Here is a 144,179-nt window from a genome sequence, read left to right as displayed (position 1 = left end):
AGTTAGCTTCAAAAAAAAAAAAAAAGCCCTGCACTTCTTCATCCCGCATATTCTTTCAAGATCTGCAGTCACACACCAGTGCTCAGTCTTTTCTTCATATTTCTGTGACCCACATTATGCATGGATGAATCAGTAGGTTGAGGGAAAGTCAAAGCTTCTGTCAAATCCTTGCTTTGTTAGCACTAGCAAAGTCCTACAGCAGGAGTTCTCCACCTTTTACATAACACAACCCACTTTTTCATACCAGGATCATCTTCCTGTGTCCCTGCCTTCTAGACAGGACTCCTTCTCCTTAAACAATAGTGGACCAATAGAGTGCTCGGACCCCACCCCTTTCCCATATAGACATAGACACACACACACACACACTCTAACACCTGTTTGCAACCACCAGGTTGAAGACCTATGTCCTACAGTAGTGATATCTAGCAGAGAGATTCAGATTTTAGGCCTACTGTAATCAAGTCTATGGGGGCAATTATGTGGGGTTGTAATGGGGCTCACTCACCACTCTGGCACCTCCTTCTGGCTGTCTTGTGGATAAGCTCTGCATGTTAGTGCACCCTCTTCAGGTGGTGCCTCACCACCATCACTCCTGCGCTAGGACCCATGTCTCTCCAAGGACCGCAATGTCCTCTTCAGCGACACAGCCCTCGGGCCATGCCACACACTGTGCTTCCCCTCCCGCCACCTTCCAGGGGACCTGCAGTCTGCTGTTCAGCCACTTTCCTTAGTGGCTACTGCAGCAAATTCTCTGGCCACTTCCTCGTGGCTCCAGCATCCTCTTTGCCCTTTCCTCAGGGCCTCCACCTGCAAACCCCAGCAGCCAGCCAGGAGTTGTCTCTTGCTCTCCCAGTCCCTGCTAGCAGCACTGCTCTGTCCAAAGTGCTGGCAGTTCTCTTGGTCCTTCCTCCCTGGGCTCCCAGCAGAGAACTGCCCTCCTCTGCCCTGCAGCTCCCTTTATATATGGGCCTGCTTGGCCCTGATTGGCTGCTCCCTTCAGCCCGTCTCTGATTGGCTACCTCCTGCGCCGCTTCCCTAGGGCTCTATTAACCCCGCAGGGCCCCTGTGGGGTCAGTGCCCCATCACATGGTGTACATGGCAATTTGCTGCAAAGGTCACTGCTACCCTGAAATCCTTCTCTGTGGCACAGACCACTGAAGGGAGAGGAAGTACATACATCAGGCAAGACCGAGGGCTAGTATACACTGTGGGGGGATCGATCTAAGATACACAACTTCAGCTACACAAATAGCATAGCTGAAGTCGAAGTATCTTAGTTCGACTTACCTGGCCATCCTCATGGCAGCGAGTCGACTGCCGTGGCTCCCCCATCAACTCTGCTTTCTCCTCCTGCCGAGGTGGAGTACAGGCGTCGATTCGTGGATCGATTTATCATGTCTAGATGAGACACGATAAATCGATCCTCGATAGATCAATTATTACCCGCTGATCCGGCAGGTAGTATAGATGTACCCTCAGACAGGGCTGTGGGAGACTTAAAAGAGGTCTCGTGAGAGCCAAGACATTTGTTGATGTAGATTATATGTGCATTTTTGTGCGTATGATTATGAACCTACCTTTCTGAACATCAGGTCCTAAGGGCCAGACTCTGTCACTCTTACCCACATGGAGTCCCATTTTCTTCATGAGGATTTCCCTCACAATAAGGTTCCACTTCATTGAGTAAGGGTGTCAGGACATGGCCCATAATGTTTATAAAAAACCTTTGCAAATGTGAAGCACAATTTAAATGCTAATTATTAGATGTTATTAAAGATGATCAGCAAATAGGAGCAAGAAAACTCATTGGATGAATTTAATGCTGATGCCCTGAGCGCCATCTGTCGATAATGGCCCTATGCAGTGTTTTGTAGCCGTGTTGATCCCACGCTCTTGGAGAGACAAAGTGGATAAGGTAATAGCTCTTATTGAAGAAGAGCTCTGTGTAAGCTCAAAAGCTTGTGTCTCACCTGCAGGAGTTTATCCAATAGAAGATATTACCTCACCCACCTTGTCTCCATTATGGGCCTGTTACTTTTATGGATTTTCAGGCACTGTGATCTGCAGGCCACACTCATGCGATTTCCCCTTATTTGCCCATCCCAGCAGATTTCACCACACAGCACGCTGACTCCTCCTGAAGACGCATCATCCCTTCCAATACCTTTTAATGCACAAAGGGCCCTTTTTCACTACAAGGGGAGGCACTACTTCTGAAATCACTGTTTCTATTAGTACTCATTTATGCAATGGCATTTTCTTGTGTGTGGACAACCCAGAAGTCACCACAGCAAGAAATAGTATTGATAAGATGTAGAAAGACAATTAATTCAGGGAAATCCTATGGTCTGTGTTATACAGAAGGTCAGACTAGAAGTTCACAGTGGTCTCTAATGGCCTCATAATCTATGAATAAGATGCAGTGAGACAACTAAAAATAGAAAACACCTTGTTACCATGTTTCTGGGGCTAGACACGGGCACAAGAGCGCGTGTTTTGGTCATAAGGACATTGTTATAAACTATCAGCACATGTGATAGGTTCTCTCTCACCCAGAGTGTTTATCAAGGCTCAAATTAAACAGGAAGTTGTAGGGGTGGCAAAGGGAAAACAAAGTTCCTCTTCTCAAAATAAATCAATCATCTTAATCTCATAGGCAAGGACAGAAGTATTTCCATTAAATATTTACTATTCAAGCCCTGCTTGTCACAGTCCCTATGAACTTTGATTTCTTTCCTAGAAGTTCAATTCTATGCAACGTCTTCCACCTAATTAATATACAACATTAGTTCTATGCTATATGCTATTAGCCAAGCGAACTCACTTTCCACCTATTTTTTTTTTTAAATTTTATTGACCATTTTCTTTTTTTAATCTTCCTCCGTCCTCTTTCAATGTTCCCCTGTAATCAAAGATACAGAGGAGATCATGGAGTAAGAGTCCGGTCAATACAATCATATGTCAAATTACACAGTGGGGCTCAGCTCTCCCTTACAGCCCTACCAAACACTTAAATAAATAAAAAGTGAGATTCCACTGGTTAAAACACTTTACGGTGTGCAATCCCTGTCCCATTTCAAACACACACTCCTCCCACGTGGAGAGTGACTGGGAATGGGGGGAACTTGAAAATGTGTAACTAATTATTTATTCATATTATTAAAAGCTCAGCACCAGCTGTTGCCGTGCTGGAGACTGAATGGTGATCAATATGCTGATTTCAGCTGTGATTGCACAGCGCCAGTCAGAAGAGCAAAAGGAATCCGCTGCAGTGAACCTGTGTAAGTGCAAAGGAGACAATACAACATGCAGTTTGGATGCCAGACCTCTGTTTATAACAGATTGCATGGTTTTTATAATGATGGTTTTCGAAATAGCAAAACATCAGACTATTTTACTTAAAATGGAGGGTGAGGGAGAAGTGTTGAGTAGGCCATGGACAAAAGTGATAGGTTAGGCTCATCATGATCAAACATACCACTCCTGTAGATATGTAACTAAATAATTAGTAACACAATTCAAACATGCATTCTCTCTCATGTAACTACTTGTACATTTGTGAGAGGTTTAATCATTTTTCCTCCATAATATTCAGGTTCTGAACACCACATAATTTGTATTTATTCAAATATCTTGATATTAACAATGGGTGAACCTCTCAGTAAGTTTGGAGGGTCCATCAGGATAATAATCACCTATCTGTATTTCCTTGGCCCAGAAAGCAGCCTGGGAATCTTGCTAGTAGAGATTTGGAACTGCACTCACATTGTGTTTTCTAACAGTATTTTGGTTCTTCTGCTTCCAGCTGAAAACAGGAAGTGATACAATAAAATGCATCAAAGTGAAAAAAGAAAAGTTAACTGAATTTTTTCCAATGTTTGGTTCAGGGTTGGCTTAGATTTTGGCTGAGGATCTGAGTTGATATTTGTTTTATCTGAATCACTTCACCCACCCCTAACTGGTATCCTGTCTTTTAAAAATACATTTGGAGGTTTATACATGCTTCCAACTAGTAAATAGGCCCTGTACAATAATAAGAGAAGCTTCTCATGACCTCAGGAAATTGCTCAATAGCTACAGAGCTTGGGTGGTTTCAAGCATCACAAATGAATTACTGAGGTACCATCTTTTTTGTCTCTCTGTGAAATGCAGAAAATGTGCACTTCCATAATGCAACCTCAGAACAGACAGAAGATGATGCCAAGAAAAGCAGATCGTACATTTGTCCCATCACGACAGATTATTCTGCTTTCACATGGACTAGTTTTTCATGTGGCAAATAAGCATTTATCAAAGCAAGATATCTAGAAATATGTCGGATGCTTTTGACAAGTTGTGTGGGGGGAACACACTGTCTGTGGTAGATGGGAAAAACAAAGGCTTGCCTTTTTGGACAAGTCATGAAGGGAGCTCTTCCCATGGTCTAGGCATATTTTATTGTTTTAAGGGATAGAGAATCTTTCCAAATGCTCTGGTAACCCCAATCTAGTAAGCAGTGCAAGCCAGTGTGTGGCCTCCAGGAAGTTCAGGTGTAAAAAACAAATCTTGAAACCTGTTTAGACTGGCGTTAAACCACTCATATGGGACCAGATACTCAGTTGATGTCAACCATGATAACTCCTTTGACTACAATAATTTACACTACCTCATCCACATCCAGGATCAGCACATAAGATGAGTGCTACCAGGGACAGAACTGAGAAAAGGGAGCTAACCTGCCTGTACACAAGAGGTGGCATGACTGGCCTGTAACTCAACCAGTCTGTGCCTGTGTTTTGTTGCAGCATCAAAATTCATGGGTTTGGCTAAGCCTTCATTCCTTTGGGTCACTAAGAAAGGATCTTTTTACTTGTGTTTTAGATCTCTATACATTCAAAGACATTACAAATGGAAAAGGCCTACTCAGTCCTCTAACCCATCTTCCTGCTAGTGCAAGAGTCTTCTGTGCAGTACAGGTTGAACTTTCTAGTCTGGCACCCTCGGGACCTGACCAGTGCTGAACCAGAGAATTTGCCAAACCACAGGAGGTCAGTGCAGGGTGCCAACAGGTCTTCATAGGTGCAGGAAGTAGGGGTGCGGGGAGTGCTGCAGCACCCTTAGTCTTTGCACCCAGCATGGCCCCCTGCCCAGGAACCCCACTGCCACCCAGGGTCCCAGACACCATCCCCAGATCCTCCTCCTCCTTCCTGGGGCTTGAACACTGCAAATCAGCTGTTCGTGGTGCTCCGGAAGCACTGGGAGGGAGGAGGAGGGGTTGGTAAGCACAGGGCCGCCAGCACAAGAGGCACGGGGGGAGGGGCAGAGGGGGGAGCTTGGCGCCGGTGGATGCTCCGCACCCACTAATTTTCCCTGTGGGTGCACCAGCCCGGAGCACCCATGGAGTCAGCACCTATGCTGGACCATGGATGTTGCTGGACCAGAGAGTGTCGGATTAGAGAGGTTCAACCTGTATTTGTTTCTAGTGCTTTGTCCAGTCAGTTTTTAAAAGGCCTAGATTTGGGGCTTCCATCACCTCTCTTGTGAGACTCATTCACAGTCATATAGGTTTCATTGTGAAGAACCATTCCTGCCATTCCACCTACATTTTCCTCCTCTTGATATTATCTTCTTGCTTCTAGTTTTATCCACTTATATCCTGATAATTAAAGGCCTGAACCAAAGTCCATTGCAGTAAAGAAAATCATTCCATTGGCTTGAACAGACTGTGGATAGGGCCCTATTTCCTTTTCTCCCTTGATATTGTCTCCCTGAAAAGGAGAGGCTTACACAAACAGCTAGCAATATTTTCCCTGTGAAGTACCAAGATTGTATCAACAGGAAGACATTATGGGGACAAGCTTTTATATCGACAAGTTCTGAGCTTCCTGAATTTCATTGGTGTTTGAATTTATTAGTTGCTTTGGTAAGGTAAAAAGGCAAAGCAAAACCTTCTCCCCCTGATTTGTACCCCACCCAATCTCGTGCACCACTGCCAGCATCAAACATTCAAAACTCATGTGTCGGAAGAACAAATACCATGAGTCTAGCTTAAAAATTCTGAGTTTTTAAAAAGAATTTGCCTTTCTATTGTTGATCCTTTAGGATTCAGATTTTCAAGCATTTCTCTGCAACCATGAGCCCTAGAATCTTACTTAGCTTTCATTTACAATAAACAAAGCAGAGATTCTCACAATCACACAATTCCAGGAACAGTGGCCTTAAGAAAAAACACCAAATATCACAAGATTTGCAATAAAGACAAGTAAAAGTGGCTGGAGATTTGGGTTAGATTCACGGCAATACACTGAGAAGTTAGGTAAAAACAAAATACTGTTGCTGAAATGTGGCAACATAACACTTCTTTATTTCTTAGAATTCATAATGAGAAACCAAAAACAGAGTCACAACTCTCCCCATCTTACTGTAGGCTGGCTGGCTGCAGACAGACCATTGCTAGGCCCAGGTTACACTCTTCCGTATAGAGACCCCCTACCCTGCAAGCAGGACCAGGAAAAAAACCCTGACATTTAAAGTGACAACCTACAATTTTAACAGAGTTTTCAATACATCACAATTTGTGCAGGATAAAACGCCACTGGCTCAAATCTGGCAGGGGCTGCTCCATCATATCCTGCACCAGCTCAGCCACCTAACTCCACCACCTTCTGCACCACGACCCTCCATCCTGTCATCCGGAGAGGCAGGAGATGTGGCAGACAGATGCTCCACTACACCCAATTCCCTGGTCCCTGAGAGGCCTTATACTAGAGGGATCTTATGCTAGCAGCGTAAGTTACAGTGGCAGAAAATGGTTGATAATCAGGGAGCCACAATCTGCTCCCTGTTGACTGCTGCGCACACTGCACCTGAACTTTGCTAAGTCTAACACAGCCTGTGTGCAGTGGAGAATCTAGCCCACAGAGATCAAATAAATTGATTAAGAAGCCTAAATAGGTGACAGTTTTATATAGTAACTTTTCTGATTATAACCACACTAACCACACTCCTGAGTGTAACCACACACTTACAAGTCAATCTATCAAATTCAGCCTTTTTGTATCTGCTTTAATGCACTGAACTCAGTTGCTGTTCTTTGGTATTGAAAATTCTCAGAACAGTGGCTGTTATTACCAGTAAGCAAGGCGCGTGTCATGTGGCGTTTCCACACTTGGGGCAGCATACGCCTTTTGTACTAAGCAAGAGACATGAAAGGGTAAATTCTGCTCTCCATTACTGCCATGCAGCCCTACTGTCGGCAATGGGGCCAATAGGTGAAACTAAGAGTTGAATATGGCCCAAAGAACATAACAAAAGGCTGTCCCCAATGTGTGTCCTGCTCAAGTACTGTCATTAATAGAAATATACCCGTTTGTTATCCAGTGCTCTATATTGAAGTCAGAGGATAGGTAAGTACACACTGCAACTAAGGACGAAATAGCTAGAGCTGAGATTGAATAGAAGGTATATATCCACTGTCTACTTTTAATTCATTCAACAGATACAATTTTGCTCTCACTGAATCTCCTGAGCTTAGGTTTTTACTATTTTAGGAAACAATATCATATATGCCTTCTTCCTCTTCTCACGTGCTGAAATTACAGTCTATTTTGGATTCTACTGGAGTTTGGGGATTTTTTTCTTCCTGTTACTTACATTATGAAATCCCGTAGATGTTCGTGTATTGTAAAATGTGACACCTTTTGTTATTTTTCCCCTAGAAGGTTAATCATGAACTTCTTGAAAACTTGTCCTTCCTTGGCTTTTGTGACTCGATCCTCCTCCTATATATCTGATCACTTACATCTCATTTGGTGGGTTCTCCTTTTCCTGTCTGCACATTTTGGTGGTTGTCTACCACAACTCTAACCTTGACCCCCCTCTTCTACACTATCTCCCTAAGGGACATGATCAGATCATGCAGCTTCAGCTACCATTGTTATGCAAATTACTCACAAATCTACCCTACCACTCATGAATTATCTCCATCCATCCACTCCTCCAACTCAGCTTGTCTTGCCATAATCGTACGTTCGCTCTCCTTCTCTTTCCTCCACTCTCCCTTCTTGCCTCCCATACCTTTCAGTGTCTTTATTTATATTACCAGCTTCCTCCCGTAATGTGGTGTCATCTTTGACTCTGTCCCTCTCTCTCTATCCCACACATACTAGTAGATTTCAAATCTTGCCATTTCTTCCTCCCTCATGTTTCACAGAGCCAAGCATTTCTCTCTGTCCACCCTCTTGCCCAGAACCTTACCTCCGGACTTAACTATTCCAACCCCCTCCTCCCTGGCCTTCCCAAAACCTCTAGCTCCATTCAAAATGATGAGGTTGTGATAATCTTACAGACCTTTTGTTCTGTCCACATCTCCTCCACTGGCTCCCCTCCCACCACTGCATCAAATTTGATTTTCCTATCTTCACTTTTAAGGGCCTTCACAGCTCCTCTCTTCCTTACTTATCTGCTCTTGTATTTTTTGAGTGACTATGTTCTCCCTCTACTCCACGAATGACGCCAGCCTTGATCGCTCATTCTTCCACTTCTCCCAAAAGGGCCTTTGCACCTTCTTACACATTGCACCTTGTGCATGGAGTGCTCTCCCTGGTTCCAGCAGGCATTGAAAGAGAGGCAGGTAGCTCAGCAGACAGGGCACTCCAGAAACCGGGTTGACAGGCCACTTCACCTCTCTATGCTTCTATTCCCTCTCCGACCTTTTTTCCGTCTTGTCTAGTTAGAGATTAAAAATCTTTGGGGCATGGATTGTCTCTTATGTCTTCATACAGTGACTGCCACAATGGGGTCTCAATCTTGGTTGGGTGCTACAGTAATCCTAATAAATAAATAATAGATAAGGTGCTGACAGCTTTAGTTTTCAGAGCTCTGTTTGTACCTTTATACTTGCTAAAACCTAACAATACAGGGCACAAGCTCAAGTAACAGAAACTATTTAACACAACCTATTTCTGGTATTAAATGGCATTTTATTTGCTGTTTGATTGGTATGATTTGATTTATATCATATCTCAGATGAATGTCTTCATGTCATTTTTACCAAGGCTCTCTGACTTTGCAGCATAATCATCACTATATCTATGCAGACTGGAATAGGGTAATAAAAAGAGTAGCTGTAACACAGTTTCTTCTTCTCTCCTAATATTCAATAACCCTTTTCTTTCAGAGACAAGCTCCAGTACACTTGCATGGCAAATTGCATCATTGCCCTGTAAAATACTATATTATAGACTACTATTTTTCTGATAGCAACCAAAGAAATTAATAGGAAACCCACCACCCCCCTCCCACATTTACTCTTATTCAATGGTGTTGAAGACATGTAATAGTTTCCCAAAAAATGCTTGTCTCATTGGAGGATTGGGTCCTAAGCTGCAGCAAAGTAAAACATATCAATGACCTTGAAAGGAAAAATAATATTGGCCTCATAACATTGTTTGCTTCTTTATATGTGCAAAGAAAGCCTATGTAACTCCAGTGCCTCATAAACACTTGGGAGAAATGGTTTCTTCGTTCAAGGTTCAACTCTCCCGTACCTTTGCTCATAACCTATACTTCTCTGAAATCTTTTTCCCCCCATCAAAAAAAAGGACAGCAGAAGAACCTGGAAACATCAAACATGTGATCCCTGATATCTCTAAGATTAAAAATATCAGGAAAAAAAATATCAGCTCTTCTTCATAAGTCACAAGGAAACAAACCCATTCTAAAAAAATCCATTGCAAGCCACCTTGAAAAGCCTTCTCCTTATAAGTCTACTGAGAGCTAATGCCATTAATCCTTGCTATTACCCACTTAAAGAATTCTTCCCTTTTCAATTTGTATTTGTACATAAAGTTTGGCCAATGACATTTCATGCCATGGCTTATTAAATTCTTTAAATATGCTAAACTTCCTCTTTCTTCCTGTCTATTTTTTTTCTACCAAAGCCTTCCGGATATTTGTTAGAAGTCAAAGACTGTTAACAATTAAGTAAGCGGATATGTCCACCCACATTCACAGCCTTGTGGTCAGCCCTACAGATTCATTCTTGTCATTTACTACAAGTGCTTATATCCTAAATTCCCAGTATACAGGGCTTAATTTGTGCCGGGGCTTGCCAGGGCTGAGCCCCGGCACCTCTAGGCTTGGCAGTTCATAGCCCCGGCACCTCTGGGCTTGCCACATCAATTATGAAAGTAAAAACATTGCTTGAGTGCCGACACCTAATTGCTTGAGCGCCGGCACCTCATTCACTTCAAATTAAGCACTGCCTGTATCCCAGTCTCCTGATTAATTGGAGTGTTTGATTACAGTGGCACTCCAAATATTTTGTCAAACACAAGTTATGAAATGTGCAAAAAATGGAAAAAGACTTTGGTAGATAATAAAAGGGGTAACAAGAAATTATTAAAAACTTAAAAGATCTGGGGATGGAGATTAGAACATTTTTCTTCATCTTGAACACTGAACAGAGTCAGTCTGTCTGGCCTTACATACCTCTCAGTTACCTTCTGATTTCTTATATACTGAACCATGCTACATGATCTTGCAAGAGAGAATTTCATGCAATTCTTAGAAATAGGCCCTGGATCTTGGTGACCTAATTTAGAGATGTGCGGAGCTTCCACAAATTTCACAAAGCATATAGAAGGTGCAAGTTCTCAGCAGCTTTGAAAAATCAGTCCATCAAAGTTGCTCAGTCACTGAGACTAATGAACCTTGGATCAAGCCTTCAAAATGGATAAAACTGAACTGTGGCCACTAATTACACACTAAGTGCTGTCCCATTGCTTGAATTAGTTGGAATAATTGGAAACATTTTGGCAAGGTGCATAGAAACGATCATTCCAGATAACACTGCACTTTGCCAAGTAATTTTTTTTTAAAAGATAGATTCTAAACAGATAATGGCTGAACTGGGTGTGATATTGGCCCTATTTAAATGCTGCTTCTGCCTCTGCAAATATAGCTTATTTGGTAGAATGTGAGTGTTTGTTTTACATGCTTTGCTGGTGTAGATTCCCATCCCTAATACCAGTGCCTACTTTCTATCAGCTAGAATTCTTGCTAATATTCATCTGACAAACCCTTTCTATCATCTCCGAGGACTGAGAAAGTGTGGTCATTCTCATTTGTGCCTGACATTTCTGGGTATGAAAAAGAGAATGTACAAATTCAATCAGTTCTTTATGGCTATTAACTGCTTCTGTTTATAAATGAAGCCAGAACATGCAGTGGGGAGTTTGTCTGCTATTACATGTTTGAGGAAAACTTTGGATGAGCACAAGGTTAACTGCATCAAATGAGAGATTCTCTCCTTCAGCCCATAGTCAACATTGTACTAGAGCCCCTATTAAATGGAGCGTTTCTGGGATAAGAGGCCTGATTCTCCACTGCCCTGCACCTCATTTGGTCACCTAGGGCTAGACTTTCAAAAAGTACTGAGCACTTGCTATTAGTGCCTGACTTTCAAGTTAATGGGAGCTACTGAGTGCTGAGGGTTTTTTTTGGAAATCTGCCCCTTATATCCGTACAACATGAGTGCAAAGCAGAGCTGGCCAGGGGAAGAGAATATGCCACACCTTTTGACAGGATGTAACAGCATGCCCACGCCCCCAGCAAGACATTCGGCCAATCTGAGCATTGTCCCATATTAGGGGCTCTGTGCAGTTTGAACTGTCGAACCCTTCAGGGGTGTGTCTACACTTCAAGCTGAGGGTGTGATTCCCAGCTCGTGGAGAAATACTCGCGCTGGAGCTGATTGAGCTAGTGCACTAAAAATAACATGCACCCATGGCAGCGAGAAGGGTGGCAGGGGCAGGGACGGCTCTAGACATTTCGCCGCCCCAAGCACGGCGGCATGCCACGGGGGGCGCTCTGCCGGTCGCCGGTCCCGCGGCTCCGGCGGACCTCCCGCAGGCGTGCCGCCGAAGGCACCCTGCCTGCCGCCCTCCCGGCGACTGGCAGAGCACGCCACGCAGCATGCCGCCCCAAGCACGCGCTTGGCGTGCTGGGGCCTGGAGCCGCCCCTGGGCAGGGGCTAGGTGCCCCAAGTGCATGTCTAGGGTCTTGAACAGGTATGTACTCAGGGCAGCTAGCCCATCCCACAGCTCACATTGCCTGGTCTGCATTCTATTTTTAGCCTGCCAGTGTGAGTATTTCTCCTTAAACTGGGAATCACCCAGCTCCAAGTGCAGACTTAGCCTATGAATGAAGTTTGTCTTTCAGTGCCAGTCAAAAAGAACTTTGGCACAGCCTAATTATACTGCATGTGGAGCCCTTTCCCTCCCCCCCCTAATTGGTGGGGACTCAGAGAGAAGCAGCATGACTCAATGGATGGGGCACTTGAGTAGGAGTTAAGATTACTGGGTTTTACTCCTGACTCAGCCACATGACTTGTTGCGACTTTGGACAAGTCACTTCACCTCTCGGTGCCTCAGTTTCCTCTCCCACCTTCTCTCTGTTTAGACAAAGCTCTTTGGGGCAGGAACTGCCTCTTATTGTGTGTATGTACAGTGCCTAACACAATGGGCTGAAACCTCTACATGCTTCTGAAATACAAATAATAAAATAATAGATGTGGTCATTGTGCTTCCCACTTTACTTATATTCTTAGACTTCCATCAGTTCTGTTTCCTCTACGATTTTATCAATGAACAACAAAATTCAAACTACTTCACCAGTCACAGCCCCGGTTATATCGCAAAATTCATCTTCTTTTGTTTCCACCCTGCCACGTCCACTCTGAAATGACACCCTCTACACCAGCCTTTATTCTCCTTCTTCATGGGATACTTTTTCAGTTTCCTTCCCCAAAACTCTCACTACTGCAGTATCACCATATCTGGCAAGACCTGACAGCGGAAATGCAGCACATAATGAAAACAATAACAAGAAGATGAATTGTTAGGAAGTGCAGATGACTAAACTAACTGATCACTTGATTTTAATTATGTAACCCTGCCCTACCCATTTCCTCACTTGTATGTTCTAATTTAATCTAGATTGTCACATCTCCAGATCAGGGATCTGTCTTTCTCTGTATTATGTAAAATGGCTAGCACACTTTTGAACTCTGTACCAATTATAATAGAAAAATTATGTAGGCAAGATTGGAGGGAAAGTAAGACTATGCAAATCAGCAGAGAGAAGTTGTAACTATTTAAAACACAGGGTCCAATCTCGCTCCAATGACAAAATTGCCAGTGGTGCAGAATTAGGGCCACAAGATAAAGAGAGAATTTCTCAGATATTTTCCATTGCCTAATATTCACCAAGAACCAGGGTGCTCCATGGTTTAACCTAGGGTGGGTGGTGACACCTTGTACCTCATGTTGACCACTTTTATAAAATTATGATACCTTTTGTAAAAAGTATGCCTTATAGGTATCGTATCTTCTGAGCATAATTGTCCTGTTAAAATGCATGTAACAACATAGTGTGTAAAGCTATGAGTTTTACTGTATGATATTACTGAAGTATGGTATGATTCTGGGGAACCCCCACAAACTAGTTCCTTGGAGACAACAAAGGACTGACCAACACTCAGCCAGGTATTAAGAAATTATCAATTACTTAAGAGGCTATTATCCAGCAGGTGAGAAGGTATAAACAAGAAATTTACATTTCCTTACAGAGACAGTTCAAACCTCACGTACACAAGAGACTGCTTGTCGCTTGCACCCCAATGGGGGGTAATCCTCAAAGAGGGAGGAGAGGTAAAAGAATGACAGACAATAGCTTCTACCTCACCACTCCTCCTCCCCCCATCTCTCTGCTCATGACATCCAGGAATACCTGAAGGACATTGAACTAGGGGAGAGATGCCTGGCTGTGAAATTTACTGCAGTTTATGGTGAGACAAACATTTTGCTTTTACTTTGCTTGTCAAGTTAGGTATTAGCTTTTATTTAGCTTTTATTTTCTTTGCAACCAATTTTGACTTTTATGCATTATCACTTGTAATCACCTAAAATCTATCTTTCTGTAGTTAATAAACTTATTTTATTGTTTTATCTAATCCAGTGTGTGTTCAGATTGAAGTGTTTGGGAAACTCCACTTGAGACAACAAGGCTGGTGCATAATCATTTTCCTTTGATGAAATGACGGACCTTCTATGAGCTTATACTGTCCAGGTGGGTATGGACCAGTACGAGACACACATTTCTGGGGAACAAGGTTGGTACTGAGAATTTACAGGTATTAACTTACATGTAATTCACAAGTGGCTGGGAGAGCATTCATGTATTCAGCTGGGAGTGATTTTACATGCTAGTGGCTGTGTATGAGCAGGACTAGGAGCGGTGGCAGTTCACAGCAAAGCAGTGTGAAAGGGACCCCAGGCTGCAGACTTGAGGGGACACCACTGTTCAGCAGACCAGTGTACCCGGGGAACGTCACACCAGGATTCAATCCTTCCTAGTTACAAAATCATCAGTTATCTGCTTCTGATCCATTACAATGAAAGTTTGGAAAATCATCTAATTCTTCTTAACAATAGGGGCCTGATCCTCAGCTGGTGTACATTGACCTAGGCTGATCTACACGAGATGAGGATCTGGTCCTAGTTGTTGGCAGATGGTCAATAACAAAAAGTCATTTGTGAATGTCCATTCAAATAAAATTTATAAATTCACTTTGACAGAATTCACACAACCCCTTTATTTCACTTTCTGAAAACAGTCAGAATTGTGGACTTTTGTCTGCAAGAATATGAGAGGTAAAAGAGTTGTAGATGCTTCTGCAAAATCGTATTCACACGATCACAACCTAGATATTCTGTGTAATTAGTCTGTACTGTGACATGCCAAGCACCCTTTGGGTGCTGTAAAATAATAAATCATATGTGGTTTCTTATGCAACATCAATTTGGACATGTGATCATGCTGTATCTTTTATAGTGTACAGTAAACCACCTCTAGCGTAATATAAAGTCACACATAAGGAAAACAAGAACTGAAAATAACACATATCTGCAATGTGGCTGAGTTCATGTTTTGGCAAAAACTTAAACTTTAACATTTCCTAAGTTCTATCTGCTTGATAGCTCATATTTCACACTGCATTAGCATTCAGAGTTCTTGTTTGGCTGATTTGGGTATTTTTGTTTGGTTTTATTTTCTTTATTTTCATTCTATTTCCTTAAAACAAACCAAAGGCAGAAAGTCACCTTTAAGAGCTTAATTAACTCTTAAATCTTAATATAAAGTTAATAATACATTACAACCAAGTTTTATGGTACCTTACATTGGTTCTCAGAGGTAAAGCATGGCCAGTGAACCCAACAATCTAAGACTTTTTAGACAAAACCCAGAGTGTTCTGCTGCTCAGGAACCAACATTTATTTTTATACATCACACTTTAGTAACTTCAGACATACTGAACCAATATTCTTCCAACTTGGCTTGTTTTCCCTTCCTCCCTGAGGGCTCTGTTGAGCAATTGCCTTATAGCCTGTTCTCGGGTACGAGTATGCAAATATCAATGGCTTTAGCTGGGTTGTATATAGCTAGGAGCAGAATTTGCCTTGGACAATTTGAAGTTTTTATCTTCAGCCACTTTTAAGTCACAGAAGTACAACTCCAACAGACGGGAAAGGTGTATTCCTTTTTCCATCAAAGCACAGAATCAAAAATGGATTACCCTGATTGGACTCAGACTTCCCAAAAACTGATCCTTTGAGCTGTGACCAAACACAGAACATTTCAATCCAAAGAGAGAATTTTGCCTTAAATAAATATAAATAAAAAAAGTTATACACAACTGAAAAATGGGTGAAAGAAAAACCACCTCTCAACATTCACTAAAGTGTTTCCTGCTACAAACTCTAGGATATTATTATTATGTTCTTCCCAAGAGAGAACTTTTCGGTGAGTAGAAGAAAGCAGCAGATATACTTATGCTCAACCCAGGAAATACAGAAGTGATGCTGGTAGGAAGGGAGTGATCAAGGGTATCAGTCCCACAATAAAAATACAGGAGTACTTGTGGCACCTTAAAGACTAACAAATTTATTTAAGCATGAGCTTTCGTGAGCTACAGCTCACTTCTTCGGATGCATAGAATGGGACACACAGACAGGGGATATTTATACATACAGAGAACATGAAAAGGTGGAAGTATGCATACCAACAGGCAGAGTCTAATCAATTGAGATGAGCTATCGTTAGCAGGAGGAAAAAAACTTTTTGAAGTGATAATTAAGATGGCCCATAGAAGGTGTGAGGAGAACTTAACATAGGGAAATAGATTCAATTGGTGTAATGACCCAACCATTCCCAGTCTTTGTTTAACCCACAGTTAATAGTATCTAGTTTGCATATTAATTCAAGTTCAGCAGTTTCTCTTTGGAGTCTGTTTTTGAAGTTTTTTTGTTGCAAAATTGCCACCTTCAAGTCTGTCACTGAGTGGTTAGAGAGGTTGAAGTGTTCTCCCACTGGTTTTTGAATGTTATGATTCCTGATGTCAGATTTGTGTCCATTTATTCTTTTGCGTAGAGACTGTCCGGTTTGGCCAATGTACATGGCAGAGGGGCATTGCTGGCACATGATGGCATATATCACGTTGGTAGATGTGCAGGTGTATGAGCCCCTGATGGCGTGTCTGATGTGATTAGGTCCTATGATGGTGTCACTTGAATAGATATGTGGACAGAGCTGGCATCGGGCTTTGTTGCAAGGATAGGTTACTGGGTTAGTGTTTATGTTGTATGGTGTGTGGTTGCTGGTGAGTATTTGCTTCAGGTTGGGAGGCTGTCTATAAGCGAGGACTGGCTTGTCTCCCAAGATCTGTGAGAGTGAGGGATCATCTCTAAGGATAGGTTGTAAATCTTTGATGATGCGCTGGAGAGGTTTTAGTTGGGGGCTGTAGGTGATGGCTAGTGGTGTTCTGTTGTTTTCTTTTTTAGGCCTGTCCTGTAGTAGGTGGCTTCTGGGTACTCTTCTGGCTCTGTCAATCTGTTTTTTCACTTCAGCAGGTGGGTATTGTAGGTTTAAGAATGCTTGATAGAGATCTTGTAGGTGTTTATCTCAAAAGTGGTTCTCTTGAAGAGGGGATGTGGGCTGAGCAGCAGCCAAGCCTGGCAAAAAGATTTGTATGTACCTTTGTATGTTCTTACCATTGTTGTGTTTATTAATAAAGCCAAACCTCAGGAAGGGGGCAAGTTTGAACTTTTTACACTATGTATCTGCATAGAAAAGATGGGAAAGATACCTACTCAGACATACCTTTGCCCTCTTCCCCCCGCAATTCATGCTCTTAACCAATGCCTCCCAAAAGCCACAACCCCTATGCCCATGTGGAACAGAGAGAGAAAACAACTTTTTTATTATGGGCTTTGGTGCTCTCTAGTTTTGTGCAGCAGTGAGACAGGCATTATAGAAAAACCTTAGCTATAAAGGTAGATGGGAAGAGAGAGAGAGATTTAAGAGTGGTAAAAGTGAATGGTTGTAAAAGCTTTGGATAGAACAATTTGAAAAGTTTCTGTGATTTTTCAGGATCTATGTGAGACTTCCTCTGAAATATGCCCTGTCTACAGAACCTGTGCATCCTGGGACCTGCCTAAAGAGCTGCATCCCTGGGCATGTCTGCCTTTTACACCCTGTCTTGTATATAACTACCAATTTACAATACTTCAGCTCAAAATGAAACAGTGTTATCTACTTAGTCTTCAATTATAGTGACATTTTATTGTGTAGTATAAAACACATCATATGATTCATAATGAGTCAGCTGGAGAAAGGTCAGGTGAATGTTTCTACTATTGCAATAACCTTGAATACACAAAACTTTCTCACAGATTAAATAAATAAAATGTACTCTTTAACCTTTGCCCTTTGGACCGCTCAAGCAAGGATAACTTTTAAATTCCCAATCAATACTTTCTTCAAGTTAATATTTAAAGAGACGTTTGAGGTGAGCGTATGTAGGAATTTTAACTTTGCACAAGAGAACAGCTTTTCATAAGCAAGTATCAGTGAAATACAGGACAGGGAAATCTTCATTAAAATACTGAGACAATATGCCTCCATTCTGATCCCATAGTGATAGACCTATGGCCAACACAAACCTATGGAGAGGAAGCAGGAAGATTCCTGGGTTCTCTATTCCTCACTGTCAGGTGCAGAAGATGATCCAGGGCTTTAGGGACAGAGGGCTTGGTGCCAGAGGTGAGAAGGTTTGGTGATAGAAGGAAAGCTCTGCCAACCATTGTGGCTGGCACTACAAGGAGCCATCCATTCCTGGCCTCTTCCAAAACCTTTGCTGGCACTGGAGAAACAGCTCTTCAACTGCTTACTGGCTGGGAGTGACCTGTTTGCATGCTTCTGGCTTGTCAGAAGAATATATTGCTATCGTGCAGCATGCAGGGGCTCAAGTGGTTTGCAAAGCCAGCTCTCTAGTGAACATAATACATTTACTTTTCTAGAAGCCAGGGAGCCTCTTCTCTGTCCTCCACACCAACCGGTGGCGAGCAAGTGTCTTTGGCCATTTGCTGTTTACTCTGACGGTGTAAATTGGAATACCTGCAGCTTTGGAAATATGCTGTTTTAACGTGTTCACTTCCTCCCCTCTTCCTGGCATCTATGTCTGCGGGCATCTAGTGAGAATTCTTCCCTAAAGCCCTTGGTTTTTAAAGCATGATCTCCTTTTTTGCACTTAAAAATAATTATTACCTGCCCAAGTAAGGACATGTAGAGTTCTCCCTAACTGACTGTGCCCACAAAGACAGTAGCAAGACCCCTGCGTGTCCTCATTTGCACCCCACCAATAACTCCAAAATTCCAAGATCAAAGGCTGAAATAACTTTAAAAATCAGGGCCTTGATATTTAAATATGATTATATTATCGTTGTTTCCTTGTTAAATTACAGAAAAAAGACTAAGACTCAGCATAGCTTTTCCCAAAATTCAAATAAAACAATATAAATAACCACAATAAAACGAGTTAAGAATCCTTCATGCGATGATCATACAAGCACTGGAACTCCTGATAAGCAAAGAGCTGATTTTCTTTGGGTCTTATGCTCTAGCTTTTGGCAGGTAAAATTTCCCCTTTACACAAGATGAAATACAGAAATAATCAGTTACTTTAGTAGCCCTATGAAAACAAGTAAATGTGTCTATCCAAGGGCTGACTAATCTAACCATAAATCATTGTAAAGATTATGGGAAAGACTGGCGTGAGGGGAAACAGAATTGCTATTATATGGCTTCACTGACAAGGGGTCTCTACCTGTTTATCTCTAAAAAATGGCCCAAATGCAAATAATAGTGGACTGAAAAGCTTGACACAGGCTCTGAGAGATTCGCACAGTTTGCCTCCACAGGCTCCTGAGCTTTGCCTGTTTGATGTTGGAGCACTATTCACTCCTAGTCTAAAATGTGTAAAAGTCACTTTGCTGAAGTCAGTTTCAGGAACTGACACTAGAATAACTGCCTGTCGTTTAAACAGAGCCAGTTCTCCGCCCATGAGTAGCCATTTGGGATGTGGCTGATTAATTGTATTTTTATACACATACCATATTTGTTTTTAATGTCATTTATTATTTATTTAACATTGTGGGTTTACACAGCACTTTATAATAGGTAAAATATGCGGAACTAAGAGCAGAGACCCACCCTGGAGTCTGCACCTGCAATGTACTGCGTGCCTCGAGTAGCGTAGAGTTCGCTCAGCTTCCACCATAACCCATGCTGAGCACTTCGCAGGATCAGGCTCCTGAAGGAGAATCGGTCTCAATACAAACTTTACTCTCAGCTTCATCATGTGGCTTTGGGACACTCCCAGGGAGATTTAGGTTGCAAGTGAAAACATTGTCTTGGCAGCTTGGAGCAGACATAGTTGAGTTCCCACAGACCTACTGCAGTTCAAAGGGGAATGATACTCAGGCTTTTTGAACTTAGAAGAGATAAGTACCTGTCAGCATGAATAAATTCTGAAATGGACTAAATAGAACCTTGCATTCATGGTGTTTTTAAAATTCATCCTTTCTTAATATGAAACACACCATAAACCAATTGGCTTGCATTTCCGTAATAAAGTGCTCAATCTACTGCAGACCAACTTAGGTTTCTATTACAAAAAATACTTCTATGTCAGGTTGGCCAGTGCAAAAGTGCATTCAGCTGAGCTGACTGGTCCCTCGTGAACTGTTAGCCTCCTCCTCACCCCGGTAAGTCTCAGTAGTAGCATGGGCTCAAACCAGAAGTCTGACTACCCCCAAGCCTTGACAGAGTTTGTATCCAGAGCATGTGCGGATGATTGGTTATCATTGTTTTCTACTAATTTGTACATGATCCCATTATTCTGTATTCTCTTCAGCATGACTTGATGTGAAGTTCCCTTCCCAGAGAGGTAACTATCCTATAACACAGCAGTTCTCAGCCAGGGGTCGGGGCACCCTGGGGGGCTGCGAGCAGGTTTCAGGGGCTCCACCAAAATAAACCAGAGAGGAAGGCCAGTGTTAGACTCACTGAGGCCCAGGGCAGAAAGCCAAATCCCAAATCCAGCTGCTCGGGGCTGAAGTCACTTCTCCTGAAGCTCAAGCTATTTAGCTTTAGCTGGGCAGTTGCTCGGCTTGCTACCCCCTAACACTGGCCCTGGCTTTTAATCTACTGAAAAACAGTCGTTGTAGCGTGGGTGGGCTGTGGAATTTTTAGAGCATGTTGAGGGGGCCTCAGAAGTGCAAAGGTTGAGAACCTCTGCCATAAGGTATCCTTATTGAGTTAAACTACACCAGTGTTGTAGGGACGAGTGTGCCTGGAAAAACCCTGAGTCTGGAAAAACCCTCCTGGTGAAGATTATTATGCATCTTTATTTGGAAACAGCTCTCAGTGCGTGATCTCAATATATTCTTAAAATATGGCTGGGGAGGAGAGACAGGACCATTGGATCCAGGCCCAGTAATCTAAGTATGCTCTGAAGGAGACAGTGGAAGGAGAAAAACAAGGGCCTGCTTCTCAACTGCCTTTCACATCTGTGTGGTCATGTGCACCTGGGCAAAGTGGGTATAAAAGCATTTGGGAGGATTTTACACCCACTTTGCACAGGGGTGTGTAGGCAGTGAAAAATCAGATTCAAAAGCAGAGGGGGGAGATTGAGGTGTACAGGAAGAGAAGGGAAGGGAAGCAGCAGGTGCATGTCTGTCCCCTAGGAAGACAAGTCTGCTCAGAAAACTTTACTTTGCCATTTTGATGTGTGTCTTTGTCCTTCTATTGGCTATTTTCCTGTGGTTTTCTGAATGGCACAGAGAATCAGAAAGCTCATATACTGCAAAGAATGCAACATGAGCCAGCAGCATGCTTCCCTTCTGGCACAGCAGAGTGGAATTTGTTGTTTTTTTCCCACTTGATTCCGGAACTATACAAATAATGAGAAACTCATAAAATAATACTTTCCATAACATCTTACATGCAAGAAGCTCAAAGTGCTTTGCAAACGTTAAACAAACCTCACTACACCAAAGGAGGTAAATAAGAATTACTATTTCATTTCACAGATGGAAAACTGAGGTATCGGGATAGTTTCAAGGTCACACTGGAAATCTATGACACAGCTGGGAATAAAAACGCAGGTCTCCTGAGTCCAAGCCATGTGACCTGGCTACAAGAGCACCTTTCCTTCTGTTAATAAAAGGTGCATCGCATGCACAGCTGTGCTTCACAAACTGGAAAATTCTACTGTCTACACTCATGGGAACAAGCGTTCTTCGCTCTGCTCTGTCCTGTCAGGCAGGGTGTTTGGAAAGTGTTTTTAAAAACAGCCTGGCATCCATTTTCTTCATATTCTAACCTGTTTAAAGCAAAAGGGTGTCTAATCATTTCGCAGTGATACTGAGCCATCCGGGGCATCACGCTGTAAGAAGGGCCAGTTAGAACAACACTAACTTGGAGGGAGGGCCAGAACATTAAAAGTGTAATTTAATGGATGGCCAACAGGGGGAGAGGCAGCCCAATTAGTGAACTTCCAAAGAAAGAGCAGAAAGCTAAAATTTAAATGCAGCAGTTAGATCCTTGGGAGTTGGTGGTGAACTTGCAGTGCAGGACTGGGCTCATTAACCCATTAGCCGATTCTGCTTTGAACTGCAGTTCTTGCAACACTTTTAAAGCCTAGTACATTTCAAAGCCTTTCTCACTTAAAGGAATGTGCCCATCACCTTCACCTACTCCCAGTATCCCTGTATGATTTTTCACAGTACCATACTGAAGAAAAACACAAAATGTGCAAATGTTCACATTCCACTGTTCACAGATTAGCTGGGGCATTGGGAGACCTTAGCGTGTTTTAATGCCCTCCCTATGCATTCCCAATTCCCTGCTCTCTCTCAGCCTAATTGTGTTGGAATAAAGGGACTCATATGAGAGATGAAGGAAATTGAGTATAATTTTCAAAAGCACCTAAGTGATTTAGGAGCCTAAATCCCATTGACTTTCAATTAAATTTAGGCTCCTAAATTCGTAAGTGATTTCTGAAAAATAGGATTTAGAGGCAGATTTTCAAAAGGTATTTAGATAGGCATCTATGGGGCTTTAAGCAGCAACTAGACATCTAACTCCCATTGATTTCAGTGGAAGTTAGATGACTAAATTGCCTAGGTGCTTTTGAAAGTCTCACTAGACACCTGTCTAAATACTTTTGAAAATCTGGGCCTAGGTTTCTAAGTCTTTTGAAAAATGTATTCATTCATATTATTAACCTTCAGAGAAGACCCTTACAGGCAACCTGATTATTTAAATTGAGGATTATCATAAAATTAATCTTAAAATGTATTTGAGGTTATTGGACAGAACGGAAAAATGGGGCATAGGTTTAAATTAAGAAGAAGTGTAATAATCCAGGAGGTATTATTTCCTGGCAAGTATGGTGAATGGGGAGAATGATCTTTCAGTCAAGGAGGTGGGTTATGTGTTTACGCAAAAACTGAGTTTCTGGATGCAATTTTTCAAATTAAAGGATTATTAGATATTTTTTGTTGTAGGAAATAGCTGACTCCTACTATGAAGTGCCAGGAGAGGTATAAGATTTTGCATTTCATCAGGGAATCTCAAATAACTTTCTAAACATTAATTAATTCTGCTTCCCATGACTCCTATAATTCAGGGAACAAATAGGTTTAGTGACTTGCCCAAAGTCAGAGAGGAAACCTGTGGTTAAGCAAAGAACAGAACCCAACTATTACCCCGGGACCCAGCCTCTACAGAAGTGGTTCTCAACCAGGGGTACACATACTGCTGGGCATACACAGTAGTGTTCCAGTGGGTACATCAACTCATCTAGATATTGGCCTAGTTTCACAACAGGCTACATGAAAAGCACTAGCAACGTCAGTACAAACTAAAATATCATCACACAGACAATGACTTGTTTACACTGCTCTCTATACTGTACATTGAAATGTAAGTGCCAGATTTATATTCCAATTGATTTATTTTATAATTATATGGTAAAAATGAGAAAGTTGGCAATTTGTCAGTAATAGTGTGGCTGTGACACTTTTGTATTTTTATTTCTGTTTTTGTAAGCAAGTAGTTTTGAAGTGAGGTGAAACTTGGACAAATCAAACTCCCGAAAGGGGTACAGTAGTCTGGGGAGGTTGAGAGCCACTGCTCTACAGAATATGTTAGGGACTATTTATATAAAGAGTATATGTCGGGGCACAAACTTGTGGACACAACCTGCTTATTCTACGTAGCCTTGGTCATGGATTTTCTGAGTCATTGGACAGACACTAACGCTACTGGAGATTGGGCATTCCTGAAATGGCATCCTAAACCCAATCCCTGAACTGCTGATGAATGGAGGTTAGTGTTATAAATATAAGAACATTCAGGGACAGTGGCCAAGCCTAAGAGATTTTGGCATTCCAGTTCAGTTTGGACTGGTGTGACCCCCAAGTCTGCATGATTCTCCAAAGGCTGTCTGAACTATATGAAACCCTTAAATTCACAAATTCACAGATTATAAAGCTTGAAGGGACAACTGTGATAATCTAGTCCGATCTCTTGTACAACATAGGCCATAGGACTTCCCCGAGCATATATTTTAAAAAAACATCCAACCCGTCACAGATTGGATCACAGAGACCCTCTTGTGAACTGCCACCTGATGTGCTGAGACTACCTCTAAGCCCATTTTCCCTGGCTAGCTTGGGACTTCAGTGCCTTGCCTGGTTTGAGCCAGACACGCTTGCCAGCTACAAACACAGACCCAGGTCTGAACCACATCCCCCAAAAGCTGCAGGATTAACTGAAAACAGCTTAAGGAGTTTCAGAGTGGTAGCCGTGTTAGTCTATAGCAGCACAGAGAATGAGGAGTAGCTGTGGCACCTTAGAGACTAACAAATTTATTTGGGCATAAGCTTTCATGAGCTAAAACCCACTTCATCGGATGCATGGAGTGGAAAATTCATGTTCTCTGTGTATATATATCTTCCAACTGTATTTTCCAGTGCATGCATCTGATGAAGTGGGTTTTAGCCCACAAAAGCTTATGCCCAAATAAATGTGTTAGTCTCTAAGGTGCCACAAGTACTCCTCATTCTTTTAGCTTAAGAAGTATTCCTGTCTCCAACACTCAGGTACCCAACTCACAATGGGGTCCAAACCCCAAATAAATCCGTTTTACCCTGTATAAACCTTATACAGGATAAACTCAAATTGTTTGCCCTCTATAACAGTGATAGAGAGAGATGCACAGCTGTTTGTCCTCCTTCCCCAGGTATTAATACATACTCTGGGTTAATTAATAAGTAAAAAGTTATTTTATTAAATACAAAACGTAGGATTTAAGTGGTTCCAAGTAATAACAGACAGAACAAAGTGAATTACCAAGCAAAATAAAATAAAACACACAAGTCTAAGCCTAATACAGTAAGAAAGTGATTACAGATGAAATCTCACCCTCAGAGAAGTTCCAGTAAGCTTCTTTTACAGACTAGCCTCCTTCTAGTCTGGGTCCAGCAATCACTCACCCCCCTGTGGTTACTGCCTTTTGTTTCAGTTTCTTTCAGGTATCCTTTAGAGGTGGAGAGGCTATCTCCTGAGCCAGCTGAAGACAAAATGGAGGGTTCTCCCAGGGCTTTATATAGTTTCTCTCTTGTGGGTGGAAACCCCTCCCTCCCCCTGTGTAGAATCCCCTCTACAAGATGGAGTTTTGGAGTCACCTGGGCAAGTCACATGTCCATACATAGAATCATAGAATATCAGGGTTGGAGGGAACCTCAGAAGGTCATCTAGTCCAACTCCCTGCTCAAAGCAGGACCAATTCCCCAGACAGATTTTTGCCCCAGATCCCTAAATGGCCCCCTCAAGAATTGAACTCACAGGCCAATGCTCAAACCACTGAGCTATCCCTCCCCCTAGTTCTCTACAGGAATGCTCCCAAGGAAAGCTTAAATGTGGATTGGCATCTATCAAAGTCTACTGTCAGATTATGTGTTTCTTGATTGGGCGCTTACGGAGAATTGTCTTTTCTCAAGAAGCTGATCAAATGCTTCACTGAGGCTACTTAAAATCAAATAAGTACACAGCCAATATTTATAACTTTGAATAAAAAAAAAGATACATGCCTACAAATATATTCAGTAGATCATAACCTTTGCAGAGATATGTTACATGGCATATGTAGCATAAAACATATTCCAGTTATGTCATAATTTACCTTCATAAGCATATTTCTATAAAGCATTATGGGGTACAACATCACACAATCTTTGTTTTAAAAATAGCCTGTAATGGACAATCCATCACAATGGTAAATTGTTTCAATTGTTAATTCCCTCACTGTTTTAAAAAAATAAAATGAGCCTGTTTCCAGTTTGAATTTGTCTAGCTTCAACTTAGAGCCATTGGATTTTGTTATACTCATGTCTATTAGAGAGAAGAGCCCATTATGAAATTTCTGTTCCCCATGTAAGTACTTATAAATTATAATTAAGGCTATGTTTTAGTCACTGGTATTTTTAGTAAATGGACAGGTCACGGTCAGTAAACAAAAATTCAGGGCCCATGACCTGTCCATGACTTTTACTATATATCTCTAACTAAAACTTTGGTAGGGGGCAGCACATGCTCTGGGAGGTGCCACAGGTGCTGGGGGATGTGGCCCGGGACCCCTGCTGGGGCTGGGGGGAGAGGGTTGGCAGGGCTGGTAGGGACTCCCTACCTGGCTCAGCATGTTCCTGCAGCTCCTAGGTGGAGGAGAGGCCAGGGGGCTCCACGCGCTGCTTCTGCCACAAGCACCAGCTGTGCAGCCCCCATTGGCTGGGAACTGCAGCCAATGGGAGCTGTGGGGGTGGGGCCTGTGGGTGCAGGCAGCACACGGAGCCCCCTAGCCCCTCCACCTAAGAGGAGCTGCAGGGCCATACCAGTGGGAGCTGGGGAGCTCCCCACCCTGAAGTAAGCAGCCCCCTATGCTCTCCCACCCCCTGCCCCCACCCACACACCCAAACTGCTGCTGCAGGCCAGGCAGCTCCTGAGCCAGCACCAGCTACTGCAGAAGTCACTAAGGTCATGGACAGTCATGGAATCTGTGACTTCCGTGACCTCCATGATAAACTCACGGCCTTAATTATAATAAAGTCACTCCATCTTCTCTTTGTTAAATTCAATAGACTGACTCCAGGAATTCAATCACTATAAACCATGTTTTCTAATCCTTTAATCATTCTCATAGATTTTCTCTGAACCCTCTCAAATTTTTTAACATCTTTCTTGAAGTGTGGACACTGGAACTGGACACAGTATTCCAATATCAGCCACACCGATACTAAATACTGAGGTAATAAAACCTTTCTACTCAAGAGCCCCTGTTTATGCATCCAGGAATAGCATTAGTCCTTTTGGCCACAGCATCACCCTGGAACTCATGTTCTGCTGATTATTCACCAAGGCCCCCCAAGTATATTTTTTTCCAGAATCACCGCTTCCCAACATAGAGTTCCCCATCCTGTACATCTGGCCCACGCTCTTTGTTTCTAGATGTATACATTTACATTTGGCCATATTAAAATGCCTATTTGCTTGCAATTAACTTGCCAAGTGGTCCATTTGCCTCTGTATCAGTGACCTGTCCTCTTCATTATTTCCCACTGCCCCTATCTTTGTGTAAGCTACAGAGTTTATCAGTAATGATTATATGGTTTCTTCCAGGTCACTGGTAAAAATGTCAAATAGCATAAGGCAAAGAACCAATCCCTGAAGCACCCCAGTCAGGGGCGGCTCCAGGCCCCAGCACGCCAAGCACGTGCTTGGGGCGGCATGCCGTGGGGGGCGCTCTGCTGGTCGCCGGGAGGGCGGCAGGCAGGGTGCCTTCGGCGGCATGCCTGCGGAGGGTCCGCTGGTCCTGCGGCTCCACCGAAGCCGCGGGACCAGCGGACCCTCCGCAGCCACGCCTGCAGGAGGTCCACCGGAGCCACGGGACCGGCGAGCGGCAGAGCCCCCCGTGACATGACGCCGTGCTTGGGGCGGTGAAATGTCTAGAGCCGCCCCTGACCCCAGTAGAAACATACCTACTCAATGGTGATTTCCCATTTAACATTTTGAGAGTCAGGTAGCCAGTTTTTAATGTATTTAATGTGTGTCAGTGTTTTGGTGTCATAGTTTCTTAGTCAAAATGTCATGCTGTACCAAGTCATATGCCTTTACATGAATTTACGTACAGAACATGAGTGCCATGACCTTCATCTACCAAAATTGTAATCTCATTAAACAAAAATATCACGTTTGTCTGACAAGATCTATTTTCCATAAACCCATGTTGGTTGGTATTAATTACATTTCCTCCTGTAAATCCTTATTAATCAAGACCCACTTCAGCCATTCTCTTGTTTTGCCTAGGATCGATGTCAGGCTGACATGCTTATAACTACCCAGGTCATCCCTTTTATCCTTTTTAAATATTGACACAACATGAGCTTTCCTCCAATCTTTTAGAACTTCCCCAGTGTTCCAAGAGTAATTGAAAATCAACTTTAACCATCCAGCAAGTTACTCAGCCAGGGTCTGCACATCTCCCAACAAGCTCTCCCATGAGATTTACAGACCCTCTGCTCCCGATCAGAGCTAGAAATGCCACAAGAACAATCTTTCTAGTGGCATTTCAGCAGGTGTGGCCCTGTCTCGAACCTGCAAGTACAAACCACAAAAGACTTTTCAATGTTGAAACATTTAAGACCTCCAAAAAGATTCTGTTCTGAAAATGGGGCATAGATTCTCAGAATGTGGAAGAAGTGTGGAACTGATGTTCGTATTACTCACCAACAAACACAGGCATAGACTGCAATCCTTCATATAGGTGTGCTCACAAAGATCTTAAGTCTGTGTGGAGCCACTTTGACTTCAAAAGGAACAAACTCTGCATGGGATATGGGTCTGTACTGGTGCATCTATTTACAGAAATAGGGCCTTTTTTGTACATCTGGCAGCTGCCTCTCTTTTATTTTAAATAGCTGGGTTTCCATTTCAGACCTGGTAGTTTTCTTTGCTATGTGTGTTATTTCTGATTCCTTCACCTGGAGACAGTTTTCTGTTGGGCACAAGTAGGTAATTAATAAATACTTTTTTAAAAGGAAAGAAAAAAGTTGTAGCTTTGCTGGGAAATCAGTCTGAACAACTCAACAAGAGATGCAGGAAACTTATTGAAAGTGACCTCAGAGATCAATTCAAGACAGTGTATTGAAATAGAAACTGTTTCTCAGATCTATATCTGCTTACTCATTATCTCACCTGTTTTTATCTCAGTGGTTTTTAATAAGAATTCACTCCCAGATGCTAATGGATGATGAAGGTATATTGGTGGAGTAGTACGGTGAACATTAGCACAGGCAGAAGTGGTGTGTGGCAGAAGAATTCATTCCATAGTGATGTCAATCACGCCCTGTTCACAAAAAACTAACATTCAATTACAGAAAAATATTTAAATGAAAACCAGTTGGAAAGCGTGGTGCCTTCGGTTCACAGCCTGGGCTCATTGTGGAGAAAGATTGCTCTAGTATTCTGGTCTTTAAGTCAGATCAAATGAAAGGAAGTGAAGAGGAGCACAGCTCCCCCTCCCCTATGCCACCACCGCAAGCTTGGTTCATTGAGCGCAGGAGAGCTCCCCATCCTCTTTGAAATGGGAGGTAGGGAGCTCTCAGTGTACCACCCACGCTACTTTAAGCAGTGGTGCCCCCTGGATCCACATGTGGACCTCCCTTCTCTAACAGAAAGTGGACTCAGCCACCTTCTCAGCACTATTCCACAGCCACCTCCACACAGTCAGCTGAGGCATCTTCATTCAGCCGCCCCAGGCCCTGGGCATGGTGATGAGTATCATCCCTCACCCAGCTCCAAGGGCCTAACCCAGAAAAAGTCATAAAGACACAAGTAATATTTCATTTTCCACATAGACCTCACCCCTCCCCTCATCTCCAGGGTCCCTGAGGTGTTCTGTTAGCTTGGAATAAGGCACTCATTTTAAGTAGCAAAGGTTACAGAACAACCTTACAGATTGTTAAGTATCTGAGGCAGCTGCTGGTGGTTACTTCACTGCATATCAGAGCCATTCACTTGAAATACTTTCAGTATCTGAGAAGCATTGATGGAATTTAGCATGACTGCATCTTTTTTTTTTTAAGTCTACTCTTTTATTTAATTGTAAAAGAGTAAGAGAGGCAGTTGAACCTGTTTTTCATTAATCACATTGTACACGTAACATGACGTTATCCTACACAGAAAAGAGAGGATAAAATATGTTGCAGAACAGTAATGACAATGAGATGTTTCCACCCATGAACATTCACGTGTCCTTTGGAAATTGAACTCTTAATACTATTAACACTGTCATGAAATACGTATCCGCTCTTCTTTCACCACAGTTTATTACCATTGTCATCCCACAATGAAATCTCCTCCTGGATATTCTCAGGGAAGGCAAAATGCACATCCCTGACAAAAAGGCAAACTCCCAGCCAAATTTCAAGCCCTTGCTTCAAATCACGGAGGCCCTAGAGCTTCTCAAATAAATGATTCTAAGAACTCTTTTTAACATGGGCAAAAAAAAACCCACCTTTTTTTCCCTACTCTTGTTTTCTGAAAAGACTGAACTATTTTAGTTGAAACGTCCCCCAAAAAGTTAACCCTTAGGGTACATCTATACTACCCACTGGATCGGCGGATAGTGTTTGATGTATCAGGGATCGATTTATCGCGTCTCATCTAGATGCCAAAAAAAATCAATCCCCGAATCGATGCCTGTACTCCATCTTGGCAGGAGGAGTAAGCGGAGTCGATGGGAGAGCCGCAGCAGTCGACTCACCTCCGTGAGGATGGCCAGGTGAGTCGAACTAAGATACTTCGACTTCAGCTACGCGAATAGTGTAGTTGAAGTTGCATATCTTAGTTCGAATCCCCCCGATAGTGTAGCCCAGGCCTTAGACAAATACTTGGCTTGGAAAATTCAGCCCAAGTAGTTAAAATTTGGCAGTTATAAGCAATGGAAAATAAGGTCTTATAATAGGAAATGTCAGAAAATATTAACTATATCAGTACTACCAGCTCTATATCATCTCTGGCTATAGATTAGATGATGTTGTTGAAATTTGGTTAGAGATGAAGAGCTGCTGTACATCACTTTCTCTTCTGGCTACAGATGCCCTGTTTGGCCCATTGAATGTGGCCGACGCTAGACATCTTGGAATTGTTCTGCATTAACATGGTGTTGGACATCTGACCAACTGAGGTCAATTTTATCATTCTTATTCATTCAACAGGTTCCTGTGGGAGAAGTTATAGATCTGTCTTGTGAAGTCATTTTTTAAAGACTTTGGAAAGGTCTCATATTTAGTCTAGAAATGATAAAGATCTTTGCTTATTGTATTTATCTGATGATAGGATGCTCTAAAATACATGACAAGACATCAGTTGAAAATGTTAGGCAACAGCCTATGACTTGGCACATGTTCTATTAAATATATGATGAAAACCAAAACATTCCCAGGAGTACAAGTGCATATATACCTTTAATAGTAGGATAGATCAGTAAAACCAGCACACACATCACCCCAAAACAATCAGCTGTGCTTTAAACCACCTACAGGTTGTCTGGAAGTTAGCATAGTTGAACATTCCTGTGGTTTTCTTATTTCTTTTGTGTTATCTCACTTAGAAATTTTAGATGCTTTATTTTCTTTTTTGGAATACAATGTTCTTTACACATGATCGATGGTTTGTTGTTCCATTCAACAGAACAGGAAACAAAAGGTTGGTGGGGTGGGTTTTGTTTGGTGGCTGTGTTTTTTGGGGGCGGAGGGGTTAGAATGCCTTATAACATTCGTAGAATTTTTCTCCTAGTAACCACAATGTTTTACTTGGCAATACTGAAGTATGAAAAAGATGCTTAGGACGTGACTATTAATCAGTCGGGAAGTTAATGAATCTGATTAAAGATATTTAGAAGACAATTTAGATTTTAAATGCAAGTGACTCCCATTAAAATGATTTCCAAGAGGTTCATAAGGTGAGCAAAACCGATTAAGTACTACCATGATTATAGTGCAAAGTTTTAATTAACCGACACTAGCTTAATTTTGGTTGTTCACTTGTATATTTATTTGGAAAGAAGTTTGTCTTTTGTAATAAAAACTTTTCTGAGATGTGGCTATCCAGCAGAGTTCTCTCTGTCTATGTAGGTACTGCTGCAGCCCCTATCACTTTAGCATCAGAGTGCCTCACAAACATCATTAATGTATCTTTATAACACCCTTTTAAGATGGAGATGATAACACGTCCCTATTTTACAGGTGGTGAAACTGAGGAACAAGAAGATTAAGTGACTTGTCCAAGGTTACAAAGGAAGTGTGTTGCAGAGCCAAGAACTTGAACCAGATCACCTATACCCCAGTCCAGAGCTTTCATCACAAGATAATTGTTCCTTTCCAATACAAGTTGGAAAGAAAAACCACTCCAGCAAGCAAGCGGACTTTTCAAATAAATTGTATATTGCGTGCCTAAGGAAAAATCTTCATGTACCTGGTCCTTTAAGTCCATTGGTAAGTGGGTAAGCCTGTACGTTTATAAACTCTTTTCATACTTCTCAGAGGCATTATGACATGGTGGACAGAACTCAGCCCTGGTAGCTAAGAAGTCCTTAGTTCTAATTCAGCTCTGTCACTGACTCACTGCATAGCCTTCGACAAGTCACTAAAAGTGCAGTTATAGTTAGAAAAGTAGCTGTGCAAAAATGGTATCTTTTTACACAAATGATCACAGGGTCTGATCCAAAACCCACTGAAGTAACTTTCCATTGACTTCAATGTGCTTTGGAACATGCCCTTATGCCCCAGTCCTGCAAACATTTATTCATGTGCTTAACTTTATTCACAGTTGGCCTGATCCTGTTTCCATTGACGTTAATGACAAAACTTTGATTGACATCAGTGGGGTAAAATCAGACTCTTAGTAGTCCCATAAAATTCATGGTGCGTAGTTAAGCACACAAATAAGTCTTTGCAGGATTGGAGGATTAGTGCTTACTCAGAGTTATATCACGTTACTTCAGTAACATATATAATCTTTATTCTGCAGAGTAAGGGCAGCTAAAAGAGAGCTGGATTTCATTCCTCCTTGTGCATCAGTTGTTTACTAAGTTCCAATCAGTTACACCTGTGCTAACCCAGTGAGTACTGCAGGCACAAACACTACAGAGCCTATCATTTGTAGATAATCAGGCTACAAAGCTGTGAGTGAGGACAGAATTTGGCTTGTAGTACATTTATGACAGATAAAGATACACAAGGAAGAAAAAATCCAGCTTTCAGACTCCTCAGCAGGGTTTGCAGGGCTGGCAGTTAGAGAAAAAAAATGTCTTGTAAACTGAGCCCATTCAATAAGGAAATGATCCAAACCATAAATATAAGGCCCCATCTAAAAAGTCAGAATAAAAAATGGTAATTTCACCTTTCAGTAGAATGGTGATGATAATGTGTTCTTACCTGCCTCACAGGGATAACTGATGTCTGTACAGCGCTTTGAAAATGTTAAGTGCTAAGTATTATTGGTATTTCTTCCAGTGTCTCCTCATCTTTTCAGAGTGAGACTCATGGCGGCGATTTTTCCATCTTAACAATGAAAAAAGAGGCACACAAGTAAAGCTGTGCCAAACTTCAGGAAACCTGAGACTTAACCTAGGTCATTTCTGGTCTTGCAAAACTTGATGACTTCATCTTGAAGCCGGGCACAACTGAACAATTTCAACCAAGTTTCGTTTTAAGGTTTTTTTTGGCTTTGAACAAACCAAAACTCATGCATATGAAACACAAATCAGAAAACCCCATCAAACTGAAACTACGAAGTTCAGCACAGTTCTACCGACAGCCATAAACAAACTTGTGAACGTGCTACTTCATTTTATGCTTTTATTTCCTTTGGAAAATGAAAAATATTGCTATCCTAAATCCTGATTTGATTCTACAATAGACTGATAAAATGGTACAGTCCAAATGTCCATGCTAACTTAGACCTGTCCAAACTTTGATTTGCAAGATTGGATTCACTGTTATTGCAGGAAAACTGATTTGCAGTTTAACCAGAAAACTGCACAAGTTTTTGGTTATCTGATACAAGAAATTTATTAAAAAAAGAGGAAATTTATGTACAGTATTTACCATTGCCAAAGTTGATAAACTTATGAGATAGTTCTGCAGTTTTCAGCTCAGTGACCATGTTTATTACTTTACTAGGTCCGCATGAAAACTCTAGTCTGAACTGCATGAGGAATGATTGACAATACACCAGAACCATGCTAATTCATGTTAATTAATCTGCACACCAAATTCATAGCCAAAAAAAAAAAAGTTGTCTCTTCACAAAAGTTTTACTAGCAGGAGACCTTGCTACAGCAGATACGTCATTATTTTTAACAGTATACTATATATTTGTATATATTATATACTAGAACATTATGAACATTATCAGAAATAATGTAATTGATTACTTAAGAGCAATTCCTTTTTATAACGTAATATCGTAGAATAGTTAAACTCCAAGACTAAAAGCCAATGAAGTTTAATCCCAGATACAATTATTAGAGTTTAAAAAAAGAACTATGGTTCAATGGGTATTTGTCTTTACTGCTATAGTCAGACTATCTATTATAAATTCCTCTACTCTGAATAGCTAATGTCCTCAGAACTTCCATCCATACGTCCACCATAAACATGACCAGTTCAGTTTCTGATCCTCTCTGTACTGTCACCCCACTTAATTCTAGTCCTTCCAATAGCAACCTCACAAATGTTTGTTCCCTTGGAGGAAGGTTATTCTCCTCTGCCCCTCCTATTAAGAGAGTTTTCTTATTTATTTCAGCTGTATTTGACATCAGGAATTAGGTGGAGTGACAGGGTGGGAAGCTGATCAGAAATTGAGGTGACTGTTTCTTGCAAGCATATAGTCTTCTGGATGCAGTAGTCAGAAGGCAAGGTCTGAATAATCAACATGCAGTTATTGAGACAAACCAAACAGTGATTATGCAACTCCCTGTATTCTGATTGTCTAGTGACCCTGGGCCAGTCAGAGTCCAGAGATTTGTATTCTGTACAGTTTATTAAGAATTACCTGCAGTCCTGTAAATCTCCTCAGGCAGAGTTTAGGGAAGTGCACTAACTGAGAAACAAATGCACAGCTATCGATCAGCAACTGTGCAGTATCCTCGCGCTTCCACTGGCCGCGACAATTCACCACCAATGAAATTAAAACTAAGATGCAATTGCCAAAATAAGGCTAGATCGTGACATTATGATCTAGCCCCAAGCACGGGGCAGCGAAGCAGCCTGCCAACAATATTGTGACTCGCTCCTCCAGTATTCAATACTGCGATATCCAGTGCTCCGATATTGAGGCCATACTCCTCCTCCCCTGGCTGCAGTGTGTGTACGCTGAAACGGGTCCTGCAACCTGCCGCAGCCCATGCTCCCTGGTATGCTGTCATGGCGGCACTGCCAGGCACTTTGCCATGGTTCTGCCCCCTCCTGCCTACTGGTGGCGTGAGATGGGTGTAGTGGCTCCATGCAGCCTGCTACCCTCTCTGGGAGCAGTGGTATACAAAGAGAAGAGAGCGGGCAGGGCCAAGCTGATGCTCTAGTTTGTACCAGTGTCTGCCCTGCTCCAGCAGTCTGAAAGCTAAACACTGCTAGACCTCTGCACAGGGCTGAATTTCCTCCGCAGTGAGAGTACTCTGAAAAGTACTGGATTGTGGATTCTGAGGGTTTCATATTTATTGTGGCTCACTGATTCCACGTAGTTTACAAGTAAAAAGGCCCTGCTTCTCTGCCAACCCTACAATCTCAGCCCAGGATCTGAAAATCAAAGCATGTTCTTTCCAGCTTGTACATCAGCACCGGTAAATGAAGACTCTGCAAACCAAATGCTGCCTCTAGTTGCGCACTGTCCAACCACATTGTCCTTAGATTGTGCCCTCAGTTACAACTGTGCAACTCTGTTCACTTCAGTGGAAGAGGGAGAGACCTGGGCAGAACTGAGGACATCATTTGAAGACAATAGGGTTGTACGAACATGGAAGGGAGAGGAACACAAAGAGTAAAACAGGGAGGGGCCATTTTGGCATTTCAGTCTTAATAACATCCCTTTAAAAGATGCCATGCAGGGGTTTTTTGCTAAGTTTTGTTATAATTAATAACACTTGGATATGTAGCACTTTACAGGACATTCTAAAATGTTTTACCAAACAGGTCCAGGTCACTCTCATTTCCCTAATCGTCTCAGATCGTATAGCAATGACCTGGACATTGCCTTGCCCCCAAGATTAAGTAATTTACAATTGTATCACAGAGCTGTCGGAAGGATAAAACAACTAACAGTCCTGCATTCTGAGTGCAGCATAAGGGCTCAAGAGGTGAGGGGGCCACCGACCACGGAAGGCCTATTTCAGGCCAAAGAGTGAATAGCTTACAAACTAAAGCTCACAATCTCTTCAGCTTTCTAGACCTTCTTCACACATACTGACTCGTGCACAGCTCTGCCCTGGACTGAGAAGGCCAAATTTACAGAAACAGAAACTCAAGATCCACACACAGAAATTCATATGTGATTTTCCACCCTTTTTTGTACATGCAGTTACCACTACTGCACACATATTACCCAATTTGTGCACAGAAGTGTAAGCCTGTAATTGGACAGGCCTTTTTTCATGTAGCCCTCAGGCCCCTTTCTTGGAAAATTTGGCCCAGAGTGCTCTAGGAAATGGGTCTGGTTATTCCCAGGAAGACGAGTTAGCAGTAATACCTATGCTACTACAGACTTAGAACTTTAAACATAGGTAGAATTTTAAAACAACTGGTCCCACACTAGTATCAACTGTGACATTCATGGAACTCTGGACCGGAGTTGACAAGAAAAAATTGGCTCCGAAATTTTAGCTGTGTTAACTGATGGTGGGATTTTGAAATGCATGCAGCACTGGTCTAACTTTTCTCCCATTGAAGTCAATAGGAATTTTTTCCATTGACTTCAATGGGAGCAGAATTAGGCCATTGCAGAATGCTTTAACACACACACACACACACACACCTTAATCCTTTGTCATGTCAACTCTAACAGCGTTTAAAAGAGAACTGGATAAATTCATGGAGGTTAAGTCTATTAATGGCTATTAGCCAGGATGGGGTAAGGAATAGTGTCCCTAGCCTCTGTTTGTCAGAGGGTAGAGATGGATGGCAGGAGAGAGATCACTTGATCATTACCTGTTAGGTTCACTCCCTCTGGGGCACCTGGCATTGGCCACTGTCAGTAGACAGGATACTGGGCTGGATGGATCTGACCCAGTACGGCTGTTCTTATGTTCTATGAGCTTATTGCACTTGCTGAAAGCATTTACAACACTTAGTCAGGATATTTCAAGTATCGGATTATATCTTCCTTCCAGCACAATCACTATCTAAGTTATGGGATATCCAGTCTCTCTTACCACGAAAGAAGACAAATTATCTAATAGCACTTCATGAAGGGATGGAAAATGCCTGTGATTAGACACTACATATTGGAACAAATTTGGTTTGCCACAGTTTGGTTTAATCTTTTCTTTAGTTTGGTTCATGTGGAGTCCCACCTCTTGATTCTACCCAGTGTCTCCAGTTCAAACAAATTTTTTCACAGGGCTTTTCTCTCACATGGTACAAAGCAGAAAGGAGGACGCTCCCTTTGGAATGGAGCAAAATGTCAAATATTCTCCCTACTTCAACAAACACAAATTTAAGAAAAATTCAATCGCTTGCACAGTGCACTTCTGGGTATAAAAATAATTGTACGTTCTAAAGGCCTGATCTAACACCGATTAACGTCCGTAGGCTTTTGACCAGGCCTTAACTGTGGCCAGGACAGATTCTCTTACAACATATTAAGACTCAACAAGTCATGCTATTTACGAGCTGCGCAATGTTCTTTAGCTAAAGTCAAAGGCTATTCAGACTTCTCAACATGTTTGATAAATTGTAACATACAACTTGTTCTCTTAAAACTCTTGGTAAATTTAAATAAATTCAGCTTCACAGAAGTCGTGACTGATGTCTCATTATACTGATATGGGACCCAGTTCTGCTCCCATTGAGCCAATGGGAGTTTTGCCAGGGACCTAAATGAAAGCAGGATCTGTCCCTTAGCCCTTTAAAAGATTACTTTGAACGCTGCAACTTACATAAGGAATTCTGACTTCACAGAGTAAATGCAAGTAGATGCACGAGGAAGAGTTGCAGGACCAGACCTTAGATGTTGTTGGAATCAATGATACAACTCGCAATTACAGGACATGATCCCCGTGTAATATCAAAGCTAAAATTGTAACAAAAGCTGCCACTGTGGGGGGAGCGCCGGGCAGGATCCAATCCCCCCGGGGGGCAGGATACAACCAAAACCACCCCAGGGCCTTCACCCCCCCGACTATTTACTGGCCATAAACATTTGCAACAGGCCATAAACATTTACATATGGTCCTGAGCCCAAAAAGTTTGAGAACTATTGTTTTAAACCACTCTCCATCTTCCATATTTAGATTCATGAGTCATTTGTGTGGGTAGGGAGGGGCTCTCAGGTTAGTGTCCCTCGTGGAGAAAGTCCTATAGAATTTAACAGAGATGAAACCAAAAGCATTCTCTAGAAATTACTCTTAAAGCCCATAGACCTGAGTAAACAATGATATCCTAGCAACAGATGTTTGTAAGCGTCCTATATAATTTTATAGCAGAGACATAGTCACTACATTCTGTGGGCCAAGTAAAAGACCTCTAGAAAAGCTAGTGAACAACTGCAAAAAAGAAAGGAAGTATTGCAGACAGGAACAGCAGGTCTTTTGGCATATCCTTCTCCTCTTCATGCCCCATTGCAGAATGTGTAAAAAGTAAATATGCACTATGTTCAGACCCATTATTTATTACAGATTAGAGACAAAATAATTTGATCTTCCAGATATCACTCCGTACCAAATAAGCTAACAGTGATGCTTCCAAGTATCCCTGGGCCAAATGTGCAGGCTGCACTTTTACCATATAAGGGTCACTCATTCAGGAAAAGATTTGATATTCTTAGGGAGAAAAGGACACAGAGCGTTGCACAATTTTTAGTATTTGGTTTTTTTAATGGAATGTTTTCCATCCTGGCAATTCAGCCCTAAAGGTAATTGTCTGACTCACACTGTCTAATCACACAAAATTACAATAGTATCCGGTATGAGTGGGAATCAACAAGTATTAATTTCTGCTTCATGTTTCCTGTAGCTGAAAACAGGTTGTTTTGCCTAATTATAGAGAAAATGTTCTTTTGGTAACATATTTAAGTACTGATCAGCCTGGACCAATCTGGGATCCATCCAAACACCCTCAAACACGGAGTTGTGGGGGTTTGTTTAATGGCCTGAACAAACACCGCCCACCTCCACCCCAGCTATGATCACCCTCCAAGCTGGAAGGGTCCCATGTTCTCCGACTGATGTAAGTGAGAGGAGGTTCAGGGCTGCATTGTGAGGTGCACACCTGAATTTTATGGCTGGAGCCCACCTCTATTTTTACAGGGACAGAGAGTTCATGTCCGGTTAAAATGGACAACAGCCTCTCCAGCTTGGAGAATGAGGCAGTAATTAGTTCATTAGTCCAGATGACTGAAAATCTGCCATCATTCATGGTAATAGGAAACCTGCCAAAATTCATCTTTGTCAACAAATAATTAATGGCCAAATTACACCCTTGAATGCATACACACTTCTCCCATTGACTTCACTAGGAGTCACATGCATGCACTGGGGGTGGGGAAGGGATTAACTGGCACTATCAAAATATTTTTCCTCTACATTATCTCCGGCAAGCAGAACCACAGATCCTTCTCCCGTTGAATCACCTGGCAGAACTCCCTTTGGCTTCAGCTGGAGCAAGCTCAGGCTCTCAGTTAACAGGCTTATTTAGCATAGATGAAGATGAACTTCTTTAGTTCTGAAACTTGTGAACAAATACATTTGAAAAAATTAGAGATTTCAGATATTAAAAATTAAGATTAAAATAGGAGGAAAAACTAATAGGAAATAAGACAAGCATGCGAAAAGAAGATTAAGGGCCAGATCGGTGAAACATGCACGCACATCTACTGCCCCAGCAAAAATGCACAAGCATTCACTGCATCTAGAACCCATGCAATGAGATACCCAGCTCCATTTCTGGAGCCTTATACTATGTGACAGACCCAGACCAGTGGGGTACAGGAGTCTGGTAGAAGGCAAATATACTGGCCACTGGATGAACAATTTTCTGTTCCCTGAGTGACCAGAGCAGTGGCTGCACTAGAGTAATCAGGAACCTGCTAGAACCAATTAAGACAGGCAAGCTAATCAAGACACCTGGAGCCAATTAAGAACTTTCTAGAATCAATTATGGCAGGCAGGCTAATCAGGACACCTGGTTTAAAAAGGACCTCCCATCAGTTAGTAGGGGGGGGTGTGTGTGTAAGGAGTGAGAAGGTGTGCTGCAGGAGGAGTGAAGTGTTCAAGTGTGGTCAGGCTTCAAGAGGAAAATCCTGCACTGAGGATAAATGAGGTGTTGGAGGGAGGCCATGGGGAAGTAGCCCAGGGAGTTGTAGCTGTCATGCAGCTGATACAGGGAACATTGTAGACACCTGCTATCCTCAGGGCCCTGGGCTGGAACCTGGTGTGGAGGGTGGGCCTGGGTTCCCCCATCCCCCCAACTCTTGATAGGACACAGGAGGAGTTGACCTGGTCTGTGAGAAACACCAGAAGGGAAGGTCTAATTTGGAAAGGGATCTGGCCTGTCCCTGATCCACTAGGTGGGACACAGAGACTGTGGGGATTGTTCTCCATTTCCCCCATGCTGGCCAGTGATGAGGTTAGCTGAGTGAACAGCAGGTTTGAGCCACTAGCAAAAGTGGCCAAACTGAGGGCTGCCATGAATCTCTGAGGTGAGCAAATCTGCCTCCAAGACAGAGGAGGAACTTTGTCACAGCTATCATATTTGAGCTGCAGAGTGAATTCCATTGAAAGAACATTGTTCTTCACTGCACTAATTGGCGTGCAGATTTGGGACCCATGAGTTGCACAGACTTTTTTCATTCTCCTTAGAAAAACTTTGCCTTACATATGCCCACAGCCCCACCAAAGATAAATGAAGAAGGCAATATATTTTTCTTCATGTGCATTTCCTTATTGCTAGATCCAGTTACATTAACCTTTGATGGCTTTGTCCCTCTATACTAACTATGGGAAACAGTTTTAAAAATTCTGGGAATTACTTGCCATGGCAACACATATACCCACAAAAACAAACACAAAGAACAGCTGCAAACTTGGGGCTCTTTCATTGAAAAGGAAACACCCAGGCTGCTTTTTCTCCCTCTTCCTTGAATTGGAAATAAGTGCTGAGCTAGTCATGAGTACATCTTCAGAGGTTTTGTGAGAACAGTCTGTGCTGACATTTGGAAAGGTCTTCTAGTCCCTGTATATGTTAAACTTACCATCTTCTTTCCATATTGTTCACCTCCCCCACAAAAAAAAAATTTTTTTTTGCCAGAAAGTTTTGAGCACCCACCCTCAGGCAGGGGGAGGAAGGAAATCCACCTTCCTTATTTTAGGTGCTTGAGCACCATAATTAGCCTCTAGTTTTAAGAAATCACTACTTTTGAAAATGAGAATACTTTAGGCCAGGGATGGTGTCCCTAGCCTCTGTTTGCCAGAAGCTGGGAATGGGCGACAGGGGATGGATCACTTGATGATTACCTGATCTGTTCATTCCCTCTAGGCCACCTGGCATTGGCCACTGTCAGAAGACAGGATACTGGGCTAGATGGACAACCCAGTATGGCCATTCTTATGTTCTTAAACATTTTAAAATATATTAATACTTTGTTCCAAATTTGGTGGCTTCATAACAAACCCATATTGGTCTCAAATAGCACAATCCTCTAGCCAAGCGTTGCAGGTCTGTGAATAATAATGGTCTGCACCTCCACATGTCTCCGTACAGAATCCAGTCAATGGCCCCCCCAGGAAACACTGAGAGCTACCATAATGTAACTGTTGAATAATAAAAGCCTAATCTACAGCTGAATCAAAGCAGAGCCCTCATTTTGTGATCTCTGAATATGAAATGTCAATATCTGGCCCACTTTATATACTGTATCATTTTGTTATGGTTTTTTATTCAGCCACTTACAGTCTGAATCAGTTCTCAGGCTGGCATTGCTCCACTACAAACAGTGGAGCTTGTGACCAGACAAGCTGTCACTAGGAAATCAGGGAAGGATCCCAGGTTAGGATAAGTTTAACAAAAAGCTAGACTTCCCATCCCCCCATCTGTTTTTTGTTAGAGCCCTGAGACTGGAGCATTAAAAGTGTGAGTCAGAGCTCCTCACTACCACAGTGCTGGGTGACTTGGGGGGGAAGGGGTGAATCTAGGGGGGGAGGGGATGACAAGGGAAAGGCATGGCTGCCATTCTTTTTATAGCAAACCCTGAATCATGATTGGGGGGAGGGGGAGTCTGGGGCCTTTAAAATACCAACCCCCTTTTTCAGGGAGTTATAGGAAGCACTGCTATGAAGGAGGAGGTGGGGTCTTGCTGAGGATAAACCTGGGAGGCAGAATTTGTGGGGAGTGTAAATAGAAGCACTGGGGTCACCTAGTGGGATAATATCTCATCTTTAATTACTGCTGTATTGTGAATATTCTTAGAATTTCTATCCCTTTGCACTTTGGAGAACTGGTCTGGTTGTTAGTCACTGTGTCTTATGATATAATACTCCCCATGATTTAATAAGATGATAAAAATAATAATAATAATAAAGTCTCCTTTATCCAAGGGGTGTCCTGACGCTTTGCTGTGATTTGTGTACAGAGTTATGCTAGATTTCTTGGGGCAACTGAGTGTGGAATATGGACCTTAGTCATTTTATTTTCTGTGAAGTACCATGTATTAAGTTACTATTCCATTATGTGGGTATCTATTCACCTAAATGCCTTATTTTGTCTTGGCTATAGAGTCACCTCTGAACAGTAATTATTTATAATGTTTCATGAAGTTGCTCAGAAAAACCTTTGCACTAGCAATGAATTTTCTCACACTCCTTGCTTTACAATGCCTTTTCTATGATGATATTTGCTTAATATTTCTCTTTCATTTGACCTATCTGTTAACATTTTGGCCACAAAGAAAAATTGTTTGCAATTACCTCTTGTAAAATATTATAAAACTGCCTCTAATTTCATGTGGAAATTTGTTGTACTCAATATATGGGTTAAATGCTAGCTACTACACTGTAATGAACAACAATATAGTCAGAGTAGACCAAAACCTGCAGTCATTACTTGACAACATGCCCTTCCAAGTCCCTTTGAGCACCTGCATAATTTAGGAGCTCTGTAAAAGTGCGATTTTAGATTTTTAAAAAATTCATGTAAAAAACAAATTGAAATATTCTAATGGGAATACTCAAATCTGTACAAGTGGAAACCTCACTAAAAATTAACCAGCTTATTTTCTTCAAAGTCCACTTGTTCGGAGTTTGACACATATAATAGAGCAAAGTTTAATATTTTAGCTGTTTTAGGAGTCATGGGCGTAAAATTTGTTACTAGAACACGTACACATATCATTCACCCTCATGCACCGCCAAATATGATCCAACAGATTTTGCTTTTTAAAAACCCTGCAAATAGCCTTTGGGAACGTAGAGAAATTTTTGACCTGGAAAAGGGAGTTTAGAAAGTGAACTGGAACTTGCCTTCAGCAAGGTGTGATGTGTAAGTAGCTCCACCCCAGGAGTAATGGCAGAAGGCATTTTTGACACCCCTGTGAGGCACAGTGCCAACCCTAACAATTCTCTGCTCTACAGGAGAGTAGTGACTTATTGTTGCCATATACCAGTAGTAAATTAATATCCATCACAAACTAGCTCAGCTGCACTGGCTGGCAAGTGGGAGGGAGGGTGGAGCAAAGGGCTGTGCCTAACATCAGATAGGACATCCTCACATGGGAACAAGTAAACAAGTGCATAGCCCCACTTATTCCTGCAAGCCTGGATCCAAGGACCAGATATTCCACATACAAGTACAAGGGGCGTTCTTACTTCTGCGTGCAATCACTTGTCCCAATCTAGCCCTTAATGGGAGTTTCAAAAAATGCACCCGTTTATTCAATGCAATAAAATTAAAGTTCACAGATATGAACTCCTCCCTGGATTCATTCCATTATCAGCCTGAAACCAGCTGATAAATAAAGAGAAAATAAATCTCGTGATCATTTTATTGACCCATGAAAAGTATTGGGAAAGGACTTTTATCAGCTGACATAATGTATAGAGGTATTTTAATTCCAGTGCTTATCTTTATGACAGACAGCTGATTGCCTACTATAAATTTTGAATGGTTTATCTGAGAAAAGGTCTTGCAGTTGTTTATTGCAAGGAAGGTTTTGTTTTACACTGTACTCTTATAGACTATGAACTTTTGAATCATCCACGTTGATGGGGGTGTTTTTTAAATCAGCAGATTACTTACACTTGAAACTAAATGTTGCCTTTAAGCTTTTACTAATTGTGTGACTTAATTTTCTCCTTTTTTTGTGTAGGTGTGTTATCATTATTTGGGATGCAGTATTTTATTTGCATTATGATAACGCACAGAAGCCCCAACTTTTGCTTGGTGCTATACAAGCACACATTAAAAGGCAGTGCTTGCCCTGAAGAATTTACAGACAAGACAGAGGAAGGAGAGGGAGAAGAGAACATAAGAATGGCCATACTGGGTCAGACCAAAGGTCCATCTAGCCCAATATCCTGTCTTCCGACAGCGACCAATGCCAAGTGCTCCAGAGGGAATGAACAGAACAGGTAATCATCAAGTGATCCATCCCCTATCGCCCATTCCCAGCTTCTGGCAAACATTGGCTAAGGACACCATCCCTGCCCATCTTGGCTCATAGCCACTGAAGGAGTATTACCCTTATTTAGCAAATGAGAACTGAGGCACAGAGCAATTAAGTGACATGCCTAAGATCAGATAGGAAGTTTGTAGCAAAGCCTGATCTCTTGAAGGTTTATCCACTGCCTTAACCACAACACCATACTTCCTCTCTCAACTTTATTTTGGCGGACTCAATTACAATGTGGTTAAAAAAAAAATCTATAGGATGAATACCTACTGATACCAACTGATTTTATTTAAAGACACTGGCACAATTAAACTTGACTGAGTATGCAGTGTAGTGTCATTAAACATGGGCTTCACACATTGACAGCTTAGTGAAGAACTCTGAGAACTAGATTTGGATGACTTGAGGAGTTGGAAGTGGGATGATGCAGAGCCTTTCACTTCCAGAGGTCTTCTGACTCTAATCCAAGAGTCATTATCATCGGGTGGCTGCTTGCAAAAAAATGATGTAATGCTTCATCTCCTATTCCTAGTGGACAGACTAGCCACATAATAGGACAATCATCATCATAACTGGTACTTTTGTTCACAGAACCAGAACTGCACAGGATTTATTTCCACTGCTAGATTCAGGAGAGAAAACACTATGAAAAAATATTGCAGTATTTTCTGCTTGCCCACACCCTGACTCCAGGATCTCTCTCCCTCATCTCCAGCCAGCCGGATCCACAGCTTTTTCTATACCCATTTTCCTCCCGTACACTCCCTCCTGAGGGCCCAGTAATTTCTACCCAAGTTACAGTAACTATCTTGAATGTGTAGAGATAATATTTATATACTTGTCTGTATTGCGGTCCCTTTTTGCCCAAGCAGTTAGCCTATATTCAGGGCCTTTCTGTTAGGAGGATAAATTGATGATGTCAGTCGGTTATATTCTTTGGCATAATCCTGTTGATTTATAAAGAAAGTACAGAATCCTGTTTCCCTGAACACAGTAGAAACACAAACTGGAGTCAGTTTCCTTCCTCACTATTTCTAAGTCTGTCCTCCTCACTCAGTTTTGTGCCCAAGGAGCTCGGTCTCTCTACTCCCTCTCAGGACCACACTCATGACTGCTTCTCTCCTTGTCTGCTGATTTTCTCTCACTAATAACACACAGCCCTTGCATTTACATCTACTCCCAACGTAATCCCTCAGACCACACAGCTTAATTCTGCTCAGGTTTTGGCATGCAGCCAAGTCATGTCTCTCTCTCTCTCTCTCTCAATATAAATAAAAGGGCTTAATTTCTACTTCCATTTAGCCTGAAAGAGTGGTTAGCGCACACATAAGCTTTACCAAGGTCTGTGGTGTCCATAGAGCAAAACCCACTTGATGGCAGCCATTAACACCTTCCAGCATAATAGTGTTTAGGAGAGAGCTGGGTGGATACCAGGGAGTGATTGGGAAAGCTCTCAACTTTAGGTGGTGAAAGAGGATCCTCCGTTTTGTGGGCATTGGTCTTTTGTCCTTCTATAGTTGAATGGACTGGGGACACAGCCAGAACACTGAAGGAGTGCATTGGTATGAAGTGGAAATAGGAGTAGGAACATTTGTACCTTCTTCAAGGTAGGGACTGGACTGTCTTCTGTATTTGGAAGAGGCCTATCAGAGAGTGGGCAGAGTGGTTGTGGAAGTCAGAGACTAAGCAAGGATAATTACATTATTTATTTTGTTGTGGGCTACCTTGCATAAGGAAAAAAACTAAGTTATCATTAAGAAGTTGGAGGAAGGCTTTTTAGAAAGCTTGCAAGTATTGCAAAAGGTCAGACCTTATTTCCCACTCACTCTCGCTCTGCTCTCAGTCACTTTTGTTTTCAAACAGACCTGCGGTAGTAGCAGACTAATTCAAGTTTCACAGAGCAATACAATAAAAATTTAAAAAAATCTCCCTTGACTTACCACTGCATTTTTCAACCCTGAATCTATTCTCATAGTAACAGACAGAATGACTCATCTTGTCAAGTAAAATTTGATGCATACCACAAAAAGCAGACCGCTCGCAGACGACTGACTACTACATTTTGAAAAATAAAAATTAAGGCTTAATTTCCTTTCAAAGCCACAGCCCCAAACACATTTTTAACATTTTTTTATTGCTACCTCTATCCATCCCTACAAACAGCAACATTTTAGTCGTGTCTCCAGGAGTCTGACTACAATGAACAAGAGAGTATGAACAAAACAGGGTGAGGGAAGAGAGAGAGTCTCTTGTAGAGTTACATATCCCTATTAACAGCACTACATTTAAGTCCTCAGATTCAATAGGCTTTGGACAAGGGCCTTAGTGAGAGCACTATCTTCTCAAAAAGCAGTGACAGATGGATTTTTAAATAGATAATAAAAGTTCTCTGCTCATTTCAAGCCAAATAATGTTAAGTCCTTTATGCAAAGACCGTCCAGTAACAGAGCATCTGAGTTTTCAAGATTAACCCAAAACCCTGGCCATTCCCAATTCGCAACACCTGGGGAAGAAAGGGATCAAAGATTAGACCTTTAAAAAAGGTGGTTGGCGTGCCTATTTTATTTGTGCTCTGTATCCTACCAAAACCTAAATCTCTTTATTTTATTTGAGCAGCCAAGACAGCAGTTCTAATACTAAAATAATAAAGTGAAACAGGAGTCTTTAAATCAAGTTGGAGGCAGTGGGAGAATGGTATAATATTTTAATTCCAATTAAAGCTGTCCTTTATCTCAAGAGATCCCTACATAGATGTAGTCCTGCTCTATCATATAAAATGACTTTTGCTATCTGAATTACCGGTATGTTGAGGATTTGTTCACTATTGTCCTCTAGCAAAAGCATTTTTTGGTCGGCTCAGATTAACTAGGGTTTTCAAAGATGGGAGGAGCTACTGAAATCTGTTGGCCAAAATCTTGGCCCAGAGTTTACCATTATTCTGGGATGTCAGGAAAAAGCTGGCACATTTACCAGGTCCTGTCCCAGGTTTGTGCCTTATTCAATCTGGGTACAAATTTGGTTAGAAGTTACCTCTGTGTTTCCATTAGCATAGTCACAGACTTCAAGCCATACCTCTGACTTCTTCTGACAATGTACCATTTTGTAATTCTCTAATTCATGGCCTACTTCTTCAGCTGTGATTAAAACATCTGTTCCTTCAAGTGTAAGCAGCAAAATATGATAGATCTGTCATCCTCCCTCTGTCAGGTAACTTTGGACTCCAAGGTGGATAGTTTCAAGGGGCCACGTTCATCTCTTTGAAAAGAGCCTACACAGTTCCAAACCACAGAGCCAAACCTCTACAGCAACACAGGGAAAAGGTCTTTCCAGCTGCTGCACACCATTGAGATGAGCTCACTGCCAGCTCTGAATAAGTTATATCATCAAGGCAAGATGGACTGGATTTACATTCAAAGAGATCCAACAGCTGGAAATCCCCAGCTCCTATGCTAGCCCCTCAACTGGAATGGCAATCCTGGCAGGGGTGTGCTGGATCCCTGAAGCCTGGCTACAGATTTGGGTGGCGCGCGTGACATTCCCAAACCCTGTTTAGTTCCATTCCCACATAAAGACCACATCTTCGGCCTTTGTATGGGGAAAGGTAATTTTCATCCCTACAGCAGTCTAAATTTCATATTCATTTCCGTGGTGACTTAAGTTAGTGTACTCTTCCCCATTTCATAGAGTGACTGAATCATTTTCAATATGGCTGTTTCACCTACTGTGCCAGTTGCTATGCCACCTTTCCCCCATTTTAGAGAGATGGGCTTGGTCTAATTACCTGAATGCAGGCCCAGGAGCTGTGAACTCTTGGATACAGATTCTGGTACCAGTTCCCGCTGTAGCTTTAGACATGTCATTAACTTCTCTGTCTTGGCCTTCCCATCCTCACAGGCATTGTAATAATAAACCAAATACGCATGCATAGCATTTCCGACACATTAGTCTTCATCACTTCCCTCTGAGGTATCTCTATCTATCTACTCTCTATCTAACTTAAGTGGTTGTATGAGCCTGATTACAGTACTATCTATTAAATGTATTTATCCTCACAACACCCCTGGGAAGTAGGGAAGTGCTATTATCCCCACTTATGCATGAGGAACGAAACAGATAAATTAAATGACTTGCCCAAAGTCAGACAGTAAGTTTGTGGCACAGCCAGGGCTGCCCAGAGGATTCAGGGGGCCTGGGGAAGGGCTGGGTCTTCGGGAGCAATTCAGCGGTGGGTCCCTCTCGGAGGGAAGGACCAGCCACCCACCACAGAATGAAGCGGCGGCTGTAGAGCAGCCTAACTGCCACCAATCACAGCTTTTTTTTTTCCTCCTTCGCCAACGCTTGCGGCGCTTGTACTCACCGAGCGGCTCTCGGAGGCTTCAGCAGCACTTCAGCAGCGGGTCCTTCACCCGCTCCAAGTCTTCCGCTGTACTGAAGGACCCACCACCGAAGACCCGGAGCGAGTGAAGGGCCCTCCACCAAAGTGCTGCTGAAAACCCGGAGTGGCTCGGGGGGGCCCGGCAGGGCCCATGGCCTGGGGCAAATTGCCCCCACTTGCCCTCCATCCCCCTCTGAGCAAAGCAGGGAACCCAGCTTGGGGTAATTCCCAGCCTAGTGCCGTAACCATTAGACAATTTTCCCTCATCATCATAGTATCATTCAAATCCAAACATGATGAGAAGATAAGTGACATGCTCAAGGCCACACAAGAACCAGCATTAATACTCAGGAGTTTGTGGCTCCCAGTCCCAGGCTTTAACCACTAGACGATGTTGTTTCTGTTGTAAGGATTAATTAACGTTTGTTAACTGCAATGTAATTGGTATATAATATTAACATAGCATTTCCCTGAGCTTTCAGACCATGGTCAGCTGGATGCCCATGTTATCTCTTGCTGTAAATAGGATTACATATTTAACTAGGGTGATTCTTGCTCATATACACATTGATGATGAACTGTCATATTTGAACTCAGTAAGGATTTTTCCCTCCCAGGCATTATGAGAAATGGCTTACAAGGTTTCTTCTCTGGAACAATGAACAGGAGTGACCTGTTTCGAATCACATGGGTGGTTGCCACATGTAATTACAGGGGTTGGGCAAGGGTGGACCTTGCTCATTCCTACTTTCTACTTTTTGTTTCCTTCAGACTTCCACTCTAGTCTCCAGTGACTCCTGCAAAGTACCTGCTGTGTGATTTTAATGTCATAGCCCCAAAATTTCCAGATCTACTAAATTATTAAAACTGTTTCTTAACAAAGGACTTTCATCCCCAACATTCTCAGGACTGTCTTCAATGCATCCCAGCTCCCACAGATCTCTATTGATCCTGCAGCATCTCCATATATTTTAATATCTCACCCCTCATTACCTTTATGGGGCATGATTCCTGTAATTCTAGGGAATCAAACCACTGTATAATTTTCCCAGCATCTTTGCCAAAAGCCCAGAAGAATTTGGCAAGACAAATGTATGTTAGAGATCTAATTACCACAGCTTGTCTAGTTTCAGACACTGCAAAGAACTCTGCTCTGGAACACTGTTGATGCACTAGAATATGGAACATAAATCCTTGCGATGACATAATAGTCATTCTTCAAATTATTACTGTTATTAGTATTATACTTAAGAAAAAAATCAGATCTTTTATTGCATATAAAATATATAAACACTCTTGGGTTTCTGCCTGATTCCCATAGTTCCTCTTTATAGGATAGGCAAAATGCTGAGTAATCGTCTCCAGGAGTATACATACACACATCCTAAAGTTCCACAATAGTGCTGTTTAAGTTTACTCGCCACTAAGACCTACCATTTGTCTCCAAAAATCAATTTTTCAGCAAGAGAAAGGGAAATTACTGGGGCGGGGGAAAGGGGAGAGGAAGCACTTTTTGTTAATGCAGTTATCACCATCTATCCCCTTAACTTCCTGTTGTGGGCATAAGCAACCAATCAACCCACCCACTGGTACTCCAGCCTTGCTACCTCAAGCAAAACCAGAAGAGTTTCTTAGATGTCTGTGGTGTCGCAGGACTCCCTGTGTGGGGCCTGAATGATTTGGCAACCCTCAATATGCTTGCTGCTTCCTCCTGCTAACACTGTACCTCACCACTGAGCATCTGGGGCAGCAAGCAATCCTACCAGAGACTCTTTCGATTTATCCTGCCATCATTAGTGACAAAGAAATACTGACATTCATATCTTCTGCAATAGCTATACTTCCCCAATCTACCGAGCTCACCAACTGTATCCTCCACGTGAAACAATGAATTACTTAGAAAAAATAGTAGCCCACTGTTTGTCAACTGACATCCCATAACCCTTCCACATTCTGTTCCCAAACTTGCCAATTAGCAACCGGTGCCAGCTATAGACGCTCTCTGAAGTGTCCCTTCCCCTATTAGATTAAAAGATTAACCAAGAAGAAATTCCCTGAAATTTCCCCACAACAGACTGTCTTTCAATAGACTTACAGAAAGCTCTGGGGTGAGCCCCACCTCCCAGGCTCGGATACTGACCGGCCCAGTCGTGTTGTTTGTGTTTCAGATGGAATCTTATTTTCAGTTGAGCTGTGAAAGCTCTGGGCCACTCATTATAACTGAAGCAAGGAGTTATGGTTCTATGGGTAAAATTTTCAAAAGTGCCTAAGTGGTTTAGGATTCAAAGAGCCAGATTTTTTTAAGGTATTTGGGTGCTCAAATGTGCACATAAGCACATAATGGGATTTTTCAAAAGCACCCATTTCCCAGTGGAATTTTGAAAATCCCACTCAATACCTATCTATATCTTTAAGCACCTAAATACCTTAAACTCTGGCCATGTGTCACATTACATGTCTACGGGCTAGATCCACAAATGGACTTTGGCACCTGCCTCCTTAGACACGTATGTCCAACATTTAGGGCAAGCCTAGACTACAAAATTAAGTTGACCTAAGTTATGTTGATGTACAACACCAGAGTGATTAAATCACTTTTGCAAGTCCACCCTATGCTCCTTGTGTTGGCGGTGTGTGGCCTCACCAGGAGCGCTTGCACCAATTTAACTATCAGTGTGGGGCATTGTGGGATGGCTTCTGAAAGGCAGCAACAGTCGATGTAAGCAATAACATTGTGTTGACCTAACTACATCAACCTAAGCGCTACGCCTCTCGCAGAGGTGGAGTTGTTAAGTCGGTGTAGTGGGCGAGTTACATTAGTGGAAGCTACATTTTAGCATAGATGCTTAGCTACCTTACGTCAACTTAACTCTGAGGTGTAGAGCAGGCTTCAGGCACCACTGGGATCCTCAAAAATCCCTATTCAGCTGCCAAGGCACAAAGCCACTCAAGTCCTGACTCACCAACCTGCTTGGCAGCCTAGTTCTCACCTAAGCCCCAGTGTGATTCACAACCTAGACATTTCTCTGCCTATTTTATCTGACCTTAAAATCTGAGAATCTATCTGCCTTGTCTATCTTGATTCATATGCGTACTCATCTTCCATAGTTTCTATAGCTCCTTATTGCCAGAAACCCACGCTGACTGGGATTATATTATTGTAAACAATAGAAAAACCAAGGAAATTTTCACCATGGTGAAAGGAAAAAGTGATGGGATTTTCTCTCAGCTCCAGAGTCTGGAAAAGTGACTGGATACTGGGGAGCAATATGTGGGTGCTGTATGTCCTGTTTCTGCTCCCTAGGATGTGTGATACCATTTGCATTGTGATATAAACATAACAACACAAATAGCACTGCAGGTTTTGGTTTGGCAGGTGGAGTTCGCCTGGGCAGACTCTCACGTGGCCAGTTCAGGAAGGTTCTTTTACCACCCAATTGGTTACCCAGCCCAAATTCCCCCTTTGCCTGATTGACTGGGATGCACAAAACCTATTTAATGCGCTGACCGAGGTTAACGAATGAGAAGCAAGTGGGTCAAATCCTCAGCTCCTGCAAATTAGCTAAGTGCCATTGAAATCAATAGAGCTACACTGGTTTACTCTGATTATCCCCTACATTATCTGACTTCAGGGCCTGGGGGGGAGTTCTATGGCAATTTGGGCCAAGAAAGTAAAAGCACAAGGAGGGAAAACCTAACCTCACTGAAGTCATAGGGAGTTTTGCCTTTGAATTCAGTGAGGCCACAATTTTACCCAAAGGGTTTAAGACTTTTTCCCCCCACTGACCAGAGTCTTGCCATACAGATGAAGGGAAGGAAAATTTAACTTATGTAAATAGATCATTGATGCAGAGGCAACCGGCAACCAGCAACTTCAATATAGTTTACCACCAACCTGAGAGATACCATGGGCCAAATTTCAAAACAAAGACATCCAAGGTCTTTTGTTAATACTTTGTTCAAAGAAGACATCACATTTTTATTCCCAGGTTGTATCTAGTAAGGACACAGTTATTATTTCCCAGCCACCTTTCTGAATTTTCCACAGCTGAAGTCACATGTCTCCTTTTTAAAGTAAGATATTTGGCTTTGTTAATGACCCTGTGGGTAATGTTAAAATCAGACAAGAGTTATGTGTATGTCCATTTTTATTTGGCTTTATGCTTTTTCACTCCTTTTGGTGGGCACATGCAAGCATGTGAGGGGAGATGCTTCTGAAATGAACATTCCTGCCTCCAATCCTGCCCCTGACTACTGGTGGGCAGAGTTACAAAGACTTGTTAGCTATTTGGAGCTTACTGATTATTAAGCACTTGCCTGGGGCAGAATATCCCAGGGTACCATTAATAAGTGAACAGCTGCCAGCAGTTAACATTGTGTGAGATCTGAGATATTTTAGTTATTGTCCACAATCCTAAGGAACACCAGAAGTAGCCATGGAAAGAGCAACAGCACCTCACAAGAGTTACAGCAACAATCAGCAGGAAAGTGAGTAAGCATTATTCTGTGACAGGAGCAGGGGATCTGTGAATTCATTTATTCAGCAAAAAGTGCGGATGATGTAAAAACTGTCTGTTGCAGAGTATAATATTCCTATGCTGTTCTCTTCCTCTGTAAAGTTCTGCATTGTACCTACCTGCAAAACATTCATGAACCTTGTCGAAACTGCAGAGAAAAAGGGGGTGCATATGTATCATTTTTTTACTGTTTGTATTGCAATGGCACCTTGGAGCCTCAGTAATTGGCCAGGACCCCGTTGTGCTAGGTGCTGTACGAAGAGTGAACAAAAATGGCCCCTCCCACAAAGAGCTCCAGCCTAAGTATACATATTAAAATCACATCATACACTATATTCACACACACAGCATAGTGAGTGTGTGAGTGTGTGTGAACACTCCTCTCAAGCCTTCATTTGGCTGGCAGACTCAAACTGGGGAAAGCAATCAAACTGGGGAAAGCAATCAAGAAAATATTTGGAGTGATGGGGGGGGGGAAGTCCTTTGTTTCACATTTGTGGTTTTCTAGCCCTTGTGATCTTCATGTATATGAAGAAAATAAACTACAAAGGGGCTGGATTTGTTTTTGTTAACAGAGGCAACGTGTGTTCCTGTGACCAACTGATTGGATAATAGGACTCGTATGATTGCCTTTTGTCTGCTGACTCACCAGAGGGCAGCAGCCTTCCAAATATTATGTCAGCATACAGGAATGTAAGACATGCTTGTTATTCTTTGAAACAGGTCCTCAAACAAACAATCTCCTTGCATGTTGTATACTGATGTCAGCAGTACTGTTTTCTATGTTCTGTTGGCAGTCTGACCACTGTAACATTTTAGGAAGTCAGTGAGCCAAGGGAAACTGTGTCTAATATAGAAAAAAAAATCCTCTTACAGCTAAATGTTTCAGTATCAGTATAGTACAGTATCACCAGCTCCCTCACACACAGCCTATTTTCCATGTCCCACTTGAGGGAGGAGTTAAGCTGAAAAGATTTTAAGATAGAAGTTCTCTTTTGCAGTTAGACCATCTGACAGCAGGATTACTGGGTTTAAATGGATGCCATTTTCTACCCATCAACTTTCCCCACTTAGAAACACTGGAGGGCAAATCTAAACCTCTGAGTTTGGGAGGGGAACGTTCCCTTCTGCTAATACAAAAATAAGTCGAGCTAACTCTCCATATAGGAAAACAGGAAGTATGGTTTGAAAGATGGACCAACTGAATATACACCTCACTGGCTACCGTTGTATTCAGCTTTCTGAAGTCAACCAAATACTCACTTCATACATCCTGACTGTTGCTAGCAGCAGCAGCCCTAAGCCAGCAGTGCTGATCAGTGCTGATCAAAGCTCTGTCCAGCCTAGCCAACAGCACTTCCCATCCTCGCAACCACGTAAGGAGAAAAGCAGAGAGAAAGCCATCAGAGATCATCTGGATGCAGATTTAAGTCCATGAAAATGTTGCCATTGTTTACTGTTGGAAGAGGACTGCGTCTAGAATTTATCTTCAACTTCCATTCTAAACAGCAAATGAAGACAGGCACAAAGGAACCTCATCTGAGAGATAAAGCCATTCCTTCTGTGAACCTTGTCAATACATCTATGCCTTTGACTCTTTCCTTATTCATATATATGGGTATAGATACAGGTATAGGTATAGTTATAGCTAAGATAAACAAACATACACATACACACACACACACACCCCTCAGGATTTTGTTAAAAATTTTGCTTAAGTAATAGTTCATGGGAGGACAAGAGAAATCAAAGACTATGATGGGAATGCAAGGCCTTATCAGAAACCATCATCAAGAGACTAGAAGAATTTTGTAAGCACTGAAGAAGTGTGGTATGCATGCATGCAAGACCACAGGCCTCAGTAGTACAGCTTCATATCAATGTTTTCAGAGTGTGAGAGGGCTTGCACACACCAGCAGCCTTCCTTACACTCAAGATTAAAGGTCACATTCTTCTTGAACAATGTAACTACTTGGTTTTCATTGCCACACTTCAAAAGAAAAATGTGATTTGGGTTTAGATATGGCTGGGTACACAAAGAGATCTTTTTGAGCATGTTTCAGTGGTAGATTTGGGTTTATTAATTTTTTTCATAGTACAGTAACATCTAGAGGCCCCAACTGAAATCAGGGCCCTATTGTGCTGGGCATTATACAAACAAGACAGCCCATGTCCTAATGATCTTACAATCTAAACAGACTAGGCAGACAAAGGATAGGAAGGAGAGCGGACACCAAAAGATGAAGTGACTTACCTAAGGTCATGCAGCAGATCAGTGGCAGAGCTGCAAATAGAACCCAGGTCTTTTAAATCCCAGGCCAGTGCCTAATCCACTTGTTCATGCTGCCTTGGGCATAAAGATCTTTGCTACCCTTTTTATCTTCCTTACCCCTAAAAGTGTAGCTATTTTGTTGTTGTCAACTTCATCGTTTGTGGAAAAAGATCATCCCACAAAATGGCATTATTGAGCAAGAAACGCCAGCTGGCGAAAGATGCAGCTTCCATGGCATGCACAGATAAGCAGAGCATGTCTGAGAAAAAGTTCAAGGCTACAAAGTACATTAAAGCTTCAAGTATATTTATACCCGAGACCAATGTCAATGACCCAATGCAGCCTTTACAGCTACTTGGGGCCTCACTTTCAGGAGCCACACACCACATGCATAAACTCAACTGGCCAGATAGAGCAACATGCCCAATCCATGATCCCAAGTGACTTCAGCAACAATTCACTACAGAAGAGACTGTGTAACTGCCATCCCAAGCCCCTCAATCCTGCAAGGTGTTTAAGGCCTTCTGGACATTTTAGTGGATGTGAGGAGCTTGAAATTTTCTAACTGGAGAACACACCTCTTTTTGTAAGAAGGGTGTCTCACTTTACAAACGGCTTGACTGATTAACCTCACTTCTGTGAGCTGCAGGGAGGAACTTCCTCTCTCCACTGACAAGCCCCATGATTCGGCTCACATGTAAAATCGAGTCCCACAAGAAAAGATCTAGAAATGTGGGTTTTTTTAAATGAATGCTTAGGTCTCTAGTAGTCACCTGGTACCCTGTTTTAAACCCATCAGGGATGACATGCCATTCTGAAGTGATCATCCAAAATGTAAATTTTTTAATTGAAGGTTCATCCACTTTTGTCCCATGCACTAGATCGCAACCAAATGGGCCCATTAAATTAGGTTCTCTCTCTCTCTCCATTTTCAACTATAAAATGGTGGTGGTGGTAGGGGGAGTTGGATTCTTTGGACAGCAGCGAACATCTTTCATTTTGGTATGTTAGAAGACAACCCCTTGTCTAATTCACTTCAGATTTTAAAGAAATATTGTTTTAATTCTGGCCTAAAACTGTAAGTTTACTAATAATCTGGCAGAGGCAGTGAACAGTGAGGTCACAAAATTTGCATTCAATGCAAAATTAGAGGTTTATCATGACTAACAAGCTGTGGAGAACTTCTCAGAGACCTAACCAAAGGCCTCAGTTGTGGTACCCTTGTTCACTTTGAATAGTACCTTACTACACATACTACTCTCTGTGAGGTGGGGGCCAACAGGTAACACAACAGTAGATGAAATTCATGGTTAACAAGTGCAAGGTAATGCACTCTGGAAGGAATAATTTAATCTACCCATACACGTTGCTGGGTTCTAGCTTAACTATAGCCACTAAGGAAAGAGATTGTTCCACAAGTGACATTATTGGACATCATTGTGGACCGCTCAGTGAAAACCTCTGTTCAATAGGCGGCAGTAGCCAAGAAGGCAAACAAAATGCTAGCCTGTATAAAGAAAAGGAGAGACAATAATACTGAAGATATTAGAATGCCTTCCTCATTGGCATACTGTGTTCAGATCAGGAACTCCTATCTCAAAAAAGAGCTAACGCTAGTGCCTCTTTTTGCAATAATTTTAACATCCATCAAATTAAGTTTGGGTTTAATGGTTTTGTTCTAGTAGCTTTGTTTTAGAAACTGGAAACTGTGAGGTGCACTCCCTTTATCCCTATAATGATAGAGGTTATTCTCTGGTGTTGATATCATCTAATTATTTCCAGTGGATGGCACTGTGTACTGAACATCAAGAACCCGCTGAACAAGTTAAGCTTTCTGAAAAGCAAGCAGAATCCTTGTTAATCAGGCCTCAGCAGATCCAGATTGCGATAGTTCATGCAACAAAACGACCCTGTGCAACTTCATTGTAGCTCTCTCAAGCTATGCTAGCTTTGAACATTTTGCTAAATTTTAAACATTGCCAGGTGGTACCTGGTGATTTAGTTCCGTCCCATATGAATTTGGTGCCCGTGCTATCTACAGTACCACAAGCTTAGTTAGTGAGAATGAGGAACTTCAAGATCTGTTTCACCTCAGTTTTCTGCTTGGTCTTCTCCTTCCTCACCACTCCTAATACACCACCATCCAGCCTTCATTCACTCTAGTTGGTTATGTCATATGTTCTCCATCTGCTGCTGCTTTACCTCCCCAGCCTTCCTTATCTTGGGCCAGTCACAGTGCTGCCTTCAATTTGCTGTAATGGGTAAGATAAAGCACATTCAAAGTACAACGCTGGATACAAAGAGTTCTACCTTGATAGCTCTTTGGCATCATTGCTAACAAAATGCCCTAGAAAGCACATACAGCAGTGTCCCTAGCAGATTAGCTTGTGTTATTTGCAGTCATTCTGACACAAGAGTTTACTCTACAAATCTTATGTAGAAGGAGAGCATTTCAAATGCAAATCACATTTCATTTTTAAGTATTGATTTTCAAAGCCACAATGACTTACGGTAAAAATCCAATTTATGACCAGCATGGCACACACGCTGAGATTAGTTCACAGCCAGTGGTGAGCTATATATGGCATCAAATATTTACCTTTTGATACATAAACAATGGGATTGTGTCTAGTTGAAACCTTCTCTTTCTCGTTATGCATTTTATCCCAGACTACTACTGATATATTGAGCAAACAGAATACTGACAATTAAACATTGTATAAACCATGTCCAAATATACCCACCCTGTTTAAAAAGAACCAGTCATCAACAGGACTTAATTTTATATGGAACCTGTCCTATGATCTGGGTAGCAAAGCTTCTTCATGAATATATGAGAGTCCCCAGAGTTACTACAGCTCATTTTCCTAGTAGTTCTAATCCTGTAAACATTTCTGATTTTTAAGAACCCCACTAAGCACTTTTTTCCATTTCTTCCATGCAAGGATCCATAGACAATTTACATCCATTCACTATTTAAGCATCATAAACACCCTTGTGAGGAAGGCATAATTCTACTTATTTTGCCAAGAGGCTAAACCAAGACAAAGAGGGGCAGATCCTCAGCTGATGTAAATTATCATAGCTCCATTGACATTAATGACAATTTACACCAGCTGAAGATTTGCCCAGTGACAAAGTAAATCAGTGACAGGGAACACAGGAGTCCTAGTTCCAATTCCCTGTTTTCACCACTAAATTGTCTCCTTATGTTTTCCTCAGTGAAGGCTGCAAAGCCTTTGGAAAAAACTTGAGATCCATGGTGTTTACAATGAAGTCTCAAAGAGGTTGGTTTTTTTTTAATTAGTGTGATAATACATTGGCCTGAGGAATAGCTGCAGACATTCTTTATACATTCTCTTTAACTAAAAATAATAAAAAGGTCTCGCGCTCCCAAATATTGAATAGAAAAAAACAATGTTTATTTACAAAACTGCTGGCTCACTATACCCCCCACACTGAAATTCCTATGAGACACAATAAAGATGCAAACAGTCATCTGAATTCCTAGCTCAGAGAGCTAAAGGAGAGGGATGATATCATGGCTCCACTGAAGACCATGGCAAAACTCCCACTGACTTCAGCAGAGTCAGGATTTCATCCAAGATATTTACTTGAATTCCCGTAGGTTATAGCTAATTACATTCATTGTAAAAAGGACAGAAGCTGCCAGTTTCAAAGTTTGAAGATATCCAGCCACTTATTCAACTGATTTTCAGCTGTCTTTAAGCCTGATAAGATTTTTAGCCATGAATATTAAAATCCAAATAGAGTGTACCAATACTTTATTTGGGTCTATAACTTTCTAGGTGCTGCATCTAAGGGCTTGGCTACACTTGCAAGTTAGAGCACATTAAATTAGCCACAGGCACCCTAATTCCTGAGGTGTCCACACTGGCAAGGCGCTTACAGTGCCTGGACTCTGCAGCTGGAGCGCCCCTGGTAATCCGCCTCCATGAGAAGCATAGAGCTTGCTGCGCCCTGGCTGAAACATCTGGGTGTCAGTGTGGATGACGTGTTGCATTACTGCACTGTGATTGACCTCCAGAAACATCCCATAATCCCCTGAAGTCAAGTGGCCACTCTGGTCATTGTTTTGAACTTGGCTGCAGGTATGGGGATATCCCCTTTCAAAGCTCCGTTTCTGACAGCCGGCATGCTTATCTTCTCCAGGACACAAAGCAAACCATTACTGTGGAATGCTGCTGTGTGCGCATGAGAGAGGCAGGGGGTGGGGGATGATGTCAAGGTTTCCCACCTGCCGCTGTCTGAACTTAGAAGACAGCATGCTGACACTCTGCACCCCAAAACACACTTTTTCTCCCCCGACATACAACACGCTCCCTGTCACACTCCACACATGCACCCATTTGAAAAGCACGCTGCAGCCACTTGCACAGTGGCATAGCTACCACAATGCACTGCTCTCTGTGGGGTTGCAAGAGCTGCTAATGTGGCCATGCCACTGCACTTGCAGCTGACAGTGTAAATACACAGCAGCGTTTTCCCTGCTGCGATCTCCGAAGGCTGGTTTAACTCCCAGCGCTCTACATCTGCAAGTGTAGCCGAGCCCTCAGGAAAGCTGTTTATCAAATACTCCTATTAAAAACATTCCCCATTACATCAATCCAAAAATCCCATGGAAACCTAGTTAACGTGAAATGGATACTCCTTTGGTGATAACTTTGTATCGAAGTTTTATAAAACATGCCAACAACTAAAAAAAGAAACAGCCCCTGGTAAATGAACCAAATGATTATAGCAACAAAGGGTTCCTTTCTGTCTGTTTCATTAAGCATTGCAGGAAAACTTATCTTTCTTGATAGATTATGGTATCTTTGACAATTTGTTTTCTAACAACATTTCTTCGTCCTCTAGCAAGCTGTGAATTCTGGCCTAGTCCTGCAAACCATGAATAGACTTCACTCAAGTGGTTCCACTTAAGTTACTGGGACTATTTATGAAGATACGGCTATGCTACAGTGTGGTATGAACCTGCAGTGTGGAAACTTACTAGTCACTTCCAAGCTTGCCTCTCATGGATCTCAAGTATCAGAGGGGTAGCCAGGTTAGTCTGTACCACAAAAACAATGGGGAGTCCGGTGGCACCTTAAAGACTAACAAATTTATTTGGGCATAAGCTTCCATGGGTTAAAAAAACCCAGATGCATGGAGTGAAAATTACAGATGCAGGCATTATTATACTGACACATAAAGAAGAGAAGGGAGTTACCTTACAAGTTAAGGTAAGGTAACTCCCTTCTCTTCATGTGTCAGTATAATAATGCCTGTATCTCTAATTTTCACTCCATGCATCTGAAGTGGGGTTTTATCCACGAAAGCTTATGCCCAAATAAATCTGTTAGTCTTTAAGGTGCCATCAGACTCCTCGTTGTTTTTATGGATTTCAGTTACATGGTTCTAGCTATTGTACTGCTATGTTGTTTAAGACAGAAAACTTGCATTGCTGCTGCTTATACATGTAGATCAATATAGTACCCAGACAGGGTTTTATTGAAGCGGAATGCTGACTGGATTCCAGTCTGCTGAGTTATTTGGATCAGAAACATTCTTGTTGTCAGAAGTTATCTAAATTGCTCTTATACGTTTAAAGTATTCTTCCTCATTGTTTGATGCCTTCAGATTTGTATTTTAAGGTAATGTAAAAGTCATTCTGCACTGACAGTTCAGTTTCCTCATCTGACTTGTGCTCTCATTATTACGTGAGTGAAACCAGACAATCACTACACTCTCAAATGAACTCTCACAGAAAAATGTTAAAAGACAAAACCACCATGTCACCTGTAGGTGAAGCACTTTTCACAAAGCGTTTACTCTATGTCGGACTTCTCAGTCCTTGTCCTCATAGGAAACTTGCAGAAACACCTTCAAAATATGAGCCTGGGAGCTTAAATTCATAACTTTGCTGGACACTAAAAATCATCATCTTAATAAAGACACTGGATTTATGGCTTATTACAACCCACTAGCCTCCCTATTTAGTCTGTGGGCTTAGCTACATTACAACTTAGGTCAATGTAAGGTACGTCACTCAGGGGTGTGAAAAAGTTGCATCGACTTCAACCCATGTCCACACCACGCTATGTCAGCGGGAGACACTCTCCCACCAACATAGCTTCTGCCTCTAGCTGAGGTGGAGTAATTATGCTGACAGGAGAGCCCTCCCCTGTCGACTTAGCGTGTCTTCACCGGATGCACTACGACAGCGCAGCTGCATCAGTGCATTCTAAGCAGGGCTGGCTCTAGGTTTTTTGCCGCCCCAAGCAAAAACATTTTTGGCTGCCCCCCATCCCAGCCCTGGGCTCTCGCCCCACCACCAATGCCCTCCTCCACCCGCACCCCCTCCGCCCCAGCCCTGGGTTCTCTCTCCCCTGCCCCCTGCACCCACTGCCGCCCCAGCCCTGGCAGCGCCCCGCCCTCTATGGCCTCGCTGCTGCTTCTGGCTGCCCTGCCGCAGTCCCTGGGTGGCTCGGGCTGCTTCGCACACCCCCGGCTGCGGCACTGGGGGGCGGCTTTGAGTGCCCCGTGGGGCAGCCCCCAGCCCGAGTATCCCCTGCTCGGAGCCTGCCCGGCCCAGCCACAAGGTGCGGGCATGAACCGCAGCAGCCCCAGGGCACCCCCCATGCACAACATGCTGCTGCTGCCAGGGCCGGCTTTAGGCTTTTGCCACCCAAAGCAACAAATATAAAATAAAATAAAATAAGATGGCCAGAATGCCGCCCCTGAAAATGTGCCGCCCCAACCACGTGCTTGGTTTGCTGGTGCTAGAGCTGGCCCTGATTCTAAGGACTTGTGTAAACTAGGAAATTTTGTACCAGTCTAACTATAATCGATGTAGCTTTGTGATTTACCCCCAGTAACTTACCAAAGAAAAACAATCACACTGGTCTTACACTTGGACAGCCCATCTACTCTGGAGGTTTTCACCAGTGTAACTCCAGCACTACCAAAAAAAGACACTCCCCTCCCCACAGGATTTAAACAAAAGCTATGAGATGCCTTAATATTGGCAATTCAAGAAATTAGGGGGGTTGAGCAGGCAGGTATTTTCTACTTCAGAACTGGTCCTGATTACACAGCCTTTTAGACTGTGTGGTGAACCAAAGTGTTTCCAGATCTTTTGTTTATCTTATCAGGCAAACCAATTTTAGCTCCACCCTGGCCATGCAGCCAGTTGGCCTGCAGGGAGTGGGTGTATTTCGTAGTATTTCAGAGTCTGCACAGCCTTTTTTCCTGGAAGATATTTGCTTTCCTTTTGAAAGGGAGGCCTCTGCATAACCTGCAGTTTTCCTTTACACAGAGATAGACTTTTATTCCTGAGGTATCATGGGCAGAGATAATGGGGTATCTAATATCTATATCATCCCTTCAGGTATACTGAGATATGTACCTTTAACTATTTGAATTGTAATTTATAAGCACTCATTTAAAGTAATGATTTTTTTTTTTTTAAATCTTTAGAAAACCATTTAATATTGTAACAATAACTTGGGTCCATACTATAGCGACATTCCATGGCTACATCAAACATTCCACTGTAATGGTACTAGCATTAACTGATCCAGAAGCAGTGAAGCATAGGAGGAATGGACATCACAGACCTAAAAAAAAAAAGGTATTAATTTAATAGTGTGTTAAATGAACCTCTAAGCGCTGAGATCTAAAAATCTCTGGGAAAGTCAGCTTTAAGATTTTTTTCTCTCTTTCGTTTAAGCCATTTTAAAGGGGTCCTGCAGAGGAAAATTAGAACTGGTCAGGAATTTTCCATCAAAATGTTTTTTTCAATTAAAAATTTCATTTCTGTAAAATTCTATGTGAAAAATGTTGATTTTGTCTATTTTTTTTAACTGAGAAAGTAGAAATTAAATATTTTGTTTCAGTTGGATTCAACCCAAAACAAAAACACATTTTGGATCAGTTCAATCTGAACTGAAATGTCAAACCAAATCAAAATGTTTCAGTTCTTGTCAGTTCAGCATTAATCTATATCCTTCTAAGCTGCCATGGAGCTTCATGGGAGTCACAGGACCATACGGCATCATGAGATGTAGCCTGGCCAGGGGGCATAAGACACCCAAAATACAACTCCCATGAGTCACCATGGCAGCTCATTGGATGCAGTTTAGCAGCAAACTGACTCAAAACTAAATATTTCTATTCAATTTCACAAATAATAAAATATTTCAGTATGAGAATTTGTTTGGACATTTCTCAAACTTTTAATTCTACAAAAGAAAGTTTTGAGATTTGGACTTTTCATCCAGATTCAGGATGAAAATAGCAAAACATTGGAATTTCCCCATGAGATGGACCTTTGATTTTTTTTTTTTAAATCAGCTCTAATGAAAAATCAAATATTCACCTCACCAGTGTGCACTGAATAAGAGAAAGTCTCACAAGCATAAATAAAATGTAAGGCAGATTAGACCGAATCCTGACCTCAGGTCACATGTTGTCAGTCTGAAATAACTCAAGTCAGTCAGTGGCGTTTGTGCAGATTTTTACCAGTGTAACTGAGAACAAAAACTAGGCTCTTTTTTCACCAAAATCCTGAAATAGCAAATAGGATATGAGTAGTATTCTTTTAATAAATGTAACCAACTAGTGGCATTAACCCTGTTCTATATTTTAAAAGTTGTCAGAAACCAGCAAGGGCAGCAGTATGTATATAACTAGGCTTTGTGTGTTCACATATAGTTAGTAAAACACTGGTATTTGGAACCTACATGGCTTCTACATGAGAACAATAGGAAAAGAGCAAAAGACACAACTTATGGCAAATCTATCTTGCTGTGATACTACAGAAGGTATCATGAAGTGACATCAGTATTACCCACAAAGCTTTATGAAAGCCTGAAAAGGGCCAGGTGGACAGGGATTTTTTTTATATTAGCGAGCGAGAGAGAGTAGTGTGTATGACTCAGTTTTCAACATTTCTCTCAAAATGCTCAATGATAGTAGTAATAATACTTCCTACATAGTATCTCTCAGGCCTGACTCTGAACTCATACCAATACATACCTAGAGTAACTCCACTGGAAAAAAAAATCCAATGGAATTATACTGTGTTTGCACCACTGGAGGTGAAATCAGAATCAGGCCTATCATCTGTCACATCCCTTGTACTAGCTCGATCCTTCAGCAGGATTTCTGGAGTTTAAAGAATTGGCAATATATACCAGATAAATAGTTGGGGCTGAAGTTCCCTCCTGTTCAGAGACCCAGCACAAGGCCTATGCACCACTTAAATCCTCTGAATAGTGCTCACATGGGATTTGCTGGGCTTCTGTACAGGGATGAATGTCTCCCTTCTATGTTAAATATGAGACCCCTCTTCTCTGAAACAGCCACCAGGTACTTTACTAGCAGTGAAGAAGGACTTACTCAACTACACAGTTCTCAAGTGCAGGAATGCACATTACAGCAAAATAGTCAGTACCAATAATTTCATCCCTGTTTTATTATTTTAAAAGTGTGTAGATTGAGGACTTCAGTTTTCTCAAAGAGTCATTTGGTCCCTGGCATTAGCAGAAGCTAGATCCCTTTTTGCAGAGATTTGGTCTTTCAGGCAATGTCTTGTGAATGCCTGAATTTGGAGCATTCTGAGAGTACAGAGCTGTTCCTCTCTATCCAAAGGCCCTTCACCTTTTTGGCCTTAGAACAGGATATTTGGAATGTTTGCAGATTAATGCAGACCATACTTGGCAGGAATGAAATCTGAATTTGTGTCCTGAATAATGAACTTTGACTATCAAAGACTACTGAGAACTCCAGTTAAAGCTGAAATGATCTTTCTTCATCAGTACCCTTCTGCCTATATTTCTCTTTGGCTAGACAAAGGTTTCCACGAGTTTTGAGTTCCCACTGTGTGTTGTTTCTGATGGACTGGGTGTGCTCTCTATCCCTGGTCTGTACCAGTTTACCAGAGTAAGATGCTACTAGCTAGGAGCTCTGAAATGGAGGGAGCTCCAGCACAGTGACACAGACAGACAGAAGTAAGCCTCGCTCCTTTTTCCCTCCTGCGCGTAAAGACCATATTTTAATATCTTGTATTTGGAGGGCTATGTTTGTTTGGACTAGCTCTTCAAAGGGACAGGACACTGCATTCGTTTATTAGTTAATTATAATAAATAACTATTGCTGGAGGAGTCTTGCCCAGTTTTAGGTTTTATTTCCATCACCACAGTATCTGAAGGGAAGATTGGATGGAACACCCTTCAGATCCCATCAGCCCTGCCCCTACATCAGCCATGACTTTTGTGATTATGTGAGTAGTGGCAGCTCCAGTGTTTCCAGCCCTTGTCTCTGCCAGTCCAGAGGAACAAGGGACCAGACCCAGGAACTAAACACTGGTCTCTGATACAATAGCACAACAGGTCAAAACTTTTTGATCCCAAAAACTTTTTCCACTGAAACATGGGGTTTCACCAGAATTGAAGTGTGTTGGGGGGTAGGAGGCAGGTAAACACTGACAATACAGTCCAATTTTTGGACAGGAAATTTCTAAATAAAACTTTTAATTTCAAATAGACGTTTCAAATATATTGAAACATGTTTTCAGATTTGATCAGAAAAATTTTGTTTCAACCAAAAATGTTAAAAATTTTCATTTCAGCCTTTCCAAACTGAAATTTTAAACCTTCTTCCCCAAAAGTGTTCACTATTTTGACTTCTCATTTCTGGACAAAAGCATATACTGAAATATCAGAGTTTTCCCTAGGATGAAATATCAGAGTTTTCCAACCAGCTGTGCAAAGCACTAACAATAGGGCCACTGGACTGTCCCTTGTCTAAAATGTAGTCGGATTTCTGTCAGCCTCATTCTGCAATGCTCCTCCCACCCCATTCCCAGCCACCCAGCAGCCTCTCCATTGGATTGCCTTCCTCCAGCTCTGTTTCCGAGTGTTCCCATTAGAAAGCAGCAGCTTGTTCTGTTTCTCCACACTCCTAGATAACCTACTCCACACCTCAGCTCCTCTCCATTTCTGAGCATTCAGTTTGCTGTACTTCTCCCTGCTCTGAGCCTGCATCTGCATCTTTTAAACACTGTACAAATATTTATCCTCACAACACCCTAGTGAGATAGAGACCATCTACTTTTTTTTTCCAGTGACTAGCACAATGGGACACAATCTGATTGGGGACTCTAAATGCTAATAGAGTCCTAATATTTTTTCTGAAAAAGAAATAAGTAGTATCCCCATGTTACATCCTGAGAATATGAAGCACAAGGAGGTTAAATGAGTTGCCTGAATTCCCCTGGCAAGGCAGTTCAGAGTTAGGATTAGAATTGCAGTGGTGCTGCCCTATCCTCAGACCATAAGACTCTGCTGCTTTAAAGATGTGCAAGGGACCTCTGTGAGAACTGATACAAGGAATAAGGGACTTTCCTCTTGATTTTCTGAAGTTGTTTTATCTCCCAGCTGTGTTTCTTACTCCTTCAGATGGGAATATTTGCCCCACACACACACACCTCATTTTACAAAGTGACACTACTCACAGGCACAGATAAATACTATATGGACAAACATTCAAAGCAAAAGAGGTTGCAGCTAGTGCTAGTTGGAGAAATTTAACCCTCCCAAAAAATCATATTTCTTCAGAATATGTGGTTCCATCAAAATTTAAACTTTTACGAAATCAGGTTGATTTCTCCAGAATTTCATTTTGGAATAAAACAAGACATTTGACAACGTCAAAATGGGATGATTGGACACTTTGGAATGAAATTCTTTAGATTTTCATTTTGAAATGAGTGTTTCAAAATTCTTTTTATTTTTATTATAATATACACTATTTCATTACATAATATAAACACAAAATAAAAATGTCAAAGCTGACCAAAATTAAACATTTCAAATGTCCTGAAAAAGAAAAAAGTGTACTCAGAATTTTCCTTCATGGAAAAATTTCAAAATTTTCAACCTCCGATTGGGAATGAAGCCAAATTTCACAATCTCAAAATCTTTTGCAAAATGTAACTTCTATCCTGTGCACAAGTCTGGATACAACAGGTATACTGCAAAAATCTTGCATTTGATACTGCATATATAGTTATTTAATTTACAGATAGTTAAGAGACAGTTACCTAGTTTGCATGTGTAAAAATAGCGGAGTGGTGAGGTTAGATGGGAGAGGTGCACATATGTTTTTACTCATTAGTCCTCTGTTCAGAATAGCTGGCCTGTAATGCAAAGGAGCATCATGTAGCAGCAATGTCACAAAACTTTCATAAGATCAAAGTGATTCAACTCACATCTAAAACCCTTATTCTGCACAGTTTCACTTCAGGGTGTTACAAAGTATCTCGGAAAATGTCTAGCTAGCTTTTTGCACTCCTCTTATGTAATATAAAACGGCTGAAATTGTGTTTATTTAAAAACGTTGCCCAAGAGCTGAATGCATCAATGCCAAGTTTCAGACTGGAGCCAAGTTTGGAGACAAATTTATAAGCCTGGGGGGTGAGGGGCAAGAAAGAGAACACATTTTTAAGTTAAAGTAACACACTAATACTCCAATATTTAGGGGGGGGGGACAAAATCAAAACAGCACAAAATGGTTATACAGCCCATAAGGACTAAAGTGTTATTTTTTCCACAAATATATCTTCTTAGGTAAATACCACTTCACATAAAGAAAATAAAAAGTACCTCTTATTATTAGTAAATAAGATCATTATAATGCCATCATTATACCACCATTGAAATGTAGCCATTTGACACAAGCAACATGACAATAGATTTTTTGGAAGGAATTGAAGAATAAGTTACTCTTTAAAGGTCCGGGGGGGATTTAGATTAATTATTCCAATTAGTATCTGTGCCTGGACACCAGGATTAACACTCTCAAACTTGAGTTACATGAGGTCTTTAATGAGCATGTGTGGTTATGTCCTCAGTTTGACATCTCCTTCAAAAGAGGACACTTGCAGCAGTAGCAGTGTTCCAAGCATTTCATGAGGTCATTGGTTCCGGAGAGAACCAGACAGTTTCCTGGTCTATTATCATGTGGTTAGAGTACTGGACTGATGCTTGGAAAATCCAGCTTCATTTCCCAGCTATACCACAGGCTTCCCTGTGTGGCCTTGGTCAAGTCATTTAGTCTCTCTGTGCCTCAGCGCCTCAGCTATTAAAATGGGGATGACAGCACTGCTTTACCTCCTAGGGGATGCGCAGTGAACTTCATTAATGTTTGTAAGGAATTCAGGTGCTATGGTGATGGAGGCCAAATGCATACTGAGATGGAGAAGTGTACCATGGCATTCTCCCAGGGGCGAGCACCAAGGAAATTCCTCTTTCTAAACTAACTCTTCTCTGGCTCTAAACATTTAATATCCTCCCAACTACACATTTTTTCGTTGTTGTTCTCTGTGTTTTGCATTATCCTTAGCTATACAAAACAAGCAGGTGTCTCTCATCCATCCTCGGTCTCTCAGATCCAACCACCACCCTGCCTGGCCTCACACTGCCCTGCCATCATAGAGGGAGCGACTCAAACAAAACTCTGCACCACCTAAAGGAATCCCACCAATTAAAGAGGAGGGGTACCTTACAAGAGTCAGTCAATTGAGCCTACATGATGGAGTTTGGGTTTACTACGAATTATAAGAGGCCAGGGCAGACTGGTTCAGATTAAAGGAAAGAAGGAATATGAATGTCCAAAACTAAGTTTTATCTGCAGTACACACTTTAAAAAAATGTTAAGTTCTAGAAAGCATTTGGTAATATTACTGTTTATAGATCCGAAGAGCACCACAGATTTCACTTAGGCACCACATTACACAGTGATAGCTGTGCTTGTCAGTGAGAATAGAAATGCTGTTATGGAGCCCTCCTCCTTAATGGGTGGGTTCATTGATCAAATTCTGTACTGATTAACATCCAGACCATCTCTTTGACCTCAGCAGGGTTACACGGGGTACAGGTTACCACAAAATTTGGCCCTGTAACTTTAAGTAGCCACGAAGAAGCAATGTTCTGCTTAAGCCAAAAGACAACTCCGAAGGAAAACTGAGGGCTAATCTCCAGTTATATTAGCCTATCATAAATGGAAACATTTCAGCTACTTGCTTAGGTAGCAACTACCTGTGTAGAGTTATCAGTATCTAAAATCGACTTTCAGTAATGGTACTTGAACCTGTGCCCTTTGTATTTCTATGGCACCTTTTGCTTTACAAACATCATTGACTTAAAATGTATTCCAATCCAAGTTCATGTGTGTCATACTTCTTTCCCTTGAGTCAAATCCTGAGGTTCCGAGCACCTGCATCTCCCACTGAACTCAATGGGGCTAACAGGTTCTAGGTCAAATCCTGAGATCCCACGAAATGTCTGTACCATTGCTCACCCAGTATATTTGATTGATTGTAGAATATCATGCACACCTAACAGCTCAATATGATTAATAATGAGAAAGAAGGCAGTTGAGGCAAGTATATATTATTACACCCATTTTACAGGTGGGTAAACAGGAACACAAAAGTTAAATGATTGGCCTAAGACTACATAGTCTCTGAAGAACACTTAGAAGTTCTGACTTTTAGTCCCCTGATATAAGCAATGGATCAGTGCCTCTCATAAAGCACAAGGAGACATAGCAGAAGCTCAGCTCAGATGAGTTCATAACAAGGAAGGAGTGGTGAAAGAAGTGCAGGAGCTTTTTTAACTGATGAGCAAGTTCTGCCACTAGGCTCTCCTCTGTCTCATTCACAACCTCTCAGACTCCCCCACTTTATAGTTCTGGGCTCTGGCTCTTTTAGGAGGATTCAGTGCTTCTCTTTCCAGCTTTTGATATGAAATGTATCTTTGCTGTAACTTGAGAGGAAGCACTATCTATGGCTACCGTTTGGGACTGAGTCAACAGTTCGCTTCCTGGCTGTGCCACAGGCTTTGCTGTGTGACACTCTTTCCCCAGCCTGTAAAGAGAGAATACCCATTATCCAGGAATGAGCTGAGGCTTAGTTCATTCACTCTGGAAAGTGCTTTTAGATTTTAGTTGACATTACAGAAAAGCAAAGTATTATTAGTTGCTCAGTGCCAGGCTGACCTCCTATAGGACAACATGGAAGGAGAAAGTGCAGCTCATGAGCATGCCCTCCATTTATACCTGGGTTAGCAGCTCTGGAAAAGAATGCACTGGTTTGTAAATGTATTTGGAAAGATATGAAAACAGTGCGAAATCTCCAGTCATCTAAGAACATTTTCAAAGCTAAACTGAAAACCTCCAGGAAGGAGAAATAAGTTACAGATGCAGCTTTTCAATTCTATTTCCTTTGCTTTCGTTCAAATTTACTTGTAATAAACAAGTTTTTTTTCAAAAGTCTAACTACTACGGGGAATTTAACCAGCTGCAGAATTGAAACAGCTTAATAAGATATTACTGAGAAGTACAATTCCTGGAACTCACTCACAGTGTTACTGTATTACTAAGCAATAGATAGCAAGTGACTTTTCAGTATTTATTGAGGTTTCCGGTAAATATATTTGGCTAAGTGCCAGAGCTTAAAAAACTAAAACAGGTTTTTTCATGTTTTATTGATGTGAATTTACACAGGCTCAGTTCACAGCAAGAGATGACTATTAAGCATTTTTGAAGAGGGATCTGAAAATGATGCTGCTCAGAAAACGTTTGCATTATTCTAATTTTTACAACGTTGCTGGGACCAGGTCACAGTTATCAATGGAGAGCTACCTCTGACAGCATGAACAAAGAAGCGTACGGAGAGTTAGACTCTACTATGCTTCATTCTCCTGTGATTTCAAATGGATCATGGAGTTACACCTAACATCAGAATTGTATATTGCTTCTTTCTTTTGTTCATTTCAACCCCAAATGGCCTCTAGAGCGGTTACCCCACGTAGGCTCCCTGAGCATCCCAGACTCCCTAACCACGGAGGCTCCTTCTTATTCCCCTACCTTGTAAGGATCCACGCAAAGCCCATATTTAGCTTTCCATAATCATGTAAGCATATCTCCTTCACAGTGAAAGAATCCTACTCCACCCTTCCTGACTACCACAGAGGCAGGGTAATATTTTCAAGAGTGCCTAAATGACTTAGGAGCCAGAGTCCCACTGACTTTCAAACATTTTTTTCCCCCCACTGGGAGTGGAGAGGAGTTTCAAACTCCTCAGTGACTTTTGAAAATAGGACTTCGGCACTTTTGGAATTTGACCCATAGTCATTAAGTGTTCATCAGTTAACATACAGTGGTACCGGAGATAATTATAGTGGGTATCAGGAAGCATGCTGCAATAATTGTGTGGCTAAGTGTCAACAATTTAATGGTATTGCAGTCAGACTCAAGGAGGAGACAATAATGGAGGCACTGATCAATTAGACAGATATTTCACAGAAGTAAGTGCATTGCCCCTATCAAAGGGTTTGGTAAGATAGTGTCCCACTCCACTCCCAGTGAAAAAAGTGTTGGCAAGTAATTTATGTTAAAAAATTAGCCTATATTACTAATCTGTCAGAAACTATTTATGATATTCTGGATATATTTTCAAACCAAAAATCCACATCTCTGTTATTCACATACTCATAGATTCCAAGGACAGAAGAGATCATTGTGATCATCTAGTGTGACCTCCTGTATAACACAGGCCAGAGAATTGCCCCCAAAATAATTCCAAGATTTAGAAAAAAACATCCAATCTTGGTTTTAAAAATTGCCAGTGGTGGATAATTCACAACCAACTGGAACAAATTACCAAGGTTAATTAACCTTACTGTTAAAAATGTACACCTAATTTCCTGTCTGAATCTGTCTAGTTCCAGCCAGTGGATCATGTTATACCTTTCTCTGATTAAAAAACACCCATTATAAGTACCTACAGGGGAACAAATATTTGATAGACCGTAATCCAGTCACTCCTTAATCTTCTCTTTGTTAAAATAAATAGATTGAGCTCTTTGAGTCTATCACTATAAGGGAGGTTTTCTAATTCTTTAATCATTCTCGTGAATCTTTTCTGAACCTTCTGCAATTTATTAACATTCTTCTTGCATTGTGAACCTCAGAATTGGATGCAATATTCCAGCAGTGATCACACCAGTGCCAAATACAGAGAGAAAAACCACAACTCCTACTTGGGATTCCCCTGTCTATGCATCCAAGAATCTCATTAGCATTTTGGCCACAGCATCCAAAAAAATCTCACTAGCTCTTTTGGCCACAGCATAGCACTGGGAGCTCCTGGCCAGCTTATTATCTACCATGGCCCCCAAATCTTTTTCAGAGCCACGGCTTCCCAGCATAGAATCCTCCATCCTGTATGTATGGCCTCCATTCTTTGTTCCTTCCTAGATTTATACATTTAGCTGTATACAAACCCATATTGTTTGCTTGCACCCAGTTTACCAAGTGATCCAGATGGCTCTGTATCAATGATTTGTCCTCTTCATTACTTACCGCTCTCCCAATTTGTCTCATCTGCAAACTTTATCAGTGATGATTTTATGTTTTCTTCTAGGTCATTGATAAAAGTGTTATATGGGGTAGGGCCAAGAACCAATCTCTAAGGGCTCTACTAGAAACACATCTGCATGATGAGGATTCCTGGTTTACAAGTATTGCATAGAGATCAGCCACTATTTTTGTAAAAACCTGCGCAGGAATATTATGGAGAGATCTGTGTTCCATATGCTGCCACTAGAGTAGCATCTAATTAAAGATAGAGCTGGTTGAAAAAATTTCAGCACTATGATTTTCCAACAGAAAATGCAGTTTTGTCAAAATCAAAACATTTTGCAGGAACATGTGGATTGAGACAAAATTTGTGAACAGGAAAGAGTAAACAAAGCATTTCAACTTTGTCTCCATTTATTTTGTTTTTACATATATTCATATATTAATTTATGTGAAATATTAAGTATAATGTTATATATTCTATTAATGTGGCAACATCATCAAAACAAAACATTTCAATGGTCCTGAATCTACATTTTTCAAAATTTTAATTTGGCAGGAAATTTCAGCTTTTTTGTTTTGATTCTAAACTAAACCAGATTCTGAAGTGTCAGAACTTCCCATGGAAAGGAAATTCTGGTTTCTGACCAGCTCCACTTCAAGGGCTACTCGAGTCATTTTAGGCTCCAAAGCTCTGGGGGTTTTTAGAAAGGGTCTGCAAATTAGAGATGGACTTGAACCGAAACTTTACATCTGAACATTCTTGTACATTATGGGGGAGAGGGAGTGAAATCCAAACCCAGAACTGAATTTTACAAGTGACCTGTGTCTTCATAATGGGCAAAGTCAAATTGCACCACACAGCACTACTCATCTGGTGGGATTTTCAATCTGCCCTACCTCCAACAAGATTCTTTGATACAGGGCCTCTTAATAGGCCTCCTAATGCCAGGAACCTGCCTGTTCTTCAAGGTTTTAAACAACCGAAACTCTCAGCGTTCTACGAGTTAACAAATAAATGCTGTTTCTAGGATGAAGTCCTGTGTCCATCCCCGGCTGGCTGCTGCTGACTGCTACACAAACCAGGAAGGAAGTGTGAATCAGAGCCATGGGAACTTAAGGCTCCATTAGCAATGCCAAATGAGTAAGCGCCAACCTGATGGGGAGACAAAATTCTTATCACAGTGGAGATTAAAGGTTTGTCTACACTTACAATGCGGCATCAGTGCAGCTGCAGCACTTCAGTAAAGACAACACCTATGCCCATGGGAGAGCTACTCCCCTTGGTGTGGGTGCTGAGGCTCCTCAAGAGAAGCCCGCCCACTGACATAGCACTGCCCACAGCGGGAGGTCAGTCGGTGTAACCACGTCGCTCTGGGATGTGGATTTGCTACACCCCTGAGCGACGTTTTTAGTGTAGACCAGGGCTAAATCATTTTTAAAGTATTTGACAGAATCCCCATGTGGCCAAAACTTAGAGGTTACGGTCAGCACAGAGGTCAAGACAAGGTCTCTACTCCTCAAAAGCCACAAGCGCTGTCAGTCTCAGAGCCAATGCAGGATTCCCAACCCAAGGGAAAATATATGAATAATATTCACATGTTTTTTTTACTGGAAAACCATCAGCCTTCCCCTGCAAATGTTACCATGAACCAAACTCACTCTTGCTGCTCCAGAGAGGTGCAATTCATACTGCTGAAGCCAGCTGTGTAGTCCTGTGCTGCCATCTTTTGCAGATGTTCCATGGAGAGCAATAGAACTTACACAAGTATGTTTGGCAGCATAGAAGATACCTGTGCTGTGCCCAGATGTACTTGTACTTTTCAGCAGTTATTGCTTACTAATATTTGCACATCTCCTTATGATAGGTTTCACGTCATGCTTGTTTCCTCTGAGCCCATTCCAGAAAGTATTTAAATTATCATTTGTAATCCAGATTTCTAGGGATTCAGCATGGTATCCTGGGAAAAGTAATAATGTAAGTGTGACTGTACAGTAAGGAAGATATTACAATGTGATTTAATATCTTTACTTACATACATAATATCAACATAAGCATAGAATGATATATGAACTAGCTCAGTGGAATCAAATCACAATTTATGTTACAGCATAATTCTGCTCCCAGAAAACAAATTAGCCCAGCATGGTTCCTCTGAAGATCACAGAAATCTGATAAGAAGGTAAGTGGTAATGTCATGAAGGATTATTATTAAAATCAGTCTGAGTGCTACCACAAAATGTGTTTCCAGGCAGAGAAGAAAGCAGTCCCTGCCACAAAGAGTATGCAGCCTAAATAGACACAAACAGACAATGGGTGGAAGGTGGAAGTGCTACGACAAGCCGGCACTGTGATCGCTTTGCTAATGGGCACATGGTTTGTCAGTTACCTTTTGAGTAATATAGTCTGAATTCCGCTACATCCCGCCATACATCCTCTCACTCTCTCCCTCCTGCAATCCCCAGTTTCAATTCCTTACACCCTTCCTTCCCAACGCTAGCCTTTTTCACCTGCACAATTACACGTCACTCATACAACTACATAAATGAAATAAATAAGGAGATGATTTAGTCTGCCAGCATCTTGTCGGATCACACAACACGTGGGACTACGGGAAGGATTTAAATGAGGAGAGGGTAGTGTTTCTGTAGACTGGCTCAGGAAGGACATTGTATTTTTAGAGGGCAGTGCAGAAAGAGATTAACTGTTATTTGGGCACAATTTGTTCAGTAAATAGAGCTATGGCAGTTTATATCAGCTGAGGATCTTGCCCAATAAGACTTCCAAAATAAACTACTAGTATTCATTCCCTCTTTGTACCTCTGCATTGGAGTTCCACAGCCGTGCAAACCTGTACGGAAATCTGTGCAAACCATGCAAACAGACAGGCTCCTTTTATGTGCACCACTATGTAAGAAAAAGATGGAAACATTATTTAGGTGCAGATACATATGAAATCTTTAAGTAGCTAAATACCTGTGTTTGCCAGCCTAGCTGACCATCTGTGCAAAAACCCAGAGATGATAAATCATTCTCAGGTTCTGGAAAAGAACACAGTGTAGAGGGAGACATGCCCAGAAAGCAAACAAACTGAATAACTCCTCTGGTGGTGCACTCACAAAGAAAGGAAGGTAAACAGGAGTTCTATGCTACATATTGTTTTCAGAGCTTGCCTGTCTTTCAGGGCAGAACAATCCAGTGCTCTGGGCATACAATACAAAACTTGGAAGTTCCTGTTAGCATCAGAAACCAGATGATATCTCCTCCTCTAGTCCTGGGCAAGTGTTTTCAGGCAAAAATTTCAAGCATGGCCACTGATTTGGGGGTGTTTCAGTTTTTATACACCCTATTTGAGACATCATGGCTTGATTTTCAGGTTCTGAGCACCTACACATCCTAATGACTTCAGCTGGAGTGGCAGGTGCTCAGCAGGTCTGAAAAAATCAGGCTTTAGGTGTCTCAAATAGGACACACCAAAACTGGGTTAATTATAACCACCTACCTGGCAGGATGCTTTAAGAGTTAACTAGTTAATGTTTAAAAGTTATTTGAAGATGTAAAATATTGGATAAGCCGTAAGAATTAGTATGGAGAACGAGTTGTCTTGTTCTGTGGCGAAAAATCTCCCATATTACCTCTAGAGAAAATGGCACAAACGTTTTGTCTTTGCACCAAAAGCAATGCTACAGGAAGCAGACAAACTGCAGCTGTTTGTGCCAGATAATAAGACCACAGCTTAAATTAAATAGCAGCCTATATTATTCAACATTTTGTGTTTAAGTCAATGACCAAGGAAGAGCAAAGAATAGAAACTAACCAGAATTTCACAGCCTTACTCTTTCCTGGGGGGGGGGGGGGGAATCACAAATACCATGAATGACAACTCTTTTGGAGAGAAGGTTTTGTCATTAGTGTCCATTTGGGGGTATTTTCTTTTATGAGGCAAATGCTACAGAGACTAGACTCTATTGTCCAAGTCTAGAACATTCTAAGGCTTATTTAAGAACAGTTCACACAACACACAAACAACAATTTTCTGTCATGCTCCAGACTCTACAAGGCAGCTAGGAACAGAAATATTCTAAACATGTGCTTGTTTTTTCTTTTATAAACACAGACAAGTAAGATACCCAGCAGCAAAAATAATACAAGAGTCCTTGATGGAGTGCAGGAATGGCACAAAAGAGAAGAAGAATTCCTTTGCTATGAGGAAGCCAGACTAGATGATCAGATCAGCTATCCCTTCTGTCCGTCACAGCTATTAATATGAAACCATGACTAGTTAACAGAGAACCTGAAATGAAATAAAAATCACCCAAATTTTCATTATAAACCAGACACTCAGAGCAAAACATTGAAAGTTTTGCCACGTTTCAGCAAACAGGTCAGCTTGTGATGTTTATGGTCATTTCATACTCTTTCAGACCCAACCTAAGAACAGCCAGACTAGCCCAGCATCCTGTCTTCCAATAGTGGCCAATGCCAGGTGCCCCAGAGGGAAGGAACAAGTAATCACCAAGTGATCCATCTCCCATCACCCATTCCCAGCTTCTGGCAAACAGAGGCTAGGGACACCATCCCTGCCCATCCTGGGTAATAGCCATGGAAAACAGCAAATTGTAACTGATCCAGCTGCGTTTCAGCATTTGTTGGAAACGCAACGTGAAACCTCATATAATACAATAAATGACTGGTGAAAGAATCAGTGTATGAATTACAAAAAGATGGTCTCGAGCTGCAAACATTTCAGTTAATGACTAGACTTCAACCCCCACCTTCCATATCTTGGGGAAGAGTGTTCAGATCTGCCATTTTGGTTCAGACCATTACAGATACAGAGGTCCAGCCACGAAATTCTGGTCCCCTTTCAGGTTTATATTCCCAGAAGTTTGGTTGCTAGGTTTTGGTTCACACCCATCTCTAGAGCTAACATTAGTGGAAGGAACTATTGAGGTGCTAGTTGTTTCAGGTACAGAAGTGTGCACATAAAGGGCAAACTTAAAGGGCCCGATCCTCAGCTAGTGTCAATGGAGCTGCACTCATTTATTCCAGCTGAAGATCTTGCCCAAAGTGTGCAGACCCTCAGGGATATAACAGAGAATTCTGAGCTGCGTGTACCCAGGTCTCAGACCTGTTAGAAGTGCAGCTAGGAGAGGAGTCCAAGGTTAGGGAGTAGAACTGGGTGAAATTTTGGACAAATAATTTAGTCACCCAAAAAAATGCAGTTTTGAGTTAATCAAAACTAGTAATCAATTTGACACAAATTCACCAAATAGTTGTGGGGGGGGGGGACAAAAATTGAGCTATATTTACAAGGTGACAAACTCCATTCAGGAAACAGCCAAGAGGAGGAGGAGTTGTTGGTAGCGGTGGCACTCACCTAGGATGTGGGAGACCCAGCTTCAAATCCCCCATCTGGAGCAGGACTTGAACCCAGGTGTCCAGTACCCTCATTGAGTGTCCTGGGCTATTGGGTATGAAGGGGCTGCCAGCACCTCTGCTTCCAGTTTTGCAGATCTATTCCTTCATTTCCTTTGCTTTTCGTTTTTTTTGGGGGGGGGAGGGAAACATTTTTTAAAAGAGAAAAAAAATGCACAGAAACAAAACGTTTTGTTCCACCCAAAACTAAATGTGTTGACTTTTTGGATTCATCAAAAAAATTGGTTTTGGTTTGAGCTGAACAGATTTTATTAGTAGCATTTTCAGAACTGACAGTGAACCAAAAAAAAAAAATCAATTATGTGCCCAGCTCTATTAGGGAGTGTTCTGAGTCACTCAGCCCTGAACCGCTCATATGCGCTTCATGAACAACAGTGTGGGGGAAGGGGGGGGGGACAGCAAACCGAAAAAGTTTCTCTGTTTTCTAAAACAAACCGAACAACAGATCAGCGAGAAGGAGGGATACCGAGTGAGGGGAAAGTATATTTGTATTGATTAAAATCAATACAAATAGTGATGCCAGGTATTAAGACAGTGAGAGAAGCTCAATTTGTTCTTTAAACTGACCTGTATTCCTCAATGGATCAAGTTTGCTGAGCCAAAAACCTCTCACTTCAGACAATACCGATGCTCTACACCAGCACGAATGCAGTTAATCCTGTCTCTCCAGCTGAGTTAACGGAGGGGCAGGAAGAGCTCTCTGAGTATAGCAGGGAGTGCTGTTATTCATGGAGGAGGTGCATGCACACAGGGCTCCTTAGGACACTAGCATTTGGCCCCCAGAGAAGAGAAGGGGGCACTCAGAGAAGGGGGAGGGATAGCTCAGTGGTTTGAGCATTGGCCTGCTAAACCCAGGGTTGTGAGTTCAATCCTTGAGGGGGCCACTTAGGGAACTAGGGCAAAAATCTGTCTGGGGCATGGTCCTGCTTTGAGCAGCGGGTTAGACTAGATGACCTCCTGAGATCCCTTCCAACCCTGATATTCTATGATTCTAACCTACATGTGCAAAACACCTGGTTGTCCTGAGCAGTCACTCCCTTAGCTTAGTCTCCCACTTCCTTCCTCTACTTTGTAATATGGCATTGATAGGACATCCCCTAGATAACCTTGTAATCTAATTATGGTAAAAAACAGAGGGCGCTACCTATTAAATCAATACTATGCAGGAAACTGCTCAGACACTGGGAAGTTGTTTATACAATATCTTTCAGCACAATTTGGGGACTTTCCAGGAGCCAACATAATTGTGGCAGGTTGTGGTTTTCTTGCTGACCAATTCTTTGTCAGACAGAGTTCATCTTACCCCTAGCAGAATAGAGTTATTTCTACGTGACATTTCATAGCATGGATCAACATTCTTTACAGTCATTAATTAATCCTCACAATATCTCCTGTAAAGTAGACAATGATCCTTATTCCCCAATTCACGACTTGCCCAAATCCACAGAACAAGTAACTTCCCAAACTAGAACTAGAACACAAGAGTTCCTAGCTTTTGAATTTATATGCACACAATACCAATTTCCTATGTCTTCTGAACACATATTCACATTTGGAGTTCAGAGAAAGTGGGTGGGATGTTTATTTCATAGGAACAGCCAGTGACAGTGTTATCACCTTTCTTACCAGAAAAGAGTAAACCTGGAGGATGTACCTCCTCAGCCTCCTCCAGGGTGCAGGCTGATGCAAATAATCTAGTTTATCTGCAGGCTCTTTATCCTCCTTAATTGCTCCCCATACTCCTTGCTAATCCAGCAGACCCACCAACTAACTCTCTCTCTCTCTTTCATACTTTAAGTATATCAGAAGCAGGAAATGTGTATTTCCTGTTATCTGTTCTTATGACATTACCCACCTACTCTTCAAAATTCCCTGTAGCCCAGCTAATTTCCATTTTAAAATTTTACACACACACACACACACACCCTTAGTTTCTGTTCCTTTCTATTGGCTTCGTTGGGGCTGGATTTCCATTTTACGAACATCTCTCTTTGGCTGAAACAACCGTCTTGAGACTTGCCACTTAGCAATAGTGCTTTACTTCTTCCTTTTCCACGTAGGGGTATACACACCTTCTGTGACTCTACTAAGGTTACTTAAGTAGCCTCCGTGCTGAGTCTAAGGAATTTTATGTCCTCACATTTGACATTGGGATGTTTTTGTGCTGGCCATCTCTCATGGTTTCATTTTATAAAAGGCACCTAATCACAGCTCTAGGTGGATAAGAGCCCTTATAATATAATATAAATAATATAATATAATAGGACTTGCTCTAATGTCCACAGTAACATGTTCAAAAAAGTGAATCTACCTTCTCTCATGCCCCAGTTTATCTGACACAGCCTAGGTAAGCAGCTGTTCAGAGAATTGCAACCTCTTTCACTTTTGATATTTTCAAGTGGCATCTAATTGATATGAAACTTAGAAACAGAAAACAGTGCAACTCCTGCCTTTGTCTCCCTTCCCTTATTTATCCTTACCAAACCAGTACAGGCTATAAACCTATGTACCATAGTAAGCACCCTTGACCCTGACCAACAAGAGAATAATGATAAACAATAACAAAATCCATAATAAATATCCATTTTCAGCTAGCAGTGTGAAATGTTTGAGACTGATGGAGGTTTCCATGAATACCTGGCCACTGGCCTTTTTTACTGTTGCTGATGCAACAACGTGACCCCATGAGTAACGGTGAACCAAGCTCAGTGTTTGTATTCACAAGTCACTTTTTCTCTGCGGTAGCTATCGAAATGAGCCGACTACCCTCTGAAAATTAGCATTTTGATTAAGAAGCGGTGCCGCTGGGGTTTTCCAACTCATCCTTCAATATCTGATACAGCCTTTATTTGGGGGAGCAAAGGCCAAGTCCTCAGGTGGTGCAAATCAGTATTGACTTCATTGGAGTTATGCTGATTTATGCCAACTGCGGATCTACCCCACTGTCTCCTGCACTTGTGTGTATATGGACTAAAATCTAGCAGGTCTCTTCCATCTCCAATTACAATTTATTTTCAAAATAAGGGTAATAATGTCAAGACAGGCAGAAAAAGAGAGATTCTCTGCTCGAAATAGGAGTACTAGTAAGCTGCCAGACTTCTTAAACTCTCAGCCTTAACCAGCGTGTAAGGCCAAAGGTACAGGTTTTAGCCAAAATACAGTTACTGAGTCAAAAATGATTGTCTTTAATACTATTTAAATGGAAAACCCCTTTTCTCAAAAGGCTCATTATAAAGAGCTAAAATAATGAGTTGCCAAAAAACAATACCTTTCAATCACTTCCTATGCCACAGCTGCTTCAAATTTATTTTGAGATGCAAATTACAGAGGATTTAGTGGAGCCTTGCAAAATTTTATTCACCCACTCAGGGTAAGTAATTTCTCTCAACAGTATAGTCAGTCATTTGGGACTAAACTGTCATTATCATTTACTCAGCCATAGGAGGGAGTAAATCACTCTCTGCTGAGATTCAATTCCAGCTTGAGTAGATAGCAGGAGCTATAGATGGGATCCATAAAGGGACTTAGGTTGAGTGTTACGGAGCCTAACTTTTAGGTGCCTAGAAAGTTGTAGGGAAAACACCGTGATCCACAAAGCCAAGTTAGAGGCCTAAGCTCTCTATGCACTGAATGGGGCAAGATAGGCCCCTTCGAATGTGTTGCACAAAGCTGGCATGCTAGGCGGGGAGCTGCCTAACCTAATCAATGGGAGATGCTAATGAGCGGCGTATGTGCTGTGCTATGCTCTCTCCCTCTCTCCGAGATAGGCACCTCCCTGTAGCATGGATGTAGGTGCCTATAACTTCTTAGCAATCCATGGATGGGAACCCATCATCTGGAGTCAGGGGGCTTACATACCAAAAGGCATTTCCTGCAGGAATTAGTTAGGCACCTGCTGCACTCCACACAAAACAGCCAGAGGCAGTGGTGCCCCTCTGATTGCTCTAACCACTGGGCTAAAAGCTTTCACCAGGGATGTGAGAGACCCAGGTTCAGTTCCCTCTTCTCTGCCAGAGGGGTAGAAGGGAGAACCCTGTTCAAATCCCTTCTCCCCAAGAAGACGGTTCACTGGGTCTCCCACCTCCCAGGTTGCACTCTAACAACTGAGCTTTGGGATATTATGATGTGGGTTTCCCTCAGTATCTCCTGTTGAAGCCATTCCACTCTGAATAAATAATGAAAGCAAGATGGGAGGGACAGAGCCAGGGTCTCCCACCTCCCAGGTGCGTGCCTTAACCACTGGGCTACGGAAAGCCACTGGGCCAGAAGGAGTGTGTCAGTTTAAGTGTTTATCCCCCATGGAACAGTCACTGGGCCAGAGGGAGACAGAATGACCACAACCACCACCATCTCCTCCAGCTGGATTTTGAATGCGACCCCTATCCGGTAGGCAGCCTCTGAGTATGTCTCCCAGATCAGGCTCCAGGCATCAGTTAGGGGGCCAAATACCTATCATCCCCCAGTTCGTGGATCGCTGTGTGGCTTAGGCAGGAGGTGTGTGTCTGGATGCCTAGGGAGAGAAGCAGGGTGCATGCCCAGTAGCAGCAACATAGGTGCCCAAGGTCCCTGAAAACCCTAGGTGCTGAATGAGTTTAGGCACCTACCGGATTCAGCGGGAGTTTGGTGGATTGCAGGGAAGCCAAAACTGGGACTTAGACCCCTGGGTCAGTGGTTTAGGTATCTGAATACCTCTGTGGGTCTGGGCCTACTTGCCTTATGCTCTCTTCTGTGAGCGAGCGAACAGGAATAGGGCAGAGAAGAATGGGAGGAACCCCAACTCCACCCCTCTTTCTTGTCAGCCAAAGTAGCTGCCTGGCACACTGGGAGAGTAAGGAGCTGCAAAATAAGGGGATGAATTAATTTAATGCCCTTCTCCTAAAGGACAGAGGGATAGAGGAAGCAAGGGAGAAATTGTGATGTGTCACGATTCATTCTCTAGCGTGCTCCGGGGGTGGGGCAGCCATATGCCGCCCCTTATTTGAAGCATCTTGTAAAGTTATAATCTAGCCCTTCATTATCATGAATGATCATGGAAAAGGTGAGCGAACACATTTTGTGCCTGGGCTAGAAAATTCTCATGACAATGAGGCAAGACTTCTTTCAGGGTATTCAGCCAAGACCTCTTGCCCACAATCTATGATTTGATTATGTCCCCAGAGGGCATAGGGCTAATTTGACCTATAATCCAATTTGTGTTTTGTAAAGTGTCTTCCATACAAATTATATCTCAAAATGCTTTGCAGAATTAAGTGACAATAGCAGAGGGAGAGAGAAATCAAGGGGTATAAGGCAAGAGAGAAATATAGGTTTTCAGAGAGATTGACTGGGCAAGAGGGGAACTAGAAAGGAAAGTGAACTTGCTACAGCACTAGGGAGGGGACTTAGAACATGCAATGAGAGGCTGGGATGCCAGCATTCTTTTCAGACTTCTTCCCTCGCTCCCTATGGGCCAGATCCTATGGGGCTCCCTACAGAGTAAGGGACCACTCAGGGTGAGGAAAAGTGTCAGATTCTCACCCTGCGTGACTGTAAGTCTTTTTAGACCCAAGTTTTAAGAAGCATCCACTGATCTTGGGTACTTCCATTTTTTAGGTGCCCAACTTGAGACTCCTAAAGCCTGATCTTCAGAAATGCTAAGCAATCCCAATGCAGACTGTAATCAGGAAATGAAGAGATGGTGTATCTACTGATAGAAAGGGGGAAACTGGCTCTTCCCCCATGCTGAGAGATTATTTAACAGATGGTAGTTCTTTAGTCCAGGGGTGGAAAACACCACCCATTTTTGAATTGTGTTTAGCCAGTCTCAACATCTTGAGTACATTTTTATGCATATTTCAACACATGCAGTGATAGATTCAGGCAGCAAGAAAATAATCAAGTTCAGCTTGAACTCACCAAATCACATCACTATGAGTGCCCTAAATTAAAAAGGTGTTTGTTACGGATTCCAGCCTCCCCACAGTCAAATCCTTTGCTCCTCCTGCATCTAAACCCCACCAAGTGCTAAATCCTAGAACCACTATTGAATGAAGCTATTTTGTGAGCGTACAAAGGGTATTTTGTTAAACCATTTAAGACATATTTTACAATAAATCTTTTCATTATCAGAGGCATTTTAAAAATGTTTCCCCGTTAGTCACAGTTTGCAGAGTCACTATGTACAGTATTACGTTTGGTAGCTGATGCACAAAACATTCATTTTTGATATTTAACCATTTTAAAACTGTTCTCCTTAGCCCCTTCAGGCAATGAAGGCTATGTAAACATCATTAGCCATAGCAGATATTTTCATATTTGGGGTTGTTTTAGTATGTAAAAGATTCCCTCTCAGAAAGGAAAATCATGTGAAAAAACATTACACCATAGGCACAGCTTCATTATATGAGTGCTTCTCTACACAGACTCTGAGATATTAAAAAATAAGGGGACAGACCTTCAGTTGTGTAAATTGTGATGTCAGTGGAGCTAGGACGATGTACACCAGCTGAGGATCTGCCCTGGGGAGTTCATTTATCAGACACACATGCAATGGCAGAAGACACTGCAGACCTACAGTACAACCTACTGAAGGCCCTGATCCTGAAAACAGATAGGCCAACACAGAGTCTTACATCGCCCCACTCCCATTGACCCTGCAGAGGCATAAGAGAGTTCAGTCAAGTACATCTGTTTGAAGACTTGGAGTTTACAAACTCTCTGCAGAAGCATGCAGCACTCAATCCCTGCCCCAAAGAGAATTAATGTAGTCCCAATTTACCTCTTTGCTGGGCTTTACCTCTAGCATTATCTTACATAACAAAACCTTCATCCTGAACTTCCTCCCCATGTTTGCCTGTCCCTAAGAGTTTCCCTACATAACTTCCTCTATTCCACCCCAGAGTTTGCTCTGCTCCAGGGGGTTATTCCAACTCCCTCATAGCCTGATCAGAGTTGACAAGATCCACCTGTTAGTAGGACTCATCCAAAATGCCTTTCTCTCTCTAAACAGAGCTCAAGCACCTGACATCAAGATAACAGAAGGGTCCTGCCTCCCCAGGCACAGTCTTGCAATGCATTAGCTGGTAGATATACTGAATGTGCTATGTGAAAAACTTGAACAGTTATGGAAATCCATAAAAAGGTTATTGGAATTTGCCAGGGTTTTTATTTTACATTGAGTATTCAGCCTTGCTAAATTTCCCCTGCAGGTTGAATTAGACACAGTATTCCCTCACCCCTCTCTGCCTTCAGTCCAGTCCAGTGCAGAAGGCACAGGAATAGGCATGGCAGCATGTATTTGATTTTTAACTCTGTCATTTAATTGCTGTAAAATGCTGAGAAAGACTCTGAACTTCCCAAAGCCTCATCCTCCCCATGTTACAGCTGGAGAAGCTACCTACCACCTTTGGAAAGCCCTTTGAGTCTATGCAAGGAAAAGCTCCAAGAAAGGGTTATTCATTATTCATCTTCACTTCCTGCCCTAAATGACTCTGTGGTGCTGCTTTGCACTGCTCAGTAGCTGCCAGCTTTCAGCCCACCTATTATTCCATTTTAGGGCTGAGTGAAGGGATCCCTACAGAGCTTGAAAAAATTAAACATAAACCTACTCACTAAAGGACTGAACCTATTAGCCAAAGGCTGATCCAAGAGAAGACAGCATTAAACCAGGCACCTTTTTACCCCTCCCAGTCAGAGGGATCCAGGGGGGAAATCTGGGTAGAAACCCATTCTCTCCCCTCCTGGCTGCTGTCTTACTATGACAATGTCCCTGATCACTACTGAGCCCTTTCCCCTCATCTCTCGTATCAGAGCTGACTCATGGGTGCCTGATAAATTTGTCCCCCACCCCTCCACCCCCAGTTGCTGTGAAGGAGGGGGAGCTTTGCAGTCTCCTTCCTCCCTTTCCCTAACTCATCTATTCATGGTTTCCTCCTGCTACAGGACAAAACTGTCTCTTTCCTTCCCCTTTTACTTGGGATGCCCCATTTCTCTTGTCCTTGCCAATGGAGAGCCTTATTCTCTTTTACTCCTCACTTGCACTACCTGAGGCTTAGGAGTTTCTCTGCTCCAGAACACTAGCAGACTCACATCTCTAGCACTAGAGAAAGGGCAAGAATGTCTGGGCTGCTGCTAGGCGATTAGGAGCCACAGTAGCTTGCTCAGAGGAATAGATCTGATTTTGATCATTTTCACAGCTACTTAGAAGGTGACTGGCAAAAGCAGCAGCGGAACTGATCAGTCTCACAAACTGCACTCTGTTAGCACTCACATCTCGGCCACAGTGTTTCCTACTTGCCACTAATTTGCTTTAATCCTTGCTTGTCCATCAGCTCATTAGGTTTGTAAAGCACTTCGAGATCCTTTGGGATAAAGCAGTTAACAGTCAGAGCTTAACAAAATCTATTCTAAAGTGTGGCTGATGTCACTGACCATTTTAAAAAGTGAAGTCAGTGAATAAAGCCAGGCCATCTATACTTTGATCACGGTTTAATCATCCTCTAAATTTAGTTAATAAGTAGAAGAATCATCAAAGGTTCTGAGATTAGTAGCTCATGTTTAAGGAGAGCACTTCTCATCATTTGTTATTCCAAACTGCTTCATAGGCAACAGGAGGGTGAGCTTTGGGGAGAGCGTGTAATGTTTCATATAGTTAACAATCATGGCTTTTATTTAGTAAACTTTAGATCAGACTCATGAAACGTTCTTTTAGTGCAATGAAATCAGGGGAAAGTTAGCAAATGTGGCATCTTGGCTGCATTGCAAGGTTTGTAATATTTATTTTGAAGCAACAGTCATGGGGTATATTTCAACTGTGCTTTAGCTGTTTGGATGCAACATTTCTCCAGGGGCCAGATGGCTCAAGAGCCACCTTCACCTCTAAACTACTAGTTTGAATCCATACCAGGCTGGCAGTGACCAAATGTTCCTCCCTACTGAGGGCTATTGGGAACCTCTGAAGTGAATTCATGGTTAACAAATAGGAGTCTATATCACACAAACAGCCCTATGGTGAAACCTATTTATTTGGCGGTGAAGCAAAGGACTGAATGTCCAATTCTGAACATTTTTCAGTGCTTCTTTCCTGCGAGGTAATGAGTGCACCCAATTTCAGTGGGAATGGAGGGCAGTCGGCTCATCACAGAATCAGGCTCTGAATGCACAGACAGTATTTGGTCTATTTGTGGGTAACACTGTGCCTAGTGACTATATATTTGGACCCACCAGATTTAAGCCACCCAGGTCTACTTCACTTCTCTACCCATTGACTTTAAAGTGAACCTGTCTCCTAGGTTATTCTCACCAGCTCCCATCTCTCGCAGTGTCATAGTCAGGGAGCATGTGACAAAAGGTGGAAAGTGTCCAAAATTTAGGACACTATTTTTTCTTATTGCAGAACGTACAGCTGATGAAATGAAGCATTATTGATGCAAATGATAACTACTTTGTGTTCAGATAAATAGATGTACATTACCAGCCTCCAGTTTCTAATCTATTCTTCTATTTTATCTTTCCTTCTATACATTTGCCCCAATATTTTTTTCTTAAAACCATTTTACTTTGTTTCCTTTTCTACCTCCATCCTTCCCATCTTTATTATATTACAACAGGTATCATCAGGTGGCGCTGTTACACAGTCTTCCATTTTCTTTTTCTTAACATGAGAGAGCAAATGTTCAGTCTCAGAGAGGGAGCCATGCAAGCAGTAGAATTGGCTCGCTTTATTGGTCTCTGATTAGAGTCAATTCTTGACGTCGAGTTGCTCTGTGAGAACCTGGCATTAATGTGTGGGCTGAGATTTCTGAAGGCGAGGAATGTCTGGATGTTTGTGACCATTCCTGGTCCAAGACTGGTTATGTGTGTAAACAAAATAAGATATACTAAGAATATTCCTAGATGCCATGTCACTGACTTCTCCTCTGCTAGGAAGCTGACCTGCAAGGCCTTGGACATCTGCCACTCAGCAGAGGGTTGACACTGGTTTCAGAATGGGACAATGGTGTCAGAAGGAGCAATGGTATTTTCTCAAGTTAATTTATTTTCTTTCACTCCCTTTTTCAATCTCTTCCCTTTAGCTCTTTTAATTGGCATTTCTTTGCCTATACTCTTATCCATGTACTTTACCACCTGTCTCTGTCCCTCTACTACTATCAGATTATCTTAAATTCCCCCAGCATCTTCAGAACCTCAGTGAGCAATTTTGGCTGGCACTCAACCAGAAAAAAACTGGCATTGGTCTCCATGAGACTCTGTTCTCTCTCCAATGGGACAGGCAGCTCATTGTGACTCTGAGCAACCAAAAGTACCATGAAAATTCTTCACAGCAAGCAAAGCTTGATTCTAACAGCCCTGATTAACCAGGCCATGCACCATATGCAATATTACTACTGTGCAAGACTCTGCAAATACTATAGTGGAAGTGAAGAAACCTTTCTCTGGGCTTGTCTACACTACAGGACTATTTCGAATCTACTTAAGTCGAATTTGTGGATTCGACCTTAATAAGTCGAATTTGTGTATCCATACTAAATACACAAATTCGAACTTCTTAGTCCACATTCACGGGGCCAGCTTCGACTTTGGAAGCGGTGCACTGTGGGAACCTATCCCACAGTTCCCGCACTCCCCGCTGCCCATTTGAATTGTGGGATTTCCCCCCAATGCATGCTGGGGGGAAAAATGTGTCGTCATTGAACCGTCAATCCCGCCCTCCCTGTCTTCCTTGAAAGCGCCGGCGGGAAATCTGTTCGCGCCCTTCTCTGGTCGGTTACAGCGTGGACGCCACAGCACTGCGAGCATGGAGCCCGCTGCGATCATCGCTGCACTTATGGCCGTTGTCAACTCCTCGCACATTATCGTCCACCTCTTCCACAGTCAGATGCTGAGAAACCGGGCGAGGAGGCTCCGGCAGCACGGTGAGGAGAGTGGCGCAGACCTCTCACAAAGCAGGGTACGCCGGGCAGTGGAGATCATGGTGGCAATGGGTCAAGTTCATGGTGTGGAACGGCGATTCTGGGCCCGGGAAACAAGCACAGACTGGTGGGACCGCATAGTGCTGCAGGTCTGGGATGACACAGAGTGGCTGCGAAACTTCAGGATGCGTAAGGGCACTTTCCTTGAACTGTGTGACTTGCTGTCCCCTGCCCTGAAGCGCCAGGACACAAGGATGCGAGCAGCCCTGACTGTGCAGAAGCGAGTGGCCATAGCCCTCTGGAAACTTGCCACGCCAGACAGCTACCGGTCAGTAGCGAACCACTTTGGCGTGGGCAAATCTACCGTGGGGATTGCTGTCATTCAAGTAGCCCACGCAATCGTTGAGCAACTGCTCTCAAAGGTAGTGACTGTCGGAAATGTCCAGGCCATCATAGATGGCTTCGCCGCGATGGGATTCCCAAACTGCGGTGGGGCTATAGATGGGACTCACATCCCTATCCTGGCACCAGCCCACCAGGCCAGCGAGTACATTAACCGAAAGGGCTACTTTTCAATGGTGCTGCAAGCTGTGGTGGACCATAGGGGACGTTTTACCAACATCAACGTCGGGTGGGCGGGCAAGGTTCATGATGCGCGTGTGTTCAGGAACTCTGGTCTGTTTATACGCCTCCAGGCAGGCACTTTCTTCCCGGACCACAAAATAACGGTTGGGGATGTGCAGATGCCTACAGTGATCCTCGGGGACCCGGCCTACCCGCTAATGCCCTGGCTCATGAAGCCCTATACAGGCGCCTTGGACACTGAAAAGGAACTCTTCAACTACCGGCTGAGCAAGTGCAGAATGGTGGTGGAGTGTGCTTTCGGACGTCTCAAGGGGAGATGGCGGACCTTACTGACTCGCTCGGACATCAGCGAAAAGAATATCCCCGTAGTTATTGCTGCTTGCTGTGTGCTCCACAATCTCTGTGAGAGCAAGGGCGAGACCTTTTTGGCCGCTTGGGAGGTTGAGGCAAATCGCCTGGCTGCTGTTTACGATCAGCCAGACACCCGTGCTGAGAGAATATCCCAGCGGGAAGCGATATGCATCAGGGAGGCTTTGAAAGCGAGTTTCCTCGCAGAGCAGGGTAACCTGTGACTGTCCACTTGATTTTAAGAGAGCCTGATCATAAACCAAGTTTTCCCCACTTCCCAAGGACGTTTTAAAACTAAGGACATGTTTTAGTAATTAATAATAAATCTTTCGTTGACTTTGCATTTCTGTTTATTCGTTGAAACATGGAAGCATTCTGTGCTGGTTAAGGTGTGCACTGATGGGTGGGTTTGCAGGAAGGGGCGAGGGGTGCTGTCCTTGGATAGGGGTTACCATGACGGCTGTGGGTTTGGGCGTTGGAAGGGGGGAGGGGTGTGGGGGAAGGGTGAGTATCTGCCCCTGGATGAGGTCTCTTTTTGGGGCTCGTGGCACCGGGGAGGATCGTGACTACGGTCCAAATGCATGTGAAGGGAAGCCTGCCTTTACATTCGGGGATGTCAGGCACCAGGACCCTGCACAAGCATACACATCAAGGAAAGACCCGGGGCAGCATACACCACACAGACTGTCCCTGGTGCCTAGTGACTGCAGTCTGTGTGTGCCCTGCAGTTGACCCTGCAGCCAAGTCTGTAGCATGGCACTGTGGGCTATGCAGTGACATTACAATCCCCCCCACAGAACAACAGAAAGTCTTCTGACACCAGAAACGTGACGGAAACAGTCAGTAACACCAAACCGCTTTTAATAATGTAATACACAGTGGGGGGTTTGAACTTGGAGTTGGGACTGGTTGATGCTGTAAAGAAAGAGCTTGTACAAATTTACAGCGCGACAGTTGTCTCTAACATTATCGGTGTGCTGCGGTGCAGGGACAGTTCTCACGGCCCCTACCGCCCCTCCGTCTTGTCACTTTGGGTGAGGGGGGGACAGGACTTCTTGGCGTTGGAGGGCGGTTGCAGATGCACTGCAGGGGGGCTCTCTCCTCCTGACTGCGGTCTTGCAGAACATCTACAAGGCGCCGGAGCGTCTCCGTTTGCTCCCTCATTAGACCAAGCAGCGTTTGAGTCGCCTGCTGGTCTTCCTGCCGCCACCTATCCTCCCGTTCCAGGTGTGTGCGATGCTGCTGACACAGGCTCTCCCTCGACTGTCTCTGCTCTGCCGCCTCCGCTCTGGAGCTGGCCATCAGTTCCTGGAACATGTCGTCCCTTGTCTTTTTCTTTCGGCGTCTAATCCGAGCCAGCCTCTGCGAGGGGGATGGCGGGGCAGTCCGGGAAGGAGCCGAAGCTGTGTGATGTGAAAAAGTAGGTGATTTCCTTGAACACATACATGTTTGCCAACAGTAAACACAGTCTAGTCAGTTTCAGTTAACAAGACCAAAGAGGGAACCAAGTCTCAGGAGATCTCAGAACTAGTCCGAGATTTCGGAATACGCTCTCATTGGCGGCGCCATTGCACTGGAGAGCGCACAAGCGAGGAAAGATAGCTGCATCCCTCTTGCACAAAGTCCTGGTAAGCCTTACAGTACATACTGCTTATCAGTTACTGGTTAGCTGTGCTCTCCTGCTAAAGGCAATGTGCAAAGCAGAAAGGATAAGCCTTTAGCAGCCCCTCCCGCCAGCGCACGGGAACGATCAATGCATGCTTGTTCTCTGTGGACTCTCGCACGTGGCTGTTAGGCGAGGGTCATTGTTATGCAACCTAATTGTAAACCATTAACAATAGTAACACTACACTAATTGCCCTACTTAGATGCAGTATTTGCAGACCGAGATCACCCTGAGGCGGGTCACTCGTGCCCAGAAAGACCGCATGTTACGGGACGCACTGCACAGACCAGGACCATATGCAGCAATGCTAGTAGAGGCGATGGTTCCACTCTATATTCGGATGTCCTGGCGTGGAAGAGTCTGCTTCCACGGAGCGCCCAACAAGCGACCTCTTCCGACGAACCTCATGCGGAGGCTTTGCGAGGAACTGAATGACACCTTCGTAGAAATGTCGCTAGAGGACTATTTTTCTATCCCCATTTGTGTGGACCTTCTCTTTATATAGTTTAATATATATTATAGTTTAATATTTAGAATGTTTTAATTTGTAAATATTTAGAATTTCTTAAAGTCCATTTGTGTGGACCTTCTCTTCATATAATTTAATATATATTATAGTTTAATATTTAGAATTTTGTAAATACTGTTTCTATTTTTTCTATAACAATGTTATAAAAAATAAATGTTTATACGTGTGTTGCACTTACCGCCTGATCCTTCCCCTGATTCCGAGTCCTGGTTAACGGGCGGGGAGGGTTGGTAGGGGATCTCTGTGAGGGTGATGAAGAGATCCTGGCTGTCAGGGAAAGCGGGAGTGGGTTCCATGTCGCCTGCGCCGTCCTCTAAAGACCCTTCCTCATCTTCCCCATCGGCGAACAGGGAGGGGGAACTGTCCCGGTACACTATTCCGTCCTCGGAGTCCACCGTCACTGGTGGGGCACTGGTGGCAGACCCACCTAGAATGGCATGCAGTGCCTCGTAGAAGCGGCATGTCTGGGGCTGGGCTCCGGAGCGTCCGTTTGCCGCTCTGACTTTTTGATACCCTTGTCTTAGGTCCTTCACTTTCACGCGGCACTGCATCGCATCCCGGCTGTATCCTTTGTCTTTCATGGCTTTAGAGACCTTCTCGAAGGTCTTCGCGTTCCGCTTGTTGGAGCGCAGCTCCGAGAGCACAGACTCCTCGCCCCACACAGCGATCAGATCCTGGACTTCCCGGTCAGTCCATGCTGGGGACCTCTTTCTAGTCTGGGATTGCCCGGACTCCTCTGCTGGAGAGCTCTGCATCGTTGCAGGTGCTGCGGAGCTCGCCCCGATGTGCAACCAGAACGTCAGATTCAAACCGCCCAGACAGGAAAATGAATTCAAATTTTCGCGGGTCATTTCCTGTGTGGCTGGCCAGAGAATCCAAGCTCGGACTGCTGTCCAGAGCGTCAACAGAGTGGTGCACTGTGGGATAGCTCCCGGAGCTGCTAAGTTCGATTAGCATCCACACCAAGCCTAATTCGAGCTAGCAAGTGCGAATTTAGCGTTACTCCACCTGCCGGGGTGGAGTACCAAATTCGAACTAAAGAGCCCTCTAGTTCGAATTAAATGGCTTCCTGGTGTGGACGGTTGAGCGGTTAGTTCGAATTAACGCTGATAAATTCGAATTAAAGTCCTAGTGTAGACCAGGCCTCTGTCTTCTACACTACATGGTATAAACTCCAAAAACTCTTTATGTTGCATTTAGTCAAAGTCAGCCCAAGACTCCCCCCACTGACTTTAGCCACCTATTCTGTTTCATTTGTGGGACGTCATCTGTAAGCTATAACCACCAGCGAAATGGAAGAAACAGATAAGTCTCTTAGGGGCTATCATAATGATTGTAATAAATTCTTGACTTAAATAAAGTCTTACCAAACTGAAGAGAGAGAGGGATCAGTTGGCTGAGCAGCATTGCTCAAAGCTATCTGAAAGTGCTTTAATTCCACAACCCCACGACTGCATGAGAACATAATTCTTCCCACCCGCTATTTACAGTTTCAGAAAGATGTGTTTTATGGATCTACTGTGACAGTAGTTCTGCCTGCATGTCCATTCTCACAGGTGCTTCATCGTGTATTCAAGGACCACTGTAATGGCAGCAGGGAGAACTTCTCTCATGATAGATCCTGGGGGAAATGTCATTCAAAGAAACCAGCTTTATCATTAAAAAAAAATCCTTTACCCTTTGCTCTCTGTTCTATGTTGCCCCATTCATCATGACAAGTCCTGGAAGAACATGGTGGCCCCAGTTTCATCTTGAATGTGTGATCTTGTGAACCTGCTATAAATAGGTCTACATTCGGGTGTCAGCAAGCCCTGCCACATTGCTTATCTCATACAAAAATTGAAAGAGTAACTGTAAAAAAAAACAAAAAACCCTAGGCAGTAATAGTTAAAGGGAAGGAGGAAATCCATGTTTGCAAAGATGATCTTTCTTTTCAAGCAACATAAACTAGACAATCCTGTTAAATGTCAGACCCATTAACACAGAGAAGGAACTATGCTGTATGCAAACAGAGAAGCTATCTATGTTATCAGATGAATAATAAAACAAAAACACTTTGCACTTAGAGCCCCTGTCCAAGGATATCCAAGCACAGTAAAAACCTTAGTGAACTCAGCCTCTCAGCACTGACAGTTTTACCAAGTCTTCCAAGGTCCCACAGCTGGTGAACAGACTGAAGGTCAGGATGTCTGGATTCTTTTTTGCTGTAATCACCAGTCTTCAAATTTATTCAATTTTTTGTGTGCCCCGGAAAGGATTCTTACATACTTTGTATTCACCAGAAAGGCCAGCAGGCACAAAGTAAATCAACAACTTCTCAATGGTCCGTTGTGCCAGGTGTTAACTTTCACTAAACCTACTGCACCAAATGGAAAGTATTGTAAGTCAGCAAAAAAAAGTACCATTATCTCCTCTAGGTGGTGCACTCACCCCTCTTAAAATGTAGACGCCATCTGAAAGCCACTGCAAGACTTACGTTGTTGAGCTTACAATTTGCAGATCCTGTACAAAGAATTTGCAATAGAAATAAAACGTGCCAAGAACTTATTTCAACCAACGTGTAGTTGTATTTGTTGGCTCTGTTTTCCCAGAATAATGTGAGGAACACAGCAGGACATTGCAGTTTTAGTCCCAGATAAGGCCCTGTTAAAAGAGTGAAGGTCATCAATCCCCAGAGCAAACTTTTAAAAACACATGAAATCTTCAGAAACTTACTTTACAAAGTCAGGAAGTGATTAGGGTATGATCTGACTTTTTTAAAAGAAACCTTAAAACATAAGAACAACAGTTGTGGTACCCTAGAAACCCTTAACTCTGCCCACTCTAGCAGGATTAGAAATCTTATTTATCCACACCAAACATCAACATTGACACTAGGAGTCACATATTCTGCTATGCAGAGCATACTGAACATGGTAATTCATGCAAAATTTACCTACTACGTCTCTGCAACCTGCACAGTCACAGGTTAATTCAACTCCTTCAATTCAGCCTCTGTGCAAAAGACACCGGCATCTCATCACTTGCATTTATGATCCACAGAAAAGATTGATTCATCACGAGAGCTGGGCAAAAACTTTTCAGATAATAGTTTGTATGAGGAAAAATACAGTGTTGGTCAACCCAAAACTATTTGACACACATAGTTTTGGCCATTATAAAATGGCCGGAGGCAGTGGAGGTGGAGGGAATGATGGTGGTTCAGCTGTACCATTCCCTTCTTCTCTCAGAACCTTAACCCAGTGGTTAGAGCATTCACCTAGGATGTAGGAGATCCAGCTTTGAGTTCTGCCTCTGTAACGGATCCAAAATGGATTTTTTTTTAATTCACCACAAATTTTAAAAGATTCAAGTTGACCAGAACCTAAATGTTTTTCAATTTTTCAGAATTGCCACCAAACCCAAAAGTCAGTTATTTGCCCAGCTCCATCCATTAAACACCCCACCTTTCCAATACACCTGCCTCACGGCAGCCATGTTAAACATTGTAACCTTTTCTTAGTCACACTGTTCATTGCTGTGTATTTCTGGACTTAGTTCATAACTTGTCATTAGCATGGAAGATGTTAAAGATATCGGGATAGGCTGGAGGGGAGTATAGGCAAATGGCCAAAGTACATTTAGTGTAAGAGGTCCCTATCTCCCTATGTTATGGGTTTGTATAGTGCCTAGCACAAGGGGGCCCAACCTGTTAATATTAAATAATAATACCCAGCTTCATGATGTCCAGTAGCTGTGATACAGTAACACCTGTCCAAGATGTATGTCTTACATGGGAGCTGCAGTGAGCAGTAGGGATACAGGGGCAAAGTTAAGGTTATATGGGATAACTCTCTGTGGTTATCCATGTATTCCAAGACTTCTTGTTTTAAAATTTCTGGCTGTAACTCGCCATTTCCTGGCCTTTCTAAGTTTGTTTTTGAAAACTAAGTAGGATGGTTAGAAACATTGTCCATTTTTCCAAGGGCACAAAAAATGTTATGATTGACATAACAAATGGAGGAAATCATACACCTCTCTATTCTGCCTTAGAAATCTGAAACCTCCCTTGGCCAACTATATCCAGTTGCTTGAAGGTCACAACACCAGCCAGCAGCAGCATCCTGGAGGCAGCAACCCCCACAATTCCCTGCCTGTGGAGTACATAGCTAGGTCTATGTAGGAAAGATGTTATGATTCTGCCTTCTTCCTGCCTGTCTGGGAGTCAATGGTTGTTACAAAATGAGAACACACTGAACAGTCTGATGCAGGAGAAAATAAGATCTTAGTCTTCAGTATTGCTGGCACATCACAGTAGATAAAAACCTTTCCTGAGCACATGTACCAAATTGTGGCTACAGAAACACACATCGTTATTAATGGGAACAAACCTAGGACCTTCACTACTTACACCACCAATCCATAGGAGAGCTCCTTGGCTATGAAATTGTTTTATAGTTGTTGGGACCAGTCACTAGAGGGAGTCATGATCAGACAGATGCACTAAATCAGTGTATGACTACACACAGTTTAGTAGTTGTACTGAGCAATGCAGCAATTATCAATTATTAAAATCAAAGCTTGATTTAAGGGACTTAACTTTTTAATGCATTTGGAATAATCATGATAATACTTCACATTCTATAGCTCCAGAGATTTCAAAGCACTTTGTAATCATTAATATCTTAATCTTAGTCTTGTGGTAAGGGATAAAAAGGGATCTCGTCACTCACTAATTTAAGGTAGAATGCCGCCAGCTGTGTGGAACACAGTGAGTTTAGCAGTACATAGCAACACTCCAAAACAATTTATGACAGGAAATGATTAAAAATATTGTATTCAATTGAAACGGCAGGGAAATTTAATGAAACCTAATATAGTTAGCTGAGTTAGAATGTGGCCAGCACAACAACACTGCTCACATAAAAAGTGACATGACATTTCCAATAACCTCAATCAGCTTGTTTCACATATCATCCAGTAGGTAGCTCCTCCTGCATCACCGTACTTTTAATAGTGTCTTGGGAAACTGGTTCAATTCTGACACAGAGAGGAAGAGTGTCTTCCCTTGACTCACCAACACCTTTTCCTGCAGTATTTCAGTGGTCCTTGGAGATCTCCCATTCAAGTACTGGCCCACCCTAATCTTGGTTATCTACGATGGCATTACAACACATGCTGCTATAGCAAAGACCATTACCCCATAAGGCTGTACCCCATAAGACTTCACAGGAATATGCTTATGAATGTATATATGATATAACTGGAATATGTTTTATGCTACAGATGCCATGTAACATATCGATGTAAAGGTTATGACCTACTGAATACATTCTTCCTATTTGTATGCATGTATCCTTTTTGTACTTGAAGTTAGGAATATTCGCTGTATACTTGCGTGATTTCTAAGTAGCCTTAATAAAGCATTTGGTCAGATTCCTGAGAAAGGGATATGCAAATTAAGTGCCCAGTCAAGAACCACTTAAGCCAACAATGAACTCGAAGACGCCAATCCACATCGGAGCTGTCCCAGGAATGTGGCTTGGCTGGTAAGAAATTCAGTCATGCACGGACATGTGACTTGCCAATGTGACTCCAAAACTCCATCTTGGAGATAGACTTTGCATAGGAGAGAGGAGGGGGTCTCCACCCACAAGAGAAAGTCTACTTAAACCCGTGGGAGACCCCTCCATTTTGTCTTCAGCTGGCTAAAGAGATAGCCTCTCCACCCCCAAGGATACCTGAACGAGACTGGAACAAAGGACAGTAACTATAGGGGGTGTGAGTGATTGCTGGACCCAGACTAGAAGGGGACTTGTCTGTAAAAGGAAGCTTACTGGTGAGGTTTTATCTGTATTCAGTTTTCTTAGACATAGACTTGCATGTTCTATTTTATTTTACTTGGTAATTCACTTTGTTCTGTCTGTTACTACTTGGAACCACTTAAATCCTACTTTCTGTATTTAATAAAATCACTTTTTACTTATTAATTAACCCAGAGTATGTATTAATGCCAGGGGAGGGGGGCAAACAGCTGTGCATATCTCTCAATCAGTGTAATAGAGAACGAACAATTTATGAGTTTACCCTGTGTAAGCAGGGTAAAATGAATTTATTTGGGGTTTAGACCCCACTGGGAGTTGGGTATCTGAGGGTTAAAGACAGGAACACTTCTCTCAAATTGCTTTCAGCTAAGTCTGCAGCTCTGGGGCACATGTTCAGACCCTGGGTCTGTGTTGGAGCAGACTGGCGTGTCTGGCTCAACAAAACAGGGTGCTGGAGTCCGAATCTGGCAGGGAAAGTAGGGGGCAGAAGTAGTCTTTGGCACATCAGTTGGCAGTTCCCAAGGGGGTTTTTGTGATTCAACCTGTCACAATCATAACTGGCAACATGAAACGATTACCAGAGTAAGTCTGGTGTCTCACCACCTTCTACTGTGTGGTTGACTAATTATATCATTATTGTAATTTTGTTATATTATTTATATTGGGCACCTCATTTATTTGTATTTATTCTGACATTTATTAAGTTTCACATTGGTACAAACTCAGAGAGTTAAAATGTCTGTATACTAAACCACATTTTATTGCATGGTTAGGTTTGATTTATTTCAGGCTGCTCTGGCCTCTAGAAACAACCATGTTCGGGGGACCTGCCTACAACACAATGGTCCCTTGACACCATTAAAACACCCAGCTGTCTTGCATTGGAGACTGTGCACTATGTGTTAACTGTGTCCCAGAACTGTGCTAAGGCTTTGGTCTTGGTCACCAAGCAGGAGTCAGGGACACAGTTAACATTCATCCCCATCCACTGTAGGATTAAATTATGTTTTGAACACATGAGTTCTGCTGTAGTGGGGCTGGGTCACCCAACACAGCTATTCCTATAATGAAGATACCACAATAATGCAATACTTGGCTGAGTACAGAACTGAGTAAATCCTGCACATATAATATTAATTCAATATTTTTAAATTAATTTACTTCACCTGTGCTGGCAATGTAACTATTCTAGGGAACATGTTTACTAGCAAGTAGGTTGTGTCAAAACAGTGCATTTTAAGTGAATACAGCAGAATATTCGTAGAAAACTAATTTCAGGCTCAAACTCTTGACTGATCTCACTAGAAACCTGATTCAAAGGCCTTGTCCACACACAATTCTGAACCAGTCTAACTGACTAGATTTAAAAGCAGATGCTTATTTAACTAGTGCAAGTTTGTTTGCAGACAAGGCCTTAGAGTTGCACTCATCCAATCAGGGAACAGAAACATGTCATTCTGAACTGCAAACAACACGTTTGCAGTTCAAAATGCCATTTTGAATTGCAAATATTGAATACTCATAGCATAGACTATTGACTATACTAAGCAACTCTCCCTGTGAACAGTAGGAGCAATCCATAGGCTTTATGTTTGCATAAAACACTTGAAGCATTTTGAACAAACAAAGGCTTGTGGAAAATGTGATCTGTTCACGGACAATTCACAAACCGTAAAAATGGGCAACATTTTTTCACCTATGTTGCCAGAGTTGCACTTGTAATGGAATTTAGTGCTCTTGGAAGGCTTGTGGGTATTGTGCATTTTTGGTGCACAGCAAAGAAGAAACAAACCAGAGACAATCGTCCTGCCTCCAGTTAAAGGTGCACAGCAGCACATACATTTTAAACAAGCAGTCCTTGAATAAGCAGGATCAAAACTAGTGAATGGTTCAAAGGTCAAACTCAGATACTCACTGACTGGGCTGCATGCAGAAATGAAACTAAAACTCTACACACAGCAACACCTTCTCTTCTATAGCAGAGAACCCTACACCCAGGCCTTCCTATTCTCTGACTTTTGGCTGACAACTCAGGCCTCTGCCAAGTTCCTTCAGCCATACTCCTCCCTATTTCTGCCTTTCAGCTACACCAAAGAAGCTTTACAAGTGAAGAACAAATAGAAAAAGATTAAGTTCATGCCATTTTTGCTTCTTTACAATACCTAAAAAGCAGCCTAAAGGGTGTTGCATCTCTCTCCCACCCCACAAAAAAAGTGCTTAACAAAAGTTACAAAAGGCTCTATGGCATTTGGAAACCTAGTAAAATTATGTCTTGTCAAGGGGCAAAGAACTAAGTTCAGCAATTGGAAGGGGTAGGGAGTTCTAGTCAGACGGTTCAAAACTTTGGTCTTTTACTAACATTTATTGAACTCCAATGGCCAGTGAATACATAGGAGAAAGGATGTCTTTGTTAAAGTTTAAACATTGCCCCCCATACACGCCACCATCTCAATTAACAGTGTGCTTTCCTTAAATCTCCAGCTCCTGGATCCATCTGATTATATCAGAATCTCAGCTTTTATGTTTAAAATATGTTTCTAGCCCTTCTGGTTATAGAGAAAAGCTTGAAAACATGACCCCTAATGGCTACAACTATCAGAAGACAAATGAAGGCCCCCCCCCAAAGTTATTGGTGGTTTTAAATGTGGTGAGTTAAGCCAATCCCATGATTTTGAAGCCTAATTCATTATTTTTCAACATGTGGCTTTGACAATACCTGCACTCACAAGCTACATTGCCTAAAATCATCAAGGACTCCTCCAGCAAGCCATGGAACACAAGATTTGACATTCCTGATTATTGATTTCCAAAGCCATTAATAAGAAGGGTGGTGGGGTGTGGGGAATTCTGGTGCTTTCCTCCTTCCCACAAATCATCATCAGGAAGCAATAAAGGGCACAAACCTAATCTAATCGTACCCTTTTCAGGAGAACTTTTCAAAAAGTCTTGGATTCCTGATGGACACCAGGGGTACTCAAAAGTGTAGCGGGCTCCTGACGCCTCTCCTCAACCAGTAGCCCCAGGGCCATCTTTAGGCTTATGCATCATACACGGCTGCGTAGGGCACCTGAAAATTTGGGGCACCATTCCCGTTGCTGGCCGCAGCTGGAATCCTCTCTTCTCCAGCCCCTCCCCCTTGCTGGGCCAGCAGGCTTCTCCTCACTCCCGCCGGCCAGCTGAGGGCTCCAGCCTCTGGCTCTGCCACCCCAGCCCCGGGGAGTCCAGAGTGGTGCAGCCGGTCACTGGTGGCATGGCAGCCTGGGCCACCACCGCCTGGAGTGGAGTCCCCCCCTGGACTCTGCCTGCCTGCACTGCTCAGGGCCAGGCCGGGGCCAGAACAGGAAGTGTGAAACTTCCACGTGAGTCAGCGCAGGGGGGGGAACAAAGCCGACGGGGGGGGTGGCTTAAAGTGACAGTCTCTCACACTTCCCTAACACACACACACACACACAGACTGGTTCTTACACCCATATACACTCTGACTCTCACGAATCACAGTCCCCCAATACAGATTGTCACACACAGTCTCACACTTCCCAACACACAATCTATCACACAGTCCCCCAACACACAATCACACACACAAACACTTGCTCTCTCTCTGGCTCTCTCACACACACTGGCGCTCTCTCTCTCTCTCTCTCTCTCTCACACACACACACACACACACACACGTATCATTGTTGTTGTTATTACTACTCAGTACTTCCTGTCAAAATGCTCATGGTGAGCCAGGAGTGGCCAGGGGCTGCAGGAGGGCCATTGGCTCTGGCAAGATGCAGCCCCCATGTAACAGCAGGAAACTTGCTTTGAGCCACTGCCGCAGCATCTGCTGCTGCTGCATATGAAGCTTGGTATGTGTCAGCAATGGGGGCGGGGGTTCTGGGGGTCCGGGGGCAGGCGTGGTGGCTGTGCCCCCTCAACACACTGGGGTCAGCAGCGCTGGCTGGGGACCGCCTCCAGTGGAGCATAGGGGCACCAGTTTAAAAATACTGCATAAGGCCCCATAAATCCTAAGGATGGCTCTTAGTAGCCCAATGTGCTAGGGCAAAATTTAGGATCACTCACTTCTTTGTGTAATGCTCTTTTTGTAGTCAATTAAAAATTTGCCTAAACAAGGACTGAAGAACTAGGCACAACGTGACTAGCCCATGATACTGGTGGATTGGCAGGCTAAACTCCCATTAAGTTCAATGGTGCCAAGATTCCACTCCCAATTTTTTTTTTTTAAGTGTAGGGATAAAGTTTAAAACTTTGTTCATTTTAGCCATAGGAGTAATCCTTACTCATGTAAACACAATTGGATCCAGTACCATTAGAAAATGTCTTTTTCCTCCTACATAATTTTATGAATTATGACAGTAAAATTGGAATATAAAATGGGTCTAAAGATTCACAGTAGTTCTGTACACATATGTAATCTATAGTTAGAAAGTCAATAGCTTTTTGGTTGAATAAAACACAGCTGTGCAATTACACTATAACAACTTGTTTATCAGAAGTAATCAGTCACCATATGGTTGAACACCCAATACACTTTGACCCATTCATTATAATCTAAATGGAAGAGTATTACAATGCCATTACCAGTATATATGTGGGTACAATGGATTCTACACTAACTAAGAGACCTGTTCTTAGGAGTAAGTCTTTTCAGATGAGAAAATTTGAAGACAGTGACATGTCTGGTGGCTATAGAAATGACTCCGCAGTTGACAAATAAGGAGTATCATTTGGCTACCCAGATTGAGTGCGATCTGGTTCATCCAACTGCTTTAGAACATTCCAATGGTCTAGAAATGCAAACTTGGAAATCACAAGCACAAAAATCCACGTTTAGGTAGGACCAAACATGCACAGAACTCTTCATAGATTAGCTAATAAGTCCTCCCCAATAGCTCTGGGAAGTATTAACAACACTTTTCACATGGGGAAAGTGAGGCAGAAAGACAAAGTGATTTTCCCAAGGCCACGCAGCAAATCATTAGCAGGGCCAGGATTCAAAAAGCTCCTGACTCCCAATCTTGCACTTATTCTTCCAGCCCACTCTGCCCACAGATGTCATGAAAACAAACAGAGCATTAATTCAGAAAAGACAGCAACGAGACTTTTCAAACTGGAAAACTTATTGTTGTTCCAAGTTCTGAATCCATCTCCTCTTCTGGAGTTAACTAAACCTTGGGATTTGAAGGCTTTTCTGTCACTGGAAAGTGATTATACAACAAATTATAAAGGTCATTCCTAATACAGTGGTTCACCAAACTGTCCATCCCAAAAACCACATGGAAGAGAAAGATCATCTCACTGGACCTCCTATGGTCCATGAAGACCTTCCTGGTGCTCACCATAATTAAATATTTTGAGACCCTAGGAGTAGCAGGTTAGGGTGGGTTAGAGGGAGGCAATCTGTTGTCCACAGTTTGAGAATCACTATCCTAATATGATAGCCTGTTTTACAGCTATCTGACACATGAAAGGCACTGGTTACTTGTATGAACGCCCCTTTCTGAATGTTCCCTATATTTCCTGCAGTAGCCCGTTAAACTCTACTGGGAGAAAGTTTAGCTTAACAATTTAAAGAATATTAATTCAGCCTCTGACACAGGAACCCTAGTTGGGGCCAAGTTTTCAGCAAGCCTCCTTAATTACACTGGCATATGCAAAATAAGTAATTGTGCCCACAGATAGCCCATTTACACATGCAGCTAAGGCAAATGCCCATAAAGTTAGTAGAGCTGCCTGTGCATATGCAAGGTTTCACATGTGCACACAGTTAACAATGTCAGCTGAAAATTTAGCCTTTAATTTCCATAGTTACATAAACACCATTTCACAATGGCCATGGCTAATGTAGTTTCAGTTTCTGCTTGTACTTTCAGGCAAAAACAGACACTTTATGGCCTTATCATTAAGCTCCTCCACTGTCTGTTCATATATCTATTTTGGACCATGAAAAAGAAAGTTTACTCACCAGTAATCCAGTGTGTCATGTTCTTCCCTTCTCCCCTACACTCCAACAGCCTTGAATATCAGTGTTATGGTACCAATCAGGAAACAGGAATCAAAATTTGCCAATCAACAGCAGCGTTTAGACCCTCATCTGCCCTCTTTCCTTTTTCCAGAGAAGGAGAGTAGAATAAGTAAAAAGAACAGACAACATACTCCAAGCAAAACCCACTATGGGATTTAGGTTGGAAGGAGAGCAAGCTGTGACAAACAGGATTACTGTGATTAATCATCCCCTGATGTACAGCTCTTTTCTACCTGGCAACAGCCTTGACTGTCAATGCAAACAGCAGAAACTCCAGGAGGAGGACTGACTTGTAACGGAGCTTAGAGAACTGCTCTTCCAAATTCAGAACCTCCTATAGATGTCAGATCCAGCTGACGCTGGCAGATGAATATTAGAGGTGCACCAGGTGGCTCCCTTACAAACAGAGGCAGAGAGTGCAAGCCCCTCAGACTGACATAACGTAGGAAGAATGACATTTAACACATTTTGGAAACAGCCAATAGCAGCATTGTGTTATTGTGATATTTGGCATTTTTCTTAAAATCCCAGTTCCTGCTTATCTCACACAAGGATCTCAGCTTCCATTTTCTTAGCTCACATTAATTAGCATCTGTTTTATGCCTATGCAGATCTAACCTTTTTAAGGCAGATATCTTCTCCCCTCCAGTAGGAGCTGATGTCTACTCTCTCAAAATAAAAAAGAAATAAAGATACACTTGACAATTTTAATTTTCATGCTCCTCAAACATAGTAGGAGCTGATGTTTTAAGCCTGCTCTGTATCAACATCATTATCATTTATTGAAAGGGTTTACAAATAATAATGGAGATATACCTATCTCCTAGAACTGGAAGGGACCCTGAAGGGTCATCAGGTCCAGCCCCCTGCCTTCACTAGCAGGAACAAGTACTGATTTTGCCCCAGATCCCTAAGTGGACCCCTCAAGGATTAAACTCACAACACGGGGTTTAGCAGGCCAATGCTCAAACCACTGAGCTATCTCATCTCTTTAATACATATTAATTGAATGTTACTACAGCATCGTGTTGTTTTCTACTTATTGTGAAATAGAAATCATGATAATGAGCATGGATTTCTCTGTCACACTCATGATAAATGATATCTTGCTATTAGTATGATTCTGCTACGAATAAAAAACTGCTTTTGAGTAATATTCTGTTGAATACACATTGCAGGTGCTAAATTATCTTCTTGAAACTTGTCTTTTTTACATTTGACTGTCGAAGTTAAATTATTTCAGACCTTACAGTATTTGTCTGGTTGCTGTGGGATTGGTTTGTATTACTGTTTCTCTCTATGATGTGTACACTGATTGATGTGTCTGCACTATACACTTGTGGCAATATGTGTGAAAGGAATAGCATAATCAGAAATTACTGTTCTTAGGTGGTAGTGGTGATGCTGCTAATTCACTCTCACACGATTAACTTTGAAACCGGAAGTAATTGCTGTGAACTGGGTGAGAACATTAAACACCAATGATTGGATATACCCTCTGTCATTCAAACCAACAGCATATTCAACCAGAAGAAAAACACTGAGACATAAACTCTGTGGCACAGTAGGTTTCAGCTGAAACTTCAAATTTTAGGCCATGGTTTTTGTGGTTTTTGTTCCTTTCTAAGAATAAACATGTGTGATTTTATTTAGGCTGCATCTTTAAGTATTTTATGCTGTTGTTCTTTTTCTAGTTTGGTTTTTTAACTTTTTGAAAAATTAGAGAACACCTTTTACTTTTGCATTTTGCTGTATGTCTGTAAACTGTTGCTTCTTAAGGTGTATGTCACATAATAACCCTCTTTGGAAGCGGCAGAACGCTATTTTTGAGTGTCTGTATGAACCACAGAGCTTAGGAGCAACAGTCCTTGAACTAAACAAGTAAAAGAGCTCATCTTTTTACCACACAGTCTGCAATATGTCTTCCTATTGATTATAACTTCCGGTTGAAGCATCTAGTTTAAAAGGAGAAGATGGGCCCAACAGATATGGGGCCTGATGCTCATCTGCATTAAGACCTTCCTTTTCAGGGCTCCAACAGTCACAACCATGTGAAGGCCTGTTTACACTGCCAGAGCGGTGAAAAGGGGCATGAATGTAAATGAGAATCAGGCCCATGATTTACAATAATAGTTTTGTTAGTTGTTCTCTATATTTAGCACATTTATTTGATTATTTTAATATTCACCCCTGCTACTGTTAAAATTACTTTGTACCATCTATAAGTATTAAAAGACAATGTCTTTCCTTAATATTTTTTTCCACTGAACTAAGGTCTATGTGACAAGTTACTGTGTGACTTAATTCCCTAAAAAGAAGGTGTTCTTTCTTCAATAGACAGTTCTGACATATATGTATCATAGTTATTTTTAAGGTGCCCATCACTTAAATAGCTGACACCATAAAAAACAAACATTGAATGGGATACCGAGAGCATGAAAAAGAACAACACGCAATGAAGCAATGGAATTTATATAGAGGTTCTGTTATATAAAGAACCAATTGAAAAATAATTCCCTAAAGGACCCAGTTTGCCCCTTTATTCACACTGAGTAGTATTTTATCCTGCCAGTTCTCCCACTCAAGTCAATGAGACTACTTGCAAAGTAAAATACTACTCTGTATTTTACTGAGAATTAGCAGAATTAGCCCTATCACATGGTAACTGACAGAAATTGCTGGGACAATCTATTAGCAATAATATAGAACTTAAAATGTTTCCTGATAATATGGATGTTTCTTTATAAAGGGACAGGGAGAAAAAATAATTAAGTTATTATTCCACTGTTTTAGTTATTTCAAGTTCAGAGGTGTGTCAATAGGTGATTTCATGCTGTTTTAGACAACCATAACCGGACAACATAACAGTCAAAGCACTGAACAAGATAATGGTAGCATTCAAATTCCATGAAAGAATGATCTTAGAAAGGTGTGCATGTCCAACTGGCCCATGCACAGGTATCAGGGAGTTTTTATGCTCAATATGTTCCTATATGGGTACACAGCTGAGGGCACAATCTGGCTTTTAAAGTTTATTTCCACTATATGTTTGTACAGCACCTAGCACAATGGGGCCCTAAGGATATAGCAGTAAATCCATAATACAAATAAATATTTTTTTCTTTTTACTTACTTAAGGTAAAGGCTTAAAGTGTTAGTGAAAACTGGAAGAATGATGAAGCTCTAGGGTAGAGCAATATGTTGTTTTTGTAGGTTCAACAAGGACTTTTGTATTTTTTTTCTCTCCTCAAAACCTTTAATTCTAAAAGTGAAAAGGAACTGGGGTGAATGCCCAGGGCCATGGAAATTATAGGCCCTAGGCCCAAATTGATATTTTTTTCTTTTTTAACATTTTACCACCCATCTGATCTCTTAACCTTCCCATCTGTCAGCATCCCTGCAACCCCACAACATGGTTAGTATGATGACATGATTAAATGTAGCTTTTCCACTGTCACATAAAAGTCTCATTTACTCCTTAGAGTGGAAAGTGAGGTTCACAGAGAGTAATGGACTCAGTGAATTTTCTCCAATGACCATGAAAGGGAGAGGACAGACAAGACCAGCTTTAAGTGTGAGGGATCCAGCCACATGGTTTGGGGGCTAAGGCCCCCAGTTACCTTTTGGTGTCCCACCCGGTAGAAGGATTGGGTTGCAAAACCACATTGAACAGCTGCCAGCAAGAGAGCTGTCCTTGGTGCTAGTGGCTCCCCCAAAGATCCCTGCCGCAGTTCCCACCGAGGACTGTGTGCCTGGTTGCTAATCCATGTGATGAATGTTCTGGTAGCCAGAGCTAAATTCTAATCTCTTTCTCCCCCAACACTATCACTGTCACATCCACCACCTCCTCTCTCTCCTCTTTCAGTATTTTTCTGCAGAAATCAACATGCAAAAATATTTGCTTTCATGGTCGAGCTTTCCAAATACCACACTATATATTTTTCTTTAATCTACTAACATTTATATTTTTAAATATATACAACAACGTTCCCAGCTGCCACATGCCAACCCATAATTTGTTTGCATCTCACTGAACTTTTAAAAATAAAACTCTTGAAAAAAATAAAATTTCTTCCTGCGACAAGTACTGTGAGATTCCAGAAAAGGGATCACAAGCCTTGTTCAACTTTTTCATGACAACACCCATCTACCTCATCATATTTCATTCTATTTATCTGAATTCACTTTATCTTTATCACCCTTAATTGATAAGCATGCTGGTTTTGCCAAGGTACTATATGTTTTATTGGCAGAGGCAAGGAAAACAAGATTTGTACAAACATCTTGACACATGAAAGTGAAACCTGCGTATTCTCCAACACCCACCTGAAAGGTACAAAGTCTTTAAGTCTGGTTTTTAAAAATGGATGATTTGGAAGGGGAGCCATATTATTTCTATTAGTTGTACCTAGAGTTCCCAACCAATACTGGAGCTCCTTTGCCTTAGGCACATTATACAAAACACATACTAAGAGACAAACTGCCTCAAAAAGCTTGCAAACTAGACAAGTGAGAGGTGAGTAAAGAAAAGGAAGAAACACATATGACTATTAAACAATCATAATACCTTGCTCTTATATAGCAATTTTTAACCAGTAAAGCTCAGAGATCAGCCTTATTAACCACATTTTACAGGTGGGGAAACTGAGGCATGAGCAGTGAAGTGACAATTTCTGAAAGGTGCTCAGGTGACAAGGGCTAGTACAAAAACTTGAGTAGAATAAGCTTAGGTTGGGAAGGGAAACTGAGGCACAGTTCGATGAAATGGCTTTCCCAAGGTAACACAATAGGTCGGTGGTAGATTGGGAAGAGAACCTAGATCTCCACAGTCCCAATCTAATGCCCTAGCCATGGGTTTACCCAGATTAGCCTAGCACCAAGCAGGATTACTTTTTTTTTTTTTTGCATATCTGTAGTGCCTTTCAGCTGAGGCTTTCAAAGCACTTTACAGCCATCAGTGGACTGAGTTTCACGTCCCCTGTGAGTCTGTGGAATTACTGGCCCTACTTTATAGATGAGGCAACTGAGGCACAAACAGAGGAGGTGACTTGCTCAAGGTCACTCTGCCCGTCAGCAACAGCCTCGCTCTCCACTGGCCATTCCCAAGGCTGAAGGAAGACTCTGGAGGAGCTGGGTTTTGTTGGATTGTTTTTCCACCCCTCCCTCCTGCGCGTGGGGCTGTCGGGCGAGATTAGGCCGCAGCCCAGGAAAGGAGCTGCCTGTGCTGAAGGCAGACAAGATTACAGCCGAGCAAGGCCGCCCTACCCCCCATCCCTCGCTCCATGCCACTGGAAGCACCGTCCAGCGACGGCCCAAGCCGCAAGTCCTCCGCTGACTCTGCACAAGCGGGGAGCGTGTGAGCGGAGGGTGGGGAGACTTGAAGGTTCCTTCCCCAGAACCTTTGGCTGCCAACGTTCTACAGAAACGCCAGTCGGAAGCCAGGAGCGCATGCGCCCCCGGGACGGGCTCTCACACACCAGCGGCCAGGCAGGGAACAGCTGGGGAGCGCGTTTGCCCGGGTGCGTGACGTGACATCAGCGCCTGGGCAAGTCAGAACACGTACCGGGCGGCTGGGCTGGGCAGGGCGGGCAGGGGAGGGGAGGGGACAGGCGGGGGGCGGGGAGGTGCACCAGCTGTGCGGGGAAAACAAGCCCTGGGCTCCTCCAGCCGAGCCGCACAGACCGTGTCCCTGCAGCCGGCGCTCACCTCTCGCTCGGCGCCGCGGCGGTGCTGAACCTGGGCCGGGGAGGAAAGCGGAGAGCGACGCGGCGGGGAGAGCCCGGGGAGCTGTTCGGCGCCGCCTGCCCGGCGCTGGGCTCCCCAGCAAGCGCCGCTGCCCCCTCGGGGTTCTCGGAGGAGAGGCGACGAGCGGAGCTGCCGGCGGCCGCGCCGCGCTCTGATGGCTTAGGAGACCCGTGCGAGCTGGAGCCGCCCCGGAGACCTGCCCCGGGACCTTGCCGCAAGGGGGAAGCGCAAGACGGGCGCCCCGGACACTGGTGCTAATTGATGTGAGAGCCAGCAGCGAGGAAGAGGCATGGGCCAGCGCGGGGCCAACGACCTGGCCAGCGCCGCTGCCTTGGGGAATTTGGAGAAGGTGATGGAGCTGCTGGACCAGAGGGCGGACCCCAACGCAGTCAATTCCTACGACAGGACGCCGATCCAGGTACAGGGACCAGCGAGAGGGTTCACGGGGAGCCAGGCAGGAGCCTCAAGCCCCGGGAGGAGGTGGTGGCACAAAGGGGGGGGGCGGGCAAAATGACTCCAGGAGTGCAGAATGACTCCAGGAGTGCAGGTGCTGAGCACTAAGCACGCTCTGGTTTTGGTGAACGCAGCGCCTCGGAGACTCGGGCCCTTGAAAAGCCTCGGAGACTCCTCCAGCTATCATCACACACCGCAGCTCCAAAGTGCGTCCAGCGTCAGTTGTTACTTTCACCCCGGGCTGCTTGCTCAGAGCGTGGGGGTGGCAAAGCGATACATCTGTGTAGTCCTTCAGAAAGTCCGCCGATCCCCTTCCATGACTGCTCTGTTCGCTGTTTATTCGCCATGCACTCAATCATCCTCGCAGGCGATTAAAAAAAATAAACCTGTTTTTGTTAGCATCTGTCGCATTCTGTGACTGCTTGTACGCAGGGAGTGTTGTTTCTCATACATGTGCCAAAAATAAAAAGCTGACACTAGAAACATCAATGATAGCCGATAAAATCCAAAGGCGAAGCGGAATGGGAAAGTCTATCCCATGCATACAAACGCTGGACATTTTTTCACAAGATTAACAAAATGCTGAAATGGCGGTACACCATCTCGGTGTCCGCAGAAATATGAATCAGGAACAACGTATTTAAAGTCATAAAACACTAAATTTGACTCCTCAGATAAACATCAGACATTATTAATATTCTAAAAGGACATGCTTCAGCTGCCTAGTTATAAAGATATAAATATATGCCCGGTTTTATATTTATCCTCTAGTATTTCTTGGTCGTTTTCAGGGCCCGATCCTGCACCCCAGCTCAGACAAAGCCCCCAGTGAGTTGTATAGGGGTGATCTACATGAGGGAGGACAGTCCGAAGGCCTAGGCACCAAAGCCACCGTTATGAAATGATCGAAGAAAACTAGTTCATCTCACTGCATGAGAAAACCGAAAAGGTCTATTAAAAACACGACGGTCTCCTTTGAAAGCAGTTTTAGTTTGAATACTCTATTGTTTTTATCTGTAACTGTAATTGTGACATGATGACTCAAACTCACCAAATGCTTTAAATTCTCGAATTTCAATAATGGCTATATCTGTGCCTAAATATCATTTTCGGAAAGGCTGCGCTTTCATTTTAAATCTACTCCAGGAAGTAGTGATATAATATTTTCGTTCGCGAGCGAATACATTAACTAAACTATATACGAGTAGAAACACTAGATCATGGAGGAGGGGGAAAGGTATGCATTAGAGTGAGTTATTTATGTCATATAGTGAAGTACAGACATTAACAACTTTAAGCTCCTGCAGGAGTACTAGAAACTAAAATACATTCTAAATCTTGATTTCTACTTAGGTTCGGTTATTTATATATTTAGCAAACGTTTGTGTATATTCTCGCATAAAACAAAACTGGAATTACCTGCAAAGTTATTTGGTAAGAGATGCAATGACAATTTTTATTACAACATCAACATTTTACTGAAAAGGAGTAATTTATGCTTTTGATAATATTCCTTCAGTAGAAATTGTGAAGTATCTTTCAGTATTTAGATTTCAACATAAGAAAAACTAACTTTAAAAGCAGCGCCCTTTCTAGTATGGCTATAAGGTAATTAGAAATTGTAGCGTCTTCATGGCCATTGGACTAAGTTAAAACTGTATTTTAAATCCCTTAAAAAGAAACACACAACACAGGCGAATCATTGTTCTCGTAAAATCGTACCGGCAGAAAGCATAACAGCTGTATTAGTGCTAGTGAATGATCTGCTCTTTTAGCGCGGAGGTGGGAGGGTGAGTTGGAATTGCCATAAACTAAAGCAAAGTTAATTATATTTAAACTGAAATTCCCTCTGTATAAAAATATTGAAAGATTTAAATCTATATTATACCTACCATTCAAAAAGCAGCTTGGAGGTTGTTATTGTTTTTATTATTGTTGTTCTTGTGCCTGATTATAAATGAATTTCCAGTTTGAATTTTATATTTTCATAATGAGCAGTTTCTTACTCAGGTAACATTTCTGTTTGCCTTACCGGGAATTCTGCCAGAGTAAGGACTGCGGGATCACGCCCTTTGGGTCCACCTAAGAACCCTCCGTTTTAGTAAAATGTCATGTGCTCACAAGCGGAAAGCGTTTTCCCCAACTACATTGTGCGTGCAGCCCATTAAGAGGGGATTATTTACCGTATATCACTTGTGTGCGCGCCTGGATGCACACTGATGTTTAATACATACATGAAATAATATACACATTTACATACGGGGAGTGGGGGCTCAGACTTGATTTTCTGACCATTTCAAACAGTTTACCGTTTCTCTTGGTCTTGCAGCCTTTGTGGTATTCGACCCCTTTGGAGCCGAGGAGGCGATTGACTCTGACCATCATTTTCTTAACCTATCATCCAGATGCCCTGTTGTAGGTGCGGATCTGATCCGATTCCCATTGACTGTAATGGTAGTTGGATCAGGCTGAGACTGAACTCACAATAGTTAACCCCCTGGGATCCAATCCTCTTCCCTACCCAGGGTTGGCCATCAGTGGGAGTCTTGCCCGTCTAACGAGTTGGCCAAACACGGAGTCAGTGACTGACGGCTTCTGCCCCTCTCCTCTAGGTCATGATGATGGGAAACACCCGGGTGGCGGAGCTGCTGCTGCAGAGAGGAGCGGATCCCAACCGCCCGGACCCGCGCACCGGCTCCCTCCCAGTGCACGATGCGGCGCGAGAAGGTTTCCTGGACACCCTTGTGGCGCTGCACCGAGGCGGGGCTCGCTTGGATCTAGGGGACAAATCGGGCCGCCTCCCCATTGACCTCGCTCTAGAGAGCGGGCATCAGCAAGTGGTCAGCTACCTCCGGGCCCAGCCTGCAGGGAATGCCGCTCCGCCCCAGGCATAGGGCCCGGGCGGGTGGTCAGCTCCCTGCAGGGCTCTGCCCTGCTCAGCCACACAAAGCACTGAACTGCAGGCACCAGGTTTGTCTATGGCAGCCGGGTACCATCCCCCAGGACAGCTAGGAGCCGCCTTGTAACCTTGATACAGCAGGCTGGAAATCAGAGGTTGGCAGCAGGGGAGGCAGTGGCCACCACTCACCAGGTTTCACCCAATTTTGTTCATCTTTAATCCAGTGCTGTACCCTCCCCACATTTACAGAAGAGTCCACATTAAATTGATGTTATAATATTTCCTCCTAGAACATAACTTATTGCCCGTTTTTCTTAAATGTGTGAAGTATAATAAAAAGGAATAATATATTATAAATATGCCACTTGGAAATGTTCTCTTAAATGCTCTAACAGCAAACACGGTCTTTGTTTTTGTTTTAGATTTTTACTTTGCACAAATATGTATATTAACTTTTACTTGAAAAAAAACCCTAAACGTTCAAACACTACCACTGTAAAGGAAACCATGAAGGTAAATATACCACTTAAATTAATAAACTATTACGAGTCTGACAGAAACCAAATCTGTGTGTCTTTCTTGGGTTGCAGTTTTCCTTCCCAGAACTGGAATACGAACAGATGCTTCCTAGTGCCTGGATTTTCCAAAAGATGCGGATAGGAAAGAAGCTAGACATCTTTTCAAACATAGAAACCCGAGAGGGTCTAAGAATTTTAGATTCCTAGGGCCAGATCCAACTCCCAATGATGTTAATGGTTGACTTTGATTTTAATAAAGGGTATCTGAGGCTCATAGTGCTAAAATTATCGTTTTATTTTATTTAACAGGGTTTTAGATATTTAGGGGTACTTCTATTTGCGTTTTAGACTCATATTTTCACTTAACAACTGAAGGTGTAGACTATACTGTCAGGTGAAATCATGTAAGATGTTAAAAGTCTCTATAGTAATAAAATATTTGCAATGTGTCCCACAAAGATTAAGAACATAAGAATGGCCACACTGGGTCAGACCAATGGTCCATCTAGCCCAGTATCCTGTCTTCTGACAGTGGCAGGTGCCAGATGCTTCAGAGGAAATGAATAGAACAGGGCAACTATCAAGCGATCCATCCCTTCCAGTCCACGCTTCAAGCAATCAGAGGTTTAGGGACACCCAAAAACTGGGAGTGCATCCTTGAACATGTTGGCTAATAGCCATTGATGCACCTCTCTCCATGAACTTAACTAAGTCTTTTTTTAACCCAGTTATACTTAACATCCCCAGGCAATGAGTTCCACACTTGACTGTGTCTTGCGTGCAGAAGTACTTCCTTATATTTGTTTTAACACTGCTGCCCATTAATTTCATTGCAAGAACTAATAGTTACCCATTATATGAAAGGACAAATAATATTTTCCTATTCATTATCTCCAATAATTCATGATTTTATAGACTTCTATAAGATCCTCCCTTACTTCTCTCTAAACTGAACAGTCCCAGTCTTTTAAATCACTGCTCATAGGAAAGCTATTCCATATCCTTAATAATTTTTGTTGCCTTGCTCTGTACTTTTTCCAATTCTAATAGATCTTTTTTTAAAATATGAGACAGCCACAACTGCATACAGTAATTAAGGTGTGGGGGTACCATGGATTATATGATATTTCCTGTTTTATCCCTTTCCTAATGGTTCCTAACATTCCGTTATTTTTTTGACAGCTGCTGCAGGTTGAGCAGCTGTTTTCAGAGAACTATGCACAGTGACTCCAAGATCTCTCTGAGTGGCAACATCTAATTTAGACCCCATCATTTTGTATGTATAACTGGGATTACATTTTCCAATGAACATTACTTTGCACTTATCAATACTGAATTTCATCTGCCATTTTGTTGCCCAGTCGCACAGTTTTGTAAGATCTCTTTGTAACTCTTCACGATCAGCTTTGGACTTAACTATGCTTTTTGTATGCTTTGCAAACTTTGCCATCTTGCCCCATCCTTTTTCCAGATTGCTTTACAAAGTGCAGTGCCACAAGAAAGAAACTGTGAATGATACAGGTTTTTAGAAATCCTATGCTGCCTGACACTGAAAATACAGAATAGTTCTATACATTTCAATATCCTGTGTCTTCATTTGTTCTTTAATTCCCTAAAAAACAACTATCACACAATATCCCAAAACAAAATATTCAGGACCAACTGTGTATCTGTGTATATATATTCACAATCAATTTAGGAAAGTCTCACCCCAAAATGGAAAGAAGACTCAAATACATATTAGGGAGAAATTACACTGAAAAAGTTGAGCTTCCAACAATAAAAAAAAAGAGAGAGAGAGAACGAATACATTAAAGAACTATTCATCTAAGCAATTTCAAGCCGTTGATAATGTATCCAAAGGCATAATTTCTCAGCAGGAAAACAAAAAGCTGTAACCCAGAATTCAAAAAAATAGAAAACAAAGAAGCCAGTAAGTCAATACACACTTCATTTTTTATATATTTTTTTTATTTTGGATCTGCGTGGTCAAAACGTTCTTACTCTTATGAGAGAGAGAGATACTCTTATCTTTATAGAGTTGAATTTTTGGTGGAAATAGCACAGAGCTGGTAATACACTAAGGCAAAAACTCACGATAAAAGTAATTTCTTTCTGTTCTCTGACTTTGAATGACCTTGATCATACCAGACATCCTGTGTCAACTGCTCATTACAGAATGAAATTCACCTCGTGAAGAGGGCTAACAAGAATCCTGTGTCTAACGGTAACCCATGCCGAATCAGTGTAATTGAAGGCCTTATGCAGCTCCTCTGCAAGGAGTGAATGTTAAACTATTTTCCATACAGATTTGCTCTCCTCCTTTTATTTATGTTTCTAACAAATCTGGAGCAAATCTTGTTCAGTTTACTCACATGAGTAACCCGACTGATCTCTGTGGAATTAGCTGGGCAAATCAGAAGGCAGGATTTGGTGCCTTATTTGGATTGTTGCTGTTCACATCCCTGCCATTTAAAAAATAAAATTCTTGTAAACACTAACCGGCTCTTCCCCAACCAAAGGCCTAAAACAGATTATTCTCCTCCTTCTGGGGAAAGATGGATGGAGATTTTTAAAAGGCATTATTTACTTTCATTTGAACTCTGGGGGAAGAGAGGATCCCTCTCCCGACCTACCTAAGCAACCTCTGTAAAACCGGTATTTGCTCTCTGGACTCCATTCTGGAAAATGTGCCATTGACTTCCATGGGAGCAGCAGCAAGAAATGTGTGCGGTGCTAATCGTGTCCATCAATTTAACTTCCCTGAATTGACATGAAAGTTAAACATCAATAGACCAAATTCAAGCTCTCCTCACTTTTCAGAGCAAGCAGGTGACGGGAGAATGTACTTGTACTTGAGTTCTGGCGACCCATACCTGGGCTACTCCAATAGTGCACCGCACCCCCTCCGAGCACTCCCCAAATCACCCAGGAGCATTGAGAAGCGTGCTAGGGACTGTGGGAAAAGCAGGATGTTCACGCTAAAAAGCAGACACCTCGTCTCCAGGTCTGAACCGCGTCTCGGCGAGTGGAAGGGTTCATTGAGAGCCTGCGGTGTCAACTCTATAGATGGGGGGCGGGGGTAATAGGAACTACGCTTTGGCTACACATTTCTATAAAGTAAAATCATCTGAGATGCCCAGTATCTAAAAATCTTCATGGCTATGGTAACTGCATTGCCAATTCGCCGTGTTCATGTTTAGCACCGCGGCGTGTTTATAGAAGTAGCAGAGACATTCGATGAACAGGAGTGTTTTTGATTAGTGGTAACGGAGGTTATGCATAAGCATCGGTAGGAAAATCGCTCCCACAGACCGAGAGAAAGAGAAGAGCAAAGGTGAGCAGTTCTGGCCCCACAGGGCCCCTGGAGAAAAAAAAACTGACCGGCAAAAATGTAAGCAGAGGGGTATCATAGAGGGGCCCCATTCTCCGCTGGTGTATGGCACCATAATTCCACTGGAGTCAGTCGAGGGTTTGACCCACAGCATCCCAACATTTATTTGGCAATGGATTAAACCCTATTTGATACACACGCAGGCGTTGCCCATAAATATTATTTTCACACTAGTTATCCTTTGGGGGCCTAAGTATGCTCTCTGGTGCAAGGGGAAGCTTTGCTATTAATCTTTTGGGAAAACTATGGGGCTGTTATGGGGCCACTAACGTATTGTAACCTGACCTTTCTCCATTTCCCCTGCCCCCCCACCCCAGCATTCGTGCAGTTTCCCTAACTTTGATCCAGACTCTGCTCACTGTATTCATGTGAGCAAAATGACCAGACAGCTGATTTTCCTCTCTAGCTAAATTAGAGCTGCTGCCCAAGCCTGCAACTGGTTCTCCCACGACCATAAACATACCGGAAGAACCTCAGAAACTTGGGAGCTGATCCTGCTACTCTAACTCGTGTGAGTCATTCTTACTTATGCAAGCGGTTCTAAGCGGCCTGTTCAGCGGTGACGTTCACCACCGTGCAGAGGGGAAACACAAAGCCTATTGCAGCAACTGAGTTCCCCTATTTTGAGGGCTGGAATGGCACTTAAGTAATTGCCTAGGGCTTGTGCTGGCTCTCAGCGCAGGGGTGAATTTTATCGCAAGTGAAGGAGGTTGCCAATACATGACCCTGTAACAAACTTTTGAACCCTCTGAATGTAGAGCCCATATTCTCCCAAGTCAGCATCATTGGCTGACTGTCTGCAGCACTGGGCTTTCCAGACATCCTCTTTGCCTTGAATAGAATTACAGGGTTTGGACACTGCTGCTTCTGCATTAACAAAATGTGTGTAGTTTGTATTAAATAACACCACTGTCATTGATTTGTAACACAATGGCATTATATACTTCCCCGGGATAAGGGACTCTCCTACCAGCATTTTTTAACTGGTATTCGAATTAACTATTGATAACGATTGAAAAGGGCATTTTTACCCACCCACTCCCCCTTCCACCTGTACCACAATGGGTCAGTTTCTCCTTGCTTTACTCACATCAATAGTCCTAGTGAAATCAGTGGGACCACCAGCTTTGCTAAGGCAAGGCAGCAGGATCTGGCCCATATTATTTAATTCCTTAATCTACATTTTATTGCTGTAAGAATTTGTTAGCAAAAAGAAAAGCCACCTTTGTTATTAAATTCCTGTTTTCACTCATTCTTTTCCCAGAGGTTTTGGATGAATTTTTAAATGCTTGTTTTCAGGCTATTGATATTGATTTTTTTTTACAGCCCAGAAGAGGCGGTCTCTGAAAATATTCACTCTCTGTACACATGAGCCATCCCTGCTCCTCCATCACACGTTTACAGTAATCAAAACAAACACAAAACAAACTCACCCAAGTGCCCTGGAGTCGTCCTCCTCCCTAATAAAAACAATTCAGAAATGTTCAAAAATCGTCTTTCGAGACTTCCTGCCCTTGAAGTGTTCCCTGCATTTCTCTTGGTGTCTGGAATGTGCAGCGGCTGACCACCACCCAGGGTCTTCTGAAAACTGAACCGTCTATACTAGGGGGCTATCCTGGCATAGCTCCATCGCCTTACAGCGGCCGGCCAAAGCCAGACCCCTAGGTCTGCGGCTGCTCCGTAGTGCCCAATTCGCGCACCTGAGCCAGGCCCTTGAGCCCATTTTGTGTCTCTGCTGAAATGGCGCTGAGAGGAGAAGGAGTTCTCGTTTCTATCTGCTCAGCGGCCTGGGAAGGACGGGAAGAAAATATCTTCCCCAAACATCACCGATCTCGCCAGAATTTATTTCGTGGGTGCTGCCCCCAGATCAGAACGCAGTAAACTGATGAGTCGTTTGTGAGCTAACAAAACAAAAAGTCCAGGAACTCCCTTCGACATGCTCCTAATACCCCCTGGGAAGGAGATGTAAACAAGCCCAGATCGCACGTTGTTTTCTAAGGCATCTTCTTAATTTGCTTACCCAGCACGGGGATTAATACATTGACTCAAACCTAACTTCCCTGAGAAACGGAGCATGCAATTTCTTTTGAATAATACCCCCGCCCCCGCCCCTCACCGCTAGCTTCCTCTCACTGGCGAGGCTTCTGTTTGTTTGTTCGTTTGACACTTCACAAATATCGTGCTTTTCTCCAGCGTGACACATTGGGATCAAACCGAAAATAAAACGAGTCGGGGCATCCGGGGCTGAGAGCTCATCCTTCAACTCCCCGAGCCACCGAAACGGCGTTTGCTTTTTTTTTAAACCACCGCTTCTAAACAAGTCACCTCTCGGGAGGAGGGGGCGAGGGGCTATGCCGCGCGGGTAGTTACCCCTGGCTGCAAGGCGGGAGGAAAGTGGGGCCTGATCTGCGCAGCGGCCCAGACAGCAGCGGCTCCGCGTCTCGTTCAAGGGGCCATGTGACAGCCGCGGACAAGATCTGTCGTCTGCGAGCGACGCGGGCCGCTATTCGGGCTTTGCTCCGCGATGGGCTCTTTCCTCTGCGCCGCTTCCTACCTTCTCCAGGGAGCCGGTTCTGCGGGGTTTGCGGAACCTCCCCGCCGGCCCCGGGGGACGCCCCCCGCTCGGCCCGAGGCTGGGGGGGGGGTGAGGGAGCGCCCCCGCCAAAGGGTCCGCTTAAAAAAAAATAAAAAAGGCAAACTAGAGAGGAGAACGAATAATGTCGTAAGAGGCTTTATTTAAAAAAGGGGCTGTGATTGGCTGGCTCTCCGGCGGCCTCGGTGCACTTGGTGGAGAAGCCGGCGATGCCCGCTGGAGCGATGCACAAGGCTCCCCGCCGCCTGCCAGCCAGGGGGCGGACACCCTCGCTGCCCCCCAGCGGAACTGCCCCCCTGCTGCTGGGATCCAGCCCGGGGGAGGGGGAGAGGATGAAGAGCGGAACGGTCTGCAAATGAATGGAGCGCGCGGCAGCTCGTGCAATGGCCTGGACCTGCCTATAGGGGTATCTGTCTGTAGCTACAGCACTGGGGGCGGGGGGTGAGGGGGGGGAGAATGGATTTCCCGCTCCTTGTGCCCTGCGTGCACTTTTACTAACCTGAGCCCCGCAGGGTGCTCTCCCCAAACCGCTGCGCGCTGGCAGGAGCGCCCTAGCCAAGCATGGGCACGAGAATAAAATGCACCGTCCGATTTAAGCGCCCGAGAAACCTCCCACGCGTCAGGGCTGTTTTGCTCAAGATCCTCCAAGGCTTGTTCAAGGCTTATCCAAGATCCAGGCCCCTTCGCCTTTCCCTCGTGGTGATTGTCAGGAAGCGCTGCAGCAGGCGGGCCGAGCCTGGGCACCCCCGCTGAGGACAGGTAGGAACCAACCTCAGAGAGGGGTGGGGATGGAAGGTGCCACTCTTGAGACTGGAGGTGAAATTCTGGCCCCAGGGAGGTCAGTGGCAAAATTGTCATCCACTTCAGCGGAGCCAGGCAAAACCAGACACTGGCTTCACCCTAGTAGCCTGCTGGGTACTGTGTGTAGAGACAGCCAGTCATGCTGGTACTCTTGCTTGGGTCAGTTCTTATTATTCCGATTGATTTCAGGAACTACTGCTTACAGACTGATGGCCCGAGATGGTCCCATATTTAAGGGTGCACTATTTTCGCCCCCTATAAATTTTCTTTAGTGTACAGCAGCAGACTTTGTAAACATTATAATAAATGACAATCAATAAACGTCCACAAACTATTGCTTCATCATTATGGCACTCTGGTTGTTCCAATTAGATACAGCAGGAGATTTTTCTAGAGTAATGAAGGTGCATCTATAATCACCATCCAGTATTATAACTGGAGACAGACGTTCTCATGAGTAGGCACCAAAAATATTATTTTGGAGGGAGAAAATGGCCGATGACACACACCTCACTATTCTGCGAATAGCCAGATAGGAAAATCAGCATGTTTGCCTTTTCAGTGTGTTATTTTTAACAGTGAAATCTATTGGCCTGGTTTTATATATTTTTATTGTTATTGTATAAATATCCAAAACTAAGGTAACTTTGATTATCCGGTCATAGAGTGAAAAGTCATATCTAAAGGATCCTGAGGGGCTCGCTCAGGCAAAATTCAAGCACTTCAGTGAGAGTTTTGCCTGAATTGGGACTTCAAAACTAGCCCTTGCAGGGTCTGTTTGGCCCTGTGCAGTGCAGTTTAGGCCTTGTTTATTATGATTTATTGAATACACAATAAGCATAAAGTATTCTGTGGATTATAAAATGTGCAGCAATGTTAAACTGAGAAAGAACACGATTTCTGTAGTCTAATAGGAAGTGCCAAGACCGGTATCACCGGGCATAAAACCCACACTTTAAAAAAAAAATCGAAACAAGAGGGGCCCCGGTTCTGAGTTTTAAAATATATATAATCACAGTGTTTGGAGCAGTAAATAATTCTGTATTGCTGCTGGAATACTGAGCGCTGGTTAGGCCAATGTACAGGGAAGGTTTTGATCAAGAGCAATTATGCAGTGTACATCATTATCTTTAAATATCCATATTTAAAACTAGATGATGGGCCTCCTTACTTCAACCGCAGCGATAATAAGTAGTAAAAAAAAATCCTCATCAACATCACGTCTGTGATTAACCTGAAAAGCATAAATACCAAAATATGGGACTGATTCTGAAAAGATTTACTGCCTTTAAGCCACTGAATTCAGGGTCAGAAACCCTGCTCTGGCCAGCAATGTTTTGCTCTATATTTCTGAGCCCCCAACGAACTATTTTTATATAATTTAATTAAAAACAAAAATTAATAACAGCAAATTAGCACTAAAAAGTTCACTAAGGTATTCAAAATATGATTGTTTTGCTCTTGGAAGGCCGAGTTATGTTGTGACTGAGGCTATAAAACTTGGAATTCCCCCTCCGGCCCTATCATGGCTGTTCTATACAATATAATGATATTAAAATAAAGAATAATAAGCCTGGGAAAAGAGTAAAGTGAATCTTGGAAAAAAGAGATACAATTAAGGGCCCAGATTGTAGGCAGATGCATGCATAGCCCTTGCTGAGGTATTGGGTGTGTGTCTCTGAGGGCAGAACTGGGCACATGCATTGGAAAATACAGCAGCTGCACTGATCTTTGCCCTTTCCCCATCTGGATTAGAATGAATCTAAAAAGTGACAATCTTTATGCGTATCTAATTTGGTTGTTTTATCAGAAAGTGAAAGATCCGGGAGGAAATAAAAAGCGATGAACCGACTGAAAAGAAATAACCCAGGGCCCAACCCTTCAGCTCTAACTCCCTGGAGCAGTGCCATAGAACTGCTCCGAAGAGCAGCTACCGAACCAGACAGACCCCGAAGTTTACAAAATGGCTGATTATATTTTACAGCAAATCCTGCGTACATTAATGTAAATGGAAAGTAGGCAGAAAGTGACCTATTTTGTATGCACTCGTGTAGGATTTGTGCTAAAACTTGGGACATTTGTTTTAATTTGGCACATAAGTAGTTTGTTGATTTAAAAGCAGTAAACAAATATTATAAAATGCTATTAGGACACCCTGCATTCTGATTAATCCGCAGCAGAGTCTTGAATATCGTAATGGGCCAGAACCCATCTTTACAGTAAACCTAGAAAATGCATACAGTACAGTAAATGAAACTATTAGTAAAATACAGAGAGCATTTTCTGGCATTGGTTAAATCATAGAATCAGGAGACCAGGAGGTTTTTTTTCCTGGTTATGTCGCCTACCTTTTATGCGACCCTGGACAAGGCACAATCTCCTTTTGCCTCAGTTTCTCTGCTTCTACATTTACATTCGGGGTTTGCCGAATGTGGTGAGGCTTAATTCATGATATGTTTGTAAAGCGCTCTGAGATAGTTACACAGTATCCCTCGTCCAACAATTGCCATTCACCTGCTTGTATTGTATTCTTATTAGAGCTCTACCAAAGTTCTCCTCTACTGTGGTTCTTTTTAGATTTATTAAAATTAGTCAAGCTATTGCCATACAGGCTAAATCCATCCTTTCAATTATTTATTCAGAGACTGAGGAAGCCCTTACGTACTACGTTATCAGAAAACACTGACCTAATATATTGCTATATTGAAAATATTTCAATTCTCCATTGCTAGTGGAGGGCCCACATTTTTTCCTTATTTGCATGTTCACCTATCACAGCCAAAAAAAAAAATATCACTTTGCTGGTAAGTGAAGACACTTTAAATATTAAAATAGTTTGTTTTCTGTTTGGGGTCTAACCAAAATAGTTTAACTTTGTATAATTGCAGCTTCCAATTAGGTCTGTTTCCATCCTTATTCAAAATGATTTTTTTTTCAGTGCACTTTAGAGAGAGGCAGAAAAATTAGACCAGTTAATTGGGGTTGCTAAATTGTTTAATGGAAAATGGGAAGTTTTCTACAGAAAGTAAGCCTTCATACAAAAGTATAATTCTCTTTTTATCCCTTTACCTTCAACAAAATATTTTTTCCAGCAGTAAACAGCTGCAGTAACTAGGTTAATCAAATATAATTCTGTGGTCAGCACTTGTTCGGCAATATTGTGGTCATCTCAGATATTATTTTGTGGTACTTGCTGGTATATGCGAGCTGCTTGACTGAAACAGCACAAGGTATGCTAGGATCTGGATTTCTGAGGGAAGCGTGGATGGATTTAAAGGAGTGCAGAAGGAAAAAGGGGATAGTTTTGAGGCCATGGGTAGGAAAGGTTGAAAACTGACGATGTAGGAAAAAAAATCTTATGAACAGGGTTCTCAGAACCTTTCTTCTGCTGTCTTGTTTGGTGCTGATCTGCAGTTTTGTGGCTTGTGTCAGTTCCCATAAAATAACCCTTTTCTCTTCGGATTGGGCCAAATATATGCAGGGCACCCGAGTGCCGTATCAATTTCTTGGTTTATAAAGGCTTTTACGAGTATTTACTTTATATTAGCGTGATAGATCGATGCATTTTGCAGAACTTTAAAAGAAGCCACCATTTGTGCAGCCCATTCCCACCCCAATAGGGATGAAAAATTCGGACCTGTCACAAAGATGCCAGAAGGATCCAGTGGAACTTGCCTGGTATTGTAAACGTGCCAGACCTGGAGCTCTTCCCTCCCCGAGTGAGAAGCTGGGCTCAGATAAGGAAGCACGTTTGTGGACATCCATTTTCAAGATACACTTTTTGCCTGACAGTGACTGGGATCCTCTCTTTGCCGTGTGCGTACATATCAGGGCTGCGATCATAACTCCTACGCCAATTCCCTTTGTCAGATATGAAATAGCACCGTGCTCTATATACACAAGAGCATCTTCTAAAGCCACCCCCTTGTAAATTTGTGTACTGCTAATTCGGATAACCGGGTAGCTCTCAAGTTTCTAGGGCCTCCTGGATTTGCTACCGCAGCAAGCAAAAGTTTGTTTTGTTTTGTTTTTATCTGCTCAGCTGCTTTTTCTTAGTATTTCTGTAGCCATCGCACCATTTTCTACTATAAACAGAAAAGATTAAGGAACTAAACTTCAGAATTGTACTTCCTTAATCTAATTTCTGTATCTAAACCGAGTTTATCACCGTAGGATCTGGGCACTGACTCCGACCAGCTATCGTTTCATTTTTATTAGTCTCATTTTTTCCCTTTATACAAATCAATTGTATAGTTCCCCACTATACCCAGGAAGCTATAAAATCAGAGATGAGCATCAGACTGTGCACATCCACTGGCATTAGGGCTTGACTGATTTCATTCCCACTAGAGAAAATGCAGGATAACTTTGTTGCCTTTAGCGGAGTTTTTCACACCGGTAAAAAAAATTCACCGTAGCGCCACGGGAGTTACTTGCGAAAATTCAGGGTAGGAATAGGCTTTCTGCCTATTGTCCCTGCAGAGTTAACAGGAGTACAAACAAAGGCCAAAACCCTGCAAATTACTTTGTCACCTGAATAATTTTATGCTCGTGTATTGTACCTTTCATTCAATGGGGCTACTAGCATTTTTGCAGGCTCCAAGCCTTCTTTTCTCCCCCAGTAAATCAAGCAGTTATTTGACTAAGTATCTGACTCAGGCAGCAGATGCTTTGATTAAGATAGTTTTGTTTTTATAGTCACGTTTATGAGCATAACAACATGGTAGGTGGGTAGTTTAAAATGTTAAAATCTAATTCTCTGCTACCAGTCACCATCTTGTAACTTGTTCCTAAATACTCTTGTTATGGCAAAATAATTTTAAAGTACTTCAGAGCTGTGTGGTTTGGGTATTTAGTATTATTAATTTAGACTTTGGTAAAATGGGGGGGGAGGAAGTGCAATCTTGTAACTTTGAAGCACTGTTTCTGTGAGAGAACAACATCACGATTATGTCATTCTGTGCAGTAGTTCTATCAGAAGGTGAAAAGTAGAGGAACTGCACATAGCTTATGAACCACAAGAAACAAGGCCTCAGCAAGGCTTCTGTTGTGCCTAGGCTGCCTGATGGCCTTCTTCATAGGAGTGGATTTCACCCAGGGGGAAAAGAAAACAAAAAGATACTTGACAGTTTCCAGGTACAGTGAAAGCACATAGGCCTCTCAAAAACAGATAGCAGCATTACTACATACTCTGGTCCCCTTCCTTGTCAATAACCTGAAATACCTCTTGATTTCCAAACGTTTGACCTCTACATCCTGCTGTTTTTTCTTTCTACTACAACCGATATAAGAGCTACGTTTTATCATCATCAGTACTGTCCTCAGCATGTCCCTGATGGCTTGACTCAATCACTATTTCTTCTCTCCTTGATGCATGGCCACTAGACCAGTGGTTCCCAAACTTTAATAACCTGTGAACCCCTTTCACTAAAAATGCCTAGTCTCACGAACCCCCTCCTAAAAATGAATATTTCCAAGGATTTTCTCCTTTACCTGTGTATAAATTATAAAAGCAGTGATCTTGGAAATACAAAGTTTGTTTTTATGACATGCTTATTACACACTATTATTATTTATCATTACAGTATTGTTATTACATTATGAAAAGGGTAACACTCTTCCAAGATCTCACTTTCATAGCTTGTATCACTTTGAATAAACCTGTTATAAGACAAAGCTCCTATGTTTCATCAAGGAGTATCAGATGTGAAACAGCATGAGGACATTTAAGAAGCCAACTGGAAGAGTTCCTCCTACACAAGCATTCAGGTCTTGAGCAGTCCAGGCAAACAACACACATTACAACAAAGCTTAAACTTGTTCTTCATAATTTTTAAAACAATACTAGCTGCCTATTTAATTTAAAAAACAGCAAAAAATATCCACCTCCCTTTCCATTTCTTATAAGGAGTCTTAAAGTTAAAATCGCCTCAGTGTGATAGAGATGCTTGCTTTGATCTGCTTAGCTCTTGGAAGTCGGAGTCCCCGGGCTCCAGGCTGCACAGTGGATAGCTCTGTCCACCATTAGGGATTTTTCCCCTCCGAGAACCCCCTGTAACATTTCACAAACCCCCAGGGGTTTGGGAACCACTGCACTAGATGGAACACAAACTTCTTGCAGCACAAAATTGTCTTACTACATGCCATTTGCAGCGATACATTTCTTGTGAACTCACAAAATACACCCTCCTTCAGGACAGTTCACAGCAGGTGTCACAAGGCAGCACGTTGTGTATAGGATAGACTGGAGGGGGTACGATGAGGTTACCGGGGAGGCTAAAGGGGAACTAGTTCTAGTGATGGGGTGTGGGCTTGATCCAAAGTCCATTGAAGGCAGTGGAAAAACTTCTATTGACTTCAGTGAACTTTAGCTCCGGTCCTAAATTATTAAGATGTGGACAAGTATTTCAGGTGTGAGGACAAACAAGTAGTTTTCTTTTCACACACACACACACACACACACACACACACACACACACACACACACACACACACACACACCTCTCCTATGGAGAAAGAAATCACAAGACTTGGTTACAGCCTGGAGGTGAAGGGAGGCGGAATGAGAATAACTAATAGTTAATAAGGATGCATTTATTTTATTTGAGCCACCGACTCCCATCTCTCCCCTCAAGTGATCTTAAATGTGACACTGGAATTTGCCACGGATGGAATTAAAACCCTCAGAAAGGAGGTTTGCTGGGGTTGCGCGGCGGGGGTGGGGGTGGGGTGAACAATAGAATTTGTTCTGTCATGTTTAAAAAGCTACAGTGTGGCCCACAAGATTGTCAGATGAAAACGGAATGGTTCTGTTCCGTATCTTACAGCTTTTACAAGGCGGTTTCAGATGTAGGCTTACAACGTGCTGGTACAAGGAACGGGAGACTGACCAGTAGGGAGGCCATTCAGGATGTGAAAAGGGACACAGGAAACACACATGAGCTTTCAGAGGTTTCAGGTTTGTCAGTATGAGCAAAAACGCGATAGTGACTAAGTGCTTCTTCCCTGACAATTTCCCACTCACCCACAAACCCCAGGCCGCCCCCTGCTCTCATGGGGAGCCCCGCTGGAGTCAATGAATGAAATCCCGGCCTCAGCTGAAGTCCGTAGCAAAACTCCCATTGTCAGGAGGTGTGGGGGTCCAGGATTTCACGGACTGGAGTCTGAAGCTCCATGTGATCAGTCCAGATACGCTAACATTGCAAGATGGGCCCTCAGGGAATTGAAAAACAGCCCTTTCTTAAGAATTCCTTCTTTTCCGAGTGGAGGCATGTGTCGCCTCTCGTGGACGGTGCAGAATCCGCCATCTCAGGGGATTTCCTTGAGCCCTCTGCCCCCACCTCTGTTGTAAACCAGCCTGCCTCGCGCCCTGCCATTACCCCTACAAACCTCCTAAAGGGGCACGCTACCCCACGGGGAGGCTAACATAAGTTAACACGCACTCTGGCGTCGAAACTTCTGCTGGTTTCCTCCATGGGTATCTGAAGGAAGAACACAGAGATGAACGCAACATGCTGACTCTCCCTGCAGCCCACCAGGGAGAGGCTTCTGCGGGGTTGAGGGAGAGGCTATTTCTTCTAGGCTAGGCCCGGATCTAGGATGGCTACTTGCTCGTGCAGAAGTGGAAGAGAGCACAAGCCCCTAACCTGTCCACGGGCAGAGCCAATTGGGTTCCCCTCTTGGACAACCTTACATTATAAAATGCTGGGAAAGAGAGATTCTGATCTTCTTGCCCACTCAGTGGTTCTTCCGCCCGCGTTCTCGTGCTCAGTGTTGCCCTTGAGCAAAATGGGATCGCTGGTGTAAGAAGCAACGGAGTAAGTAGGTGAGGGTGGTGCCCATACAGCTCTGTAGCCAGGGCTTTGGTCTGCGGATACAACACAAAAGCATCTTGATATGACGTCTCTGGATGGCTCTCGGTATTAGCGCTGAGCTGTAATGCCTTCCACCTCCATGACGTTTGTTCAAATGGATCCCAGGATAGAGTAGCAACATTCCAACACGCCTTGTGCTCTGCAGTGAAATCTGCCTGTATTTCCTGGGGCATTTCCACTGGTAACACATCACGTTTGTCTGATCACCCAATTCAAGTGATCTCAGATTGACTACGTATTGGTTTTATTGCACGACCTTTCTACCAAAGAGAACCAAATGAATATACAACTAAAGGCCGGGGAGTGATTATATTAACTTTACTGTTGCGTTGTCTGCTCGTCTGGGCAGTTATATAGTTGTAAGTAAATGTAGTGAGTGTACAGAGCTCTGCAGGGCAGAATTCGGCACGTACAGTGGAGGTGGATTTCACCTCTAGTGAAAACAGGACAAATCTTACTAGCTTCAGAAGCTACTATGCATCTTTGCTTTCATGGCGATTATTTGCTGGGATGTTATTCATGGCGATTACTTGCTGCCATTGTTCTTTGTCCGCTAAGTGACATGCACAGATACGCTGCTGGGTTAATGTCACTGGAGTGAAATGGAAATATATATTCAGGTAAGTCTAGCAGTTTATTATCTGCCTCTATATTTGCCCGTTACCGGGCTCGGATTGCGCAACCATTCTGGGTTATCTAAAATAAAAGCGCGTAGACTTCTACGGATGTCTCTGGAAACTTCGGCTGTAAAGTGAATAAAATCAACGCTGTTCACATTTCCTGCCTCCACTTTGTAAGTATTTCTCCAAACATTGGACATGATCCGAAAATACGGTACTGTAACGAGAAGTGCTTTGATAGCACTTTCCGGCGCAGGTGCTGTGTCTATTTTGCGCTATCTATGGTACCGATCGCGGCTGGTGCAGAACCCAGGATTTTCCTGGGAACGTGAGCACCTTTACTAGAAATACCTACTTCCATAGTGCCATGCATACAGCCTCACTGGTTAGCAGACAACACACCAGTCACATGACAGTGTCACGGAACCACGACTGCCAGCGAAATTTGGGAACCTCATCTCCTCGTTAATCTACTTTAACCGGTGAGACCGAGTGTGCACAGGGGAGCCTCCCGGGGGATGAAATGGTTAAAGACCCAGGGGGTGGCCCAGCTGGCAGTTTTAGCTGCAGACAGCGGGTGAAGGAGATCAAGCACAGGGGTTGCAGGCAAAGGGGATGCGGGGGATTGAGGGAGCTGAACATTGGCCTGGGAGGTGGGAGAGGCGGATGAGGGGTAATGGAACCGCATGAGCGAGGGAGACTGGGTGGTTGACCGAGTGGGATGGAGGGAGGACAGCAGCCAAGTTATTTTATTTTGCGCCCTCCTGGCCCTCCATAAAACCTGGCTTACCCGTCAGAGCGGTGGGGGAGGAGGGAGTCTCCAGAGAGCCGGGAGCTGTCCCTCACTTGCCATCCCGCCCTCTTTTTGGTCCACCTCCCTGATGGCAAGAAGTTTTCTCCTGGAAGCTCGCGTGGGTCGCTCTGGCGAGATCAGGGGAGAGATTTTGACCGGCTGGCACCGCCTTGGGGGGCGGATTCGCTGTCAAGCGGAAAAGTAACGGGCAAGGTAGAGGAGACGGCGCGTAGCTGGCGGTCAGCCGAGCCCCAGGGCGCCCCTCGTTGTAGCTCACCCTGAGCCGGAAGCGGGTGAGCACTGGAGGCTCCGGGTGGAGGCGGGCGCGGGGGGCTGAGCGAGGCCGGGGGACACACCGCGGCTGGGCGGAGAGGCGAACGCGTGTGCAAGGAGGCGAAGCGTCAGGGGGAGGAAAGCGCCAGCGGGGGAGGCGCCTGTGATGGGCAGGGATGGCTTTCCAATCCCGGCCGCTGCAGCCGCCGCCGCCTCCCCGCGCAAGGGCAGGGCTTTCCTGCCGTCTGCCCCCTGCGCCGGGAGCGCGCCTGCAGCAGGGGGGCGGGAAGACGAAGGCCAGGTTATTCCTGGGATCGTTCCCAGGGCTGGGGGCTGCAGTGTCACCCAGGGCTGGCGGGGGGGTGGGGGGAGGTACCCTGCACTCACGTGCCCAGGAAGGATGGGGAGGGACGGGACTGTAGGGAAAAGGGAGGCGGGCAAATATATCAGTCTCGGTTGCGCCCGCTGTGCCGCTATTTAAGGCGGTGGAGGGGGGAGCTCGGGGGCGCGGTGGCTATCTGGCGCCCTGAGGCATGCAGGCCGGGGCGGTAGCTGCAGGCGGCGAGAGGGACCTGCTGGCTAACGCCGCGGCTCAGGGGGACGTGCAGAGGCTGCGGCTGCTGCTGGAAGCCGGGATGAACCCCAATACTGTTAATTCCTTCGGCAGGACCCCCATCCAGGTACAGGGCCACGGAGCCCAGCGGGAAGGGAACACAGGCACCGGGGAGCGCGAGCCATAGGGACTTTGCATTTTGAAATCCGCTTTCCAGCGCTGCTGGCTCGAAGGGAGATCGCCTTATGGGGGTAGAGCCTGCTTCAAATAAGTAAAAATAAGGATTGTAACAATCTCTAGTGCCTGTGCACCTCGTGAGGCGGCTGTTGAGGGGAGCGCGTGGGAGGCACTTAAAGAAAAACGAATTCTGCTTCTGGATTGCTACATAGAGATGTGATGTTTAAAAATTCATTGCCACTCGTTTAAAATTATTATGCATCGGTTTTATGTAGCTCTTAGGGGTTGAAACGTACATATTTTCCACAACACGAATCGAAATGGGGCGCGTGTAATTATAGAGGACATGAACAATCAAGCAAAGGGATAGCTCAGTAAGGATGAATAAAATGACTGTTTCTAAGACGATTTCTATAACACGGCCCACTTTGCTTTATCGTTCATACCCCACAATTATACGCACCCCGTTTCGATTCTTCACCCCTTAAGTTCTAGAGGGAGAAAAAACTGCAGGAGAGTTTTGATAAAAAGTTTTACATTAAAAATAGCACTATTCCAGGTGTTTTATCATCGACTTCATTCATGTCTGAACATTAAACCACGTAAAAGTTATATTTAGGAAATAGTACTTTGTTTCAATTACTATTTCAAACAATACTTTGATCATATAAAATGCCAGATCACATTACATTTAATCAAGCATAACTGGACTCTGAATGACTGCCATTTTGTTTGACTGTTTATAGGGGGAAAGAATTATACTTCCAATGAGTAAACATGGCAGGGGGAAAAAGGAAGGCTGAAGTTCATTTAAAAAAACCCACAAAAGTTATCCACATCGGTGGATGAGTTGTTATTGCTGTGTGTGTGTGTGTGTATATATATATATAATTTATATGCACATATGTGGAAAGGAAACTCATCCATACATGTGGATAACTAGAAAAAAACACACTAAAACACCTTCCCTTTTTTTGCTACCCTTAAAATGGCTGACTCTCAGACTAATTTGCATAGGTTCTGTCTGTGCTCAATTACATTTGATAGTAATGTTGCACAGAGATTTCTATGATGAGTTTTTATTCCTTTTTTCCCTTCTTTTAAAAGGACATCCTTTAACCCACTTTCTATTTATCTTGCCCACAGAGATTATTGGCTAAAATAAATTGAAATTTGGACACATTTAATATAGTGAAACTTCAAATGCATTTTACTACGCATTTAAAGTCTATTAAAATAACTATATTTTGTTTGATTGTGCATGTGAAGCGGAATACACATGAACATATTTTAAACACTTAATATTTAAGTTTGCTGCAGTATTAATCAAGCTGTATTAAACCCAGGCCAAGAGTTTGTTTTAAATCATAAAAGGAAATCCAAAACAAGACCAAAAAACAGCCCTCCAGTTCTGTCGCCCATTCCTTGCGCATTAATTTGTAATGGAAATCTCTCAAATGAAAGACTTTTCTTCTACGCAGTTAATTTTATCATGAATTAGTTTTCTAGTACAGTCTCCTAGTTCACTCCGCAGAGAAAGTTTTTCAAAGAACAGTTCATTTCTCTCAATCACATATAAATGAAGGTCATGTCCGCATAAATTACCTTGATAAATGCGATGGCGAGTTTAATTTTTTATCAAATATAAAAATGGGTGCAGTCAAAAAAAATCACTACCGAGCGGGAGGTCTTACGGATGTGTATTTTGCTCTTGAGTTGCACTAGGTAAACGCTTTTTAATGTTTACCTATTCAAATGTTTAATATGAATGTTTACAGAAAATACTATCATGCATGCGGATTTGAAATATGTATTTGTGCAGTTCAAGAGCTATGCACCGTTTACAAGTAGCGAAATACACAAAACCCTAGGAAGCCTGCCCTACTGAAGCTAATGGCAGTTCTGTCACGGACAGCGACGGGGCCCGGGTATCACTCTGAAGATTTACCTCCTTGGAACACAGGTGTAATTCCAAAGTCAAGCGACCGGATTCTGGGCTCCATTACGCCGGTGTAAAACCAGAGCAACGCATAGAGAGCGTAATGCGGCTCAGACTCTGCCCTTAACTCAGATAAATTCTCCCATTAGACCAAACGAGATTCTTGCAAAGACTGAACCTCAAATCAATCTAGGCTCACTGACGGCTTCTCCCCCACAGGTCATGATGATGGGAAACACCCAGGTGGCGGAGCTGTTGCTGCAGAGAGGAGCGGATCCCAACCGCCCGGACCCGCGCACCGGCTCCCTCCCAGTGCACGATGCGGCGCGAGAAGGTTTCCTGGACACCCTTGTGGCGCTGCACCGAGGCGGGGCTCGCTTGGATCTAGGGGACAAATCGGGCCGCCTCCCCATTGACCTCGCTCTAGAGAGCGGGCATCGGCAAGTGGTCAGCTACCTCCGAGCCCAGCCTGCAGGGAATGCCGCTCCGCCCCAGGCATAGGGCCCGGGCGGGTGGCCAGCTCAGCCACGGGCACCGCATGAAATGCTGGCCCCACTGCAGTCAATGGCCATTTTGCCGTTAACTTCAATGGAGCCAGGATTCCACCCCAAGTCTTTCTACGGCAACCCGTGACCCATCCTCCAGGCAGCTGCAGCCTTGTTGGTCTCTTGCGGGGCGAGCAGGGACTGCGCTGGCTGAGAGGGAAGGTTCAGGGGCTGTGGTAGAAAACAGCTGCGCTGCTTGGTTCCAGTCAAAGCACAGAGTGTGCAAAGATAACCCACTTCTGCACGAATAGATTTATACTCAGCTAGGATACGGTCATATTCCGTTTATAGAGAGCTGCTAAATAGCTGCATTGGCGGGCAAGGGGCAGGTTTTCGCTTATTGTGTTACAATTTTAAAAAAATATTGAAAAGCACTTCAGACAAACATCGCTTCAAAAACTTTAAGAAGGAAGAACTCTTGTTCAAACAAATTAAAACAAAGTTCATAAAGAAAACAGATTAGGAGTTGGTAAAGTAGCACTGTATGTAGGAGGTGTCCTGCCTGCCTGCAACCCCCAGCTGGTAGCACTCCAGTGAGTGTGTTGTCTAAGATTTATCCACCTTATAACCGAACGGTATGGGGTACCTTTTCAGAATGCAGGGAGGACCATGAGACTGATCTAATTCCCTGTTAACATCAATGGAAAGAATCCCATAGTCGTGTTGGCAGCCTGATTCCATTTCTATTAAACCCTTCAAGAAGGCAACATAATTTCCCAGCACAGATACATTAAGAAATACATTGTCACACAAAAAAGCATCAGTTGCAAGTGTAGCCATCAGGGCGTGACTCAAAGTGGTGGAAATAAATGAGCGTCTCCTCCCGCCACGTCAATTGGTTTTTAATTAAGCCCTTCATTTACTGTGACGTCTATGCGATTCCTCGAAAGATGTTAAATAACCTGCATTACAGCTAGAAGCCCTTGAATCTAGAGCAGGACATGTCGATGAGCCGTCAATATTTTCCCCTGGTTATATAATGCATTATATAAGAAATAAATACATGCATAGCACAATCATAATAAATAGCTTCATCGGAAGTTTGTATGCAGTATGTAACGTTTAAGGAGCCTATCCTGCAAGCTGCTGAATGCTTTCAATGTTTACTTAAAAGGCCATTCAGCACCTTAAAGGAGTGGAACTTGCATTTTACTCTGATGTTTATTGGATGACAACCTTTCCTTAGCTCTGCTCTGTTACAGTCAGAAAACGCTGGCTGGTCCATTTGCTCAGCATTGGTAACGGGATTATGGGCCCTTAATCCCATACCTACTGACATTAATGGGAATCTTTCCCTGGATACCAATATACATTGGATCAGGCCCTCTAGGCGAACCAAATGATTTGAATATTAGCTTCTTATGGAGCTAACATTTTACCTCTGGAGAGCGACTATTTCCCATTACCACGAAGGGAGACATATGTACGTGAACATGAGAGGTGTTTGTGTACAGTTATTTTAAGTAAGGGACTGAACTGGGAGGATTCTGGTGTTTAGATTAAAAAACCCAAATTATAAAAACACCACACTATGGCCTAAAGAACCTTTACATTCCTTATTATCCACCAAGAGAATCTTCCCCGAGAGATGAAGCAGCAGGCGCGTATGTTGTATATCATCATCATCACGGGGGGGAGGGGAGAATGTTGTATTCAGCATATTAAATTCTTAGATAAACTAGTGTTGTTTCTGTGAATAGTACTAGACCCCTCTCATAACATGATTCAAAATACGCAAGTTGATTGATTGGTTTCTGTACTGAAGTGATCGAGCAATGCTAAATCACACAGGAATGCTTTTATTCATAACAGTACTAGAATAGGCAGCTTTGCAGTCTGATTGGGGGTTGGACTAGATGACCTCCTGAGGTTCCTTCCAACCCTGAGATTCTATGATTTTATTTAGATTTTAATTAGATCCCTCACACTATGAGGAATGTGAGTAACTTTTCCCGTCTAATTTTACTTTTGTATACACCCAAATTAATTATCCCATTCTAATTCCCACCAGTAGGGAAACTGTGAAAACACAGATTCAGAAGCCTTTAAAAATTACGAATTTTATACTAGCAATGTGAACGTGTATCGCTAGAAAATATTCCTGTTATGAAATCAATAGTGCTTTGCCATTAATGGTCCCAATCCTGGTTCCATTGAAATTATTACGGAGTTTTGTTTTTAAAATTCACAAATAAGCAATGGACACAAGCAACAGGGCCATCCAATGCAACAGCAGAAGAGCGTGTGAATGTTTGTTGTTACTGATATCTGCACACCAGCTTCCCCCCAAAAGGAAATTAATGAAAGAACAGTTTATACATGCGATGGTGTATAGCTTCTGCTTCCTATCCAGTACTGCTTAAGCTGATTAAGTAGCTGTTATTGTTTACGTGCAAAATATTAAAGTGGGTTATCAGAAAGTGACGATTATTTTATGTTTGCATTAGTGTCCTAGGTTGGGCGCAAGATGTTAGAGAGACGAGGGAATACCCTGTACGGGCTCTTCTGATGGCCAAGAGACAAGCTTTGGAGTTTACATAGAAGTTGGTCCAATACAAGATATTCCCTCACCCACCTTGTCTCTCAGTGTTGTTAAACATTCTAATACACAATTCTATATATATTAGTTGAGATTCTATTACAGATAGGTTGTCGGAAAGCTAATAAAATGTCAAATTGAACAAAAGGTGTATTTCATTAGTAGAATTTTTTAAAAAATCACTAAGATGAATAATTGAGTTCGTCTGCCAATTTGCGTGGATAAACACTGAACAGCAGCAAGAAAATTCTACCAGACTTGTTTTAAATCCACAGAGTAGCACTGATACCATTATGTATAATTCTTAAATATTAAAGATAAGGACGATCTATAACATATACACATGTAATACTTTATACCTATATCTATTAAATTCTCAGAGTAATTAAGTGATGCCAAACTAAGAGTTTTCTTGCTTCTGTTTTTAAAAAATGCAGTTCATTATACTACCCATGCAAATAACCAAAATGAAAATAGTTCCCTATAACGGTAATTGAGACTGTATTTGAATTCTAGGTTAGGAATAGGTGGCATTACACTGTTTTGGATCAGTTTCTAGGAAACTTTATTTCAGTTTTCCGACAACTCAAAAAAAAAAAGAAAAGAAAGAAAGGAAAAAAAATCACACAACAAAATTAGAAAAATCCCCATTAGCAACTACAGATCTTATTCTGCAGTCGACATGCTACGGAACTCCACCAGACAGGGCAACGCGCGTGCAGCTTCCTCAGTTCTAACTCCGGCATGACTTTCATGGTCATCCTTTGCTCCAAGTTCTCACACCAAGAAAATCCTGGAAGCATTTTGGATACTCGAGCGCTACTTAACTCATTCAGGTCCTTCCTTTGCCGCTGTCCAGCGGCAGGTTAAACCGCGGAACCTTACGGAGAAAACCTCCAGTCCTGGGTTTGTTACTTAAATTAAAAAAAAAAAAAAGAGGCTCAGCTGGAAGGGGCTGATCTCGCGCAGCGCTCGCCCGCTACCATTCCCGTTCCTCGGTATGGGAGATGAGAGCACTATTCAGAATTCATCCACCCAGGGCCCAATCTTGCAAGGTGATGACCGCCCGCAACTCCTATTAAAGTTAACGGAGTTGGAGGCGCTCAGCACCTTGTAGGACCGGACTCTGCTCTCGTTTCCTCGCATGCTGCAAAAAGAGCTGTTAAGTGTGCAGGTGTAAGGGAGCATCGGGTGCAATCCTGAAACGCCACTGCCCTGAAGTAACGTTGTCCCAACCCTCCCTCGGAGGATACCAAAGTCAGCACAAGCGTTTTTGCTGCAGTGTGAACTCCCCGTCGGTGCAAGAGTCACCAAAGGATGTAAAAGCCCTCTAGGGAGGGGGTATTCATATGGATCTCACAGAGCTGTGGGTTGCGGTGCCTAGGGATGATTACACAGTTTTGGCAAAAGGAGAGGTCGCATGCGTGTATGATGCGTGCGTATTATGGGTGCCTTTATTACCTCGGGGGGATGCGGGGGGAGACCTCACTACTTTTCCAGATTGAATGCACTAGATTCCATGAATGGCGCAGAATGTAGATCAAATGCGCGTCTACAAGCGGTTATAGGTGTAATCCTGGCCTCACTGGAATCAGGGGGGAGGGATAACTCAGTGGTTTGAGCAGTGGTTCCCTAAACCTAGGGTTGTAAATTCAGTCCTTGAGGGGGCCACTTAGGGATGTGAGGCAAAATCAGTACTTGTTCCTGCTAGTGAAGGCAGGGGGCTGGACTCCATGACCTTTCAAGGTCCCTTCCAGTTCTATGAGCTAGGTATATCTCCTATTGACTTCAATGGGGCCAGGACTTCCTCGGAGAGCTCCGTGGAAATTATACATGGGTTCTTCTGGAAGCACATCTGTCACACTACAGGTTTCATAACAATCTCTATGAAAGTTAACTCTATGTAGATATACTTACACAGGACATGGGGGGGGGGGGAACGACATGATTTCTGAATTAAACAACTGGGGTAATCTTGGGGCTGGATCTTGCCCCCACTGAAATGAATGGAATTTTTCCAATTGACTTCAGCGAGGCAGGAAGGATTATCCCTTTGAAAGTAACATGAAAGTAGTCAAATTTACTCGGTGGGGGGGGGGAACCCAGGAGTGTGTCAAAGGGGAACTAGGATTCCATTTGATAGGACTTTGCCTAGACTGTGTATTTGTAGACACTGACAGTGAAGATGGTCAAGGATACTGCTGAATCAGTTAGAGTTAGTGCGTATATCCATATAGGTCAACTGCTTCCAGGTTATCCTGGAGGAGGTGGGAGGGGGGAATATGTATATATGTGATTTTGCCCTGTGTGTCTAGATCACACTCTAGGCAAAGTCACACCTGGCAAATCTGACTCCAGTCCCTATTTTCATAAACCTGTTGATGAGCAATAAGGACACGTTTGCTTGTCATAGCAATTCTCTCCCTGGAGAATGGACTCAAACATTGCAGTATAACTCCCTGCTCATGTTCCCAGTCAAAGCATGAATGATAAGCAGCCTGTCTGCATGATGTTTGCAAGATATCCTAACACATCTTTGTATACATCTGGCATGTCTGGGTGAAATCCTGGCTTTATTGAAGTCACTGGGAGTTTTGCCACTGGTTTCAAAAGGGCCGGGATTTCACCCGCATGCTCTTGTTGCCTCCACACAGAAACTGGAAAAGCAGGATCTGCATGACCATTTGTCATCACCTTCAAGAAAGGTGGGTGTTACTTCAGCCTGAAAAGTCCCAGAACAGAGTCAACATGTATTTAAACATATTCCTCATTTAAAAACAAAAAACCACTGACCACAGCTATTCTAAAGCAAATTCGTCTCTATTTTCCAGGCCCAGCGAGGCCCGGCTAACCCCTTTACGTTAACAGCAGTGTGCACGCTAATACCGATTCAAGCCCGCCGAAGGCTCTTTACTGCTCTCACGGTCTCAGGCTCCCATCTAGCTGACAGAGTGAATCAACGGCATTTAAGCTGCTTCTTTCAAAGCCCTCCCACGTGGTTAGCTTGAGGTTCAGTTCTAGCTTTGGATGTAGAAATCAGCTACGGTCCCTTAGGAGGGAGGCGGAGAAAGGCAGCCAGGGCCGCCCCGAAAGGGGGCGGAGAAGGGAGCCCGGTTGGCTGCCCCCCTATCACGGGACTGTCAGAACATCCAGGCCCATCGGAGGGGCGGGGGGCAGCGGAGGAAGGAGCCGCTGTGCAGCCGAAGGGGTGGGGTGGGGGAAGACGCAGTAAAGCGAGCGTGCAATGAGCTGCAGGGGAATAAAAGCAGAGTCGAGGCACTGTCGGGTCCCGGAGGAGAGGGGGCATCGCAGCCAGGAAGAGCGGGATGGGCCGAGCCTTCAGCCCTCCGTCGGGCAGAGCAGAATCCGACTTGGGACCGCAGAATCCAGCCCCGGGTCCTCAGCTCTGCGCCTGCCCAAGGAGACATCCCCTGCGCCGCTCCGCAGCGCCGCGCGGGTTAAACATCCGCCCAGCCGGGCTCGGGGAAGACCGGACGGCTGGTGCAGGGGGCGGGGCGGGGGTGTAATATTAAGTTAAAGACCCCGCCCCCCCCTCATTCCAACTGGATCGTAGTTCAGCAGCAGCCCTGCCCTCCTGGCTACAGGAAAAGCCCCGAACACGTGGTAACGATGCCGTTACTTTAATGCCATTAAAATAACACCCCTCCCCCCCACGCAAGGATCTGTCTATATCCATTTAGCGAGACCCCCGGCATCGCCTCTGTGGCTGAAATTCCGGCTGACGTTTCTACGTCATAAAAGCGATCCGCGTAACTTGTCCGCCCCCCCCCCTTGCCCCAGTTTCCCCTTGGTGCTTTTTGGCATTGCCTGGGTACAGCAAGTGCCACTGTCCGCCCCCCCGCCCACGGGGAGCAACCGGAATTTCCCTCCTAAGGTCGGGGCCGAGGGACGGGCCCCCTCTCCAGTAGGGCGCCTGTCCCGGGGCAGAGGAGACGTGGGAGGCGGGGTGCTCCGGGGGCAGGGCTCGGCTTGGCCCCGCTGCCTGGCCTGGGGGGGCTCGGGGAGCGCCCCCTCCCAGCGCAGGGGCTGCCCCTTTGGGCGGGCATGCGGGAGCCCCAGCCCCATAGCTCCTGTGCCAGGGAGCGGGGGGGGGTCTCTAAGAGCCGGCCAAGGGGGAGGGCCCTTGCGCCCTGGTTCGCCCTGGGTCGCTAGCCCGGGTCCCTTGGGGTACAGGTGGGTTTTTCTACCCAGTGACCGAGATTAAAACATTTAACACCTCATCGAGTCCAGCCGCTGCCCCGCACAGGTTGCAGGGGCTGACCAGGGCCTGACACGGCTGAACTCACCTGTAAACACAGGGAGTTCGCCTGGGCAGGCGAGTTCCTCGAGGCGGCGCTCAGGAGGTCTTAGATCTTCTCCTCCCCGGGCAGTCACTTCCCACCGCCCCCAGAAGCGGCCAAGCGTGCGCACTCGCTCCGCGGCGAGGACGGCAGCTGACTCCCGCAGCCACCTGACCCCGGGGCAGCCTTGAAGGACATGCTCCACTGGAAGGGCGAATCCACGGCGCCGGTGCGTTCAATGCAGCTGAGTAGGGGGTCCCTGCGGACGTGAAGTTACTGCCTGTGGGACGCTGGAGATGACAGAAGGTAGGTCCAGTGTGTCTCAGGCTGGCTCAGGCCCAGGCCATAGGGCTCCCAGAATTATGAGCTGTCCAGCAGGGCTGGCTTTAGGCCAATTCAACCAATTCCCCTGAATCGGCCCTGCCCCTAAGAGGGCCCTGCACCCAAGCCCCAGGCCCTTTAAATTGCCACCAGAGCCCCACTGCTGGAGCCCTGGGGTAGGACCGCAGGGCTCTGGGGGCTATTTAAAACCTCCGGGGCTCCAGTTGCTTCTACTGCCCCGGCCCTTTAAATATCCGCTGGAGCCCCACCACTTCCCCAGGGCTCCCGCGGCTATTTACAGGGCTGGGGCAGTAGAAGCAGGGGAGCCCTGAGCCCTTTAAATAGCCCCCAGAGCCCTGGGGTAGCGGGGGGGGGCGCTCTGGGGGCTATTTAAAGGGCTGGGGCTCCAGCTGCCTCTGCTGCCCCCGTCCTTTAAATAGCTGCCGGAGCCCCACCGCTTCCCCAGGGCTGCCTCGGCTCTTTACAGGGCTGGGGCAGTAGAAGCAGGGGAGCCCCGGGCCCTTTAAATACCCCCAAGTCCCAGGCTGCTGCTGCTACCCCGGTGGGGGAGGGGGCACTCACTGTACAGAGTGGGCTGTACCCGCACTCCCTGCCCGCAGCCAGCCCCTGCTGCATTCCCTGCTTGCAGCCAGCCCCTGTCTACAGCCAGCCCTGCACCCTCTGCCCACAGCCAGTCTGTCTCCAGCCAGCCCCTGCTGCACCCCCTGCCCTTTCCACACCAGCCCTGCACCCCCTGTCCTGTCTCCAGCCAACCCCTGCCACACACCCCTCCCCCGCGGCCCTGCCTGAAGCCAGCCAGCCCACCCCACATACCCCTGTCTCCAGCCAGCCCCGCACCCCTTGCCCTGCCTGCAGCCAGATCCTACCTCCAGTCAGCCCCTAACCTGCCTCCAGCCAGCCCCATGTCCACTGGTGCCCTGCAGTTCCCAGGGAAGTAACCCTGCACACCTGCTTCAATGAGGGGGGCAGGAGCAGCTGGGATCCACACATACACACACCCTAGGGTGACCAGACAGCAAGTGGGAAAAATCGGGATGGGGTGGGGAAATAGGATCCTATATTTAAACAACACCCAAAAAACAGGACAGTCCCGATAAAATCGGGACAACTGGTCACCCTAGCACACCCGCAGGGAGTGGCGGGGACCCACATGAGAAACGGAGCTCATTTCTAGTTCAGGCCCATCTTTTTAAAAAAAAGAATTTTACATAGGGTTACCATACATCTATATTTTCCGGGACATATCAGCCTAAATTATAAAAATTCCTCCTGGGAAAAATATGGCAGTATGGTAACTCTATTGGTACAAAAAATATATACTGTGGCACATCCCTTAAATCACAAATTTTTATAAGGAACTGGTTGCTAAGAAATGAAAGGCTTTTAAAAAAAAATTATTAGTCATTCATGCCAGGGCCCCACTGAAAATGTTTGAATTGGGCCCCGCACTTCCTAAAGCCGGCCCTGCTCATAGGAACCCTAACCCTAGCTCGAACTGCCCTACCCATACGAACCCTAACCCTAGCTCCAAGTGCCCTACCCCTACGGACCCTAACCCTAGCTCCAAGTGCCCTACCCATGGGATCCCTAACCTAGGGCGGGAAGCCCTACCCATAGAAACCCTAACCCTAGCTACAAGTGCCCTACCTTTAGGAAACCTAACCCTGGCTACAAGTGCTCTACCCATAGGGACCCTAACCCTACAGCGAGGCGCCCAACCCATAGGAACCCTAACCCTAGCTCCAAGTGCCCGACCCATAGTAACCCTAACCCTAGCCCCAAGTGCTCTACCCATGGGAAACCTAACCGAGGGCGGGTTGCCCTACCCTTAGGAACCCTAACTCTAGGGTAGGAACCCCTACCAATAGGAACCCTAACCCTAGCTCCAAGTGCCCAACCCTTAGGAACCCTACACCTAGGGCGGGAATCCCTACCCATAGGAACCCTAACCCTAGCTCCAAGTCCCCTACCCATAGGAACCCTAACCCTAGCTCCAAGTCCCCTACCCATAGAAACCCTAACCCTAGCTCCAAGTCCCCTGCCCATAGGTACCCTCACCCTAGCTCCCAGTCCCCTACCCATAGGAACCCTAACCCTAGCTCCATGTCCCCAAGCCATAGGAACCCTAACCCTAGCTCCCAGTCCCCTACCAATAGGAACCCTAACCCTACAGTGGGAAGACCTACCCATAGGAACCCTAACCCTACCTCAAAGTCCCCTACCCATAGGAACCCTAACCCTAGCTCCAAGTCCCCTACCCATAGGAACCCTAACCCTACAGTGGGAAGACCTACCCATAGGAACCCTAACCCTAGCTCCAAGTCCCCTGCCCATAGGAACCCTAACCCTAGCTCCACGTTCCCTACCCATAGGAACCCTAACCCTAGCTCCACGTTCCCTACCCATAGGAACCCTAACCCTAGCTCCACGTTCCCTACCCATACGAACCCTAACCCTAAATCCAAGTCCCCTACCCACAGGAACCCTCACCCTAGCTACACGTTCCCTACCCATAAGAACCCTTACCCTAGCTCCAAGTCCCCTACCCATAGGAAGCCGAACCCTAGGGTGGGAAGACCTACCCATAGGAACCCTAACCCTAGCTCCAAGTCCCCTACCCATAGGAACCCTAACCCTAGCTCCAAGTCCCGTACCTATAGAAACCCTAACCCTAGGGCATGAAGACCTAACCATAGGAACCCTAACCCTAGCTCCACGTTCCCTACACATAGGAACCCTAACCCTAGGGTGGGAAGACCTACCCATAGGAACCCTAACCGTAGCTCCAAGTCCCCTACCCATAGGAACCCTAACCCTTGCTCCAAGTCCCTTACCCTTAGGAACCCTAACCCTAGCTCAAGGTTCCCTACCCACAGGAACCCTAACCCTAGGGCGGGAAAACCTACCCATAGGTACCCTCACCTTAGCTCCAAGTCCCCTGCCCATAGGTACCCTCATCTTAGCTCAAAGTCCCCTGCCCATAGGTACCCTCATCTTAGCTCAAAGTCCCCTGCCCATAGGAACCCAAATCCTAGCTGCCAGTCCCCTACCCATACGAACCCTAACCCTAGCTCCACATTCCCTTCACATAGGAACCCTAACACTAGAGCGGGAAGACCTACCCATAGGAACCCTAACCCTAGCTCCCAGTCCCCTACCCATACGAACCCTAACCTTAGCTCCACGTACCCAAGCCATAGGAACCCTAACCCTAGCTCCACGTCCCCAAGCCATAGGAACCCTAACCCTAGCTCCACGTCCCCAAGCCATAGGAACCCTAACCCTAGCTCCACGTCCCCAAGCCATAGGAACCCTAACCCTAGCTCCACGTGCCCAAGCCATACGAACCCTAACCCTAGCTCCACGTGCCCAAGCCATACGAACCCTAACCCTAGCTCCATGTCCCCAAGCCATACGAACCCTAGCACTAGCTCCACGTCCCCAAGCCATAGGAACCCTAATCCTAGGGCGTGAAGACCTAACCATAGGAACCCTAACCGTAGCTCCAAGTCCCCTACCCATAGGAACCCTAACCGTAGCTCCAAGTACCTTACC

The 144,179-nt window shown here is 43.5% G+C and overlaps 2 protein-coding genes and 2 long non-coding RNA genes across 5 annotated transcripts in view; 2 read left to right on the top strand and 2 right to left on the bottom strand.

The window, feature by feature from the left end:
• Positions 1 to 807, bottom strand: part of LOC123372729 — a 13,554-nt gene extending 12,747 nt beyond the window's left edge. The window contains exon 1 of the long non-coding RNA XR_006580426.1: positions 509 to 807. This is a non-coding gene — a long non-coding RNA (uncharacterized LOC123372729). The remainder of the gene's footprint in view (positions 1 to 508) is intronic.
• Positions 808 to 57,639: 56,832 nt separating this feature from the next.
• On the bottom strand, positions 57,640 to 104,636 carry LOC123372728. The gene is made up of 5 exons (XR_006580425.1): positions 104,499 to 104,636; positions 104,206 to 104,346; positions 67,653 to 67,748; positions 63,065 to 63,165; positions 57,640 to 57,795 (listed from the first exon to the last, which is right to left on the bottom strand). It is a non-coding gene; the product is annotated as an uncharacterized LOC123372728 (long non-coding RNA).
• A 5,261-nt stretch (positions 104,637 to 109,897) lies between these two features.
• Positions 109,898 to 136,123, top strand: LOC123372726 (cyclin-dependent kinase 4 inhibitor B-like). Of its 2 annotated transcripts, XM_045021095.1 has the most exons (3): positions 109,898 to 110,428; positions 113,076 to 113,371; positions 133,413 to 136,123. In XM_045021095.1, the coding sequence occupies exons 1-2, from the start codon at positions 110,300 to 110,302 to the stop codon at positions 113,355 to 113,357; spliced, it is 411 nt and encodes a 136-aa protein (XP_044877030.1). In that variant the 5' UTR covers positions 109,898 to 110,299; the 3' UTR covers positions 113,358 to 113,371; positions 133,413 to 136,123. The 2 variants fall into 2 exon arrangements, with proteins under 2 accessions (XP_044877030.1, XP_044877029.1); XM_045021094.1 differs by lacking the exon at positions 133,413 to 136,123 and having other exon boundaries at positions 113,076 to 113,922.
• Positions 130,662 to 135,860, top strand: LOC123372725 (cyclin-dependent kinase 4 inhibitor B-like). The gene is made up of 2 exons (XM_045021093.1): positions 130,662 to 130,908; positions 133,117 to 135,860. Exons 1-2 carry the CDS (start codon positions 130,762 to 130,764, stop codon positions 133,396 to 133,398), a joined length of 429 nt encoding a protein of 142 aa, XP_044877028.1. The 5' UTR covers positions 130,662 to 130,761; the 3' UTR covers positions 133,399 to 135,860.
• Positions 136,124 to 144,179: the final 8,056 nt, after the last annotated feature.

Source organism: Mauremys mutica, chromosome 6 (genome assembly GCF_020497125.1).
Source record: "Mauremys mutica isolate MM-2020 ecotype Southern chromosome 6, ASM2049712v1, whole genome shotgun sequence".
In the NCBI taxonomy this organism is placed as follows: domain Eukaryota; kingdom Metazoa; phylum Chordata; order Testudines; family Geoemydidae; genus Mauremys; species Mauremys mutica.
This window is presented reverse-complemented; position numbering and strand designations above follow the sequence as displayed.

What these genes read in the sequence shown, in the direction of transcription:
- LOC123372726 (XM_045021095.1), top strand. Translation starts at nt 110,300, where the DNA reads ATGGGCCAGCGCGGGGCCAACGACCTGGCCAGCGCCGCTGCCTTGGGG. An exon ending in ACGACAGGACGCCGATCCAG is followed by an intron (nt 110,429 to 113,075) that starts GTACAGGGACCA and finishes CCTCTCCTCTAG; the next exon opens with GTCATGATGATGGGAAACAC.
- LOC123372725 (XM_045021093.1), top strand. Translation starts at nt 130,762, where the DNA reads ATGCAGGCCGGGGCGGTAGCTGCAGGCGGCGAGAGGGACCTGCTGGCT. An exon ending in TCGGCAGGACCCCCATCCAG is followed by an intron (nt 130,909 to 133,116) that starts GTACAGGGCCAC and finishes TCTCCCCCACAG; the next exon opens with GTCATGATGATGGGAAACAC.